Source organism: Paramormyrops kingsleyae, chromosome 21, assembly GCF_048594095.1.
Source record: "Paramormyrops kingsleyae isolate MSU_618 chromosome 21, PKINGS_0.4, whole genome shotgun sequence".
Lineage (NCBI taxonomy): Eukaryota > Metazoa > Chordata > Actinopteri > Osteoglossiformes > Mormyridae > Paramormyrops > Paramormyrops kingsleyae.
The window spans coordinates 19578169-19709110 of NC_132817.1; the positions used below are offsets into that span (position 1 = coordinate 19578169).

The window sequence follows — 130942 nt, forward strand, 5'->3', positions numbered from 1 at the left end:
TGCTTTGGGTTACTTTGGATTGTTGCTACATTCCACCTGTGACTGAATTGTTGCACCTGTGCCTTATTTCCCCACCAGCCTAGCACTAACTGAGAAAAGCTTTGTGAGAGAAAAGTTACAAATGAAGGCGAAGCAGTTTTTAGCGTGTTTTTTCTCTTTTCTGTAAATGTTCTGGTGCTCTGAATCCCTCTTTCTCTGAGGCTAACCTTCTGAAGAGAGAGAAACAAAATCAGTACAACTCTGGAAACAGTTAACCCAGCCAGGGGATTTGTTGTTCCGTAAGATTGTTAGTTAGGATTAATATAATCAGACTTGTCCAAACCTAATTCACTGAAATCATATTCAGGTGATCTGGAACCAAGAATTATTTTTACACTTTATTTAAAGTTTAAACCCAAACCTGCTTTCTAGACCACCCCCCTCCCCAAGGTGATGTTCATGATTTGGTGTTTCTGATAGGATTACAAGATATCATTGGAGAAACTATTTCCCTATCTTGGTCATTTTACGTGAAGCGAATCTGTGGAGTGCCTTCAGAAGTTAGCCTGTAAGATCAGTTAACCAGATCACTGTCAATGTACAGGTACTGGGAGTTGTAGTATGAATCTGCGATCACCAATGCCTCGGTAAGGAGGTAGTGATATTTGGGACCAGCAGATGGAGACTGTGGCTGTAAGAGGGGGTCTCTCAGGAGCATACCTCACACTAGGCTGTGTGACCGACGGAGAGGATCGTCTGCATGTTGGGATGTGGCATTCTGCCCATAGGATGGTTGTCGTGGTTTTGCCCTGCGGACTGTGTATGTAAATGCGATCTCTTCACCCTCTCTGTCAGGTCATCCATCACATTCAGATCTGATGGATTGTGGCGCTGAAACCAGAGAACGTGGTGTGGGAACAGTTGAGCGTGGCAGAGGAACTCGAGGACGTGGTACAGGAATGGAGGGCTGTCTGTCAGATGCTGAGCTAGCAGGCTGAGGTGGGTGACCTGCACAGGAGGGGAGAATGACCAGTGCTGGTGGGATGCTGGTTCCGACCTTGCATTACTCTGAACCCTCCCTGTCAAAGTCCTACCAGTTACACTGGGCTTCAAACATACAAAAATGAAAACTCTGCAGTATATTTACCTGATTTCTGAAATCCAAGCGTAATTTTATGTACTTGAGACTTATGTATTCTGGCTCACATTTGAAAGAGAAATATTTCACTTCAATCACATTATATCATAATCTATTTAGTGAATAACATTAGTATTGATCTACGACGAGCTGGCACCCCAACCTGGGGTGTTCCCTGCCTTGTGCCCATATCTTCCAGATCTGTGACCCTGCATAGAACAAATATGTATGGAAAGGCCAGATGGATGGATGGATGGATGGATGGATGGCATTAGTATTGATGTGAATATTTATAATGTTACATCTGCTAACAGTCTGGATACAAAACAATTAAAGATTCCTCTTTATCTGCTCTTTTTCATATATTGTGTATAAATATACAGTGTGTGTATGCATATATACATATTGTTTGTGTGTATTTACATGTGTGTATATATAATATAAAAATCTCATCTATTTATTTTTGGTGTGTTTTGCCTATAAAACTGAACTTCCTGTCCCAGAGGAAGAGTCTCTACTTTTCTGTTTGCCCCATAAGTGTAATGAATGTTCTCAGCCTCATCTCTCCTCCCCCCACTATAAATCAAAGCACTGGCCTTTAAATGTTGTCCCACACTGTTTAAATCAGCCCTGCAGTATCCCCTTTCCCCGACTCTTCCGCTGTGGTAAATAATTTAATGCTGAAGGGTAGTAAAGGTGGCAGTCATGTTGAGCTGTTCCTTAGATGGGGACATACCCTACCTGTGGCATGCATCAAATTAGACGGGAGGGGGGGTCTACTATTATAAGGGTCTGGAGTTTCTCTGCAACTGGTTGTAGAAACAACCTGCTTCAGCCTCAGTGGCTTTTGCTGACAGCTCTGGCATTGATCTCTCGGGACAAGTGCAAAGAAGCTTCTTCAGTTTCAAGCTACCTCTATGCAAAGACCGGGGAGCTATTATTGGATGACCAGCTCCTTCGCTTGAACTCACCGAGCATTAGACCTCCCTCTCCGTGTTCTGCCACCATTGTCCAAGGTCTCTGGTAACCGCTTTGCCCTTTTGCTCGTGTTTCTGATTTTTCTCACCTACTCACGATGGACGTCAGCCCGCTGCAGGTTCTGACTCTGCCAACCGTTCCATGCGCCGACCAAAAACCCGGGACCAGTGGGCTACGGAAGAAGACTCACGTCTTTGAGACTAAGCAGGACTACCTTCAGTATTTCATCCAGAGTATTTTCTCCTCCATTGACCTGAGAGACCGCCAGACGTCAACTTTGGTGATAGGACGAGATGGCCGCTATCTTAATAAATCAGCCATAGAGGTTATTGTGCAAATGGCAGCTGCGAATGGGGTCAGTATTGTCATTGTGACTCTTTAACCCTTATATGAATGCTCACTGGCTTTAACTAACTTTACCAAAGAACCACATGAATACATTACATCAACCACATTCCTGAATTGATTACAATGACATTTTCCCTTTCTCAAGTACAAATAGAACCAATGTATACAGAATTTAAGCTTAAATTTTGTTGCTTAACTGACACTTTCGTCAAAAACAACTTTTGATATATACTTAGATAAGGACCTTGCCCAAGACAAGTACAACAGGACTCCTCCTCAGACTTTAACAGGCAGCATCAGATTATGGTTTTTAACCACTAAGCTAAATGCATTTTCGCAGGCAAATTCTCCTAATGCTTTAATATCCTTTAACTGACAAGCTTTGTGTGGTTTACACTCCCCGCGCTATGATAGTTGCCTAAATTGGATGTTTTGTTGTATCCAGTAATGTTACTATTCAACAGCGAGGTGAGTATACACATTCTGCTCACTGTAAATAATCCTTAAAGACCTTTAAATGATGGCAACTATTACTATATATGAACATTTAGGTTTGTCGTCTCTTCCTTCATTCTGTTACCATGTCAACAGGGAAGCGCTGACAATCGGCGTTACAGATCGGCTGATGAAGAAATGCTGCACAGACACTGTTTGTCCATGCATGTATTGAATACCATGTCTGTTCAACTATTGTACCAATGACAACTAGAGCACGTGATCACAAGTGTCACCTGATTATGTTTTTACATTTTGACATGATTTAGCAGACATTTTGTTTATTTGAGAAAACAGGGCCAGACAATAACTGGAACAACCAGGAGTTGGTTGGGGGGGGGTGTGATTCATCACATCTCTGGTCATGGATCAACAGGGGAACCATTTTGATGACCCTGGGATTTGAACCCACAGGCCGATCACAAGTGTCACATCGTAATTCACTGAGCCACTCCGCCCCTAAAGCTGTTGTATACTGTGGGGCTCGAACCCTCAAATCATGAGATTAAGTGACATGATCTGTCAACTGAACTAGCTGGATAAAGACAAAAAGGCTATAGGACAAGAGACTGGAGGACGGGGAACATGGACATTTTTCTGAGCAGCACTTTAAATAAAATGCTTAAATCTGGAAAAAGAAACAGCTATAGCCACCTCCTTTTAGCAGAGGATGGTTTCGATCCATCGACCTCTGGGTTATGGGCCCAGCACGCTTCCGCTGCGCCACTCTGCTCCACAGGCAGCTAGTGAACTCTCAGACAGCTACAGACTCTCTTTAAAAGGGATATATATATAGAGAGAGAGAGAGAGAGAGAGAGAGAGAGTTAGTTCATTCTTCATTTTGTTTTCTGTTTACGGCGCATTCAGTTATTTAGTTTATTAATAAAAAGAACAGTGTTATGGCTTGTTTATAATAGCCTATTAATGATTTACAAAGTGTTACAACCTAATTCATAACCGGATAAGCCATTCATCCAGTCTTTATAAATTAGGATAGTCTTATTTAGGTAGATCACAGTCCTCCCCATTGAGACATCTTTGTGTTTTACGCCTGTGCTTACATGCAGATTGGCCGCCTGGTGATTGGACAGAATGGCATCATGTCCATGCCGGCCGTGTCCTGTGTCATCAGGAAGATCAAGGCCATTGGCGGCATCATCCTCACTGCCAGCCACAACCCTGCTGGACCCAGCGGAGACTTTGGAATCAAGTTCAACATTTCAAATGGAGGTCAGCAGAAGGGTCATGTGTAATTAGATCTGGGTATATCTTTGTTCATAGATATTTATATCTAGATATAGACATGGGTGTAAATTATTGGGGGGATGGGGGATTGTAACCCCCCAATAATCAAAACCAGCCAATTTAACCCCCTGGACCCCCTCAAATAAGTGCTCAACCCAAAGTTATGCTATATAGATATAGAAATAGATACAGAAATAGAAAAAATGAGGCTCACATAGCTTTTGGCCTTCTTGCATCTTTAAAAAGAATGTTTAAACCATTAAGCAAAGGTTAAGACATTCCTATTAAGAATTTTCTAGTCTGAAGGTACCAGTTAAGTGAAATACAGGTTTTAACATTCTGAATGTGAATGTGTTCTTATTGCATACTGTTGTTTCTTTTTTGTCTACACACTATTGCTTGTCTGCGAGTCTGTGAGCTTCGCCGTGTCCCTGCATCACAATATGTGAATTTTCCGACTTTGCCAAGTCACGCCACTCTAGAACTTAATGCAGGCCCAGCACCTGAAGCCGTGACGGATAACGTCTTCCAGATCAGTAAAACTCTTGAGGAGTATGCCATCTGTCCTGACCTCAGGGTCGACCTGTCCACTATCGGCAAACAGAGTTTTGATCTGGAAAACAAGTTCAAACCATTCACAGGTACTAAAAAGCTGGCTGCGTCCCTCTGCTCTCGGAGGCGCCCCCGCTCTTCCAGGTGCCCCCCTTTTTAAGCTTGTTATCAACTGTAATTTGTTTCCAGTGAATGCAAATATTAGCTTTTCTATTGGGTTGATATTAACATTGCCATTAAAATAACTAGATGTTGATATGTGATTGTCTCTTATATTACTAAATGTATAAACAACTGTCTAAATTAGTATTACAAAATTTGTATTAGGTAAATTATTATTATTACTCGTAATTAAAAATTGAAGAACAGCATAAAGCTATTAAAGCATGACAACATAACAAATTTCATTAAGTGATTCAAAGCCCAGTATTTTATTTGCTATTTAAAAACTGATTTTATATTATGCTACAAGATACGTGCATAGTACATACATGTAAATTAGGTCACAATATTGCCATAGAACCACTGAACCATTGTGGTGCCAGTGTTTAACCAGTCGTGTTGGGCTGTATGAATATAACTATCAAAAGTTGTATCTATATTTAAAATAAATATGGGGCTAAAAACAAAGAGAATTGATTGTGACGTTGCCACGTACCTGTGCGGCTGCAGTTGTGGGTCCCTATGTGACGATCTGGGCTCTCCTGCCAACTCGGCCATCAACTGTGTCCCCAAGGAGGACTTCGGGGGTCACCACCCCGACCCCAACCTGACGTACGCGGCCGACCTGGTGGAGACCATGAAGGGCGGGGAGTATGATTTTGGAGCGGCCTTTGACGGGGGCGGCGTATGTACTGTAATTAGTGCCTTTGCTATTCCTCGATGTGGCCTCAAGAGGTCACCAACTCACATTTTTGACTAAAAATTAAACTTGGTAATGTCCTCCTTTTGAATTAATGTCAACTAATGAAATTGATTGAAGATGATTTTTTTTACAGAAAGCAGTAGTCTCCAACCTATTTTACAGATACTTTTACAAAGATAAAAAAAATGGCAACGGTCTATTCTAGGTTATTCTCAATATATTTTACCATTCGAGGGGGACCCTCTGGCACATTGTCGTGATCGACTGGGACCAACCCAGTTGGGCTTTGATATCAGCAAGGCAGGTAAAGTGCTGGCTGTTAACCACCAGTCTGGTGTGTCTCCTCAGGATCGCAGTATGATTCTCGGGAAGCGCAGCTTCTTTGTCAGCCCCTCCGACTCCATCGCCGTCATTGCGGCCATGAATGTATCATGAATGTATCAACCATTGCAAGGAAGGTCCATATTTGGTCCCAGATTTCAGCAGCATCAGGGATGTTGAGTCACATGATGGTGACAAAAGAAATAACCAACGACTAAGATGGCAAACCAGCACATTTTGGTTGTGTTGTTTGTGCAGACAAATCAAATGCTGCCATTCTTTGTGTCACCTAGTATAGCTAAAACCACCAAGATCCTCTCTACATGAGACCCCAACGGGATGGAAGTTCTTCGGAAACTTGATGGATGCTGGCAAGCTTTCCCTCTGTGGAGAAGAAGCACTAGGCAAGTCAGATGCATAAATAAATAAGTGAAGATGCTAATGTGTTAATTACTGAATTAGGTTTAGTGTTAGGTGCATGATAGACACTGTATTGTTATGTCCCTGTACCTCTGATAGGTACGACTATGAGGAAGTAGATGCAGAGGCAGCCTATAAGATGATCGGCGACCCGGAAGCAGTAATGTCTGATAAGTCCTTCATTGGACAGAAGTTTTCAATGGGGGAAAAGATGTACCAGGTACACAAAGCAGACAATTCTGAGTACAGCGACCCAGCGGATGGAAGTGTGTCCAGAAACCAGGTGAGACCAATGTCAGCAGTGTTCTCTGGTGCAAACTCTGCAGAGGGTGATTATACTTCAGTGCTCGCGGGGTCTTGCATTAGCTTATGCTGCTAAAGTACATAGAAAAATATGCAGCAGAATTTGTTTTCTCTCTGCCAATGAGGAAATTTAGTCAGCACCCTGTTAATAATTGTCTCATCACTTGATTTGACTTGTAGATTTATGTGTAAGAACCATCTCTATCACACATGCTGCCATCCTTTCCAGGGCCTTCGAATCATCTTCACTGACGGCTCACGCATCATTTTTTGGCCTCAGTGGGACAGGCAGTGCCGGTGCAACCATCAGGCTTTACATAGACAGCTATGAAAAGGACCCCCAGAAGATGTACCAGGACCCACAGGTGAGGCCTGAGTTGGTATTCATTAAAAGTCCCAGTGATGCCATCCTGATGCACCCACTGGTCTTGTTATTGGATACTCTATTACACTCTATTACACTGTGCCAGTGTAATAGAGTGGTACTCTGCCGGTGTAATAGAGTGGTACTCTGCCGGTGTAATAGAGTGACTCTGTGACAGAATAATAGAGTGATACTGTGCCAGTGTAATAGAGTGGTACTGTGACAGTGTAATAGTGTAGTACTGTGACAGTGTAATAGAGTAGTACTCTGCCGGTGTAATAGAGTGATACTTTGCCAGTGTAATATAGTGATACTCTGCCAGTATAATAGAGTGACTCTGTGACAGTGTAATAGAGTGATATGCTGTCAGTGTAATACAGTGATACTGTGCCAGTATAATAGAGTGACTCTCTGACAGTGTAGTAGAGTGACACTGTGACAGTGTAATAGAGCGATACTCTGCCGGTGTAATAAAATGACTCTGTGACATTGTAATAGAATGGTACTGTGTCAGTGTATTAGAATATTTTGGTCTAGCTACATATTCAGTTCACTCAATGCCAAGCAGTGGCTTATCCTGTGAAGGCTGCCGTAATCTGGAAGCTATCCCAGAAAGCATGTAGGAGCACAGCATGATACAGCCTGGATGGAGGAGGCTCAAAAACTCACAAACTAGCAGTTGATCTAAACTGCATGTCTTTGGCTGTTAAGTGGGAAATCATTCAGAGAAAACTTATGTGATCAGTGAGACAAATTTGGGATGCAGGACCCAGTGAGGCAACACAAACAAACTCTACATATCGCATTTCTTTTTTTTTCTTTTTTTTTTCCGTGCTTTTATTTATTTTTATTAATGTTTCCTGTTCAAAGGGCTGATGATGACCTTTAGCTCAGCACAATATTAGATAAAAAATTAAACAAGAACAAAAACAGTAGTAGCTTTGAGTAAAAGTAATAAACGGTAGAACCCCGGAGCTCGTTGGCTTCTGAGCTTGTCATATTCGGCCTTCGTCGCGAAATGACGAGAAAATTTTGAGTCAGAGTATGTCGGAAAATTTGGAGTTCGTCCCGAAAAACCGTTTGATTTCCTTTGTAAACAGATGTTTACGCTCAGTTGGCATTAGTCTTACGTGTCGTTCACACGTTGCTCTGTGTTGTGATCGCATTTTATAGTTTTTTGTGGCTTTTATAAGCTTTTTTGCTAATAAACACGGGTCCAAAGAAAGCCAGTGCAGAGAAGGCGAAAAGGAAATCTGTAAGAACCACAACTGAACTTAGAAAGGAGATTATTGAAAAGTCTGAAAGCAGCTCTCTGACAGACTGTACAGTACTGTACAGTAATTGTTAAAAAACTAATTTTATTAACTTTTAATGTTGTGTTTCTTACTTAAATTATGTTATTTAACTCTGAACTTTTTATTTTTTATTTTTTTTTACATATCTCATTTCTAATCAATTTTCAGCTCAAGTAGACTAATGCTGCGTTCCATTTACCTCAGAGGTTGGATGCTGGAGCTGGGAACTCTCGAGATAACCACATTCCAGTACAATGATTCAGAAAGCCATTTAGCAATACCGGGTGGTATTTCACAAAGCAGGATTTCTTCATTAGCCAGATAAGTTAAGCCAAATGTAAGGATTGTCCAATAGGAATGCCACTTACCTCTCTTCTAATTGGACAGTTTTCACGATTGTCTTAAATTATTCAACGAACTGGGAAATTCTGCTTTGTGGAATACCCTCCACTGTGTGTACGACCGATTTTCGGAGCCACAAATAAGACCTAAGTGTTAATAAACAGTATTTAGCTACTGTTTTCACTTCTGTTGATGAAAGGCACAGCCATCTTGAATTCTGAGGTTGGGGTTGTAGAGGTTCCTCAGACTTTCCGAGTTGGAATTCTGACGTCTGGGGGTGTTCCAGTTGAAACTGATTACTAGAAACTTGGAAATTCTTGGAAATTGGACTTCCCAGTTCAAATGGAATGCAGCATAAAGACTTCAGTGTCATGCAAAGAAAATGCTGTGAAAATCCATTCATCTCTATCCATAATTTTATCGGTATATATGAAGGGTGATGCTAAGAAAAGTTATCTTAAGTTCATATAGATGATGCGGGAGAGCTGGCATATCTGAAGGACAGAATGATACAGGGAAATTGGGAAAACATCCAATTTTCCATTTTTTAGGGTGAAGGTGGAGCAGATCCAGGTGATCCCCCTGCACTCACACTCTCACTCACACACACACACACACAAACCATCTCATGCACTTCTTTGTTTTTCCAAAGCTTTCAGAAATCTCCCTGTGGAACAAAAAGAAAAAAAAATGCAAACATGTTAAAACAAAACACCAAATAAATGCTTTGCAATGCATTATTGTATCCTATCTGCGATCTGGATGCTGGAGTCATTTAACGACCTCCCAGGAAAATAAACCGAAAGCATGATGACTTCACGCTGTCAGATTCTGATGCATCTTTCCTGGAATAAAGGCACTATCACACACTGGGAATCTTATCAGTTACTGATTCAGAGAGGATGCATTCAGCCACTCCTCTCAGAAAACGGGAGAGTGTGCAATCAGAGTAGTAAGAGTATAAACACCCATTCAGAATAAAGCAAGCGAGAAACAGCTTACCAGATGGGACCTTTATGGTGCGTAGAAATCATCACACACTGTCTCGTCATGCTCTTTGATATCTGAGAGGGACAAACTCTGAAGTTCCTAATAAGGCCGATTGGACAGTGGTGCACAGCTCAGTGGGCTAAGCCTCTGACTAGAAGGTTGCTCTGGTCGGAAGGTGCCCGCGATCAGAAGGTTGCTCTGCTCGGAAGGTGCCCGCGATCAGAAGGTTGCTTGTCCAAGCCCGGCCTCAGCAGAAAAGTCACGTCTGTGGGTCTGTGGGCATGACCCTTGACCCCCAGCTCCATGGGTGCCCATAAATGACTGATCCCTCACTGTGATTCCCAGGCTTCCTCTCACCTGTGTGTGTGTCTCAAAGAAAGCCGGAAGGGGTAGGTGAAAAGATCATTTCCCCAAGGGGATTAATATCTCATCATTATATAGAATAGCACAATGACCAATAGTATGATCAATTTTATTTTAAAATCCCAGCATCTTTCCAGTGGGAGGCAGGGTACACCCTGAGCCCACAAAGATCTATGAATGCAATCAAAAGACTAAAAATGTTTCGCATTTTGTTTGGTTACTTATGGTTATGGTTAGGGCTGGGTAGGGGTTAATGTTGTCATAGTTAGCGTTAGCATTTTTCCCTTAGAAATTAATGAGCGGTCCCCATAAAGATATGTTTACCTGACGAGTGTGTGTGTTTGTGTGTGTGTGTGTGTGTGTGTGATGGATTATATCTGGATCCCAAGCTGAAATATTTCAGGAATTGATTCCTTTAGCCTGTGTGTTGCATTAAGTCATTCTGTCCATCCTTGTGCCATTTGAGAATAGGACAGCTTCACCTCTATGCAACACATTCTCCCCTGTGTCCTTTTGCAATAACTGAGGCTAGTGAGATATGGCTGAGAAGATTCCAGTGGAAATAACACAAGCTACAGTCATCTCTAGTCCCTGTTCTGTTTTTCCAGGAGCTAAACTAACTTGCAAGCTTTCTCTGGGACCTGCATTAACCCTTAATGTGGATAGTGGTGGGAAACAAGGACATAAAGTAACAAAAGTGAAACAGACTACTTCTCGTTCTCCAGTCAAAGAGATGATGCTTTTTTTGGTCTATCAGTACCTGCTATATTATATTCATGTCTAACTGGTACAGAAGAGGCCCTGGTTTATGCAGTAATTTCAGCTATATTTGGTTCTTCCTTCTGCCAAACATGTATTGCATATGATCTGGTAGGGAAAAGCCATGTTATGCACGAATCTTTTAGTGAAATGACTTCCATGATTTGCACATCAGTAGTTTTACAGCTGATGACGTATGCATTTGGTTACTCCTGCAGGAAGGCACTGATGCACAGTCTGAATCTCTCCTTGAAATAGATGCACAGTGCTTGCTAACGCAAGTTTTTAACTCAAGCTAAATCCACATAGTCAAAATATAATTCAGGTATTTTAATTAATTGTGTTACCAAGCCAATATTGACGGTCTGCAGACATTTTTTGTACAGAAGATAATCTCACGCAGCTTGTAGGAGGAATTATGTTGGCGGATTGCTGTGCCAGTAGAGATCGCTTATCGAGGCAGCGGTACGATAAGAGTCTGAAGAACATCCGCAGTCGGGTATTTCAATAAAAAGTTGTCTGGCAATCGTCGTTCTCCAGTTCTCTGCGCTAGACGAAAAGGACCAGTTACTCCCCCTGATGTGCGATTCAGTGTTTATCTACCCCTGGAATTACAGAATTTGCGATTAGCATTCCTGCGTGTTCCGCGGCAGCTGCAGGTCGACCTCCTCAAAAGGCAGTCAATGTATGTAGCTATAGGGAATGAAGAATTACAAATATATGCATCTTATGCATGGACATGGACACGCATCACACATAACGCATTAGGAGCTCTTTAAGTATCGCAAGGCGGCCAACTGTCAGAATCCGGCGTGACAGTCACGCTTTCAGACTCTGACGCTCACCCAAGAAATCTTACTGCAAATCTATATTATTCCATTATACACCGAAAATTAGCTACATCAAAAGCGTTGGGGTACAGACTATTTACCAGGTAATAAAACTGTCACATATATGTAAATGCGTGTGCATACCTGTGCAGACTAGTCTGATATTGAAAATCTCACTCCAGCCAGCTGACCACAGTTGGCCATCCTGGTATCGGTTAACTAGTTTTATCCACGAGAACAAGAAATGTCTGACTCAATGGACAAACTTCTACTAGCTGCTACTACTATTAACAGTAACAATAATACCACTGCTAACATATTTGTGAGTATTCTCTAAAATTCTCCAGGGCTCTCTGTCAACAATGGCCGTTGCTTCACCTTCTGGATTCTATAATCGAGGACATGCAAGCATGTATTAAGTGTTCGCGCTCACTTTAGGAAGCCCAGGCTTAGTAGATCGACATGAGTGATATTGGGGATGAAAAACCGAACTTTTTGGAGTCACTGCAACTTCAAAAGACATGAATACAAATATCTTTGCTGCAGGACAAAATCAGGCCACGGGGTCAACGCGACTGGTTCATGAAGAAATATGTCGTGATAAATATTTGGCTTATTCCTCAACCCAGAGATTTGCAAAGTTTGATAAAAACGTGAAAATCGTCGCTTTTTCCCTTTCTACTCTTACTTTTTATTATTATTATGAAAGTCTTATTATTCTGTTACCTCTTTTTATGACCACGTGTGCAACATTTGGTGGGGTTTGGGACATTAAACGATTCGATTAATTAGACTAAAAGCGCAGAACTGCATAGGTGAAGATTGGCGTTTGTGATCATTTCTGGTGCCGTGAATGTATTACTATTTTGTCATTTGGTCCTCTAAAATGAATATAGTTATACATAATAGCAATAAATATGTACGTCCATCCACCTTCAATAATCGCTAATGCTGTACAGGTCCGCGCCGAACATATTTTAATAAAACTGCTCTTGCGAGCATATTCCAGTTTAAAAGTTTGTAGGAAAAAAAAATATATGACTAGAATACATCTCTTGACTACGAATATCCTTTTGAATCGTTTCAGAAGTGAGTGGGTTCATTGCTAAATGACGAACACCAGGTGGCGACTCGCGGGTGCTTTAATCAAACACATATGCGCTCACACTTTGGTTTTCAAAGACCTGAGCGGCACCAAACTTTATGCAGTAAACGAGTCGAGTCTAGAGCCCGGACATCGCAGCCAGACAACTCAGCTGCGTGCAGACAGCGGGAGCGTATCTTCATTTTATAGCCTCTGCAAGCAGCCATCTGGTACTATTAGTATAAAGTCCCTGCTTACCACATAGACGGACGACTCATATTCAGAGGAATGCAACAAATGGGGGCAAAAATTAATTGGAGCTTGAACTTCTTTCGTGGCATCGTGATGTTACAGCTTGCTGGTAGGATGCACAGTACGACTGGTGAGATATATATATATATATATATGTATATTTATTAATTTGATACTCATTTCAACCCGTGAGCGCTTACTTTGTCCTGATAACCGCACTCATTTGATATTGTCAATTAGAAAAATTGTGTAAAAAATGTGACATCTATAGGTATTTATTGCAGGTACTATTAGGTATTAGATATTTTCATTTCGTTCGTCGCTCTCTTTAAGTTGGTTATTCGAGTATATCAGATTCACAATAATTGCTGTTATTATGGATCGTTATTTATATTGGAAAGTTATCTCATGAACAATAAACAAAATATAATGTTTTATTTATTTGTTAAAGAAAATAAATAGATAAATAAGATGGAATGTTGGTAAATGGCGTTTTTGTAACAATTAATAGTTAACAACGTTTAAAATCCAAAACACAGGTCACAAACCTGTCCCATTGGGTATTTAATAAATAATATCATATTCGGGGAGATGCAGAGTGAAAAAGTGAAGCAGGTGTGCCGGCTGAATGACGGTTACGGATGGGCTGATTAAACACTAAGCGGTATACGAGCCGGTTGTCATTCCCATAGGATACAAATTAACTGGTTGCCAGTTCAATGTTAACTTAATTTTTAACCCCCACATGGTCAGTCTCCACGAAATTAATTAACAATTAAGTTTTGCATGAAATGTGCTGTGCTGTTGTACTTCATATTGTTGGCAACATTTAAAAGTTCCATTGCTGGAGATATGAACAGTGACATTCTGAGATTTTGTCTTACCACGCGTCCCTGAAAGCATGTGAGCTAATTACAAGCCCTAATTCCTTTGGCAGTCATTGAAAGCAGAATGAATCGATTACAGGTGGGGGCTGTATGGTATTTTAAATGGTTAAGCACGTTTAAACTGTAGAGAAAAGTTTAATTTCCGCGTCATATAGGCTCAAAAGAAATTAGCATGACTAATCTCTACAATAAAATACTATGAAACTGTTATATTCCTACATCTGATGTCGCAGGCACGCGTATGAATTTATTTGTACAGTATTTATTTGCTGTTTTACCATTAGGCAAGCATCTGACGCAATGAATATCCCCCCTGCTTGAGTCGTCCTAGATTTCTGGCGTCTCATATCTTTCACTTGCCCTCTGAACTTTTAGGATGCTGTCTATGCTGTTGTATAGAATTTTGTTTCTCACTGATGTGAGCGTTGACGCTTTAACCACAGCCTGTGGTATTTCTAGAGAGTCGATGTCCAAAAGCCCGTTAGGTATCCAGAATCTAAATTTTGACATCCTGCTCATTCGATGAAAATGGCAAGAGTAACTGAGAATTGTCATATAATGAAGCAAAATATCATATATAATAGAATATTATCTATGATGTTGGATATTTGACACATGAAGGCATTAATTTATAGTTTGTATTGATTTAAATGATATTAAATGTCTTAAATGATACACATTTACTTATAAAACATTAACTTGCACTCTTAAAGTTTGCAGCAATTTATTTTGTATTCATTTTGTCTTTAATGTCTGTTAGCTGGAGCCAATGTAACATATGTAAATACTTGTCACTGAGTTTGGTAGAGTTTTGCAAAATGTTGCATAATATTAGCAATTCGTTTCACTGTTGTACAAATTATGTGCATAATGAATATCAGTGACAGGCAATTTTTTTTGGTTTTAATAGTTGGAAGTGCTTCAGACCCACCAAAAATGTCAGAGAACATATTTGGTCTTCACCGTCTCGTCGAATGAGAAAAGAAAATTTGCAGTATGAACTTGTGCACCTACATTTATCATTTGCAGAAGCTTTTGTCCTTTGAAAGTGGAGTAACCATGACTGTAGCCAGTATCTTCTTTGTATGTTTTGTGCTAAATGACTGAGAAATGTTTTCCCATGAGCTGAATCTCAGCATGGAGAGTCTTCCTGTAATTACAGCCAACTGGAAATCCCAGGAAACTCCGGAGGTCTGTTACAGGCAAAAGAGCGTGTGCCTTGCTTGTCCCATTTGTCGCAGGGACAGTCATTTTTAGCTTTTTAGTCCCATTTGTGTTTCCTTTTCTGCACACATTTTGTAAATTAAAGTAAATTTTTGAGACAAAATTGTTTAGAAGAGCATATAATCTAATATTATTTTGCGTTATGTAGCCTGATTGGCAGCTGAATGCAGTTCTTTCTTTAAACAAGGTACCATTTTCACTTCTTAAAACTATGAAATCATGCTACATTGAACTAAACAGTAGTTACAATGAAACATGACTTTTAAATGCCGCAATAAATGTGTCGTCGTAAATCCTGGAAACGTGTTTGCGTTGCATTAAGGACCGCGGAAGGCTGTCTGCTTGAGGGTCTTCCATGGGACTCAATTATGTCTTTGTAAAAAAAGCCACACTCCCCTGAAGGCAGTAAATACCTTAACCTCCACAGAGCTCTCTCCCACATATCAGAATTAGTATAGAATTAGCTTAAAGTGGGTCTCAGCCAGCAGGGCAATTTTTTTACAGTTCCTTTTGTTGAATCAGTATAAGAATTTGTTCTAAAAGCCTGGAATGGATGAATTCTGATGTCACGTTTGTCCAACAGTATATTTTTTCTGTATTTTCAAGCCTGTGAGAAACCCAGCAGACAGACCAAAAATTTATAGACACAAGATAACCAAGAAATCCGTTTAGGGAGATGATATCTTCCTTTGGTTTCTTCGGATGCATCGGCCTTTTGAGAAGCAGCCTAGCGTGTGTCGCTGTTTACCTTGTTCGTTCGGTTTTGTTTTGTGTACTTTAGACGGGCAGTTTGGTTTGTTTTGATTGGCAGGGTGGCACTTGTACTTTATATCAGATGTATTCTTTTTGCTGTTCTGAGTGGAAGATGTAGTTCCATAAGTGCTTATGGATGTCACTGGGTTATTTCACACTGTCGTGAATGCGCCCTGTCTTAATGACCCTTTATACTAATTTGGGAATTCACCGGACAAATTATGTTGCTGAGGGTTAAGTGAAAATAATGGATGTTATACCTTTACTTGGTGGTTTTCCACAACCCTTTCCATCAGCCTTACAGCACAGCATAAATGTATATGTGTTGCTGTGCCTTTTATATGCTCGATTATTAGGGAGTGCATTGCATTTTCTTTGTAACACATGCAATAGCATGCATCTTCCTTGGAGTGCTGTAACGGAAGTCAGCAAATCTCGTTTCATAGCCCTTATTTAAGTACCCTCTTAAAAGGCTGGGTAAACAAGCTGGAAACGACTGCAGCCTTTATCACATGTATGGTATGTAAACATCTCATATAGTTTTCACACTCTTACGCTATGCATTAACCAGCATACATGTTTACGAGTGCGGCCCACATCCCATAACAACCATCGCCAGTGAATCACATTCACCGGTGCGGTACTTCTGCTGTTTGGCAACAGCACGTACAAGCGCCAACGTGAAATTAATCAGAAACTATCTACAGGTGGCTGGGAACTAATTAACTAGTATTCACTGGCTTGGTGTGTTTTTGGCAACTGCTGGTTCTTAAGCGCTAGAGAGTCGGACATGAATTATGCTTAAATCATAACTTACACTGACCTGCTTGTCCTGGAAGCTGTGCTGGACTTTTTGTTGTTCCTTGTGGGGTTCCAGCTGTTCATGTATTCTGCCCAGTTTTCCGCGTGTTGTGATAAGGCAAAGAGAAGATACACATTTCCATTATTTCGGCGGCTGTATTTGATTGGTGGCTAATCTTCTTTACTTTGACTCTAAGCCAGTTAGTAAGTCTCCACCTCTTTTGCCTTGTTTATTTAACACACAAAAATCTCTTCTACTTTCATGTTCTTGATTGGTTGGTGATTGCTAACAGCATCCATAGAAACTTAAATCCTCTCATAGTTTGAAGGCCTGGAATTCTTTGAAGATTAATTCACCCTAAGAGGCTTATTCAGACCCAGGATTTTAACCAACATTTTGTTTCTATTGATAATATTATAGGTCAATTTCCTTTTGTAAAGAAAATTTACTGCACCCACTTAGTCCTTCACCTTATTTGTACAGTATATTTATACCCATAAATTACTCATTAGCTATGTAACCATGTATTAATCATTACTGGAATGCCGTAATGTGACACAAAATTAACCCGCAACTCCATCAATTGCCAAATTATTTTGTTGCAGATTTATTGTTTTTCAAATAGTGCATTTGGGATATGTGGACAGTGGGATTCTTCTGGGTACACTGGTTTTCTCATGCAGTCCAAAGAAATGCTTATAGATTAACAGCTGCATATGTGCCCTGTGATGAACTGGGTGTGTCCCGGCCCTGTGCAGCCTGGGATAGGCTCCAGCCCCCATCCCCCACCCCCACATTAGCCCGTTCAGGATAAGGATCTGGAAGACAGATGGATGGTTTAGGGAAATCTAACATTTAAATAGCTAAGCTTTAAACCGAGTTCATGCTTTCGTTCAGGTATTGAATTCTGCTTTGAGGATTAGCATCCCAACATATAAACCACGTAACAAAGCACCAATGAAGCTGTTTCTTTAAGCAGATCCTCTCCCTAGTAAATAATTTGCCCCCCAGGTTTGTTTCAGTGTTAAAAATGCACGGTGACCCTGTTATTACTGCATGCTGAGTTTACGTTTGTGTAATTTTACGAGGTAAGATACAAATTTTGCCTTTAACAAAGTCCAGTAATTTCATCCTTGACGAACAGGCTGAATGCTTGTTGGTTCAAATCCCATCAGTGGGCTTCTGTTGACCCCTTGAGCAAGAGGCTTCACCTGAGTAGCTCTATAGCATGTAGCTTCGTCAGATTTTGGAGATTTTTTTTTTTCTATGCTTAGCCAATGAGGTTTGATTTTGGGGGGCGTAAAGAATTTCCCCATGGGGATTAATAAAGTGTAAATTATTATTATTATTATTATTATTATTAATTAGCTCTTTAAACTTTTTGGCTTGACTGTGAGTACAACAGCTTCACCCTGTTGGTAGTGTTGCGGGTGTCCATTGGTATCATAAAGTTTGGATAGTTTTCTAAACCCTTCACAATTACATATTCTAACACAGTTGGGGCGATTCTAGGATTTTTTAGTATGGGGGGGCACATAAGAGGGGCTTTAACTCGTACACAGGGGCCAACCTTATCATTAGCCTATGAAATATTTTGAATTGGTGAGTGACAGGGGAGCGGGCAATCGTGGACCAATCAGTTTTCAGCTGGGGCCAGTGCCCCTGTAGCCCCACCCCTGTACATCCCGGGAGAATAAAGTGCAGAAGTTGTTTAGATTAAGCATGTTTTCCTTGATAACACCCACCTGGCCTGATCTGACTCCCAGCCACACTCCTGCATACTTTTTAAAAATGAAATCTACAATAACAGAACTATACAGTCACCGTTTGTTTACATCCTGGTAGTATGTAGTCTCCCTGCCTCATTCTTGCCTGTTGCCCCTTGGCCTGTTTGTTGTAATTATTTTAGCCAGATCTGCACTGTGTCATTCACCGAGAGAGATGGAACCCCCCAGCCCCCTCTGGGAGAGGGAGGGAGAGGAGAGGGAGGACATGTTCAGGCTGATATGGTTCAATGCCTGTTGATGTTTATTACTGTTAGGGGAGAGGTTATAATTATAGAAGCAAAATAAAGTTTCTGTCAAGTCCTCACCACTGTCTAAATAGGACGCGAGTTCGCGGTTAAGAGAAGACGATGTAGAAGTGGGTTAGCACTCAGCGCCCGGAAAGCAGCGTCTTCCACGTGAGCTCTGAGGCTCAAAGAACAATATTGTGGCTTTTCTGCCTCATCCCGACCGTCTGAGCGCAGCGTCCTCAGGGACCTCGGGACAGGGTCGGCTCTGCAGGAGGCCTGCCTTGATGTGTATTCCCTCGTGGCGTCCCTGGGTCTCACGGCTTCAAAATAATCACCTGCAAATTAGAGAGTACATCTCCAAAACTCACTCAGCCGATTTTTTTCGTTGTTTTTGAGATACAACCACCAAAGACTGAAAGTCAGGCTTCCCTCATCATATGTTACTGTACCGTGAACCAAAATCACTCAGTCCTCATGTAAACCAACAAATAACTTTCTTAAAATTTTCAAAACTCTAAATCTACAGAAATGTCATCAAACACATTTCCCATGGACTGAGTCTGTTTCAGAAACTTGCTCTTCAGTTCCTTCTTCCTGGAACAAGGGACATAGCAGACAAAGAAGTTCCTCAGTCCTCGTGTATAACAGTGTGAATAAGATGATGGTTTATAGATTTATAGGTTGTAGACAGCATACATGGGTGTAAAGAGTCTGAGTGGTGAACAAAGCCTAAACTACTGCACCAGTTAAGTCACAGAAAAAAACAGAATTTGAATAATAGTGGCGGATTGATTTTTTTTCCAAAAGCAGGGAGTAGAATATGTGAATCATACGTGTTTTCAATAAGCTGGACTTGGTTTGCGTCAGGATCTTAACATGTCAAATATGGCTGCAGGACCCTCGCAGCAGAGTTACGGAAAAGGGCACGTGTATTATTTCTGGAATACCACTGGATTCACTGGGTATGGAGATTAGAGGGTGGATCGGGGTGATTTTATGAGCGTCCTTCGGGGTGTCAGGCGGGCCAACGGAACAAAATCCAGCTGAGCCATAAGCTCTCTAACTTACACAAAGTATCCTGTAAAGTTTCGAGAGCTTGACCAGTATTTCCCATCTTTTAACACAAAATTTGTTAAATTGTCCCGCCTTAATAAGATCCACAACCTTCCCTATATCTCACAGTCCAGCTTCCTAATGAATTGCATTATGCCGTTCTCAGATGACCTCATTCTCGTAACAGCTCTCACAAATAATACGTCGTCGGACTTTCCGTGCGCATGTGGGGGCGGCTAATGAGGCCGATTAGTTGTGTTTAGTCGTTTGCCGTTGGGGCTGCTGAGAAAAGGCGGTTTGCGATGACTGGAGTTTGTTCAGACTCATGGGTAAATTAGCTGCCCTTCGTTCTGCAAAATTGTGCCGTTCCTCTCGTTCATCAGTAAATATCGGATGTTTTACTATCCCACTGGATAGAAGTGCTTCTTTTTATAGGGTGATTGTTTTGGGCCGACTATGCAAACAAGTAAGCGGTTTGGCGGAATTAGTGTGCAGAGATTACACACCAGTCATGGAGTCTTATAATTAGGAGAAGATTGCAGCTGTGACGTTCAGTGCTTATGAAGCCTTGGAGGTGGTCCTGGAACGGAACCAAGAGGAAAAGTTGCCTGGATGGTTTTCTAATGTGAAAGTAATTAGCGGAGGTTTCTGGGAGTACGGTTGAGGGGGGGGGGATGCCACCGCTGCTTCTCGTCGAAAGTCCGAGCCAGTTCGTGGGCGGGATCGCCATTCGTCTGGATTTCTGCAAAGCGTTTGCCCTCGAACGATTTATATTTGGTAAGCGGCCCATATGTGGTGAGTAGCGGTATTGGAACGACGTGAGGAGGAGGAGGTGACAGCAGGCCTGAGGAGGGGGACGGCACTGTTGTGTAGTTCTGCTCCTCGCCAGGTGGGGCCGCCCTCCTGTGTCCCCCGCCGGGGCGACCTGTGTTTGATCTGGCCTCTTTGGTCAGGGAACTCGACTTTTTACTGCAGTAAGCTGTGAGGTCGCCGCCCAGATTAAGGCTTTAAAAAAGGTATGGGGGGGGGTCTTAACATACCACAAAGCGGTCACTGTTCCGGGAGCAGGATAAAGGCGGGGCAAAGGCCAATGAAGCACGTTTGTAAGTGTGTGAATGTCGCACCCCCTCCAAAGGAAAGGATATATGTGAAATAAGAGCCAGATATTTAAGTTATAACCCTCGATTGAATGTTATCACTGTAATGGTACTGAACCTATTACTATATCTTATTACTGCCATTTAGAAATATACAAAAAAACAAACATTTCAGAAATTGAAAACGACAGTCTCCCAATTATTTTGTTACTATTAAAAAAGTGAATTGATTTGATCTGAAGCTCTTATTCCGATGTTCAGATTTTTTGCACCGAGACAAGATAGACTATATAAACTTCATCACTTGTTCATGGTTTCCTGCAAATTTCCTTAACGAAAGCGACGATCGACAGCACACCTTCGTAGTTCGCAAGCGAACAGGCAATAATTGGTGCCCTCGCAATATGTAATACTTTCGAATTATATACCCTTAGGTGCTGTTACCATGTTATAGAGTAGGAATAATGTTATTCTGTCCCTGCCCAGATATTTCACTGGGGAGCTTTTGGCCACTGCGAGTCCGTGTTTCTCCCACTGCAGCACAGTGTTGCCTTTGTGCCGCAGTGGCTGGCCTGGACACCAGCAGATACGGCAGGAATGCATCCTGAGTAACTGAGCCTGTGCTCCCGCCGTTCGCAATGACCTGGGTGGGGGGGGGGCAGCCCATCTGTGGCCACGAGTGGCCTCCAGCAGCAAGACCTTATTGCAGGGCAGTGCGGCCCGCTTTAGCCTCCTGCCGCCGTTTCTGGATCTTTATCTCTGTCCCCAGGGTGGGAGATCTGGCACGAAGTTAAGATAAACACACACGCACACATACGTCCTAATGGAACTCTCAAGGAAACTGTGTTCTTTTATGTTTCATATAACAATGATAAGGCACAGTAAAAACACAATAGCCAGAAGTCGTCTATTCCCCCAACGGACACCAAAACCAACAGCTGAACAAAAGCCATAGTTTCTCAATCAAGTGTCCGAATTTAGCTTTTTAGTTTTTTTTGTGATGAGAAAAATTATGATGTTGAAATATGCTTGAGTACCAAAATAGCGCATGTACTGCAGAAGCACTAACATCTTGTAGTTTTTTTAAAGTCTGTTCCAATTTTGCTTTGATTAATGGGTTTTAAAAGCAATTTGTGGCATGTGTTAACCAGTGAAGAAAATGGAAGACAGCTAATATTGCATCGTAACAATTAATTCTGGGCGTGCTGAACTCCCTCTCCCTTCGTCAAAAAAAAAACAAAGATGGATGAGATGCGGGGCAGGTAAGTGGTGTAGTTCACATAGCAACGGAAACGCCCTGTTGTCATTTGCGTGGGCAGCATCGAGCTGAAATAACATGCAAGACGAACGAGCAGGACACTCTGTTTTTGCCACGTCTCTGCCATTGAGTTATGGCATTGAGCGTTTGGTTTTTGTCTGGTCAAGTCTGGCCAGAATTACCATATATTTATTTTGCTTTGTCACTGTCAAAATATAGAAAATCTTAAAAACGCTGGTGTTTGTAGTTTTGCCTCAACTCTGGAATTCAGAAGAGTAAAGCTCTAAGTGTCAAGGGATCGGACAGGAGGATGTCCTTTGCAGCCTCTGATGGTGCCTACATCTCTGTCGTGGTGCTGGACAGTGAAAGAACGATGATGAAAGAGTCAATATGTCACAGAGTCCGTACGTCAGCTTTGTATGCTTTTCTGCAGTTTTTTGCTTGCTTTGCAGAAAAAAAAGAGTTGTGTTTTCAAGCGTGCATAGTCAAATCTGAAAATGATTATATTCCTCAAGAAGTTATTCACAGTCAGGAGCGCATACAGTCTCAGTTCTGCAAACCAGCTAGTGAATCATAGAAAAACACTGGCTAGTAAAATGATGACTAATAGCATGTAGCTTTACTGCACGGAGCAGTGGTGCTGTAAAAGGATTCTTAGCTTATTAGCCTTAGGGTATCCTAAGCGGGACTCGATGTGCTTGTTAACCAATGAGCTGCCATTTTCAAAGTAGCCTCAAGTGACAAAAATGTAAGAGCGGTTTGCATCAGTCACAGTAAAACGGTGGCATTTGTGACAACAGCATTTAATGGGCAAACACTATGTCTCTGCTTTCAGGCTCTCGGTTTTTTGTTTTTTTTGCTACAGCTAAATGGTATGCAAGTTTTGGTTAAAAAAAAATCAGCGCGTTCCCACCTTGTGTGGGACGTTTTGGGCGGCCGTGCCTGGCCAGCCGTCCTCTGGGGCCTCGTGGAATGTGTGGTTAGGGCAGGAGAGGTTCTTACGGGCCGTGACAGAAATAAATGGTCAACTCCGCTGATTTCCCTTATGGCCGACGTGTCAACAAGACAAGAGCGCCGGGACTGCAGAAATGTGTTTTTCCATCCATGTCTGATATCTCCATCACTGCGTTTCTCTCTATTCCTCCCTGAAAGGTTTTGCATTCCTGAGTTCCTGGCCTTGTCATTGTTACCCGTATATCTGCTTAACTGACCTCGATTGAAGCAGCCTTAGCTGGCTGTAGAGTGTGGATGTTTTGAGCCTTGTGGGCTGGACTGCGGGAGCGGGTGGGGGGGGCGGGGGGGGGCATGCTCGGAGTTGTTTGAATGTCGGACAAAAAGGTTCATTGAATTAACACCGGCGTCCAGCTAAGCTAATCCAGGACACAATAAGTGAGAAATGCGCTGAGGGCTGAGAGGTGCATTCTACCCTGGAGTCCAACTGAAAAAGCCCTTTAGAGGCCATTGAATGTGCTACACACCAATTTTTCTGGGCTGTTCGTCAATACAAATTTATCCGTGGGCAGTGCAAACATCTACATAACTGTCAGGGGGCGGAAGTCAGGGCTGCATGGGATGTGGTAGCAGGAGAAATGTGTGCGAGTCTTTATTGGGCTGGTGTTAGAAGGCCGAAAGCTCAGGAGGCCCGGAGGCCTTGGCCCAGATACTCCCCAGTCCCACGTAGGACTCATTTCTTCTGCATTAGTTCACACTCGGCTTGTGAGCTGCGTGTGAAACAGGCCGGCTTAATTATGCAGATCGCCATACACTATCGAACTCCCTCTCTGTCTCCCTGCCCTGCTAATCACTTCATGCGGGGGAAATGCCAGACAGGGCGAGATGTAAGAGTTCCAGTAAAATATCCACTATGGTCCAGCAGCGGATTCATTGGATTCAGATGGGACAGATGCAGGAAAACTGACAACAGGGGTCTGTACCACTTGGAAGGAGGTCACCCCTACATTTCTAAATTTAAATGAAGAGTAATTATCATTAGCGGCATTTGCCATAAGTTCCAAGGCTTGTATTATTGTAGATTTTGATAGAATCAGTCATCCCATAGCAGTGAATAAGGTCATTGAACCTTCAGAAGATCTCAGGGACCCTTTTTGCAGATGTGGTGTTTTCTGCACCCGTCCTTCTCCTGGATGTTCCTGACAGCAGCCTCTCGTCTCTGTCTTTGGTCTCTGTCTTTGGTCTCTGTCTTTGGTCTCTGTCTTTGGTATGTCTGGGTAATCTGTGTCTTGCCTCGGTTTCGTGCTGCCAGGCTGCCCCCTCATATATTTTCCCTCCGCCTTGGAATACTTGAGTGACAAAGCAGGCTGGGAGAGTCGACTGAGGACCTTGGGTGTGTGTGTCCCTCCCTGGGTTTATTTTGCTGAGACGGCGGGTCTTCTCCTCTCTCGGGGTCCCGCAGCAGATAAACAATACGGCTGTCATCATCGCTGTAGGATGGGAGCCCCGGCAGAGCCAGAAATTATCCTGACCCCTTTCAGACGTCGCTGGTAGTTTGCGGTTGTAACATCAGCAAATTTCAGGTTGCTATTATAGCCAGACTATTGGAAATTAATGACGGGAGCAAGATTTTGAGTAATGGTAATAGTTTTATATATATACCATTTGTATGTATGCCATATGTATTTATAATTATATATTATAAATGTTATTAAGGAAATTCTTCCTTGCTTTGTGTTTTTTGGTTCACAAAACCATTTTGAGCTCAGTCAGGAAGCTGTCTCAATCAGGGGTGGGCAATCTTACCCAGAAAGGGCCGCTGTGTATGCGGGTTTTTGCTGCAACTCACTAATTAGATTACCAGTTAGGGGACTGATTGGCTGATTCCTCACACCTGGCTTTGAACAGCTGACCTAAAGGTTACCCCGAAAGCCTGCACACACACCGGCCCTTTGCGGATAAGATTGCCCACCCCTGGTCTAGATGTTGGTCGCTAAATTAGTGTTCATTTCTGTTATCCTCTCAGTATCACCACCGCTGTTTGATTCGTTTTGCGTTGCATGTAAACAGAGTAAAATCCATCCCAGCGCAGGAGTGCAGCCTATCAGTCCTCCAGGCGAGTCATTGGTCACATGGTCATGCGACTGCGATGGCCGCGATAGCGACCGGTTACGGACATTTAGCATTGTGGCAGAAGCGCCAAAATGCCAAAGATAAGATGAGAGGGGGATTGCGTTCCAGCTCGGGGCGTTTCGGCTTTCTGCCAGAACTCCGTGTCTTCGATGGGAATTTCCATGTCAGTCAGTTCACAAATATGAGTTTTTAAAAATATTTTTGGGGAGCTGGATTTCTGAACCCACAGCTGGTTGCATTACAGGCTAATACTCCCTGGTCCGACACAACAGGACACAATAAAATGTAAAAATCAATGGGAGGTTTAGCTAAACCAGCTATTGATTGACATGCCAATATAGTCCCGCCCACAGTATGTTTTTGACGCCTTGTTTTCACCGTCGGTAGTGAACTTCAGACCCTCACTTCTTAACTTCAGGCCCTCACTTCGCTGGCTCACCCCAGTCGGGTGGGGCTTCTTGAGGAGCCAGCTCTCCCCCCCTCCCACTCACCCCGGCTCATTTTTCCTGACTGTGTAATTGGTGATTTGTCCAACCCCTTTATTTCTTTGGGAGTTTCACCCTCCCCGTGCGGTTTGGAACAGAGAGCCCAGACCTCCTCTGGCAAGCCTTCGTCGGGCGCTTGGACGGAGCGCGAGCTGGCGCGACCTCGTTAATTTACTCCCACGCTGGACGCCGTCCACGCCAGAGACCGTACCCCTACACTATTTGGCGTGCACTCAGCTGCAATGTGGTGAAATAGATTCAAAAATCTTTAAAAAAAAAATAATAAACTAAGCGCGGAAGCTTAAGGAAAGCCTGTTCACAAAGAAATAAATACACCCTGCTTTGGTAGTGTACACTTGACCACTTTATCAGTGAATCTGGCAGGAACGCCAAGGTAAAATTACACTGAGTTTACCGCATGTATGCTTGCCAGTCTCCGTGTACTAAACTTCAGCCCTGTGCTTATTAGAACCTGACAAACACCGCGATAGCGTGTAGTGTAGTGTAGTGTAGTGGAGTATAGTGTTACCATATCCAGGGGACTGAGCTGTAAGTGGTGAATCCCATGCTTTTATGCACTTACTCTCCTCTCTCGAAGCCCTGCGGCCTTTCTAATTGGAAGGCCGGAGCAGTGTGCTTGAGTACAAGCCAGTCGAAACTGAATCACAAGGTGGGGGTGGGGGGGTCTTGGTCTTTTAGCTCTTAAGACAGTGTATAGCCTGTCTCATATAGGGAGTCGCTCTCTTTGTGCACCCGCTCTTATGGCAAAAAACTCGTTAAATCTGCGCCTTTGGATGCACAGCAGAGGGAAGGCAGTTTTGAGACCCTGCCCTGTAGTCCCTTTTTTGGTAACATTTTGGCGCTGTTTTGCTAGACCACCGGCATCGCAGGACCACCTGTCTGCTAGGGCCGAGATCATCCCTGATAGCGCTCTAACTCCCGCTGCCAGCTCTCTCCTAATGACCAGGCCATACTGGGAGCATGCTTCTGTGTGTGCGCTAATCCCGGAGGCTAGTGTGAGCTAATGTTAGCAAAAGTGAGCACATTAGCCGCTAGCTCTCTAGCCACCCTGTTAGCTGATAGCCCTGTTAGCCAGTACACCATTAGCCCCATTAGTTGACAGTCATGTTAGCTGCTAGCCCCATTAATTGATAGTCCTGTTAGCCAGTACACCATTAGTCCCATTAGTTGATAATCCTGTTAGCCGCTAGCCCCGTTAGCTGATAGCCCTGTTAGCCAGTACACCATTAGCCCCATTAGTTGATAGCCCTGTTAGCTGCTAGCCCCATTAGCTGATAGCCCTGTTAGCTGGTAGACCCGTTAGTCACTAGCCCGTTAGCCGAAGCTGCTAGACTCTGGTATGCCTCATCCGAGTTCAGCTGAAAATAATTAAGTGCTGACAGAATTTTGAAATGCAAGCCGTAAAAACAGAAATAAAGTCAGCTGCTTGCAGAAAACGGCTAATTGCTTCCATCTTCCATGTTTGCGCTGAGTGGACGGAGACCGTTGAGAGACCAAATCGCTTGTCGGATTGTGTAGGATTGGGGCTGAGGTGTTTACAGCACATGTCACTCAAATCTGGGCCGTCCTGGGCGTCACTTCAAGGAACTGTCCCAATTACTGTTAAACTACCCATCAAACCCGCGCTCATTTCTAAATATCAGTGACCAATGCTTGCCAAAGAAATGTTAGTTTACCCAGTACTGATGAATAACTGTCATAAGTCTGTTTTTTATATCTGTTGAATGTAGCATAATTTGTTGCATTCGATTGCGGTCTGATTTTTTTTTTTCAGGAAAGAATTTCCTTTAAAGTATCTGAAGTGCCTTCCTTTGGAGCATACATTTCCATTCATGCCCTTGTGTAAGCTGGCGAAATAATTTCACAAACGGCTCAATATCCTGTCGAGGGATTAAGCTGGAAATGCCAAAACAGGTTAATCTAGTAACTTGCCATGTAAACAAACAAAACCAACCCACTGGGTTGGTGGCTGGTTCACAGTTCTGTCTTTGATGACAGTAAATAGCTGTAACAGCTTAAGTAAACAGCCGTGTGTGGAAGTGGGCGAGAAACAGTGAGCAGTGTAATTTGTCAGGGATTTTGGCAGATGCTGGAAGATTGTAGCAGCATTAATCTGTATGTGGTCACTGCCATGTGTGGGCGCGTGTTTGCGTGTGTTTATGCCTGCACGCTTGCTCTGTTTATTGCAGAGGTGGGTGCCGTATTAAGATGCTAGGCTGATTAACAGCTTGTATTTATAAAACAATATATACGAACGACCTAATTATCGTGTGCGTGCGCTGATTTCAAAAGATCTATTTCCATGCAGCGATGCCATGCTTGGGACTGCCTGGATGTCTTATCGTCATCCGTTGAAAAACGGAAAAGTTATGGCGGAATGTAGTTAAGATAGTTATATAAGAAGGATTCATTCATTTTTCCTGAGCGGATGGAGTTAAAATGCTCACACCCAAAGAATGATGTCTGTCACTGCTGTTGCAGAATGTAACTGGCATCTCCCTGCCATTGAGGGACAAGAGTCATTCGGCCAGGGCAAACGGCAGACGCCCCCTACAGGGCAGGGAAACACTTGCGGCTTTAAAGTGGTACAGTATGACTTTCCTGTACTGCAGCCTAAGGTTCTGCTGCATGCTGTGCCGCGGACAGCTAAGTCTAGTACATAATCTGAAACCTGGGCAATCGGGGCGAGAATCTCAAGAAAAAAAATAGTTTGATTATTTTATTTTATTGAAGTCAGTCTGGAGTATTTATACTTTCAGCTCATGCTGAGGTATTGATATGTAAGCGCGTGGTTGAGGGAATTATTAGCCAAACAAAAGCTGTTTCGAGAGAAAATACAGTGTCTTGCTGAACTTGTTGAAATGTGAATGCAGCGTTTTAGCATATTAGTTAGCCTGCTGATACCAGTCCAGGCGTACATCAAGGTTCTGAAAGGGCACACATACCTTAGGAAACCAAGTCCTGAGATGCACTTCGGGTCAGGGTGTCTCAATTCGACGGCTCTACCTAAATGGACTCGGAGGCAGAATGGATGACATAGAAACACTAGAAATTTTAGCGTTATTCTTGCCATTGAGGAAGTGATCTCCAAAATTCTGGCTTTGTTATGGTTCTTCTCAGTGATAATCCTAAAGGATCCTTTATCTTTGTCGTAAACTCTGCTGTTGTTGTAGCCAAGCACAGCACACCCCACCATGACGGACGTGGCAAAGGGGCACCGGCAGTGCACGGGGAGCATCGCGCACCAGACGGGAAACTATGTGCCAGTGTGGCAAATGGAGGCCTTTGTTTGGTGTAGATCAGCGATTCTCAACCCATGGGACCCAACCCACATTTGGGTTGCGGCAAGTTCTGAAAGGGTCGTGAGTCAGAGCTGGAAATGTAAGCATTTTAAAACCAGGAAGCCCTAGAATTAACCTATAGGCCTATAAACGGGTCTTGAGTCTGCAAATGCTTAGAGCAAAACTAGCGAACACTCAACCAATCCAGGAAGCCAAACCACAGGTGCCTAATTAAAATTCACTGGCACATCCAATCAGATTTTTGCGATAAGCATTAATTGGAGCAAACTGCAGAGTGCACTGCGTGCTTGATCATAGTGTTAATTTAAACCTATACTTGAGAAAGGGTTACGACTGAGCTGGTGTGATAAAGATTGGGTCACGGTGCAAAAAGGTCTGAGAAGCATCAGTGTAGGTCAGCGGTGGCCAATCTTATCCGCAAGGGGCCGGTGTGTGTGCAGGTTTTTGGGATAACCTGTAGGTCAGCTGTTCAGACCCAGGTGTGAGGACTCTTCAGCCAATCAGTCCTCTAATTAGTAATCTAATTAGGGAGTTGCAGTGAAAACCTGCATACACAGCGGCCCTTTGCGGATAAAACTGGCCACCCCTGGTGTAGATGGTACCAAGTGATGTCACGTGCAACCCTCCTGTTAAAGAATGCAAATACTGGTCCATTCAGTGGATGAAGGGAAATTGTTTGGTGCTTTTACAGATGGGGGTGGACATTGGTGCATTCTCCAAGGGCTTCACAGGTGTTTGAGCAGACGTTCCGGAGCTGGTGTAGTAAACTGCCAACCCTGTTTATGATGTTTGTTACGCAATTGGACCCAAGCGGTTTGAGCTTTTTCTTGCAGATTGTTCCATTCACGCCGCGCCAAGCTTAAACGACCATCATATTAACATAAAATACTTGGAATTTCTACGAAGTGCTTAAAAGTGTGAGAGGGAGCATATAAAATAACAGGAGTATACTGGAGGGTCCCAAGATAATTGTAATTTTGCGTGGACAAACATGTAGGTGAAAGAATACGGCGGGGGGGGGGGGGGGTCAGTTCCCGTAACTCGGGTCAGTTCCTCCACCCTTGAACCTCTTGGTGACCTTATTTTACAGGGTCGCCCCTGCCACCCTCCCCCAGGCTAAATGTCTCAGTAGTCTCTTTGCCTACTTCTAGACAGGATTTTAGGAATTATGACTGGATCTAGGAAATATTTCAGCCAGGTCTGAGGTCATACCTTTGGTGTGAGAAGAAGAAGAAAAAACTTAAAGCGGCATGGAGTTAATCGGAGTGCCGCAGTGTTGTTTTTGAACAGAACAGAATGTAAACACACAGTAGCTATGTGTTGTTTCAATTATCTATCCATCCATCTTCCATATGCTTATACTACATAGGGTTCCGGCGCTATGTGTTATTCTACAGAAATACTGCAAAGACGCCAAACTTCTGCAAGACCTGCGAGATTTATAGCCCAGCGTTTATCTGGCTGAGTAAACGGAACCACATCAACACGCCTGATCACTATCCACAGCCAAGTTTCACACTGAGGCGGCATCAGGGGCATCGCTCTTGTTGGCTGCTATTGTTGTACCCTTTCTCCCAGTTTCCCAAAGCGTCCATGAAGAATAAATCCGTCAAACATACCAGTGTCACCCAGTTCCTCATAGCCTTTTCTGTTCTGTCACTTGTACCACAAACAGGAAATTACACAGCCTCATCTTATTTTCAAGGGTGTGTTGTATAAAATGAATGATAGTGGGGCAGGGGGGGTGTGCAGGGTTGCTTGTATTAAGTCATTTAATTACAGCAAATGGACATTTATGTGCATTAGGGGGCATCCTGGTAAGAAAACTGCCTTTTTGTTGCTAGCAACAACAGTTTGAGCAACAGTCACACTTATAGCAGAACAAGAGCGTAACAGGAACATTCCGAAACATTCCCAGTGTCTGTGGCTTTGGCAGGAATCATTCAGCGAGAGAAGCAAATAAAAAATCAAACGTAACGGTCCTGTTTTTCATCAGTTCACGCATACAGGCTAAATAACATGGACTTGTGTTTCTGTCCCGTGTGTCTGACATTCGAGGGCTTTATTTGAAACATGTCAGCGCTAGTTGAGATATTCAGTGTGGCTGCAGAAAGTGCTCTTTAATTTTTTTTTCAAATATACACTGCTTTAAAAAGCAACTCTTTGTTTCTGGGGTGTGTGTGTATGTGTGTGCATGTATGAGATTTATATATACTATAGCACTGTGGCTTTTCAGGAACCAAACTCATGGTTAAACCCTACAGTTGAATCAATTACTGCAGCATGTTGATGATACATTAGGGAAGCGAGACGTTATTTGTCTTAAGATAGAATAGGAGGCTCAGAGTTTGGCATGTATGGTTTCATCGTACCAGCCCAGGTTGAGTGGCCTCGGGATTCAAGAAGTCAACAGTTTTTCCTGCTTCTGATTTAACATAGAAAAGAATTTTCAAATTCTGGGAAAGAAGATGCCTCGACACATGCAGAGTTAACACAGGCTTTTAGCGCATTTGCTAATGACAGAAGGCGCGAGACCATAACTTGTTTCCAGTCTTTTCCAATATCGTGTTACTGAGGTAGATTAAACCTTTGAAATCTGGTAGGATGAAATTCTCTAAGGCTTAGGAGAGATTTTGATATTGTGGGGGGAGATACCAAACTTGATAACTTAAAAGAAAATGGGGGGGATGAATAAATTGAATGCTGGGGGGTACATGCCCCCCCTCCTGTTTGAAGAGAGATCATGGATAAACTCACATCGATTTTTATTTTTAATTTCAATAGGATGTGGTGGTTCCCCGCTTTTCAGGATCACTACATGATTCCAAACAGTTACCTGCAAATGCAGTTTGCACTGGCAGGTCGTCGCCATCACACAGCCTGCGGCGTTTAGTCATGACTGAAGACACCAATGAAGTCCACACATCTGGAGAACATGAAAGGAGGGGTTTTATTGAAATCCACCTCTGCGAGGATTTCCAATTTTCTCTGCCCTTGTCTGTGTTCCATGTCCGTTATGCCGGGAACCCTGAACTCCTGACCTGCACAAAAATGATTAATGTAACTAGTGCGAGATTATACTGTCAAAAATCCCCCCTAAGGAGTTAAGAGATGTATAGCTAAACACCAACCCTCCATGGAATCGGGACTAAGTCTTCCAGCATGCACAAGAGCCTATCTGTGAAAGAACTCACTGTAGTGTTGACTCATCTGGAAAAAGTGAATTAAGTCTTACTTTCTTGGTTCTTTACGATATCGTCCTTTGCTCTGTGGGGGGAAAAAAAGCTTTTCTGGCTGCTTTCACTTCTGTGTGTAAATGTACTGATGTAGTCAGGACACCAGACACCTGTTGAAAAATCTTTGGTGAAAAATTTTAGATTTACGTTGAGAATTCCATGCTATTAAGGAATCCATTGTCATAACATTTGCTGGCACTCAAATTACAGAAAGATGAGCCGCAAAGGGAAGTTCAACTGGTAACCTGACATGTCGGATTCCTGTAGCGGTATATACTTAGTCCCATCTCATATTGTGCTCTCTACAGATCTTTCCAGAATGCGCGCTATTGTTCTCCCTGTTTTGCGTCAAGTGCTTTTGCGGGACACGCACAGCTGAGTAACGGCACAAGGAGGGAGCCTTTTCTGAGGCTTTCAAAGCTGACCTTTGACCTCTGACCTCCTCCTCAGCCCAGGCCGTCCGGCAGTGTCGGACTTCAGAGGGCTGGGTTTATGGCGGCAGCCCCCAGCTCTCATCTGATCAAATCTGCAGCCACAGGAGCTCTAGGCTGGGGGTGAGATGGCCAGCCAGCTCTTCTCGGGGGGGGGGGACCGGCAGCGGCAGGCCACTTCAAAGGCCACTGGAACATTCCTCTGTAGTCAAAGGAGAGCTGCTCACATGGACCTAGGCCTAACTCCTTGGGGATAAGAGCAGTTCTTGGGAGACCTTGGGGCCAAGTATCAAGCCGTCACCTCCGGTGATGCTCCCTCTCTTTGGCGTGAGGCTTTCTTGAGTTGTATGCATGGGACAGTCTTCTCCAAGTCAACAAGCGAAATCGATTTGCATGGAAGGGTAACTTCCATGCAAAAAACTGTATAGAGTTGCAGAGGATCAAAGGACAATTAGCCACACCTATAGGTATAATTAATATACGGTTCACTTCAAGCAGGAACCCCATGACACTGGCCTGGATAAGCCAGGTTAAGACATGGATGGATGGATGGATGGATAGACATAAACAGATATTGTACTGCTATGGCATGAGGTCTGAATACAAAGACTGGGTTCTGGCTCATTCTTTTTGGCCTCCACATCAGTCAGCGTATGACGCTTCATCATACTTGAGTGTAATTCAGAAAGATGGAGCTCCGCCATTGACAGGGGGGTGAGGTATGACTGACTCCAGACGGGGGGGGGGGGGGCACGGCTGTCGATCCGTCTGGCGGACCAGGGCCTGTGTCCCACTCCTCTTTCATCGTGCTGATTATTCCACCGGGATAAATAGCCCTCGGGCATCAGACACTCTGCCTGGAAGGCGTCTCTCTACGTCTGTGAAAAGCATTCATTCAAACCCCCCTCCACCCAGCACATGCAGAGTCCTGAAAGTCAGAATGCACTGGGCGGCATAATCCGAGGCCGTCCTAAACATCTTCAGTTATCTGCACCCCTTACCTGTGGCTGACAAAGTGTGCTGGGCTGTGGTGCAGACCTACACTGGCTGTGGTGCAGACCTACACTGGCTGTGGTGCAGACCTAGACTGGCTGTGGTGCAGACCTACACTGGATCAGTTTGCTTTGCAGCGATTCGTCAACTGAATTTCTCAAAAGGGACTTTTCGGGGGGGGGGGGGGGGATTTAATTGGCAGAAAACATGCTGGGAATCCCTGTGTCCCCAAAGAAAACGTTATAAATATTCATGCGAGTTGTGCTTTGTCCGTTTGCTACTGTTAGAGCAATAAGGCGTCCGTTAGATGATGGATTCCCCCTTTCCTAAATTTCTGATCGGGCATGGACGCACGACACATCGCCCGCCACAGTCACGGGTTGATCAGGGTTTGATTTGTGCTGCCGGTGATTCATAGAGCAAGATGTTTGAAGGGATCAAGCAGTTGAGGCCAGCAGTTTCCGCTGGAATCTCACACGTCACATTTGCAGGGGAGTGTAAGCACGGACTGAGTCTCCCGAACACAAGATGTGGCGGTTAATAATTAGTTGAAAATACAAATGGAATGAGATCAAAGCTGGGCACCAGGCCACTAGTTAGGAGAAAGTTTGTTTCAGCTGGTTTGGGACAGGGTTGACTGTGATTAGAATCCTATAAATAATATCAATATAAATGATACACAGTATCAATAGTTCCAGTATACAAAATTAACCAAGCTATTGACTCTAAAATAATGACTATTTTTTAAAATCTTGCCAATTTTTTCATGAAGTAATGGAAGTAAGGGACTCGGTGAAATACTTTGCACTTGAGGAGGCAGCAGAAGTAATGGAACATCTCTAATTAGACACATCTTCTTTTCATAAAGCTGCATCCTTTGCGTTGATCCCTGATGACCAAGCTGTCCACTTCTTCTTCCAGCCCCGATGACCTCATGGGTTCACCCTCCCAGCAAAGCACATTCTCTCCTCCTATTCTGTTAGAGCTGTCCTGAGATCAGTCAGAAAAGCAAGCGAGCGTCTTCCATTCGGCAGCCTCATTCCAGCTTTGCGTAATTGATTCTTGGCACAGGTCGTCCGCGGCGATCTGTAAGCAATTTAGATGAACACTTCAAACATTTTGCTTTTTTGCCAGATTTTTTCACGGTTAAATATATATAGTGATACTTGTGGGGTAAGCCCAAACCCCCCCCCAGTTTGCCAGTGAAGAATTAGATGTATATTTTATGACACTTCATCGGGTTAAAAAGGCATTTCAACGGAAGCTGTAATTCCTCATGTCGAGCGATTCCATGAGTAGCGTGAAGTTTGCTGAGAGGCGATGAAGGAAACTCTACTGCCTCTGGTGTCCGGGGCCCCGGACAGCCTGAGATCTCCCGTCCTCCTTAAAACATGCCTGTCTGAGCCTGAAAAATGTCCACCCCAGTCAGCATGAGCAAGGTCCAACGCAGCCGTTTCCATTTTCATACCCAGGCTTTAAGGCGCTTTTGGGCGGGAGACCTCAAAGGACCGTCATTTTAAACGTGATACATATGATAATCTATGACATCTCCAGACTTTATTATCAGGCACACTCCCGAACACCCCCGACCCCGTCAAAGGCCCCCGGCATGGCCAGAACTGTTGTTTTCAATCATAAAACATAGCTCAAAGAAAGTGTAGCATCCGTGATGCATGCGGCTATGAGTTTAAGTCACTTTTACAGAACAAACAAATTAGTTTTGACATCTCAGTGCGGTGATTCTGTTCTCAATATCTGCTTTGCTTCCAGCACCTAAACAGAAACCTCACTGATGTAGAAATGGAAGACCACCCCCCCAGCCCCCCATACACTTGGCCAGCTTGCATTTAATTCATCTATTCGTCCTGAGCAGTATCTTCCTGGCTTAGATCAAACTGTAATTGTTACCTTTTGTTGGAAACGGCTTTTCTTCTTCCTGTCACTGTTTCTGTCATCAGAATGGTGACGTTCAAAGAGTCGTCAGAGCTTAACACCCCATAAAAAATAAGACTCTTTTAAAGCAGAGATCAATGGTGTGGCAGCATATGATATATAAATTTCTCACAACTGCAACGTTACTATCTACTCATCATGTGCCCAATTGCACTTCTGCTGGACCTGGAAAATTGGTAAATAATTGGTTCTATCCAACGGGCACTTAAGTTCTTGGATGGTTCTCCGAGCTCAACCAGTGCTTTTGACAGAACGATAAAGCTGGATGGAACACACACTCGCATTGTTCAGAGTAAGACGACTTTGGTGGCGTGCACCACGGTCCACTAGATATCTTAAAACTTGATGATTCATTAAGTCCTAAAGAGGCTGATGTAATTAGGCTGTATGTACCAGCGAACAATTGTGATTTTTATCTCTGCGGCAGAGTATAAACAGATGTGTTTTGTTTGATGAACATTGTCTTTTCAATGGGAAAACAAAAACTTCTTATATATATCTTATATATTATGAAAAAGTATTTTCCATTTTTTTACCCATGACAGTTTCACTGTAGTTCTGAATATCTAACAAAGTTAAGGATTCTTTTTTTTTTTTACAAAATGGCTTATTGTGGATTTTAGGATTCTAGTTTGATTAGGATTTACAGTGCTCACGGAAAGTCTTGGGATGCTTATTTCATTTTGTAATAATGTGCAAATGTATTGGTTTCATTACAAACGTCCATTGACAAGCATCTGCATACAGACGTTTTCTTTTTTTCAGTGTCATTTTTTTTTTTTTTTGACTGACTCATTCAGTTCTGTTCTTGCCATTTTGCCATTAATTGTATTTACAGTTGTTGGCTCCCAAAGCAACGCTCAACTGAATGTTTGGTGTTTTATGCTATTTCAAAGGTGCTACTAATTACTAATCACCCAATGATGTTTGTCAATGAACTCAACATTGACAAACTCAATGAAAAGACGTCACAATGAAGTCATTTATTTAACTTTGTATTTATGTTTGTTCTGTGTTTATACTTATAGTCATTTGTATGGATTACTTTATATTGCTAATTTGAACAATTTAATTTTTATAGCTAGAAACATCATTGTTAATTATGAATATAAAGCAAAATTAGTTTGTATCTTTTTGACACTGGCATGTTTGCCTGGCTGACAACAATCTGCATAAGCCCATTTAAAACATTAAACCGTTCGCTGATGTCTGTGGAAAGATAGTTTTCTGTTTGTGGTTCTAAGGTTATCTCATTTTGTTGATTTTTTTTTTGTAAAGTAGTTTTTAAGAATGTGTTTTTTCAAGCTCCTGAAAAATAGATTTTTCTAGATTCATGTTTTTCATTACACAGTGCTAATATTTTTACATATAGGTTATACAGATATAAATGTTAACAAGACTGATATGAAGACTTTCCATATGCTGTTTAACAATAAGGGATTAGCTAACGTTTCTTCCGTGAAGTTGGAATGGACTGAAAGAGTGACTGGTACAGATATCACATGGCGATGAGGACACTGGACTTGTGGTCATTGGGAGACTCCATAAGAGTCACTTTGGTTATGCCGTGCAGTGACTGATACAGATATCACATGGCAATGAGGACACTGGACTTGTGGTCATTGGGAGACTCCATAAGAGTCACTTTGGTTATGCCGTGCAGTGACTGATACAGATATCACATGGCAATGAGGACACTGGACTTGTGGTCATTGGGAGACTCCATAAGAGTCACTTTGGTTATGCCGTGCAGTGACTGGTACAGATATCACATGGCAATGAGGACACTGGACTTGTGGTCATTGGGAGACTCCATAAGAGTCACTTTGGTTATGCCGTGCAGTGACTGGTACAGATATCACATGGCGATGAGGACACTGGACTTGTGGTCATTGTGAGATTCCATAAGAGTCACTTTGGTTATGCCGTGCAGTGACTGGTACAGATATCACATGGCGATGAGGACACTGGACTTGTGGTCATTGTGAGATTCCATAAGAGTCACTTTGGTTATGCCGTGCAGTAGGACTCTTAACCTCAGATGCTTTTGTAATTATGGGTTACGTGGAAAATCGTGCTGTGGGTGTAACAGCCTGAGGGGAAAAAGCGAGAACATTGAGAGTCCGTCCGCACTGGCCTTCACTGCGACATCCGGCCCAGAAAATCTGTGCTCTTTGGCCACAAACTGGGAACCGGAATCCTGCAACGTTTATTTATTTTTTGTTTGTTTCAGGAATTGAAATATATCAGATATGAAAGACTAGTTGACTCCTTCAGACTCCAGGACACAGGATGCTGTCTGCCTGTGGAGAGGATGGTTTTTAAAGATGGTCAGGAAAATCTGCTTAAAGAAATTAGATCCTGACATTTTTTTCGAAGTTTTTTAGCTGTTTTATATAGCTAGGTATTGTATGGGAATAAATCAACATAAATATCATTCAAGTCTAGTACAGGCTACTGAAAGAGTCACCTCCAGGTTCCGATAAAATGGTGAAATGCTAGCTGAAAATTTTATTCAAAGCAAATCCCAATTTTTTTTAGCATTTTATGCAGTGAAAATGCAGCTCATGGGAGTTTTACTTACACAAAAATGTTCTGAGGCCAGAAGGAAAAATGATTGGTTGAGAGAGATAACCAATCAGATTGTAAAGGAAGTAGGTTCAGGCAACTAGAGCATGCGGTTCCAATCTATCAGATGTCTTGGTCCCGGCTCCTCTAGTGGGATATAGCAGTAGGTCCTTATGATTAACCTCAGCAAGACCTACCCGCCCAAATTTTTGTTTTTGTCTTATGGGTGACTTCTTGATAAGGCAAAGGGGCCTTCACCAAATAACAGCAGTACTCTGCAGTGCGGTTCTGTGGTCTCCCTATCATTAATTCCAACATACGCGGTTGGTGGTTTTGGCCGAGTCCAAGTGTGCCTCACTCTCCAGCGCCTGCCCCATCCCGTCCCGGTGGACTGGTTCTGCTCCAGCAGGCCTCACGCCTTGCACAGAGACACAGAGACCCCGAATGTCTTGGGTTTCTCCCCAGCAGCAGGTATTGACAGCAATATGCTTGGGCCTGAGCCTATCAGCTCTTATCACCTCTTGAACCGGCTCCAAGAGCATATTCTGGAACAGATGGCCCCGCCGGGGTAGCCGCCCCCCCCCCCCCCCCACCATCCTCGCGTCGGCACCGCTTACAGCCGACAGCTAGGCCGGGGGGGCTCCGCAGCTGGCGGAAAGCAAGCCGTGGAACCTGGGCTCCAGGTGTCCGACCATGAGGGTGATGGGGGCGTATTGGCAGAACAGTGAAGGAGACAGTGGTGGCAGCGGGCACATGGTCAGGGTGACCGGGGGGTGCTAGTGCACACAAACATGGCCGCTTCTGGCCACATTGGATCAGAGTGTGAAATTTGCCCTTGTGCTCATCAGATCTTAAATGACATTTTAGGAACAGAACTCATAACTGCCTGAATGAAGCGGCTTAAAATAGAGATTAAACCTAACAGTTGCCAAATATGTGACTTGTAAAAATCTATAATGATTTTTAATTTAATCAGGATATCTTACTGTTATAATGCAGATAATAAACCTCAATCATGGGCACAACCAGGCTACTCCTAATGGGCGGGGAGTCAGGAACTGCTCTGTCCCAGACACATGTCCTTAAACACCGTACTACCCGGTGCTGAATGTCTTTTCGTTGAAGTTTGTGCACGTAATTGAAATTGAACCCCTTGAATAAACATTCAGCTCTGAATTGCAACTTCATATCTTGCAGCCAGATCTTTGACAGGTGACAGAAATGGAAACTCTCTGACCACCTATGTATTCCGGAATATGTCATAAAAAATGTCAAAGCCCTTGTCTGGGATTTTCTGTATGTCGTGAACAGCTCACTGCTGTCAGGCCGCTCACACTGCGAGCCAGCTGGTGGGCTCGCTGTGATTTCTGCGCTCGACCCCGATTACGTGGAGGTCACGTTTTCGCTGACAGGACTCAGAGGGGTTTCTGTTCATCGCTATATTAAATCTGTAGGTTTGTGTTTTCTCCCCCCTCAGCCTGATGTGTAACTTTATAAGTCTGCATACCCTACCATACTCATTTTACTACTTGTTCTTTTGCACTAATATTCCCATTAGCAGTGTTCCTAAGTAGGTAATTGCTAGCATTCAGTAACACAATCCCCTTTGTAGTGAAACTTCACCGATATTATATTTCACATTATGCGGTGGAGTAGAGCCTCTCCCTGCTTATAATGGTGCTGTTTGTGCGTAATTCTGCATTGCAGCTCTATATCTTGCAGATAGATCTTTTTGGGAAAACACAGAATATGCGCAGGGCAGTGGGTGTGACATGTCCGGTCGGTCAGAGTATGTCTGGAAATGTTTCGGGCCTGAAGAATGGGGCACTCCCTGATTTTCCCTGTTTGGCCTCACCATTTGCCCAATTCTGTTGGGCGTGCTATATTCTGTCCTGTCCACTTGGGGGCGGTGTGACCGTCATTGTTTTGAGAGCTGTGATGAGGCCTGGATCTCGCAGCACTCGATGCCTCGCTGTACGTGTCAGGGAGCCGTTCTTGGCGGGTTGGCAGGGGCAGTTATGGAAGAGTAGCTGGCACACAGGTGAGATCACACCAGCCGCTCGCATGTTCTTCAGTTTTCCATCCCGACCGCCTCTCGTTCACGTTGCCTCTGTCAGACTCAGGAGAAGAAAGAGAGTCATGGAGTAATCGTCAACAGATCCAGGCTGCAAACTATTATGATCCGTGCCTGTTATATTACAGCACGGCGATTCGATGCCAAACTGCATACCTGCGTGCGCTATAGACAACCACAAGCAACGGGGCCTGGAGATTAATGGCGTTAAGGGGGATTTTGAGAGGACATGGATTCTGGTAGCTTCAGATGCTAAATGGTCCCAAACGTTCCTTCTGGAGAAGCATGGGGGACAGAAAGGTCCCGGTTGCTTTGGTACCAGTAGCTCCATCAGCCAATCAGATACAAAGACATCAGTGTTGTCATCAGTAAATGGCATAGAGCCAGTTTTGTAAATGACAGTTTTAAAATCAAATCGTAACCTATGTAGGATGACGTGCTTCAGTGACAATCCCTGGATCAATCTTCAGCACAACGTGACGGAAAACAATGTATCACCCCTTTAGCTTGTAGCTAATAGCAACAATTCATACGGTCTTTGTCAGTTTCTGTTACAAGGAAACATTTCATGAGATTAATGGTCCAGTGTTCATTGCTGCAATGATCTCTGCTGTCCAGAAAAGCATGTTGGTGGAGACTAAGGGACTGTGAGAGAAGAGTTTGCTGAGACAGCAACCCCCTACACACACACACACACACACACACACGCACACACACTTTCCCCTTGCAGTCTGTTACTCCCACTATCGGAGTGTTTGATCTCAGCAGATTCCAGAAATCCAGCCTGGAAGTTTCAGCGTAGATTATTTTACACAAACCAGGTTGTGGCCATTTACCTGCTCACCGTTAACACTGAGACTCTCTGGTGTCGACGTCTGGGCTGTGTCACCACTCTGCCCTTAGAGAAAAGAGCTTTTCCAATAATTGTTTTCCTAGAAAAGGAACAGGAAATGCCAGAAATACAATATAGTAATTTTTTAAATATGTTATTGTGGTCAGTGAAAAATACAATATGTGAATCGTGTGGTAGGATCCGGGTCATTATATATATTTGTGGTGAAAACAATCTTAATCTGTATAAAACATTCACATATTGCATATTACACAATACATGATTCAATTTAGAAATGAATGCAGGCATATACTTACTTTGCCTCCAGAAAATGGGATTATGGGAGTATGACCTGTGAACTCTGCTAAGATACAAATATGAAACGCTGTGTCTTGAGTGGGACTTGGGTTGGTTCAGCTTGAAGTGGTTAAAGAAGATTGCAGCAGGGAGAAACTGTCCAAATCCAGTCCTTTACCCCTTCAGTGTTGACTTTGCTGCCGTCGTACGTCTCAGTCTGGTCTCCCGCCCCCTGCCTTTTAACAGGGTCGTCTGCGAATACCCCCCCCCCCACACACACATTTCTGCTGACATCGATTAGGCCCCTTTGAAGACCTCTGCGGCTCATGTGGTGAACCACGTCTGCCTGCCTGTTTTGTCTCCCGGATTCCCCCCACGAGAGTTTGGGCATCATAGCAGGACCCCTCTTTGTTGTCATGCCGATATCCCCACCCACCCCAGGACCCCGCGTTTGCTTCGCCCGCTTGCGGCTGGAGTGGTGTTGATCCGGCACTTAAGGCGCTCTAAAGGGAGTCCTTCGCTATTGAAACATGACTCTTGCGCCTTTATTCCCCCACTAAGTGTGGCTTTATGCCACTCCTTGTGTAACTCTTGACACGGCCATGAAGGGTCACGTTTTCACATTTTAAGCCCTTCTCATCTTTTAAAATCTTTGTTGTTTAATCTGCTATTAAAAAGTTCACTAAAGAAAACTATCACCAACTTGAAATCAACCTCTTGTGGGACAATGAAAAAAAGAACCACACTGACCCAAATTTGATTTTAATTGGATTTTGAGGGATTTACAGCCAGTTCAGTGTCAACATTGAGTTTCCTTTGCCTCCTCTCTTGTCTCTGTCTTTTCGACACTCGTCATCTGGAGTGACCTGGCATTTTCACAAAAAATAAATCATTTAGTAGGAGCTGCTGAGCGCTGTATTTTCTCACATGGACCAGGACCTTCTCAGCGATAATATTTGCCATATGAACCAAGGCAGAGGCTGCTGGACGGTGGAACAGCACACTCCACATTCTGTTTTTACAGAAGCTATCTCAATTAGCGGGCCGTTTCTCCAATGCAGCAAACAGGAAGGCCTCGGGAATGCTTTTCATGTCCTACTGATTTCAGACGGCAAGCGAAGGAACTGGCCGTCGCAGGTGAAAACGCCGACAGCGTCACTGGAAGCAGTATGAAGCACGCATACGAACAATGGCAGGTTTATAAGGTTATAATGACTGCCACGATGAAGGTCCTCCACTGTTAAAAGAAGTAGGCAAAAAGTGCTAAAAAAGTACTGTAGTGGTTGCGGTCTGTCATTACCGACATGGTATCAAATACAGTCCCAGCGAGGCTCTGGAAGTTTAACTCTTGAAGGCTTTCACTCTGCCGGGTAAGTAAAAATATCCAGCTGCATGAAAGGATTCTGTGTAAAGCCAGCGCTCGTTTGGGTAGAGGTGACTCTGGATGAAAGGCAAACAGGTGGAGTAGTGCTTAAGGAAATGGACTTATGACCCCAAGGTTCACGTCCCAGGAGTCTCCCTGTCAAGCTACATTTCTTCAGTAAAATATCCAGCTGAATAAATGGATTATAAGTGTAGATCGTTTTGGATACGGGTCCCCGATAAAAGGCCCGGTTATGTAGCGGTATGACGGACAGCGCTGACCCCAGCTTACGTTCCGCTAAAGAGCCCTACTGGAGAGCTAACGGAGCTGCTGAATCCATTAGCGATGCCTTTCGCCTCTGCGAGCGGCCTGCAGAAGCCATCGCAGGCCCCGGCTCAGGCCCCGGCTCAGCCTCGCCAGCTCAGTTATTTCATTTACATTCGGAGAAATGCAGCATAAATAATTTTGATTGCGCTAAGCGATGCAAAGGGCACTACAGACACTGAAATCACAATATGTTGTCAAGTGTTTTTAGTGTTTGCTACAGGTTTGTCCAAACCCAATAAGAGGGTCATATCTCATTATATGATTGAAATCCATCAACTTTATTGGACAGGAGTTGACATGTAAAGCTATTATCTCTCTTTTTAATGTCAGCATTAGAATTAATTACATTGAAAATCATTACATTTGCCATTATATAACTTAAGTGAGTTTTTTTCAGAGGTACTTAGATCTGATTGATATTCGTTTTTGGTTTAATTATGCAAAAATGGCTTAGCAGATTTTTATGGTCATTTCACCACGTTTTTTTAACATATGGTTTATATTTCTGAACGCTTAGGTGATTACAAGTCCCATCAACGATCATCCGTGCGAGATGCGTAGGACACAATGCCCCTCTGATCTTGGCTTTCTTCTTATTTTGTTTTCACCATTAGCCGCCAAGTGCGAGATGAAAGTGAATTAAATGTATAAGCTCCCCTCAGTATGGAGTGAAACAGCTGCGCAAAATCTCCATGTGGAGAAGGTGGAGTTACAGTCCTTGTTCCACGAGGCTAATTTATGAGGTGCCGTGTTCAGACTAAATTTGGCAAGGGTTAACTGTGACTAACATTTTAAAAATATTTTGCCGTAAAACCTCTTAAACTCTATAAAACGTTAAGCAACATTGCGTCAGGCTTGGGCAACTCAGCTCTAGAGAATCCCTGGTCCTTCCTCCGCGCTCAGCCCTGCAGACTCACGTGCACGTGAACGACACAGATCTCTTTATCCCTGCCCACACTTAACGAAACGACCCGGGCAGGACAGATGGGAAGAGCGGCGGGAAACCGATGTGACCAGACACCCAACCTCCCTCTGCACCTTCTTGCCGTCATCTTCACAAATGGGTTCAGCTGCACAGCAGATCATGTTCAACCCAGATGAGGTGAATCATTTTAAATTGTGAATTTATAGACTGCGCCCTGTGATGGATTGGCGCCCAGTCTTGGGTTGTTCCCGACCTTGTTTTTGTTGCTTCCGGGATGGACTCCGGACCCCCGTATCTCCGCATGGGACAAGTGGATATGGAAAGTGAATTAATGACCTTATGGACAGAGGATACACACATTCAAGGTAGCATGTAATGCTACAGCGTAAAGGGAGCATTTGTACTGTTTCTAAGTACTATTTTCTGTTGTTTATACCACAAACACCATCATATATGTGCATGTGTATTAATTAATAGAAGCATTTCTAAATGATGATGTAATATCTTTGCCATCATTTTATAGAGGCTGAGAAACAGAAAGCGCAGCAATAATGGAATCATTACATCATGTTCACCGACTGTGCTGAATTTATTGCACCTACCAAGTAGGGTAAGCATAACATGGGGGAATCTGCAGAGAGCGATTACCAACTTCTAATGCAGGTCGGAGAATGGGATAGTTGTTGTTTTCAGAGCCAAGAATATAGTATGTGAAACATTATTCATGGTAACAGACTTTACATCCCAGCTACACTAGGCATAAATTAACAGATTTAACAGTTGTTATGTTGTTCCTTGGCGCCGCTTAACAAGAAGAACTGTATTCTGAAGTAGTACCGACAATGACAGATGGAAACTATGTTCGTATAGTAATTAGAATAGTAAGTAACGGTAAATCTGAAATGAGACATGAAAAGCGACACCCTGGCTTTCTGGTTTAATAATTGTTCTTGGGACTCCTAAACTTTTGGATCAAATGTGACAATCTTGAGTACTGTCCCAGCCATCTGTCCAAGGGTTACAGGGTCTTCCAGTTTCCTCAGTTAAGCATACTTTGGGCCTGGTCACCACTGGGAATGAAGCCAGCTAATCAGGCCCAGATCTGCAACTCCCCCCCAGTCCTCTCACTTGGAGCCCAGTATTTCTTACCTGTTATTGACAGTTAAAAAGCTGCCACATCCAATTACCTGGGCCGTGACGTGTTGATGAAGAGCAATAGCCAGTGGGAGCGATATGACTGGGGGTGTTGCATGCAGAATGCTGTCTGTGGTGAGCACGTCAGGGTGTTTCACTGGACAGCCAGATGGGATACTGGGTAACACAATGGAAACCTTTGTGAGCGTGTTTCCTCTTGGTCTACAGATATTTCTCACTCAATGTTCTCTGCCTTTCTCATTTCAGTCCTGCAGGAGATGGATGTCGAAAACCTGAAAGATATAACAACAACAGAAATGACTTTCTAAAGTGTTAACCTCTTAATGGCACACAAGCAGTGTGTGTTTTGGAAGTCAATAAATCCATATTGTGACTTGCTTAACCCACTTGGAAATACTTCTTAATACATGTACATAATATAATAATAATCATCATGTTGTGCTTGGGGATATCGGTAAGTGTTTTGGATTAACAGTCAACTTGTCCTGGTCATGGTCTGCATAATGGGCTCTGCAATCTGAGTGGCTCTTTTTATCCTCAAATGAATTCATTAATTAATTGAATGAATTAATGAATGAATGTTACATTTATGCAGCATTTTCCAAGAGACCCAAAGTGCTTGACAGAACCAATGGGGAGTCACTTCAATCACCCACTTGGATGATGCGACGGCAGCCTTTCTGCACCAATACGCTCCCCAGACAGCAGATAAGGTGGTGAAGGGGCAGGAGAGAATTCACTAATTGAACTTGATCATCAAAGAAGAAATTACTCTGAAGGAGGACTGAGGGCCTCATTATTTGTTCCAAATCTGCATTGTCCAAAGTACACAGTTTTAATATGTCAATGATCCTGTAAGAGTCTATGAACACATCTGTAATTCATCACTGTAAATTAATCTTCTGGGTACCATACGTGTTCACTGAGAGTTCAGACTCAAGGTCATACAGGATGTCTCCAAACTCCAAACAATGCTTGATAAAAGAGTCTTAGGCCACAAATATGTTCACTTAATTAAAATTATTTACAGAGCTGGCAAGTGTTAAGACCCTTAATAAGAACTAATTTAAGATCCCAAAACAAAGCATTATTCATGAATAAAATAGAAAATAATGCCATCTTTGATATTCATCACCACTATTCAAAAATATTTTGGGTGCAACATAAAAGGACTTATCATTTTTTATGATTTTTTTTACGGAATTGCAACAGCCAGACAGGAATGCTATACAACATTTGGTGTGCACGTGTGCAGTATGTGTATATATAGGTATATCTAATATATGTGGTTTTTCTGTGCTAAAGAAATACTTTTGATTATATGTATCATTTACATAGCAATTTCCGGCTGCATTTGCATTTATTCATGCTTAGCATTAATTTGTTGAAAGCACACAGTGATTTAATACAACCCAGCTCCACACAGAAAAACAAAAAGAGTAACTGTTACCTAATTACATCCTATGGTAGTAATATTGTATGAGGTAATAGGTATAGTAATCTATAGTAACAAATACATCAAGACAGTGTATGAGAGCTAAAATAAGTATATATACAAACATGGTAGATTAATTAGTCTCACATGGAGTAAGTCTCTGTCTGAAGAGGTAGGATTTCTTCTCCTGAAGAATGGAAGAAATTCAGAAGTTCTGATTCATCAGTGTGATATGAAACCCTTCGGAAATGACAGTGATCCAAGCTTAAGACAACGATGTGCGCTATAACTAATAGCCAGCAAGAGACCAAGCTCAGTCGTACAAATGCGACATCTCAAGCTTGGATGTTGGGATCGGGAGCAACTGCGGCACGTCTAAATTCCCCTGTGTTTGCTGCCGCGTCTGCAAACCTCGCCGCACAATGTTCAAGGGGTGAAGGCAGAACAGTGCAGGACCTAAAGCTGCAAAAGTTACCTTCACATCCTTATGTCCTTTCTGTCAATCAGTAACAGAACGCGTCTGTCCCAAGTCGGTTAGTCCGAGCCACCGAGTCCCGTTGGGCCTGTCTCACTGGTACATCACTGATCATTTGTGTAAATCACCAGCTTCTTATATCCCTGGTGTCTCAGTGTGTATCCAAGAGACAGCAGCCTACTCTCAGAATGACCGGAGTCGGAGTCAGTGTCGACCGTTGGCCACCACAGGCCTCCGAAATCGCCATTCTCTTAAACAATCTCCCGCCAGAACAGCCTTGGGCCTAATCTTAGAAGGCTGACAAAATGCCACCTTTTACTCCACAAGGGGAGTTTTGTTTACCACGAAAACATGAAGTTTCTCAGGCCGGTTTTTTATTACTTGCTTTTGCACGGTCGATTGAAGCTGCATATTTTCACATACTCACCTAGTTAGATGAGCGGCGAGTCAGAAAACAGCCGCTAACCCATCCAGCCTTCTCTCCTTTGAAAAGCAATCGGTCGGCTAATGGACTCCCTCCCCACCCGCCCATGCGTATCTAGTGGTCTTGTGCGGTCAACGGCTTCCCAGGTGTTAATTAGCACCAGCGGTGGGGTGGGTAACGAGGAGGGGGGCACCACGACCTTCTCCCTGGACACGCCCGCGGTTCGGTCCCTCCGCTGCGGGAAACCAGGCTGATGTATTACCAGGCTTGTTTTACATTTGGATGGGTTTTCTGGCTTTTGGTGTGAGGCAATGAAAAAAGAAGGTTATAAAAACTCGGGGATTGAGCCAGCCAAAGTTTAAACATTATTCTGCGCTGACTGTTGCAATGTGGCAAACCCTTCCTCGGGTCGACCCACTTGTTGGTAAAGTGGAAAGAACATGAAAGGGATTGGCTACGATTTGCTGTAGCATTGCACCCAGTCGTTTGCTGCATTCCAAAGCCAAAGTTCAAATCCCACTTCTGCTATATGGCTGTGTGATTTGTATGTTTCTGTTACCTTTACTTATTTAGCAGGGTCATTCGTTATAGCAATGGGGGGGGCAGGGTTAAGGGCCTTGCTCAAGAGCCCAATGGCTACATCACTCCCACACCACAGGATCTGAACTGGCAACCTTCCGATCACAGTGCGGCCCTAACCCGCAGAGACACAGGCCATACCATGTGGGTTTCCGCTCAGAGTTGTTCAAACAAGAGTGTTTGGGGCACATTTTGTTACCAGGTGTATGCATGTGGGTGGTAATTGGATGAGTACCTCTCTGACTGGATCTGACCCCAAAATGTCTATTAAAAATGATCCGTAAACGGGATCTTTGTCCTTTCTTTTAGGATCAGACCCGGAGCCTAATGTCTTGGCCACGTTCTCCCAGAATGTCTCCAGCAGCGCGGAGAAAGGTGGGAATGTTTATATAAATGTTTGTTTGTTTCGTTCCAATCAACTCCTTTTGTTCCTAGCGCGGAAACATCAGGCCATGTAATCAGCGGCACGCATTTTCGCCTTCGCAGACCCTGTAGCATCTCGTGCTGACGGCGTTACGTTTCCACCTTCTCGGACATAAGCCTGGGATAAGATCGTCTGCTAAGAGAATGAAACGTAAACGTAAATCCCGTTCAGCCGTGGCTCCGAATTCACGCTGGAATCATCCTTTCAAAAAGCCGGACAACTTTATGGACCATGACCGGCTTTGCGTCTAATCCAAAGTCTCGCAGCCGGGAGACACATTTTATATCTTTCCTGTGAAAATTGCTGTAAAAACCACTGAACAAATATTCTCACTTTCTTACGGTCGCTGTCAGACAGATGTTTCTGTTTGCCTTGTTTTATCGTTAGGCTGTAATATTGGTGTGAGTTCAGCAGCAATATGCTCCGAGCAGCTAGAACATGTCATACCTGTTACTAACCCTGTAAAATGCACAAAAAACTCTGTCACCGGTCCTATAACCATGTTTCTTCGGTTCTTGATTTTCCATACTTGAGCCTATTAGGGTTAACGGGCTTGCAGAATGAACAGAATGATTGGGCCGAGGGACTGGAAGGGCAGAGCATAGCTTTAGTGTACTAATTCGCCGCTCATTTTACTTTTTTATTGTGCAATTTGTTTTACAGAAACAATACAGGATGTGATCTCCCTGGTCCCGGGGGTTTCAGGTGCAGCTGTGATGTTATGGATATATTCAGGCTTTATACTGTATACCCCACCCCTTACAAAAAACATTTGGTGTCACAGCAAAATCATTAGTTTAAATTTCAGACTGCCGTTGTCGGCTTTCTCTACAGTATTAACCAGTTTCCTGAAACAAAGAATGGGTGTCTTGTGGAAATGTTGGCTGGTCCTCAGATGTAGCTCTTCTGTTGCCCGCTAGTTAATGTAGTGCAGAAATATGCAACTTGCGTACGAATTGCATTGCACTCTTATTTTAAAAAATTGTGGATGGGGCAGCGCATGCAGTGATTGTTTTTCTAAATCGTGCCTCTAACAAAAGTGCTAAGGATGGCTGCGAATGAAAGGTATTCTATCAACCAAATTCTTTTTGGCTTTTTAATTGACTCTATTTAGATGCATACATGCATCCATCCCTCTATCCATTTTTAGTTTTCACCCATCTGTTGATAGAATTAGTTTTCACCCATCTGTTGCAGTGGGATATGAAGTCTGTTGCAAGATTCATAGGGCCAGGGGCAAATAGAGGGGCAGGGCTTCAAGGCCACTGGCCCCAGCTGCAAGTTGATTGGCTCCTGGAATGCCCGTCCCCTGTCACTCACCGATTCAAAACACACCATTGGCTAATGGTGAAGTTGGCCCCTCTGCATGAATTATGCTTCTTTTTATGGCCCCCACCTTTAAAACATCTTAGAATTGCCCCTGCATAGATCAAAAACCCCATCTGAAACACACTCAATCAGTAATTTGGAGCAACCGGTCCACACACATAGTATAACTTTCTATAGACTTTTTTTTTGACAGATTTTGGGGGACCACTCTATTGAGCCACCCCCCGTTAAAAATGAACTAACTGCCTACTACCCAAGCCACCCCCAAGACAAGTCACATCCCAGCTCCCGACAGACCTGAACCAAATAATCCAGTGATTGAGAAAACCGAATATCTGGTATAGGTGTGTTTGGGAGCTGGGACAGAGCAAAAACGTGGACCATCTGTGAATCCCCAAGGACTGGACTGGGAAACACTGGCATAGATAGATTGACTAATTTAAAGATGATCCCTAAACCTGCATAACTGAACATTCAGCCACAACTAGTTCAAGGTTATTCACTTCTGTAAATGAATTACCTTAGTGTATTCATATTTTTCTTAGCTTGTCATATACAAGCTACAATATGCATACAATATATGCCAGGAATTATTCTGTTCAAACAATGTGCGTGTGCATACATCTCAATTATCTTCACCACATATGCCACAGGAGGCAAGATATAAAAGGCCATCTAGCCTTTAAATCAGCCTTAGGTAAGATGAAGCCAAAATTTGCTCCACTTCTGCTAATGTCTCCAAACAGCCATTAATGCATGATTCATAATTCAGACATGAGTAATCGTGTGAACTGGTTAGAAGTAATAGTTTCCTAGCACAGACATTTTAATCAATTTAATGCTTCTGCATAGCCAGGATTTGTGATTCAAGATTAGGGGTAGTGAATGAGAATTTCTGTTTCTTTATTTAATCATTTTAGCGATTTGTCAGTGGTTGGATTGCTGATTAGAGAATAAGACCCAAACAGTCAATGATGACGTTCGTCAAACATGAAATAATGCAGGAGAGACAAATTCCTTATGGATGAGAGTAACGTACAGGCGGGCCCCAGATTATGGACAAGATCCGCTCCCTACATCTGTCTTTAAGTTGAATTTGTGTGTGACTACGGGCTCCTGGGCAGCACAGTGGCTCAGTGGGTAACGTTCTTGGGGTGAGGCTTTGAAATCCGCCTCTGCTCTCCTTCAGGAGTTCGCCTGTTCTCCCCACATCATGTAAGTTTCCTTTTGCATTGCAGAGCTAGGCAGTTAAGTGAGTTTGGGTTTTTAAATTGCTCATAATGCACGCGATGGGCCGGCGTCACATCCCGGACACATATGTTAAGAGAATGAAACGTAAACGTAAATCACGCTCAGCTGTGGCTTCAAATTCATGCTGGAATCATCCTTTCAAAAAGCCGGACACCTTTATGGACACAAGGTGTTCCCCTGTATTACGCACTGCGCTGCCACATACAGTTCCCCTGTATTACGCACTGCGCTGCCACATACAGTTCCCCTGTATTACGCACTGCGCTGCCACATACAGTTCCCCTGTATTACGCACTGCGCTGCCACATACAGTTCCCCTGTATTACGCATTGCGCTGCCACATACAGTTCCCCTGTATTACGCACTGCGCTGCCACATACAGGTTCTAGGCCAGGAGTAGGGCCACCTGGTCCTGGGCTGCTGCTGTCCAGCAGGTTTTGAATCCTACCTGATGAGTTCCTATCTGCCTGAGATCAGATGTGGTCATCAGAGAGCAGGTAGGATGGAAAACCTGGATAAAAGCTGTCCAGGATCAGGCCTGCCTACTGCGTACAGGCCAGCTTCTGGCACATGCAAACCTTACTGGTGAGAGTTTGGAAGATGGCTGGAACCATTTTGGTCCTCTAGTCACTGGTTAAACTTTATAATCTAGCTCAGGGTTATTCAAATCACGGTCCTCGAGGTCCGAGCACTGCTGGTTTTCCAGCCTTCCTTTACCTGTCAGTCAGGCGTGAAGCTTCTGACCAATCAGAATCAGTAATTATTAAACTAACTACCTGGGAGAACTGAAAACACTTTGGAATATATTTGGAATCGAGGTCCAGATTTGAAGAACCCTGATCTAGCTATTACAGCATGTTGGGATATAATATCAGAAATTAATGGAAATCTTTTTGATAGACCCAGACATATTTGAAGCGATTTTGCTCAAACTGTGATCACAGTTATTACAACTCTTTCCACTTCGTGGGTCCATGGCAGGAAATGTAGGAAAGATCAGATTCATTGGCTCAACGAAGGAAGGACTCGCCACAGGAAGCCTATTTTTGGCAGGTCCTTGGTCACGGTGGATGTGGGATACCGACACCATGCAGAGCAATGGGAACCATGACTGAGGAGAATGAGAGAAACATCCCGTGTCACATGACTGCAGGGGGCGGGGCTGGGAGGGCGGGGCTGTTAAAATATGGATGAGTATAGATGCCGTTCCCACAGTCCTGCAGTGGTGGCTCCCAGGTCCTGCACCGTCTGCATTCTCTGAGGTCACCGCAAGACGTGTCGGCCTCTCCCGCGGTTATGAAAATGTGCAGTTACCGTGTTTGTTTTGGCGTACGCACAAAACCAGGAAAACGTCTGGCGGCACATGACAAGCTTTCGGGGGCGAACTTTCCGAAGTGTTATTCTTTTTTTTATGTGACATAAGAGTTTTTAGATGCCGCCTGGAAAGATGGCATAAGGGCTGCTTGTCATCGTGAAGACGCTCGTAAAATGCCTCGTAAACAAGTCTTAAAGGGCCGTGGGGGGGAGACACATTGGTATGGAAACACGGGCGTGAATACATTTGTTTGTTAGAGCAACTTATAGAGAAGTCATTTATCTGTAACTGAAACGGAAAACCATTAAGCTGAAATTCTTTGTAGAATGAAATTAGGGGGGATCATATGTTTTTGGAAGGAAAATTGAGCTGAATTGTGTGAGGGGTGAAATATGATTTACAACTGTACCGTTACAAAAAGACCCAAATTCTTAATTAGTGGGATAATAATAATAATAATAATAGTAATAATAATAATAATAATAATAACAATAATCTTGTGAGGGAATCCTGAGATGTTTTTATTGCAAATGTCGGGCAGTGTGGCTCTGCATGTTAAGATGCCATACCATGATCAGAAAGTCAGCAGTTCAAATCCCATGGTTGGAACAGCAGTTTCACCATTACGTTGTTGAACAATACCCATAAACTCAAATGCTCCAGGCATTGTCTGACCCTGCTTTGTTAAATGTATATCACTTTGGATTAAAGTATCTGTTAAATAAATCTGAAGTACTCAGTTAAAACGTTACACCACTAAAAACATAGTGGGAGCGAGTTCACATTGGATCTACACGGATCCAGCAAAGGCTTTATGGCCTCAGGTCAGGAACAGGAGGTCTTTAATTTTTATTCTTCCACTAGACAGTAACTGACGTCTGAATTTTGAAAGGCACGGCTGCGGGGTGATGTTTAAATAGTTATGCGTATTGAATTTCTTTAAGATACAAATCACATTGTGCATACACTTCCTTTGCATGTATAAGTATGCGGTTTGTCCTTGGGAAAGTTTTCCGTGGGGGGAAAAAAATTGAACGCTTCAGTTGCAGACCTGTAATTTTCCCCTTTGACTTACAGCAAGCCCTATCAGCACCCGATCAGCCACTGAAGGGCAGAAAAAAATCTCAGACGGGTCACTGCGTAAATCAAGGGAGATTTTTGTAGGGCTGAAATGAGTCAGTTGCCTACTGGTCTTGACTGCATGATCTTTTGATTCGTTTCCCCCTCCGTTCTGTCTGGCTTCGCCTTGTTCACTGGCTGCACGGTTCACTGCAGAAATAGGCCATAGAAGGGAGCCGTGATGAACGCCGAGCTGGTTAAACCTTGGAACTTCGCTACATGCTTCTACACTCTGGTATTTACGCAGTAGTGGCGAGAAAGACCCATGAATGCATGCCGGTCGCTCTTTGCGGGTGTAGCGGGTGGCTAAAGTCGTACAGACTTGGCGAAATGTTCCCACGCATATCATTGCATATCCAGAGTAGGATGGTTGAATAAAATGTTGTGTCCTATTTTGAACTAATATGGGATGCGATTTGTCCCTCCCCCACCCCAATCCACTTTGTCAGGATGCCATCCCCATGTTGAGATTTTACTTTCGAGGAACCCCCTCCCCCACAATCAGCAAATTTTATCGTAGAAGACCCCCTCCCACACGGAGGACCACACCCCCCGCTCTGCAATAGTCTTTTTCCGTGAGCGACTTGGCCTCCTATTCTTTCTTCAGCTTGAGAGTGACGCCCCCCTACTTCTTTGCCGCTTGGCCTCCCGTTTAACGTTCGCCCTTCCTGTCCCCCGCAGACCACTTCCTCACGCTGGATGCCCCGATGAACAACATAACGGCATCCCTGGGTCAGATGGCCGAGCTGCACTGCTACGTGTCGGGAAACCCCACGCCCACCATTCGCTGGCTGAAGAATGACGCCCCCGTGGTGCAGGAACCACGCCGCATCTCCTACCGCACCACCGTCTACGGCTCGCGCCTCCGCATCCGCAACCTGGACACTACGGACACTGGCTACTTCCAGTGTGTGGCTACAAACACGTATGACACGGTGTCCACCACTGGGGTGCTCTATGTCAGATTCGGTAGGTGTCTATTTCTCATGACTTACGGTCGAGCACCAGTCAGCATAGTCAGTGTGTTAAACTTTTCTACTGTCGCTGCCACCAGTGGTTAGCAGATGTGAACAGCTGAAAACCCCAAAATCCACTGTGGGCCGGATTATCATGCGCTAGCTGTCATCGAGTGCCTAACCTGCTTCCTAGTGGCTACTTCGTCACCATCCGTTGGCCTCAGCCAGGCAGTGATTGGCAGGGCACAATAATCCCACCCTAATTTCGAAGAATAATTTTTCCCTTGACTAGCTGATGATTTCATTCAAAAGCTTGTGATTTTCATCCAATTTTAACTGCTGCTACATTCTGTTAGCCAGAAAACTGGAGGTCTCTATAGGGGCTGAAACAAAAGTAGTTTCTATAAAATATCAAGCATATTTCTTTTATTAGCCTTTTTACTAAATAAAGCTATTTAGGTATCAGTTATGTCATTTTTATTCAGTGCTCCTTTCTAGGACATTTTCGTTTTTCTAAGCTTTGGTTCCTGGTCTCGCACAGCTCTGGGCTGGATGATTGAATCCTGCTCCTTATCCACATAAGTGGAGTGTGGATGTTCCTCCCACATACTCCGGCTTCCCTGCCATCTCTAAATTGCTCATAGTGTGTGAGTTTGCGTGCCCTGTGATGACCCGGCATCCCGCCCGGGGTGTGTCTCTGTTCCGCACCCAGTGTGTTCCAGGATCGGCTCCAAGGTCCGTGCAACAGAATGAGTAGCTGTAAGACAGATGGATGGAAAAGTTTACATTTAAGCATTTGAAGGCATATTTAAAAATTTTCCTCAAGAAGAGGTGCGAGACTGACACGTTTTGCTGTAACACTCCGTGTCTGCGTCATGGCTAATCGGCAGCACTCTGCTTGCATTCACAAAAAAACACGCAGGACAGTGTGGAATAGCATAGCCGTAAAGCCGTAATTCAGTCAGTTAACATTGACCGCTGAACTAAGGCCACTATACCCTTTATCTCCACCATAGAGACTTGTAACGTCTCTCGTGCGAGACATTAATGACACACGCCAGGCTCGTGTGCGGTCCTGAAATTGACTGTCACGGCGACTGAACAGAATGGATTTTCCACACTGCACAGCCTATAGCTTTAATGTATGCGACGTCTGTTCTGTACGGCACAGGCGGGGAAAGGTCCCCCTCCAGATGAATATAGCCTTCTGGAGCTTCAGGCCATGCACAGGGGAACCTACCCCCAGAAGCTGAAGCGTTAGGCTCTTTCAACCAGAAACCAAACACCCACTTAGCACAGTTTCAGTTACAGGACTGTCAATCTAAGTGGCTGTTTACTCAAGGGCACAAATTCTGAATTCAGGTCTTTGAAGTACAACATGCATCCATAGTGACGCCACCCCCACCCTCCCAGCCTCCCATGAGTGGTGCACGAAAAAGTCTAATTGCAGGTATTACACTATTGCAGGTATTACATTATTGCAGGTATTACTTCTAATTGCCTAAATAGTCAAGACAATGCACTGGAATCCTGAAGACATGTGGCTGTGTACTGTATAGGGCTTTTACCTTGCAAATCTAATTCTTTTCCCCACTGGGCCCTAAACTTCTTCAGCTCCTGAGGACTAAGAGATTAATTAATTTTGATTTTGTATCATAATCTGTATTTTAATAAAAAAAATTGTGCAAATTACAAAGGAGTTATCTGTAAGTGGACAAATTCAATTGCAAATAGGGTTTATTTCCATTAATGGGTCTCATGCGAATAATACTTCGCATTTATCATCCCGCCAGATTAAGATCTAGGTCTCGTACTTCAACATGGAGCTGCTCTTCAATGAGCTAGCAGCTGTAGAAGAACTAATTATCTTTTTTTACTTATGTCCTGCATAACTGCGAATTAGCAAATTCTTTTTTCCGTTGCAGTTTTGAAAATCACTTCTTTTTTTGAAAAAGGAAAGTTTCCTCAAAACTTGAGTGTTTCCATTAACGAGTTTCCAGTTTGCAGTTTTTCAGGGAAGCACCACCAGAACTGCATTTCCTAATTGACTGTCACCTGCTGTAGTTGTGATTACGCAGGGTGGGCCACAACAGTACGATCCAGAGCGCTGTGGAGCTGCCTTAGTAGTAATTGGGGGGGGGGGCGGGGGTATGCATGTGGCCCCCCAACAATAAATCTCTGCCTTCTCTTCCAGACCCGAATATCAACCCGGTCCCAGGAAGACCACCTTCGTAAGTCTGCTTGCCTTTATCCATTTCACTAGGACCCCTTCATAAGAACAGCATAGCCAACACAAATGAGCGAATGGGCTTAGAATTTACCGCCACTCTCTGGTCACGGGACACTTAGCAGTCAGTGTAAGAGGAAGTTAGATGAAAGCACTTAATGCTTTTAAGTTTATATTATAGCGAATGGCTGCTTCATGCTGTTATTCCACTGACTACAGTGACTGCAGCTGTTCGCTGCTTTTTAAAATCATGCTAAATGGCTTTTCGTCCTGGGGCTGCCTCTTGCTTTACAGTAGAAGCTGCCCTTGGTGATTTGATATCGTCGCCCCACTACACTCTACTTTAGTACATCGTTTGGAATTTGAGTCTTCCTTTTCTGGCCAGTGCCCTGGCAAATGAATAATTAATAATTTGATATCGACGTATGACAGTGGCAGATTGTGCTGTATTCCTGGGTAAATTATGTTGCTTTATTCAGCCAGCATTTATGAGTTTGATCAAGTATTTTCTGAAGCTAGATGAACAGTAGATTTATCGGTACTGATGTCTTCCAAGCGTTTGTATGGTTTAATCCCTGCATTCCACTGTATCTCTTGGTTCTGATTCAGTTTTAATGGATGGTGGTACAGTAAAATCCCGTTACAGTGTATTCGCTTATAACGGAATATCATCTATAACGAACGAGGTCCGCTGGTCCCCGCCGTGCGCCTTTAAGAACATGCAGGAAATGCATCGGATATAGCGGACTCGCATATAACAGAATTTCGCTTATAACGGACAAACAATTTGGTCCCCAGGGCCGCTTTTAGCTGTGGTTTTGTTCGTCTATAACGGACATGCAGCTCCACCTACAAGGCGCGTGGCTTGCCGGTGATATCCAGCGCAGATACGTATGTAGTCGGAATTATTAATAGTCGCGCATCTGGTCAGGTAAAGTTGGATTACTACAGTACATGTACAATATAATAATCTATACCACAAGTGTGTCTGCTGGGGTGTGGTAAATGGTGTCCTGTAGTTGTGTTCTGGGCATACAGCAACTCTGGATATAACGGGCTCTGGATATAACGGTCTGTTTTGCCAGGTCCCTTGAAGTCCGTTATATCTTCAGATTTACTGTATATCACAGAGGCCTTGCCATCTGTTGGTCAGTCTCAATAGTCACTTATTTGGGTTTTGGTGATCTGGAGCCAACCACTGGAAGCATATGGCTGCTACCACGCTATGCTTAGCCAAATACTGGGACTGTGAGGGACTGTGCCGACAAAATAAAGCATGGCAGCCTTGTTATATATAACAGTGTGTGACTCCTACAAGAGGAAGGCTCAAGCCGCATCGAGCTTCACGCGAGTTTTTAAAGATGCGTTTGGCCTCCCAGCCGCGGTGTAATTGATAGGTGCGGTAATACCTCCACCGGGCACTTGGTTGTGCGTTTTCCTGAAATGACGCACGTCAAAGGTTCGTACCGCTTCTACTGGCCAGCAGTGGAAATCCCGGGATCAAGACACAGGCTACGGAAGTCGCCAGAATTTCCCACGCCTGTTTCCTTGAGATTCGGTGCGTGTCTACCTATTATGCTCTGGGATTAGCCTGTTTATGAGGCTGTATCTCAAACAATTCTGAGCTCAGGTTACTGTACTGGTAATCTGCCACGTGAAATCCCACATTTGCCTATTTAATTCTTAAATATCTGTCAAGTGATACGTCAGCTTTTTTAGTTGAACTTAGAGAATTTTGATTGAATAAAAAAGAAACAGGAAGTAGGGAAGAGGAAGTCAAGGTGTTGTGCAGGAAGGGCAGGCAGCAGGTTCAGTTGCTGAAGGAGAAATCTCCCTCCATCCAATGCCTAATTAATTCAAGGGATCTCCACCTGTAGATGAACCCACTACTTACTGGCATAATGCTTTTTTCTGTTATCTCAATTAAACAGTTGCACAAGGCATTTTTTGTGTTTTCATATAGCAAACATAAGCTTATGTATGCTGAGTAAAAGTCTTAAGGTGTCACTGTCATGGGGACTTCTCTGTGTTCTTGAATTAGAAGTTTCCTAACATTATGCTCTCCACACCCACTTTTGAAATCCACTATTGAGGCACCACTGGGGGTTAAGGACCCTGGGATTTGACCCAATGACCTTCTGATCACAGCCACAGCAACTTAAAGCACTGAACACACTAGCGGAAGGAAGGAACCGGAAGGAAGCCATCACCCGCTGCCCTTCTTAGTGATAGCCTTAAGATCTGAGCCTATGACCTACTGGATTCAGGCAGAAGACCCAAACCTACTGAGCTGCATTTAAAGGCTTCAAAAAATGACAGTTTTATTTACTAGGACCCAAGCTACCACTTCAGCAGGTTGAAAAGTTGCAGCGCTGCGAGCAGGATTCGAACCTGCGCAGGGAAACCCCATTGGATTTCAAGTCCAACGCCTTAACCACTCGGCCATCGCAGCCCTGATGGCCCATAGGACTGTCTCTGAGGACCATAGCTATGTTCGATAATTCAGCCCACAGCTGGTAGGTCCATCTGAACTTTGATTCTGAGTATGAGTTCACCGACGTGATCCAAGACCTACAGGTGAGCGGGTTCCCCAGAGTAGAAAACACTGTGGGGTAGCTTAGTATGAGCAGTACTCATGGACAATGCTCCTTAATGGTTATGGGGACCTTCATGCACTTCAGTTATGTTCCAGCCCAACCATAATGAGACGTGATTGCATTGTTTCAAAATCGGTATAATTATTGCATGTATTAACAGATTCCGTAAGATATGTACATGTCTAACAAAAAGACATATTATGTATGATTCATTCATTTTTGTTCTAGTTTCTCACTTAATTATTAAGTTTCTGAAATATTACAAACTATGATGTGATCACATAAATTTAGCGTAATTACATTCAATTCTTTATTAGCAACGAGCAAAATAAAGCTGTAAGTCTCAAAAATTGTACTGAGAGATGTTAAATTAAGTTAATGTCAACTCGTGGTCATATTGCATATTGTACAGCTGTTTTTATATGCACATGTTTACATGGACTAAAAGTTAGTGGACATAGACTTCGGACCAGGACTGAGAAGGTACCACTTTAGGACACATGGCTAGGTACCCAGTCCCCCCCCCCCCCCCCCAGCTTAGTCGCAATCACAGGGAAATATGCAGATCCTCCTACTGTCATCGTATTTAAAAAAGTTTGCCCATAATAATAAAAATAATAATCCAGGCACTAATTGTTTTATTGTAATTATAAACACATTAATAAGGCCCCATGAATTTGAATAAATGACCCATAAATACCGTGTTTTTTATTATTATATTTCAGCGTTGAACTGTATTATTTTTCATAATGGCTAAAAAGATTTTTCCAGATCGAGCGTTCGCTGTAATTTGCGGAGCAATCACACTGTGAAATTGTCCATACACCTCGGGCTATTACGACTATAAAATATGAGTGATTTAGCTCAGGAGGGCGGCAGGAAGGTCTCGCTCCGGTCACCGCCCCGTTCGTTCTATTTAGTGTCGCGGTGAGCTGTGGTGTCGGCCCTCGTTACAGCGACGTGTCTGTTTATTCCCAGCGGGGCTCAAACTGGCGCGCAGTCCCTGGGCGGGGCTCAAACTCGCGCGCCTTTCTCCCAGTCGGACGTTCGCTGTTCGTTTTCCAGGAAAAAAAAAAGTTCATTTTCTGGCCAGTACAAACACACGCGGAGAAAAAATGTCTCCCTTTCCAGAAAAAAACCCGCTCTTTCTGCACCGGTTTCCTCCCAGAGGATGTGAGACAAACATTTTTAAAATATCGAGGCAAGAAGAATTATTAACGACGCTTCTTTTACATCCTGACTGGTAAAGGTACTTGCGTTCGCCGTACATTTATGCGCCATTTTTTGCCCTATGGTTTAGCTCCGGAGGAAGAGCTGTCGTTCGTGGCACTGAGTAAGGCAGATATGTTTTTTGCAATGACAAGAGCAGATGCCATTTTAAACGGACCTGCTTTTCGCGCTCCTGGCGAGGAATCACACACGGGAATTTAACAACACAAAAACGACACTGGATCTGTCATTTCGCTGTCATTATTAAAATTTTCTTTAAGTATGATTTATATGAAACGTCCATGATCCCAGCTATATAATATATAATACAGAGATATAATACTATTACAAGCAGTAATGTCTTCAGAGGGTACTTGTAGAGCAGATTATAGAAACATGACTGTCATCGAGACCACCCAGCTCTCCATACTCCAGTGCTGGAAGGCGTCTCAGTTGTAGTGTGCCTGCACTGCCCTTACTAAACACCAGAGGTGGAGATTTCAGGTCCAGAGAGTAATCCAGAAATCCAGACCAAGATTTTGATTTGACCAACCAGTCAAGTATAAAGAGTCACATTCACAGAGTACTCAGCTGGTTGGTTGAAACAAAATCTTGGTCTGGATTTGTACTCTCTGGTCCTGAAATCTCCACCTCTGCTAAACACTTGTGACCATAGTTGCAAAAATAAGGTATGGAGTAATGCCTGAGCTGGACTTCCTGGTTCCGGACTGATACACTGATATTTCCTTACAGATCGGACCCTGCGGTGGTAATTCTAACATAGCCAGTTTACAGGATGGAGATCCAGGGGGATATCTCTACTTTCTCCCCTAATGGATCTGACTGTATGAATTTAATGGATCTGAATTTAAACACCGGTGATTTACTAATTGTTTTTTGATTGACCCACTTAATCTTAATCCTGAACTTTGCACTTTAAGATTACCCTATAAATATAAATAATTATTTATTGGAATAATTTTCCTTTTTGTGAACTAAGAGCCCTCTTTGTTTAGGCATTTTGTGTAGACAGTACTCTGGGGCAGGAAGTGGGAGAATCACACAAACCCATCTGGTTTATGATAGATCTCAGTAAACTACTCAGACCATCTTTAGCACTGACCTCTTAGGTATCATTTTTGTACTTTTACCGATCTATCCGTCCTCATGAACAGCAATGTAAATATGAATATAAATGAGGTTTGCTTATGCTGAGTGAATGGGGCTCTTTTTAGCCAAATCAGAGCATTAAAAATTAAATCTGCCTGAGTTAATTCGCGTTCATTGTTTACAAACACTGGGTCACATGCTGTATATTCATGCAAGTGTGTTGACATGAAGGACAATATATTAAGGAAATTGTCCTTTATGGTAGTTTATTCCCAGAAGAATTGTTGACTAAGGAGAACAATGACCTCCCCTTCCCCCCAGTTCTGCAATTCCAAAGATGGCCATCTTGGGTTTGGTCCTCGGAAGCTCTGGGAAACATCACGCATGCACTTCCCTGCCGTTGCTTGCCACAGGACCTGATAAGCTCAGCGAGGCCTGCTTGCACAGCTCCCTACAGCAGTGCGTGTTAGTGTTGCTTCTTGTGTAACAATATAAAAACATTTCATCTGTTAGATTTATCTGCTTGTATAACCTGCAGGTCATGTATGGACAGGGCACTCAAGAAGCCACACACAAAGGAGGAACGGCCATAGGTACAACAGAGAGGTTATAAATAATCTTAATTAGTGCTGCATTCCTCACCGTTTTCTGCTTATCTGTACTACGTATAAATAATGGCATCTGTGCAGACGCCTGTCAGTTTCTCTAAACTACTGCAGTTGGGGGTCCTTGGAAGCATCTCAGACGTGTCACAATAGCAATGTTGAAAACTCGGCTCCAATTACACTGGTGCGTACCCAATAAACACAGCCAGCACCAGCGCATAACGCCTGTTAGTTATGGATGTTTTATTTCGTCGGTGCAAAGGAGGCTTCTTGAAAGGGTGTCGGGAAGGAGACCTGCCCAGGCTCTTTGTAAATAAGGCCCCGCAGGAAGTGACACATTTGTGGGTCGCATACCTCAGGCGTTTGATTCGGTATACTGGAGTGTTCGGAAAAAGCAGAGACCTGAGCTTGGACTTAGGTGGTTTATCTGTGGGTGGGCCTAGAGGCAGAATATATCAACGCTCAAACCGCAATCCCTTTTGTCAGCTTTATTGAGGGGCTAAATCATTTGTTAAACCCCACCCTCACCTTCCTCAAGGCGTATCTAAATCGGGGGAGACGGGGACGGGGGGGAATATGGTGGAGAGGATTCTAAAAAAGCAACTTGAGTCAGAAAGGCCATGTGGAAGGAGACGTGAGGGGAAGATTCCGGAGCCTGGCTGTCGGGATTCCACAGTGGGACCTGTGCCCTACTGCTTATATAACCCGCCCCGACGGCGCTGGTTACACGCCGTGAGGACAGACCCCGGACCATACCGCCTGTCACGCTGGCCCAGTCTCCCTGCTTCAGGCCCCTTTGCTCCGAATGTCTGCCAGATTCAAGTGTTTTCCGTGGAAAAAGTACACAGAATGGAATGTTTTTGGGAAATAAATATGAATGGCTGACTTGAAAAAACCTTTTCTTCCTTCTAAAAAGATGCCCAGAGTATTAAAGCACATGGTAAACACCCTTTTCAGGTTTTATTCCATAAGCAACACATCATTCCTGCACAGGGACTGGATCAGGATTCGCTGTGCATAAACAAAGGGACCATTCCTCAATCGAACATGCTTACAATGCTACAATTTAAGAAAAATAATACTGTGCAATGTACAATTATATATTAATGAAAGTGCTGTTCTGCATGTTTGCAATGCTTCAATAGTGCAATGCTTTATTTTCTTGCTTGTTTATGGACAAGAAGAAGTTTCTTTGGTTCGCCACAGAATGCTCATTTATGGGAGATTAACACTGCTGTTGGGCCCTTGAGCAAGGCCCTTAACCGGCAGCTCCAGGGGCCCTGCACACTGGCTGACCCTGTGCTGTGTCCCCCAAGCTTGCGTCACCTGTTTATATGTGTGCAGGTCTCGTGGAGAGTAAGATGGGATAGGCGAAAGGACAGCTTACCCATGGGAATCAACAAAGTATCACTACTCTATTCTCTTATGCTGCTTTGATGGGACGTGTTTGGAACCCTAAGAATCTTATGAAGAATGCAGATGTAACAGGCTGACAGCTCCTGCATTTCAGTCGCTTCTCTGGATTGAGATCCCACACTGTCTACGTACTGAAGCGAATTTGAAAAGCCATCAAAATCTTTCCTAAAGCTTCCTGAAGGCAGTTGTGTTCTTCGAACTGTTCCTTTGAAGCGATCTGAGATGTTCGCAACTCAGTTATGACAGTTTAATCTCCGGGAGCATGGAGCGAGGCCAAGATTGAGGGAGGACGGCTTTTTTCTTCTCATTTTGCATATTCCGAACTCGCCGCTGCGGCATCGAGCCACAGATGACCCTGAAGGTGCTCTGCGCATGATGAAAAATGCATGCAGCATGATATCGGCTGTGGATATGCATGCTGAGGTAGAGGTATGCTGTGTGCCGATTCTGGCGGCAGAATCAGCTGGAACGGTTCGGGGGGGTGGAGGTTATGAAACGGGGTGGGATTGGTAACATTCCAGGAGGCCGGAATGGGAAGCCTTCCCGTGATGCTGATCGGGGGTGGGGGGCATTTTTTACTGACCTCCAGGGACTGTCTTTCTGCTCTTAACAGATGCAATTCATACAGTTAATATTCAGTATTGATATCTCTGTGGCTGCTGACTCTGCCGTGTGCAGGGAGGGCACGTAAGGACACAGTGTTAGCACCACGGTCCGGTTGTGTGTCATATGCAAAATAATAATTAAATTCTTTATTTACATAGCACTTTTTGTAAATGAAATCTACCTCAAAGTGCTTCATATATGGGATTAAAATAAGAAACAAAGACAGAGAAGGTTTGTAAAATACACAACTAAGGTACAGGCCTAAGAAAGTATAGAATGAAGGTATATGCAAAGCTCCCCAAACTGGACCGTCCTACACCATCCATCCTACCAGGTCTTCTGTCCAATACTCCATGGCCTCGTCGAACAGGACAGGGCAGTAAACAGGTAAACTCCAGGACTTGGGGCCACTGAGTGGACAGAAGGTCCTAGAAAGAGTTTGGAAAGAAGAGGACTCAAATATAGATGGCATTTGAAAACTGGGGTGGCAAACACTGGGACACAACACTAAGGGACACAAATTAAAAGGACAGATTAGATAAGCGAGGCTACAAACACTGACCCGAGACAAACGGGAGCATGAGGTCTGGCTCTATAGCAACTGAGAGCAAAGTCTTCAGCTGAGTGTCCAAAGAGCACTTCTGCTTTCAGTTAAGCCCCAGGTGGCAAGAGTGTTAGGTTCTGCCTGTGAAATTCACAGATTACCATTTTATTATTACATCCCTGCTTCCATATTACTTTGCTGCCCCACCCAAGAGTACCGTACGTTGTTTAACAGGACGTGACCCGTCAAAGCTGTTCGGTGTCGTGTGATACCTTCCTTTTTATGTAAGGAGTTACACAACATGTTCTAAAAGCATCTGGAAATAGCAGTGTCAGGCCACGAGTCAAAGCGAACTCTTCCCGAACTTCACCAACCCCCCCCCCCCCCCCCCATTTCAGCCGCTAGGTAGCAGCACCTGACACTGCCATGGTGATAGAATTACAGATGGGCATTGGTGAGAATATAGAGCACATCTGAAGTTGCATACTTACACAGTACTACTGAGATTTGTTAGAAACCTACTACTTAGTCAGTACTGTAGTATGTACTTTATGCATTAGAACACGGAACATGGACTAGGACACACTGTGTTCACCATCTTGCATATTACCTGAACTGGATGATTACTAATGACAGCTTCACCCTGGCATAAGTTAAAAACTGTTAAAAACTATCAACAAAAAATACATATTTGACTCAAATTATGTAACTAGGTATTGTTTCCTACTTAAATACGTAGAGAGGGCACTTGAGCAAGAGACATTCTTTGTCTCCAGTAGTCTTGTGGGACAGGATAGTGTCAATTGGTTGCAGAATGTAGTATGTCATCCATTTGCCGACTGTCTAATCCATACTGAGGATTCGGACATGCAAATCATATCACATACTATATTTCGCATACTACATAGAAAACAAGTATATGATTTTGGACACACCTATAATCTTCCACAATAATCAGGGCTTATAATCAGGGCTTTCTTACTTTTGCTCCATACTAATACACATTAGTGTCCAATTCTATAAACCTTTATGTCAAGATATAATACTCATGTGTAAGATAGGTTCTCTATATGGATGAGAAAAGGAATATAGAACATAAGCATATATCTAGAATGACTTAGAAGCATACAGTGTCTTTCACTATTGAAAATTTCTTCCAGTACAGATCATTTGATATACAGACGCTGCTTTACTTACGAATGAGATACGTTTCGAACGGCCGTTCGTAACTTGAAATGTTCATAAGTCTTTATTCAACATCATTTTGAGGGTATACGCAAGTACAAAGAACTAGGATACTGGGAGTCCGCACGCTACGCTGCTGCGCGGCGGGAGTAGCAGCCTGATGTCATACTAGGCGGAATTGGTGAAAAAAAAATTTATGTTGCGGACAGGAAACGGGAGCCCAATGAACACAATTTGGACTTACAGTCCTCTTCGTTCGTATGTCTGAAAGTTCGTAAGTTGAAAGTTTGTAAGTAGAGGAACGTCTGTATGTATATAGGAAAATACAGATAAGCTCAATCAAATTAGTTATAGCTATATCTGGGCTGCATAGTGATTAGAAGTGTTGCATCCGGAGTGGGCAGGTTCCAGTGAAGTCTCTGGTGTGTGTGTGTGTGTGTGTGTTTTTGGCTTGCATATTCCCCCCATTCGATGTGGGTTTCCTCTGGGTTCCTCCTGCAGTCCCAAGACATGCATTTAGGTTAATTTGTGTCTCTAAATCGCCCATAGCGTATAATTATGTGCGTGTGCCCCGCGAGGGACTGACATCCTGTCCAGGGTGCACTGCTCTCTGAGATAAGCTCCACCCTCCAGGGTGGATGTTGGCTGGGAATGTATGTATATATCTGATCAAGAGTGCTGGCAAATCTTTGTCCTCTTTGTAGTCTCATATATTGAAAATTGATTATCTTGCTTTGTTATCTTGCTAATTATAGCAGCTTCTGGAGCTGAACAAGTGGAGCCTTGTGCCAACAATGCTGGGGTACCACGCAGCCTCATTTTGCATTTTCTTATTTGGATGAAAGCATCCGATAAAAATGTATTCGGTATTTATGGTTTATTAGGTCCTTGAAGGGGGGGAAAGTGTTGGGGGAAACGAAGTAGTTTCTCTTTCTTCATATATGTACAAGTAGATGCTAGAATAAGAAGTGCTGGTGAGCCAGGAAGCTCGGCGTTCTTGCAGAAGAGGGAGCGACCGCGAGTGTTATTTCTGCTAGTGTCCCATGGCTTCATCCCTCAAAGTACAGACAGTCGATTGCGCTGGCCTTTGGATGAGAGAGGGTAGTGATTAGCCTCAGCCGCTCTTCCCTACAGAGCCCGTGCGCGCTCGCTCCCTTGTCATTTATCCAGTCCTCCTCGGTCTCATGGTCGACTAGGACGGCAGCACTCCAGAAATACATTCCTCACTGACGTAGGTGTAGTGTAGCTCTGGACGAGCCCGCCCGAAGGAAACAGCCTCCAGAATTATTTAGTCTTAATTCCCTTTGGTTAGAGTTGTTTTTTTTTTGGTTGTTTCAGACGCTTCAGATTTGTCTTGCTGATTGGCCACATCCCTGCCATTTGTAATACAGTGCCCCCTGTAACGGCCAAAGGCATTTGTTTCCTAGAATGGGTTTATTGTGGCATGAGGAAGTGTGACATGTTTGTTTTGAGTATAGATCTGTGTCTGTACTCGTTTCATTGTTCCTTGTGTATGTTGATTACACATAGATATTCTTTGACTTACTGTCTAAAGCCTTATCATCGTTTTATCCCTCTTCCAACCACTTGTCCTGGTCAGGTTTTGTGGGACCTGAATACTATCTTATGTAATATAAGGCACATACACCCACGACGCTCTGGGTCAGTGATTCCTAATCCGGTCCTCTGGGACCCACAGACAGTCCATGTTTTTGCTCCTGATAGGAAGCTGAGAGGGAGCAGAAATGTGGTCTGTCTGGCAAGGAGCTTGGAGGGAGCAAAAACAGGCACCGACTGTGGGTCCTCGAAGACGGATTGGCAAACACTGCTATAGGCAATTAAGAAGTTAACTGCATATCTTTGGACAGAGACGGGAAGCCAGAGTACCCAGAGGAACCTCCCCCCCCCCCAGCCCTGGAGGTGTGAGGATACAATGCCACCCACAGGGCCACCATGCTGACCCTTATTATTATCGTTGTAGTACTGGCTACATGTATATACAGGCTTTCACAGGAATGCATGCTTCTCCATCCAACCACCAGGGGGCATACAGGAACATCTGCATCCCAGACAAGTAATGGTTTTAGAGAGCAAAGACTCCCACTGACCCTTCCGTGACCCCCTCAGTTGAGTTCCTGTGCCCCACAGTCCTAAGATCACAAGGTGTGATAAAACTGATGGCACCGTGTGTCACTGTTGAAAACATCTGTTTGTAACTTTTTATCTGTACATGAATTGATGAGATGATTTCAACACACTTTCTCTCCTGCGTGTCCCGGTCCTGTGTCCGTTGCTGGCCAGAATAGCGCACACTGGCTCTGGACTGGCTCACTGCTGAAGTGTGCATTACAATCTGTGCATTTCTGTATTTCCAGAGTAGCTTAACAACTGTATAATTAATGATCACTAAATCCCTTACAACAAAACTGAAAACATGATCAAAACTGATAAGAAGCAACAGCCGGATCGTGTCACTTCCTGTGTGGTGGTCTTTGTCTTGGGCAAAGAGGGAGAAGCACAGCTCTCCACAGCGAACGTGTGCACCAAGAGATGTACACGTACACTATTCCTGTGCATGGTGCAGCAGTCAGCATTTGTCATAAGTCAGTGGGTTTTTTTTGTTTTTTCCATTATGACAAAAACTGGATAAGGTCCAGTTTGTGTATTTTCACACACAAAGGCTAATTCTCTTCTATTGTAGGGATTTGGCCATTCGTGATTACAGGGAATTGCAAGGACTAATGACTCCCCATCTCTGACCTTTTTTTAGACAGAGCAGAATGGAAAGACCAGACAGTGGTATTCCTCTTTTCCTGTTGAATGAGCGGACCCAAAGCAGCGGTGTAGCCTGCCCCCTAGTGGCGGCCACTAGGACTGTAAAAACAGCTGCGCGTTGGTATCAGCAAAGCAGACGGACCCGGGGTTTCACCCTCTGCTGCTGGACATAATCATTTCCCCGCTGCTAACGCTTCTTTAACCATGACGCCCGCTGCTGTTTTCTTGGTGCCTGTTGCAGAGATGAGGAGGGTTTCTGCCAGCCATACAGGGGCATCGCCTGTGCCCGTTTCATTGGCAACCGAAGCATCTTTGTGGACTCCTTGCAGATGCAGGGCGAGATCGAGACCCAGATCACAGGTACCACACGCCCAGTCCCCCCTCAGTTCATAAACGGCAGAAGGATACGGTCCTTAATCAATAGTGTGCAGTAGTTTACAAGTCTATATATTTGCCCACTTGCATGAATATTTCAAGACTGGTGAAGCATCTTTTGTTAAATGGATTAAACGGACGAGTCTAAGAGTCTCTAATGGTCATCTATATGGCATTTTTAACTTAATATCAGTTTTGTTCCTTTATTCAGCTGGACATTTGCTGGAGGAGATAATTTTCACTCCTGTTTAGAAGGTTTAAGCTTGATTTTGTATCTAGACACACCCACATTCTTCTCCCCCAACCACCAGCGGCCTTCACCATGATTGGCACCTCCAACCACCTATCAGATCGCTGCTCGCAGTTCGCTATCCCCTCGCTGTGCCACTTTGCCTTCCCGGCATGCGACCGGAGCTCGGGGGTGGACAGGCCGCGCGACCTCTGCCAGGACGAGTGCGAGATCCTGGAGAACGACCTGTGCAAGACGGAGTACATCATCGCCCGCTCGAACCCAGTTATCCTCAAGCAGCTCAAGCTGCCCAACTGCGAGGACCTGCCCGCCTTTGACAGCCCGCTGGCGGCTCACTGCATGAGGATCGGCATCCCCATGCCCGACCCCATCAACAAGAGTAAGGGTCTCCTCAGACCGCCGCTTTGTGTGCGAACACCGCAGAGCGAGACAGAGGCCCCACTGCCTCCGCAGGGTCCCCCCCCGCCTAGAAAATCTCAGTAAAAATTACACCAAATAATGCTGATTGCTGCTACCAGTCTGTCCACACAGTCAATTTGTACACACCTGTTTTTCAACATTTGTACAGATACATTTCAGAATCAGAATCTGAAGACTTCATTAATCCCGGAGGAAATCGCTCACATTGCGACTGCACAATCACACAATAATATAATTTTAGATCTTCATTACAACAATCCAGATGTGCAGTGCACAATGATATTCTTATTTCCGGTGCTGCGGAGAAGAAAGAAAAATGAAAATGCGAAAGGAATTGCACATTAGATGGCGCGCGCATAAAAATGTCTACCATAGATTAAAAGAAAACATTTAAAGTGAAGAAAAAAAATAGAAAAGTAGTTACTAATGTAAAGTATACAAAATAGAGAAAAAAAATTATTTATAAAAATATAAAATATATATTAATGGCAAAATATGATAAAATATGAAAAGTTACACATCAGACATAGTTAATAACCATTTATGCAAGTGAAATGAACAAAATTTCAAATTTCTTGTGAGGAAAAAGAGAGTATTCATGGGTGTAAATTATCAGGGGATGGGGGGTTACAACCCCCCCCCAATAATCAAAACCAGCAAATACAACCCCCTGGATCCCCTTTAATGGGTGGAGACCTCAACCCCCCAGTGCTCAACCCAAAGTGATGCCCTCACATGTATTGCTACATTAAACCTAGAAATTAAAATCCTAAGTATGTGTAGATACTCCTCTACCAGACAGTTATATATGAGTATGTAGTACTACACTATTACTAGTTCACTTTTTCCTGCCTACCTTACTATCTTCTTCACAGATCACAGGTGTTACAACAGCACAGGTGCAGATTACCGGGGCACAGTCAGCGTGACCAAGTCGGGTCTCCAGTGCCAGCCATGGAACTCACAGTACCCCCACAGTCACAGCTACGTGGCTGTGCGCTACCCCGAGCTAAACGGGGGCCACTCCTACTGCCGTAACCCCGGCAACAAGCAGGCTGCGCCGTGGTGCCTCACCCTGGACGAGAATGTACGCATGGAACTCTGCGATATCCCAGTCTGCGGTGAGGACGCGTCTCAGCCACACCCTGCGGCCATCTTTACTGTTCCCAGGTCGAAAGGTCAAAGTCTCACACACAAACACACCTGTATCTCCCGGCTTCCACAGACACCGTAGTCATACCCTTGTGTCTCCCTTGAGTCACAATAACTCCCACCATGACTCTCAGCATAGCTCCCACCGTGACTCTCGGCATAACTCCCACTTTGACTCTCGGCATAGCTCCCACCATGACTCTGGGCATAGCTCCCACCGTGACTCTCGGCATAGCTCCCACCATGACTCTCGGCATAGCTCCCACCATGACTCTTGGCATAGCTCCCACCGTGACTCTCGGCATAACTCCCACCATGACTCACAGCATAGCTCCCACCATGACTCTCGGCATAGCTCCCACCGTGACTCTCGGCATAACTCCCACTTTGACTCTCGGCATAGCTCCCACCGTGACTCTCGGCATAGCTCCCACTTTGACTCTCGGAATAGCTCCCACCGTGACTCTCAGCATAACTCCCACCATAACTCTCAGCATAGCTCCCACTGTGACTCTCGGCATAGCTCCCACCGTGACTCTCAGCATAGCTCCCACCGTGACTCTCGGCATAGCTCCCACCGTGACTCTCGGAATAGCTCCCACCGTGACTCTCAGCATATCTCCCACCGTGACTCTTGCCATACCTCCCACCTTGACTCTCGGCATAGCTCCCACCGTGAATTTCGGCATAGCTCTCATCATGACTCGTACCATGTTGCCCTCAGACTCCCAGGAGAGCCGGGCTGGTGGCAGCGCAGAAATCACGTACATCCTGATCCCGAGTGTGGTCATCCCACTTGCCGTAAGCCTGCTGCTCTTCTTCATCTGCGTCTGCCGCAACAGACAGAAGATGTCAAGCCCATCCGCCTCGCACCAGCCCAAACCGGTGCGGGAGATGTCTATGTTCGGCACCTACAAGCCCAAGGTGAGAGTCAGAGGATAGAGCTGAATCGATATTATAGACAGTCAGCCTCAATGACACGCTTAGCCTGTTAGCAACCAGCTGGGAACAACCATAAGTCAGAAGCAGACAATTTTTTATACAAAGAGTGGTGGATCTTTAGGTCTGCTATGCTAACTTTGTATTTACATTGCATAATCAATTTATGCTTTTACCCAAAGTGACGTACAATTGAGAAAACAATTACATGCATGCAGTGTTGCCATAGGGGCACGGATACCCTGGCAGAGTCCGGGGGCCCAGCCCGACAGAGGGGCACAGATACCCTGGCAGAGTCCGGGGGCCCAGCCCGACACAGGGGCACAGATACCCTGGCAGAGTCCGGGGGCCCAGCCCGACACAGGGGCACAGATACCCTGGCAGAGTCCGGGGGCCCAGCCCGACACAGGGGCACAGATACCCTGGCAGAGTCCGGGGGCCCAGCCCGACACAGGGGCACAGATACCCTGGCAGAGTCTGGGGGCCCAGCCCGACACAGGGGCACTTAAATATACAAAATTATCAAATTTATGGGGCGAGGAGTAAGGTCAGGGGGCCTCTGCATATGTGAGTTACAGGGGTAACTGGCGGTCAAGGGCCTTGCGCAAGAGCCCAATGGTGACATCACTCTGCCAAAACAGGATTTGAACTGATAACCTTCTGGTCACGACCACAGAGTCCTAACCCCCAGAGCCACAGGCCACAAAATCAGTCACTAATAAATCATTTTGGTATTATTAAATGTCTAAACAAGGAAGAGGGGCCTCCCACTGTCCAGGAGAATTTCCTTCTGGCCAAAGAAGATGGCCTGTCAGATGAGGATGTCTGTAATAGTGTTTCAGGGGTTCATATTGTTATGAGTGACTGTCTAGGTTGTGTAGGAATCTATTTAAGTGGATTGTTCCTCATCGTGTTCTTCAAAGTGTGCTGAAAGGAACTTGGATGCATTCTTGGTTTACAGTTTGATGCACGTTGCTTTTTCATTCATTCACTCCTGGAATGTCTTGCTCAAAAAACCATTTTCTGGTTCACATTTTGATTTCTTTTTCATTCACTCATGAAATTAAATGATTACATGAAGTGATGCTGAAATTGAATTTCATTCTCTGGTTTACATTTTGCTACACGTTGTTTTTCCATTCATTTATGTCATCCTAAATGGTATGTCAGTGATCAGCTTCACAAAGTTGCACATATTTAGTTAACCGCTTTACTGAGCGATCTTAAGGCAGAAACAAAGTTAGAAAATGGCAGTCGTCTTCAATTCTGCAATTTATTGAACCCAGACCTTACACCCTGAGTGGATGAGCATACTCCATTGTTCTGACATTTATCACAGTCATACCATCTTAGGGGAATTTACGACACATACTGTTGCAGTTTTTCAGCTGCAGATTGGCTGATATATGGTCCTTGTGGCCATGAGCATCTATCTAATTCTTTAATCTCTGTCCCTGGGAATCACTGTGATTAAGCAGAGTGTGGTTCAGGTCGTTCAGGGGTCGCTGGTTAGAACAACTGTTTGGTGAAGAACAAGGGCCTATTTACCCTTTTAACGTAAAACATCTGTTTCTTCCCTGCGAGGCCAGTTTAACACACCCACGCTTGTCGCCTGCGGTTTCAGGAATTCCATCTATCCATCTTCCAGCCATGTATCCTGGACAGACTCACAGGAGATTTAAGGAATTTCATTTTTTAGTTACTGGGATTTTTCATTTTTAGTAGCCATTCATAACTTCTTCTGAACCTGAATTTGTCATTGCCTGCACCCAGTATTTCCAAAGGATTTCTAATGCACAAAGACCATTACATCAGTAGCTGTGAACTGTCAAAGAGTTATTATTGGTTCAAAAGTCGAAGAAAAGAAAACTGAAAGAAATAATAATAATCTGTTAATCTTCCAGCCACTTATCCTGAGCAGGGTTGTGAAAATAATAATTATAATGTATATTTAAATATTTAAACATGTATTGAGGCAGCTGGTTCATAACAAGTAGAACCTCTTCTGTTTTTGAGTAACGAAACAAGTAATTTTGAAATAACTCATTACTATACCTTTCTTGTCAATTAACAACACATTTTCAGCCTTCTTTGGAAAAATTCTATCATAAAATCTATTATCTTCCTACCTGCTCAGTGTTTTTAGCCACCAGCCAACATTGACGATGTCAATAAAAAAATAATCAATTACCACCAGCAAACAACACAACAACCCACATTCTTCAATATTATTTTATGGGACCGGCTCGGATTAGAGAACTCAATGTATTCCATCACTGCAGCAATCTTAAGTTCTGGATTTGATTTACAGTGAAGTGATTAGGATTTGACAGTTTTTAAAGTGGTTCTGAATAAACATTTGCTGGAACCCTTTATTCTAAACTTCTGAAAATTGTATCCTTATTCATCATTGTTATTATTGTTTGAACGTGACGCCTTTTCATGGACTGAGCCCCTGTTATTCTCCTGTCTCTCAGGGCAAAGCGAAAGAGCTCCCCCTGTCTGCCGTCCGCTTCATGGAGGAGATGGGGGACTGTGCCTTTGGGAACATATACAAGGGCCACCTGTACCTGCCGGGAATGGAGCACGTCCAGCTGGTGGCCATCAAAACGCTGAAGGACGTGTCCAGCCCGGCGCTGTGGGCCGAGTTCCAGCAGGAGGCGGCGACGGCAGCCGAGCTGCATCACCCCAACGTGGTGTGTCTGCTGGGCGTGGTCACACAGGAGCCGCCCGTCTGCCTGCTCTTCGAGCTGCCCTGCCGCGGCGACCTGCACGAGCTGCTCACCCTGCGCTCGCCGCACTCCGACGTGGGCGGCGGCAGCGACGAGGACGGCACCGCGCGTCCCGCCCTGGACCACGCCGACTTCCTGCGCCTGGCCGTCCAGGTGGCCGCCGGCATGGAGTACCTGGCCGGCCGCCTCTACGTCCACAAGGACCTGGCTGCCCGCAACGTTCTGGTGGGGGAGCAGCTGCACGTCAAGATCTCGGACTTGGGCCTGTCCCGAGAGACTTACTCCTGCGACTACTACCGGGTCCAGCCCAAGACGCTGCTGCCCGTCCGCTGGATGTCCCCAGAAGCCGTCGCCTTTGGAAAATTCTCCACCGACTCGGACATCTGGGCCTTTGGCGTGCTGCTTTGGGAGATCTTCAGCTTTGGCCTGCAGCCCTACTATGGCTTCAGCAACCAGGAGGTGATGGACATGATCCGGAAGCACCAGCTCCTGACCCGCCCGGCTGACTGTCCAGCCCACTTCTATGCCATGATGATGGAGTGCTGGCAGGAGATTCCTACCCGCCGGTCCCGCTTCAAGGACCTCCACGCACGTCTCCGGGCCTGGGAGGGCCCGCTGGCGTCTCATGCCGGCTCAGCGTCGCCCTCCGATGGCCACGGCACTACACAGACCACGTCGCTGAGCACCAGCTCAGTTAGCAGCGTGAGTGGGCCCCAGTACACCGGGTACGTGTACCCGGCTGCGGGCATCCCGCCAGGGCCCAGGTTCATTCCCGTCAGCGGCTACGCCATCCCGCCGGGCTACGCCGCTTTCCCCCCTGCCCACCTGCAGACGCGGGGGGGTCCCTCCCGTGGCCTGCAGCATTGCCCGCCCCCAAAAAGCCGCTCGCCCAGCAGCGCCAGTGGTTCCACCAGCACGGGTCACGTGACCAGTGTCCCCTCCACGGGCTCCACCCACGACGCCAAAACTCCCCTGCTGTCCCACTGCGTGCCGCTCTCCGGCCTCGGCGGGGCACACGCTCGGACACACGAGCCAGACGGCTCTGCAGACGGACCTGCGCAGACCTGCCTGACTGCGGAAGGCAACATGCACACGTATACCGAAACACACATCATCACCGCCAACCTATAAATACTTCTGTAGCTATTCTAAAAATAGAGTGTTTGCCGTTTTTGTAATATAAATAAAGCCTGCATGAAATTCAGAGACTTGTATTTGTTTTGTGTGGGCAAGACGAGGAAGAGATTAAAAAAGAAGTCTATGTTATTGCACAAAAACCGGCTGTGGTTCAGTCCTGCTCCAGGCTAAGCTCTTGTGCCAAGCTAGCAATTTAGATTTTCTATGTCCAGGATAAGATTTTTTTCTCATTTGAAAATCTTTCAGGATCCTCAGCCAAGAACAAAAGACATGCTGTTGCTCTCTTAAAGGAAGTTTCTAGACCATTGGCATGCATTTACTGGACGCACAACTAGCATTTAACAAACATACAACGAGCATTTAACGAACATACAACGAGCATTTAACAAACATACAACGAGCATTTAGCGAACATACAACGAGCATTAAACAAACATACAACGAGCATTTAGCGAACATACAACGAACATTTAACAAACATACAACGAACATTTAACGAACATACAACGAGCATTTAACGAACATACAACGAGCATTTAACAAACATACAACTAGCATTTAACAAACATACAGCGAGCATTTAACAAACATACAATGAACATTTAACAAACATACAACGAGCATTTAACAAACATACAACTAGCATTTAACAAACATACAACGAGCATTTTACAAACATACAACTAGCATTTAACAAACATACAACGAGCATTTAACGACATAAACCTTCTTCGTTGCATCAGCTGCTCACCCCCACTCAAACTCAACTTGTTTACATCATCAAAAAATTCAATATATTATTACAAGCTGACTTATGAATACAATATGCAGAAAATGTGTGAAATAATTTCCTAATGTTTCTGGTAATTTTACTTCTCTGGTCTGAGCAGAGTTGCATCTTAATTGTTACTGTTATTATATATTATTACTGTATTTCTTGATTTTTACTTGATCAGATTTTGCCAATGGGGATGAAAATTTAAATAATTATTATCTTTGTTTTCCATTCCAGGGGTGTTACAATTTCTTCCATCCATCCATCCATCTGTCACCTGTTTTTTACTTTCTTAGCTTGACAGGTAACCTTCACTCAGACAGCAGGCGTGTGCAATTTGAAATGTTTTATTTAAGTCAAATGGAGAAATTAAAGATTTTCTGTTTCTTTCGTCCAGGATATTATTCTATTATTAATATGATCAATTAAAAAAAGAAACAATTCCAAAAGGTTTTATCTCAGTTAACCTTTTTCTTAGTTTGTCCTTATATAACGTATCTACATTTCATGGGGTATTACAGATATTATTTGTTAAGTCGTTATATCAAAAGCAGTTGAAAAAAAATCTATTACAATAGACTGTGAATCTCATTGCCCATGTTTGTCTTCAACATAACTATTTTACCTTTGTGTGTGTGTGTGTGTGTGTGTGTGTGTGTGTGTGTGTGTGTTTTATTCAGATTCTAAGGCCACTTGCAATGAAGAAAAATATTGTTCATGTTTAAGCAAATATTTGTGAGTTCCCATTTCCATCACAGTATCGTAGTGTAGATTGCGCTGCTTCATTTTATTACTCATCTAAACTATTGCGTCAACTCTGATGTCATACTCAGCTTCAGTACTCAAACGCACTGTCACCAAATGACCTTAGTACTTTTTCAGGTAAAAGCCTTTATAATGTTTACAATGTGTAGATGTACTGCAAGAAAGGACATTTTGCTAATTTACCTGTGACTGCATGCAGTTTTATTCCATCATCCTTTCACCAACATTTAATACCAAACATTTAATAAAAAGATCAGGCAACAGTGTTGTTTGAATCATAAATAGTGCATCCAATTTTTTTTTTGCATTTAAAAATTATTTTTAAAAACTTAGATTCCAATGCTTTGAAATACCTTTACGTAGTCTTGTAGGCTACAGTTTGTTAAATCAAAATAATAATCAAAATTCGTATTGCCTCTGGATTCTGTAAACAGAGAATCAGGTATGGAGGCATCCTAGTTGAATTGAAACATTGTCTCCACCAGAATTATTCATTGCAGCTGCAAATATGTTTGCACGCAGGTACGTGCAATCTCCCGCTAACATGCTAGCCGTTAGCGCATACAGCTGCATGCTGGGTTTGCGTTCTTCATTGCAAGTGACCACGTATTGTAACCTGTGTGTACCAATCATGCAAGCTGTATCATTTTTATACTTTATTGACCACGTGGCCTTGTTTTGTACTTCTCTGCCTTTGCACATGTGTTTGCATGATGAAAACATTAAATGACATAGTTCTGTGATATATTGTTGTCCTACTTCTTGCTGTTTGCTGTCATCCCTGGTCTTGTAATGTAATTGCTAACATATATATATATATATCTGAAATTCGTTTTATATTGGGCATGTCACACTAGAGGAGTGATGGTCTATCTAGTGAGAAATAGTCTTATTTTTTTTAATTCTGCATAAAACTTTATAACAGAAATAAATAATTAAGCAGGACATTTTTAAGTGTGCGTTCGTTAATCCCTTGATCAGAAGTTCAAACAACCAGTATTTACTCTATCAATCAATCGATTTTATTTCTATAGTGCATTTTCACAACATTACATTGTCTCAAAGCACTGTACACTGTCCCTGTCCAAAGACCCCAGTGAGCAAGCCAGAGGTGACAGTGGCAAAGAAAAATTCCCTAGACCCAAAGGGGGAGCCCGTCCTCCAGGGGGCAGCAGAGGAAGCCCTAACCCTAACCAGACCCAAAGGGGGAGCCCGTCCTCCAGGGGGCAGCAGAGGAAGCCCTAACCCTAACCAGACCCAAAGGGGGAGCCCGTCCTCCAGGGGGCAGCAGAGGAAGCCCTAACCCTAACCAGACCCAAAGGGGGAGCCCGTCCTCCAGGGGGCAGCAGAGGAAGCCCTAACCCTAACCAGACCCAAAGGGGGAGCCCGTCCTCCAGGGGGCGGCAGAGGAAGCCCTAACCCTAACCAGACCCAAAGGGGGAGCCCGTCCTCCAGGGGGCAGCAGAGGAAGCCCTAACCCTAACCAGACCCAAAGGGGGAGCCCGTCCTCCAGGGGGCAGCAGAGGAAGCCCTAACCCTAACCAGACCCAAAGGGGGAGCCCGTCCTCCAGGGGGCAGCAGAGGAAGCCCTAACCCTAACCAGACCCAAAGGGGGAGCCCGTCCTCCAGGGGGCGGCAGAGGAAGCCCTAACCCTAACCAGACCCAAAGGGGGAGCCCGTCCTCCAGGGGGCGGCAGAGGAAGCCCTAACCCTAACCAGACCCAAAGGGGGAGCCCATCCTCCAGGGGGCAGCAGAGGAACTCAAATGAACAAGATGGCAGAGTCCTAATTTACACTGCCCATATTTTAAGATTTGAGTCTCAAAGTGAGGGGCAGTGAGGTGCTGGTGCTGCTTGTGATGGCAGGATGAACAGCAGCAGGGAAGGAAGGAGAGACGTCGCAGGGACCAGGGCGGCAGGCCGGAAGGACAGCACAGGTAGCAGAGGCGTCGCAGGCAGCACGGTAAGCAGAATATCTTTTTTTTTTTGGTCTCCAGGCAGCACAGCCCAGGAGGGGAAGGGGAAATAAAAAGTGCATAGTAGGGGAGATTAGAGGTAGTGCAAACAGTTAAGTGAGTGCAATATGTAATATCTACTGATGCAGATAAAGATAAATCAATTTGATAAAATACTGTATTCTACTGTGCTTTGTGTTTGGAGTTTGCATGTTCTATGTTCTCCCTGTGTTGTGTAGGTTCCCTCTGGGTACTTCGGTTCCTTCCCACAGCCCAAAGACATGCAGTTAGCCTATTAGCATCTCTACATTGTACACTGTGTGATTTTGTGTGTGAGTGCAGACTCTGCCATAGATTCATTCTTATATTGGTGTACCCCAGCCTTTAACCATATGCTGCCTGGAATAGGCAGCATGTGGTTAAATTATTCTTGAATAATTAAAATAATAATAATAATTAAAAAAAGGAAAAAAACTGCTTCAGTTCATAAACACTAGCTGCAATACTATATTTAGGTCACCAGATGGCAGTATACCAGTAAAAGTATTTATCCTTGGTTGACTAACGTTGTTTTGAATTTTGAACAACGTGTCATAGCATAACCATGCATGGAATTCTGCCGGTTTGCTGTACGTCATTGTAATCCCATGGCATTCATCATTCCTGCAGATAATAAGGCGCTCCCTCGATCTCCGCTTACATGCTCCAAAGTGGGCCTTTCTGCGTACCGGAAAGCAGTTTTAAGTCCAGTGAAGTACTGGGTCGCTATGACGTGCCGATTTTCAACACAACGTCCCTGGGTCTCACTCGGGGTTTATTTAACTCTCTGAAATCCTTTTTGATACAGGCTTTCGCTTCAGCAGACCTTTTTGCTAAGAAACAAAAATGCTAGTGTTAACACCAAGGGTTTGTATAATCCCGTAAAATGTGTATAAACCCTCTCATGGTTACCCTAAACCTGAAAATCTCGCTGTGTTACCACATAAGTGCCGTGTGTCTGATTTAGTCACCTCTAAATCACTGCCTAAAATACTTCCGACTTCAAACAGACCCCTTTGATCACCGCTGTTGTCCATGCAGTGCTAGGGATGCCTCCATGATAGCCTAACCCTAAGCGCATAACCTTTATGCCGCAAAATTTAATGATAAAAGTAACTTGTAAATCGCATTAATTCTCATATTTCTGTAATTTGAGTACTAAGTAGTATACGTTTTTCCATAAAGAAGTGTAGAAATCCATGCAGACAAAGTTAATGGAAAGACCAAATGTTTGCATATGCTCGTTTTCTTTCGCCACAAGAGGGCAGTACTACACAAGTCTAACGATCCCTGTCTACAAACGCTCCAGAGAAATGTTTGTGAACTGAGAATGATGTACTAAACACCCGGGGCGTTTTTCGGCCTATTCTAGGGGAGCTTCGACCGCCCAAAAATGTGTTTTACCCCCCGAAATTAATAAATTAATGTGTATTTTAAGTGTATATGGTTGTCATGAGTGGTGTTGAGTCTTTTTTGGGATTTTTTTATCAGTTCCATCTTGCAGCATTAATTCCTACTGTATATATCCTATTTAGAATAGTTTTTATTTGGTTATACTTGTGATAGTGTACTGGAGTCATTCTTAACTCATTATTTTCTGAATATAAACACAACTTTCACCACCGGCTAAAACATGACGGGTATGTAACCTCATTTAGCCTGATTAGTCTGCTGCTTTGATTCTTTGTGGTAGCTATACGGACAGATGTTTTCCCTGTAGCCTCCCAGATGATTTTCTGAAATCCTGGACTGGAGGCATAGGGAATTGGGGGGGGGGGGCAGTGCAGGTAATGCAGACAAGGCTACCTGCCTCCCAGCAGGGGGCGCCAAACATGTGTGCACAGCTGCCTGCAGGTGAAGGGTGAGTCTCTTTCACTGTTAAACAGCAGCGGGGTTTTGAAGTTGCCATGGAGATCACGCCACACTGCAGTTTACTAAGTGTTATGCAACATAGTTGTTTTTTGTCTACAGATGCTAAGATGACAGAAAACCCACATGGAAGTGAGTAGTGGGTTCTGCTAACGGTGTACAAATACGGGTGCTGTCAGATATATATGATTATGGTCACGGAAAAGATAGGACATCTGGAATAAGATAAAGAGGCAGCTTGCAACTCAATATTTAATCTACATTTGGAACAGTGACAACATACAGAAGGCAGCCGTGTCTGTCTTGTCTGGGTGATAATAGATGAATGAGGGTTGGCGATGAAATCTAGCCAGCAGTGATGGGAGACGCACCAGCACCTTGAGACCTGCAGTGGGTGGGATCGAGGTGTGCTGACTGAATCATCCCGACAGGAAGCGCCTGAGAGTAAACGGTAATCGCGCTTCCTGTCGCCACCCTGAGGCCGCCGTGGGTGGCACCGAGGCGGGATCTCGGACACTCATCTTAGCTTATCGCGTCACCCGTACATATAGCTACTGGACCAGCCAGGTAGCAGGAGTCACAACAATGACAAAGAGGCATGATGTAACCACCACCAATCAAGCGCGACCTGCGATTAAGCTGAGTAGTAACTGAGTTAGGCTCCAGACCCCCCGTGACCCTGAATAGGACAAGCAGTTTCAGAAAAAGGACGGGCAGGCGGATGGATAGATAGTCACTGAATTACTTAGTAATTTGGCCCACCTCCGGTAATGTTTTACCTACTTATACTGCATTTTAGTTAGGCTACTTGGAGAATACAGGATCCAGACTCTGGTCGGGGTACAAATAAATTAAATCGAGAAATCTGTAATCTGTAGACAAAATCCTAAGAAAGAAAATGGTTTGACTTTGGAAAGAACTCTTCACCTCCATTTTAATGTTGCAGAAAGTAGACAATCGATATCTGTTGACTTTCGGAGCGGATTCGTACTTTAGGGCAGCACATCGAAAGGTTCTTTTTCCACCCAAAAATACACGGAATTCCTAACTGAGGGAATACGGCTTTAATCTGGTCGTGTTTTATGTGAAGGTAGCACGCCTTTGAAGTCTTCTCTTCTATATGTGTTTGTAATGATGATTGAGAGCTGTGTGACTCGAAGATATCGGACTTCACACGAGCGCCCGATAGCACATCCACCAATAACGACTCAGACGGGCTGATATTCTCCGCAGATACTTTTGTAGAGTCTTAGCTTGTGGTTTACATTGAGAATATAAACCCTGGTTAAGCTGTAATCAATCTGCGCTCTGAAGACTTCAAAGGGCAACAGCACAAGGAATGAATCTTGAGCAAAATTTGTTATAAATGTCTTATGTCTGTTTCTTATATTATACCCAGTTGTTTTGGGCTTTGGAGGCAGGCATCAGAAAGATGGAGAAATTGTGGAAGTAACTTTGGGTTGGACTTACTGTACATACTAGGTTTTTAAGTTTGAGCAAGCTTTAGTCGTCTTAATACATCATAGGCCTATTATCAGCGTCTGAATTATTTAAGAAATTGTTAGTGTTGGCTGCTATCTTACACGGTGTATATTGTTAATGCATTTCTGCAGATAAATTCATTTTCTATCTTCTTCATTCAGGCTTGGATAAACGATATATTATGGAAACCTTATTGTTCGGTTCAGGCCAGTAATCATCTGGTGTAAGATTTTAATAGTTAAACTGGATGTTTACTCTTGCTGGACGTCTGGTTTTAGATGTAGAAACATTAGTTTCCACTCTGTCCTGGCATGTTACTAAGGGACTAAACACGGTCTTTAAACTGTATATTCCTCTTGCAGAGTTTTTCCAGAGACAGAAGTGCTGTCCAGAGATGTTTGCAATGCATCTTGGGTAAAGAAGAAGACCTCACCTGGAAGTATCATAAGAAATCTATTCTTATATTAAAAATGTGATATCAGTCGATCTTAAACTACAAGCTCCATATTCATCACATTTTTAGCAAGTTTTAATATTGTTAATCATACTTTTGTTTGTTTGATGCTTAAGTACTGCTATTGACTGATTTCATGAGTATCAAATAACTAACATGAACAAAATCCCATTCTGCATCCAAATTATGCATGTTGTTAACTATTAAATGTCACTGTGTTTGGACCTGCTTACCGGCTTAGGAAGGTTTCAATTCTCGAAGATGGTAGGGGCAATGCTGCCCCTTATCCGACAGGGGGAGCCCAAGGTCCCAACGGCAACTAGTGATTATCCAGAAAAGACCTGGAGGAGCTGCTCTTGTACATGCACGTGCTGTTCTTCGAGGAGCAGTAGGAGTTAAGATCTGGATAACTGTACATTTGCACAAATAAATGGTAGAAAGGTAGGTTCTGCACTCTGTCTCTTTTAATGATTATTCCATATACATGTACTGCAAGATACACGGTGGGTCTGTGAAAGCGAGACTCCGGATCTGAGAAGGAGGATTCGAACCTAATCAGGGCTCAGGAAACATGCTGATCATCTCTGTGAGCTTCTTCTGGTCTGGGTTACCGCACACTGAAATGTCTGAGGAGGCAGCGCACGCCCTATTGCGGTGGTGCCGGGGGGGGGGGGGGCGGTGAGGCGCCGTGTCTCAAAAAGTCTGTTTCCACTCAGTCTGCAAGTACCCACGTCCCCCCAGGCCGGGCCCCAGTTCTCGCGCTGCTGGGCAGGCGCACTTCACAAGATGGATTGCGGGGCTGTACTTCCCCTGCGCTCCCCGAGCAGAAGCACCATAACTAGGGGGGGGGGGGGCGGACGGACGGCAGGTTTTCGGCCGCATCCCCCATCCATGAGGGGTGCTGCCTCTGCCCGCTTCACCCCGTAATCCAATCATCTCTCTTGTCAGTTATAAAATAAAAGCAGCACCGGAATTCTGGGCCATTCACTTTGCTCTGAAAGGGACCGTCAGCTGCCAGGTATTTTTAAGCGAGGTGTAAAAACGGACAAGAAATTTATTATACCTTTTGTCTTCCTTTTTCCCTGGAAACTGCATGGATCCTAAGAACTTGAGATACGTTGTGTTTATGCGAGTATATATAAAATATACGTGTCTTGAATTGCCCAGAATAACACATCTAATACGCGTACTCTGCTCCAACAGCTGAGCTCTCAATTGAGCATTTTGATATATGGTTATGGTATCACCACTATTATTATTATAGTGATAATATGGAAGATGAGAATCGTTCTTTTCCAGTGCAGAGTGGGATACCGTTCCATGCAGGCAGTGTTTTAATGAGGCGCTGCCAGTGGCCGGCAGCGCGCGCTCTTATCACTGCCGGCTCCTAACTGCGCGTCTCCGTGCCTCGTAGCGACTGTCGGGGCCGCGCCTGCGGGTAGCGCGGTGTGAGGGGTAACGGAAAGTGACGCGCATTATTTACAGGAATGCTGGACACCGGCAGCGGCTCAGGTCTGCTCAAAGCCGAAGGGTGACAGCCGGACGTCTGCTTGTTTCCAGTGACAGCACGGTGCACATGCATATATAAAACACTGCTTCGCGTGTGTGTCTGGAGGGGAAAAAAGGTTCAGTAAACATTTTCTCGCATTTGTGCTTTAGATTCATTAAAAGGTATATTTAGCAATATTTTTTTTATCGTGCCAGTTGAACCGGAGCTTTTAACGATTGGACGGAATAATGATACTCTCTTCTCATTCTTGTATATCCTGAAGCTCACGACAGAGAATCACACAAAAGCGATTCTACTGGATCCTGTCAATGCTTTTCCCGGCCCTCTCTCCTTAAAATATCTCAAAATAGAAATGGCTCCATGTGGGAATTAGTTCAGCCTGTTAACGCTTTTAAATTGAGGAAAACACATTCAGAAACATGCAGGAACGCCGGCGTTATGTAAATTATTCATGTGTTATATACCTGTGTGTTGGGTGAGTGTATAAACAGGGTTGAGGCATTTGGCTGCATCTCAGGTACGCATTTTAACAAATCCCTTAATTCCGCCTTTATTTATTATGTGTATTTTATGGATGCTTTATGTTTGTGGTTTTAGGGAAAAGAAAAATCGCCCGCTAAACCCACTCCTGCAGGCTTACCACCCAGAGCAGTTTTTCTTTTCTTGGCTGTATATTTTCATACTTTTGCCTAAATCAAGTGAAATTTAAGACTGAACCAGCAGCCAGAAATTGCACCCCTGGTATGTAATGTCGGATTACCGCTGCAGGAGGCGGGAACTCCGTGGCACTCTGGGTCTGTGGTGCCGGGGTCGACTTGAGGTGGTGGGTTAGCGGTCGGCAACTAGGTGGTGGGGGAGTCACGCAGGGGAGGCTCAGTCCGGGATATAACAGGCGGGTGCGGGGGGACGTGCCTCGGCGTTTGGGGGCAGTGCGCCGGACAGAGAGCCTCGAGACGGGAGTGTGACCCACCGGGGACTTTGCAGAAGCCTGCAAATTTGGCCCACAAGTTCACGCGCCCACACGTTCACGCGTCGCCGTGCTGCCATAGAAGAAGCTGCTTCTGAGACGCCAGCAAGAAAAATAAACAGTCGTTAAGTGGAGAGAAAACAGATTTTTTTTCCCCCTCTCGTTGGGGAGAAGAAAACAATTGAAAAAAAAACCACTAGTGTGGGAACTGGGTCCCATAATGTACAAAAATTATATTACAAAAACGTCTAATTTCGTAATATTTAAATAGGGGTGTAATTTGTGGGTTTAGCTATGGCTTTAGTTCCGTCTGTCATCACTGTCCTAGTGTGTTGTTTTATTTATATATATATATATATATATATATATATATATATATATATATATATATATATATTTTCCCATTCACAATATTCAAAATTCTTTTTTTTTACAGTATATAAATTAAATCAGAATCCATATCTGAATTTATGCACTTCTGGATGAGGTATGGATGTTAAATTATCAGTATGTAAGTGTGAGTGCCTTGCAATGGACCAGCTGGGATTTACCAGTACTTCATGTTTTACGTCCCAAGAATGTGGTCTGGGATGCGTGACCATTATTCAAAAATGGCTGGAGCTTTTTAAAATATATTTTTATAAATTTTTCCCCGTCGCCTGAATCTGGAATGGGTCTCAAAACACGATGCTCATGCCATTTTGAGGGCCGCAAAGACTTGCACAACCCATAAGGTGCCCAGAGGAGAGTGCCATCCGCGTGATCTTTCTCATGGCTGGCAACAGGGGGCACTGTGGAGCAAAAAGAATTGGCAGAACCCTGCAAACCTGATGCTGAACACCCTGACTTGAACCCAGAAACCCACTGTAGGATAGATCTTTCATAGCCTGTAATGACATGGGTGGGTTGGGGGGAGGGATTGTACAGCATGAGAGGAACAGAGGGTGGCATGAGCTTGTGTGGGGGAGTAGGCAAATACTCACCTGCCTATTAATGTATGGTAGGTGCTGAGGAAATGAGTACATCTCAGATAAATATTAAAGAAAGAGCTGTAGTTTCAAGACTATAATCTGAGCTCAAATTGGCTTTTGTTGCTATGCTTTTATGATTTATGTTCTATTCGTCCATTTTCTGAAACTGCTTGTCCTATTCAGGGTTGGGGGGGGGGGGTCCAGAGCCTATATTGGAGACTATGGGTGCAGGGCAAGGAGCAACACAAGATGGGGCACCAACTCACACATCTGTGGGCAATTTGGTAACTCCAATGAGTCTCAGCATGTTCTTGGACTGGGGGGAGGGGGGGGGGGCTGGAGCATCCAGAGGAAACCCCAAGATGACACAGGGAGAACATGCAAACTCCACACACATGGAGCCATGACAGGGACTCAAGCCCTGGTCCCAGAGGTGTGAGGTGACAGTGATAATCACTGCACCTCCATGCCACCCCAATACAGCCTATATAATTGTGAATCTACCTCCTGCTAGCACAGGCACAAGGAGAGGTTTCTGGGGGTGGAGGGGCTGTCTGATCTGCGACAGGGCCCCAGAGTCCACACCCATGGAGCAGAGGCTGGGGGATGACTGGGGGGTGGTACGCTTTGATCTTCGGGGCAGTGGCTGCTACTGCAAAGCAAATGTGGTATTCAGCATGTTAATGTGTGTGTGTGTGTGTGTGTGAGAGAGAGAGAGAGAGAGAGAGAGAGTCTCCATACAGGGCATCTTACAAACAGGACTCACAGATGCATCCGTCGCTGCCCCCTTCTGTATAATTTTTAGTCATTACGCAATTAGCCAGGTAGCCAGGACTGATTACTTGTAATCGTTCTTTTTGGGAATGCTCAATATAAAGGGCTCTGTCTGTATATTTGCATGTAAATTTCTTAGAATTATGTGGTATTTGTACTAACTACTACCAAGGGCTTTGCATTTTGCTGTATGGAGCTGACGCAGTGCCTGTGAGGTAGGCTGGATGGAGCCGACGCAGTGCCTGTGAGGTAGGCTGGATGGAGCCGACGCAGTGCCTGGATGGAGCCGACGCAGTGCCTGTGAGGTAGGCTGGATGGAGCCGACGCAGTGCCTGTGAGGTAGGCTGGATGGAGCCGACGCAGTGCCTGTGAGGTAGGCTGGATGGAGCCGACGCATTGCCTGTGAGGTAGGCTGGATGGAGCCGACGCAGTGCCTGTGAGGTAGGCTGGATGGAGCCGACGCAGTGCCTGTGAGGTAGGCTGGATGGAGCACAGGGCCACATGGCAAAATGGCGCGGGGGTTTCTTAAGAGCCATGTCCCTCCCTTGGCCATGAGGGGGGCAGAGCTCGCCCCAGATTCTGGCTGTCAGCTGTGCCCAACACTTGGTTTGTAGCATATGTCTGGCATAGAGAGCGAGGCCAGCTTCTGCTGCTTGCCGTGATGCCAGCAAATCCACCCTGAAACGTTAAACTATCAATCGGCACCTTTCTTAACAAAGAGTCAAATCTGCTGCAGTTCAATAGACACCAATGCGACCTCTCTGTGAATTTAGGGACAGCTACCTTTTTGTCAAAATTATTGTTTTAATTATCTCATTATCAGCTGATCTAGTTGGATTTAATCCACCCAAGGTTCTACCCAGATCTGTCTGACTTTGTATTCCAGCTCCAGAGCATAAAAAACTCACTTTATATGCAATTGCATCCATCCATCTATTTCTGAAGTCACTTGTCCTGTTCAGGGTGACAGGAGCTCCGAAGCCTGTCCTGGAGGCTACGGGTGCAAGACAGTATATGCAATTAATTTTTAACTTAGCAAGTTGGTGAAATATGTACTTTTCAGAAAGTTGATTTCAGTAATCATTAGACTAATACTGCCATCAAGCGACGTATTTCATTGCTTAATACGTTTACTATTCACTAAACCGCTTCTTGCCAAGAACCTTAATATTACTGCAAAAACATAGCGAGCTGAAAGTTAAATCTGTTATAACTTTATCATTTTTGAGTGGATGGGCTTATGACTTGCTAGGAAACGGAAGAGAATTATTGAATGTAAAAATACCTAGAGCAACGCTGCAAAACGGTACTATTTCAAAACTACCAACACACATCAGTCTTATCTAGTGGACCGTGAAAGACGAGACATTGTGTAGATTGTCGATGCCAAATGTTGAGGAACATGCAAAGACCTGTCAGGCCCCTAGACGTGTAATTCTGCCTAAACTTTTTCAAAATATTCTAATTAGCTTTTTAAAAATTAGAAGCGGAGATAATGCTTTTAAAGCTTGTTGTTGGGTGATTTTTTTAAATGACCGTTTCCCCGCAAAATCCCAGTTTCTTAAGAATAACGCACACGATCAAATGTTAATATAAATTAATTTGGTTTGTTTTGAAGTGAGTGTTATTAGCGCGATGAAAGCGGGCCCAAAAACAATTTCATTGACGTGGCCCTAATTGGTCAGTTTTTTTTATGCACCTTTTACGACTTTGGCGTGAAAGTAATTGTACTTCGAAGTGACTCCGAATCCGTGGGTGGCGGCGACTCCATGCCGGTGTTTAGCGCTGCCGTCATCTCTTGCCGTTTCCATTGTGGCGCTGCGGACTCTCACTTCGGACTCACTTTTAACGTGCGCGGCCGCGACCAGGAGCGCGCAGCGTTTGCTTTATATCAAAATGAAACGCTGTAATTCTGATCGGCGTTTAATACGCGATACTATCAGGGCGATGCGTTGGTGATACGGTCAGAAGTCGAGGGAAGCGTTTGCAGAAATTTCAGGAAACCAAAGTTTTGGGAGTAGTGATCGAGAGCCAGGTCTACTTCAAGTTTTCCTTTTGGTTTGCAGCGGCTTAGATTCGTAAACCTTTAAAGCCAGGCAGGCAATCATGGCGAAATGGGTGCTCGAACGACCTGTGTATTTATCTCGATTTCCCCCGCATCGGACGAAGTTTCCAAAGCCGGGTTCACATTGGGCTTGCGGTAAGTTTGCAGCCTGGAGCTTGGTGGCCGCCTGTGCGCTCCTGTGCTGCGGACAGTGCTGCGCCGAGGACTCCTCGATCCTGGAAGAGGCGCAGGTCTTGGCTGATCAGATGAAGAAGCTGTCCTCGCAGGAGCTCGGAGTGTTCGCCATGCAGGTGAGCGCAGGGTGGCCATCGCAGGGTGACCATCGCTGTCTTACGGTGAAAGTTTGCAAATGCTCCGCGGCGCAGTCCGACTCCATACGGGATGCTGAGGGTTTACAAAGTGGCCGAAGCTAAAAAAGAAACGTGTGTTTGTTTTAAACTCGTTGCCAGGAAGAGCTGTTCAAGTTTTCCTTTTAATTTGCAACCTGTACGTGCGGTGGGGAAAGAATTTTTTTGTGAAATATACCAATAAGCGTTAGGTTAACATGCAAAAAAACACTTTATTTTCGCATTAGCGGCAAACGAGCGGGAATCAGCATGTGTGCCGGTCTGGGATGTTGACAAACACCTTTTTAATGAGGGAGATGGGATGCAAACTGGCGAGCAGCGTGTCTGCGGTCCGAATCTGTTTTAATTAAATATCTTGATTTCTGGTTATTCACTGTGCGGTGCATGGAAAGTGTTTCGATGAGGACACTGAGAATTGTAATCGTATTTTTACATTGTAAATTGTGTAAAAGTAAATCATTTTGTCCTGGAATCCGATTTATTTCCCATCATACAAATCTTCTGCACACCTCCACATTAGTTCACACAAAGGAATCGATCTTTGTTTTGTTAACAACACGTTTGCTGTCCTGATTATGGTTAGGAAAATGTCTGCACGTGATTTAAATAAATGTAAAAAAAATGCAGTTTTTTTGTGCTTATTACAAAGAATTTAATTACTGCGTTCTGGTGTTAATTGAATAGTGATCAGATATACGGACATTAATTTCTACGTGTGCAGTACAGCCGTGCATCTCTGTGCGTATTGAAATGTCTGTGCATTGGTCTCTGTGCTGTTTACATACAATGTAACGTATAGCAGTATTGTCTGCACGAAGTGCTTTGCTGGGAGGGGGGGCTGGATACTGCGGTGATTTAGCGCCTCGGCTTGCAGTTCGTCTGCCGCGGGGATCCTTACACCTCGCAGGCAATATGGTCATCGGCCAAACGGCCTTTCATCTTTTTGTAATTAATTTGCATTCCGGTCCCGTTGCTACGACGTATGATGTATTAATTTTTAATAATCTGGAGATGTAACTTTAATTTTAAAACTGAATTGGGGGACCCTGAATGCTATTACCGTCACTGCACTACTGCACTAGTTTTATTACCCCCCCCCCCCCCCATTCGTAAGTTATATGAATTTGCATGTAGAGAGCAATATAGAGAATGCGCCGTTGTTTTATCTGTACCAGCATTAAATGAGCTGAAACGCCTCTCAAAATTGCCTGGGAATGTGTTTTTACCGGTGAAGTCTGAAGCCTTTGACAAGTTAAATAACTGGTGTGAAGTTTTGACGTGAAGTAAATGGCTTTATGTTTTTTCGAATTGGAGCATAAACATGCCAGTGAGCGTTTTCATATTCTGCCACAGGGGTTTTTGTAATTTCTCCTTTTCTGTCTCATGTTGACTCTTTGAAGTTGGAGAGTCAGAGAGAGTCAACACTTAGAACTGGGTAAATAATTGACTTGCCCGAATGGTACTTGGCCTAATCTAATGCGCTTGTGTCAAAATCTTTAGGCACTGCTCTGTGATTCTCCCGCGGCTTTGATATGCCAGTTTCTGAGGTCTTTATTACCTTCTCCTGTTTTTGATCATTTCTGGGATGGAATATTGCTTTGTTTCCGTACTCTTGAATCTGTCTGCACCAACAACACATTCTCTGGTTTTTTGTTTGACCCGATGCAGCGACAGAGCACAGATTCCCTGCTTCGCTTTGGCACAGTGTCGCTCTGTCTGTAACGCCTCTGAAACGCCACACTGCCCTTGTATCACGCCTCCTAGTGTTACCTGCTCAGGTGTAGTGAAGCAGCAAACCAGCCATTTTGTGATGTAGGTTAAGATCTGACCTGTTTCACCCTGTCGAGGTGTGTTTCTCCTTTCCTATATCTCGTATGTACTGTATAAATTATATGCTAGATATTCTGTTGTCTTGTTGCTAAATGTCTTGAAGCATTGTTTTGTTTCTGGTTTATTCTAAACATCTGCTTCTTTCTTGAATTTTGAATTTTTCTTATTTAAGATTTTGTTTGTATAAACATACTTGATTAAAAAAATCAGGACATTATGGAATTCAGGTAGAATTAGTCTTGAACTTGCATGCAATTAGTGGCTGGCTTGTAGTCTAAGATTTTTTTTCTTTTTCATTTCTACGCATAGTTTTCCAGTTGAGGTGAGTCTTGGGTGTTTTGCTTATTAAGTCTGGAACACACCAAGCCGACGGCAAAAATGAGCTCCAACCGAGGCTGGTGACCAATCAGCCCCTGTCACCTGTGAAACAGCAGCTAAACAGGGGGCTCGGGGTGTCCAGCAGTGCCACACACCAGCGCAACAGGCAGTCGGTGACACTCGGTGACATTCCGACGGCCGAAAGTCGGCCTGGTGTCTTCCTGGAGGTAGCTGAGTGACCTAAAGTGTGCAGATGAGTTAGATGCTCATGGTTGTTGTTTCTTTTTCTTTTTTTAATTCTTTTTTTTTTTTGCATATTTTCATTTAAGTTTATTTTGGGTGAATTTCTTCAAATGTTCAGCTTGTTTTAATGTTAATGTTTGTGGATCTTTTCAGTTTTTACACACTGATATTTGCATTTCGCATGAAATTACTAGAGCTGGTGCCCTTTCTAATATGTGCTGCAAATCCTTTGTTTCTCCGAAGCTGTTTGTGTTCTCACACAAAGACGGGTCTGTCACGGTCGGTTTGACCAATATTTTTTTTTCTTGACTAAGTCCTGAAGATTTGTTGAAGACCGCCAAATTGGCCCAGTTAGCATATTGATGTTCGGTGTATTAAACCTCCTGAAAATCTGTACAAAACGGTTAAACTGTGGTCTGGTCAGGCTTTTCCAAATGGGATTCTAGTAGTAATCACTAAGTAAGATTTCACACAACTGTTCCTGTAAAAGTAAAGTGGTGCTAAATTACTACTGCAGTCCCTTGCGTGGTTTTATTTGAAGTGGGAATTTTACTGAATCCAAACACCATCGGGGGGGGGGGGAGCAGTAATATCTGTATATAATCTTTGCATGATCTTTTGGGTCCTTGTGGAGCAGAAGAAGATCTCAGTGGGCTTCAGACTTCATCAAACACAAGTAAGGGGTGATAGGAACTGAAGAAAGGGGGGAGGGGACAGGAAAAAGAATGGGGGTGGGTTTACTAGTGGTGCTCCCCGTTTTGTCTGCATTTGTGAATAGGCCGGTGAATTCACTGGAGCCCCTCCCCCGTCCCCCGTTTGGGGGCTTTGCATTTCTAATAAGCAGTGAGCCAGAGGCCCCTTCTCTCTCCTGATCTGCTTTTCCCATTTCTGTCCGCTTCCCTCTTTCTTTACGTCGCTCAGCTTCACCTTCACCGGCACTGCCTGTAAAGCTGGTACCGCCGGCCAGGAACCTGCCTCCTGCTCTCATTTTATTGGTCCGGTTCTCTTTTGCGTGTTTATTTCCTTTCTCAGTCCCACATGAAGGACATGGGGTACGTCTCGTCTCCTGGCCGATTCGGACGTCGGCAGACTAAGTCAGGCCTCCTCAATGGGGGAGGGGGGGGTGTAAAGCTTTGGGATGGGGGGGGGCGGCATACAATGGCACAGCGGAGGCGAGGTCACTGTCCACCCAGTGCTGCTTTTTCATCACAATGAATAAATAAATAACTCCACTCCATTAATTCTGAACACTTTCGGGGGGGTCTGCAGGGGGGTTGGGGGGTAATATACTTCTAGTGCTGTTGTAGCCACAAATGTAAGTTATAGCCCCCCCCCTCCATGGTGTTCGCAAAGCCCTTTTACTCTATCAATTACCCCAGGACCGTTCCACAGGCTCCCCTTCCGCGAGGAGACACTTTCCCAGCAACAGGCAAACAAGTGCCATTAATAATTATCCATTAATTGCCCGTGTCTGTTGATGGTTTACTTATTTGAGAGTTAATGAAGGGCAGAAGTGTTGTCTTGTGTGTGACACAAACACTACAGGGCTCTCTAAACACAAAAATAGTTGGAATCCGGAGCTTGCTGGCACGATCGCTTTCATCTCTGTTTTGCAAACGGTAACACTCTGCAGTGTTTGTTCGCTTTAACTAGGTTGTGCCGGTCGCGACTGATTGAAAGTTCTGACAGCAAACCGCTGTTTGGGGGGGGGTTTCAGGGGTTGCGGCGAGAGAGAATTTAACAACTGTGTAAATAAACATTTTTGTGGGGAGTATGGATGGGCATGCTACATGGTTGGTGTGCAGATTTGTTCCCTCTTACTCAAAAAGTTGGCATGGTGAGCTTCCTAGCTCAAAATGGTGGCCTTGCATCACTGAAACTGCAGTTGGAAGTTTTCCTCATATTCACAGCCCTTGGGGGATATATAGATGCAGTATTTTCTGATTGTTATAGTTAAACATAATCTGTGTTGACCAGGCAGGTCCTGCTAGTTTTCGTTGGAAACGCTGCCTGCAGACCGATTTGACCTTGCTGCCCTCTGCTCGGCGCACAATGCGGGGAGTAACCTGAAATGAGGTTTGAATTGTGTGCCCTCATGGCTGGCCGGGGTTGTTTGGGAGATTAAAGGAGAGATATGACTTGTTTGAAGGGGTGGCTAATTGAAAGGCAGCGAGGCTTCAGAGGCAGAAAGGAAGAAGGCGAAATGCTAACAGAATCACCCAGCATCTGTCGTCTTGGCTGTTTATTCCCCAACCTTGGTCTAAGCCCTCCATGGGTCTTCACTCTCTAATCAGTTTAACTTTAGCTAGCAGTCCAAAGGCTGCATTTTTCAGCTGCATTAAATAAATTCTTCTTCTAGCATTATACAATTCTACTTTCATGAGGAGATGGTGAGGGGATATGTGTGGAATGATGCAATAGAGAATATTCTGGAACACAAGAAGGTATCGCTGCGAACTGAACACTTCAATGTATCTGCCCCAGAAAAGCAGGTTTGTAGCAGAGGTTTGGCTGTTGAAAGAGGAGAGAATTTAAAAAAAAAAAAAAAAAAACTATTCTCAGTGAGCAGATAATGGTAAGCCATGCAGGGTGAATATTTCCATGCGGTGTGAATATTTTTGTGGCAAGTATTTTCTTCCACGGAACCTCACATTGTTTACACTATTTTTGAAAATATTTGCAGAGCTCATGTTGAGGGACCCGTCAAAGGCTACAACAGCAGGTCCTTGGGGAGTCTGTAATATGGAAGTGGGGTGGTTCAACAGTCAAACGACGGGAAGACTCCTTTCCTGGAACCAAAGTGTAGAAACTGGTCGGATAAACCCCTGTAATTGCCCAAAATCGTTTTTAGTCCCATGAATTTAAGGATGCTGAATGTGATTCTTGGAGCACACCCTAAAAGAACATTCTATGAAGAATTTAGTGTATATTGTGGTTGGGTGTGGAAGGCTAGACAATGGCCGCTTGATATTTCGGCTCGCTGCCTGCCGTTTGCCGTCGTTAGCATGTCTGTTGACGTTATGAGGGCCGTGCTTCCTGTCAGTGCCACTCTGAAACTCAACACCCCGTCCACACATTCTTGTGTGAAATGATTTGACTTTGGAATGTAAATAGCATTCTCCTGTTGGGTCGTCTCAGCTCTGTTGTAACCTGCTTCGTTGACTCTGATCAATTGGGGGATTCAAATGATTTTTGATACTGTATTATATCCTTGGGTCCGTCATCAGTTGGGGCTTAACTTTTTGAAGCCTTACCACTCATGACAAACATCTCAGCACGCACAACTAGTGCTACAGTTTTAGGCTGCACGCATTTTTGTACTTGATAGCTTGTGCAAGGCCATTTTAACCATGATGGCAATATTTGCAATTGAATCTTTTTTTTTTGTTTGTGGAAAAAATTAATTAGGGATGAATAATTGGGAGAGTGAACAAGTAAAAGACCACTGGAGATCGCAGCAACCCTGGCTATGGGTTTTACTCTCGGCCGAGTTCAGGGACTCCTACCTCTGCCTGAAGGCCACAACATCCAGGCTGAGGAAGAGCTTCTTCCTTCTGGCAGTTTGGATCCTTAATGAGGACACTGTCTAGGACCTGCACAGCCAGCGATCCAACAGCCTACTCAAATGTGCAGCTAACGTTAATTTTAATACAGACGTTCCTCTACTTACGAACTTTCAACTTACGAACTTTCAGACATATGAACGAAGAGGACTGTAAGTCCAAATTGTGTTCATTAGGCTCCCGTTTCCTCTCTGCAACATTTTTTTTTTTTTCTTTCTGCACGCCAGTTCCGCCTAGTACGGCTTCTGGCCGCTACTCCCTCCACGCAGCAGCGTAGCGTGCGTATTCCCAGCATCCTAGCTATTTGTACTTGCGTAAACCCTTAAAATGATGTTGAATAATGATTCACAAACATGTCAAGTTACGAACGGCCATTCGGAACATATCTTGTTCGTAAGTAGACTCATTTACTACTCATTTGTACTCGTTTATACTTTCACATAGAATCTGAGCCGTTGGTATAGAATAGCTGCATATCCTACGCCAGGACTATGCACCTCGTGGTCCTCAAGGGCCGAGTCCTGCTGATTTTTCCTGCCTTCCTTCACCTGTCAGTCAGGTGTGAAGCCTCTGACCAATCAGAATCAGTAATTATTAAACTAACTACTGGGAGAACTGAAAACAAGGCCTGGATTTGGAATCGAGGGCCCGAGTTGAGTAGCCCTGTCCTGCGGTGTCACCTGACGCATGTAGTTGCATTTCTGGAGTGATGCGCGTGAGGCTATGCAGACGGCGTGGTCGGGACAGCTGAGATTCTACGCAAATGTATAAATCAGCCTTTAGACTCTCACTACTCACCACCTTACTGCCAGTTGCAGACTGTGGATATTTATGATTATTGTTTAATGTCATGTCTCTTTATACATCTTCTCTTCACAGTCTGGAGTTGGGCAGCCATATATTTCACAGCACAGTGTACTAATTATAACACTGAATGTCACAAATAAGTCTTAAAAAATGAAATTAGAGGGTGATGAAAGGGAATTATATTGCGAAAGGGGAGGTGAGCTTGTCATCACGGTTTTCTCCCTGGGAATACTGGCGTATTTTTGTCCCGTTAATAACAACGTTGAAATATACACATGGTTTTACCACCCCCCTTTAAGAAATGGGGGGGGATGAATAGCAATGAGCGTGTTTATGGATGGTGGTAACATTGTCTGATCTCGGTGCCGCTGGCCGCGCGTCTGTGTTCACACGCAGAGCCTCTCCGTGGCCGGCCGCTCGCGGTTATGGGACGACACCTCACCAGTCAGCTCTACCGCCGCGATGAGTCACTTCCAGTGTGCCACTCCGTTTCTCCATCACAATGTGGGTAGATGCCCACTATATAAGACATGCCTCTCATATCATTTTGTAAGCCTGTTAAACTGAAAGTTGGGGGGGGGGGGGACATCAAACAGGTCCAGCCCCATATGAAACTAGCCATTTTTGTATTACTTTTGCATGTAAATATTATGATAGACATTTTCTGTGTGTCTGGATACATATATCACAACACAATACAGATGAGCATTCCTGCCTCAGTTCCAAGCATCTCCTACAATGTCTCCTCTGTCTGTTGGGTACCCAGGTCTTTTTATAAGACGTCTGAATCAGACACTGAGACGCTGATTGAACTCATCGATATTGTGCTGTGATTTCTGACGTGGTCAATGGAAGATAAAAAAAAAAAATTTAACGATGACAATGCTTATGGTCTCTCTCAAACCCTCTAATCTTATTTCGAATAAAAATACAGTTTTCCTATGGTTCTAGATGCTTTGTTTGGGGTGAAAGCTGGTTCTCGGCCACTTTGTAGCATTTATACCATTTATAGATACAAAATCAGATCGGTTGTGTATCAGTCCTGAAGGATACTTCTGGAAGTGCTTATAGTGTTGTGAAGTACTGTTAAGGCTGGTCCACACTTCTTCGTACAAGCCCAACACTGGCGTATCTGCTCTGCGTGTGGGTACACAGAGATGTTCATAGTTCTCTGATCTAGCCGTGTACTTTTGCACATGCACACAGTGTGTTGTATTTTAATTTTTCTTAATGATAATAATAATAAATAATTATTTTGATATTCCCTGCACACGTACCACAGCAATGAGCCAGCTCACTGGGTCAACAACAGGGGCAGCTGGCTGGCGTGAGATTTTCAATGAGAGACGAGTCTGCATGCACACACACGCGTGTACATGTATGTAAGAGTTTTATTACCGTGTCAATAGTCTGTACCCCAGCGCCCGTCAGAAGCATCCGTGTTGGTATTTAGAGTGGACGCTAGTAAATCGATGATACTCGGCGTGTCCAGGCGTTCCTCTGCAGAGGTGCAAACGTGTCATGAGTTTAAGTGGACAGGTCCACCGGGACACGTGCGGGGAAGTATAAACCAGCCTTTAGGGGCTGTTGGCTCCTGGTGCCAACCTTTGTGTTTGTCTCTGTTTATGTCATCTTGGCCAGTCGCCGTCCTTGTGGTTTGAATGCCCTTCTACGTCTGGTTCACAGTTAGTGTTTTGTTTTTGTTTGTTGGTCGTGGTGTCTAGAAAGCACAAGGGTTCTTGCATCCTTCCAGTATAGATGCCTTTAGTGGTGAAGGGTATGGGTTCAAGGTGAAGCGGACTGGTTTGATATGTGAAGGAGCCACCCTGTAGTAACTCTCGATTAAGAGGAATGATCTTAATGCAGTATAACACCCAGCTGTATGAATGGGTAGCAGTTGTCATTAGTTTTTGGATTAGAGTGTCAGCTCAGTGACTAAGTCACTAGTGAACTATAATGTTTGTGCAGCCTTACGATTCACAGCCTTATAAATCAGACCAGCTTTGGTGTGGCAGGCCAAGGTGTTCAGAGTTTATAGCTGCAGCAAAATTATTACATCTCTTTACAATCAGTTATTTTTTGTCATGTGGTGGTAGATGTAGAATACTTCTGAGATTTTTTTTTGGATCTGTGACGGATATTTTTATGCACACTGTAAAAATCTGCTCGTATGTTAATGCTGGTGTATGTATGTCTTGTGAAAATGTGGCGTTATTAAAACCGTTTGGTAACGCTTGTGTTCGCCTGCGTGTTTGTGTGCGGGGAAGGCCAGATTCCGACATTCCTCTCTCTGTTTGACTTGGGATTTGCTCAGCCTTTTGTCCAGCTTTCACCTTTTGTTTGCGGGTAGGAGAAGGTTTCAGGAATTAGCTCGATGCAACGCCAGAGTCCTGGCAGTCCTCGACTTCGCAGCGGGCTTCAGGACCCACCAGTCTTGGCAGCAGGACAGGGGAAAACTTAGTTTTAATGAGGAGTTCAGTAAAAACACACAAATCTGTGGGCATTCGCTTTTCTTCCTCCCCCCCCCCCGCCCCCATACCCTGTGAGTTGATGGTGTTTTGGCTCTACCCTAGTGCACCCCTCTCTCACTGCTTTATGGGCGAGCAGCTGTAGTCTGCGATTTTCATTTTCCGAATTGCAGTCATGAGATGTTGAAGTTCACAGCCGGGCGAAGTTTAAAGGGGAGTCGTGGTTCAAAACGTTTTTTTAATACATATTACAGGTGGGTATCTTTTGTGCTGCTGTGAAACAATAGATTCACAGGGTTGGCCGCTGATTTTCAAGACGTGCCAGCCGACCATAACATGAGTATTCCAGGCTCAAACGCGCTTCACGCCTTAGGTTAGGAGCACATGGTGAATTTATGTGCTCCATACTTCCTGGGTCACTTCTTCAAAGCAGAACCAACACCGAAGAAGTTGGTGAATATCTTCTCTCGTGAAAGGCCCAGAAATCAAAATATGAGTTTGCTTGGAACACGGTGAAGCTCCATCAGGTGACTCTCGCCACGACGTAATGCCAGTTCGCAGCTGCTATTTCACACTTAGCTTTCTGAAATTCTTGCCTTAGTTTTATGTTCTCCAATAATATTAACCAAAGTTTTATACTGATTTAGCAAAGGCTATGATGTCCCATAAAAGGTTAGCTTAGGAGAGAATGTGCACTGTGTGGAACAAAGCATAATATACACATTGGAAAGGGAGTTGGAGCGAAAATGTTTTTTCTTCAGTCAGCCGTAATGGGATGTTTTAAACCGTCCTTCTGACTCTCTTGCAAAGGTCTGAGGTAGTAAATTACTTTCCCTTTCGCTCGATTGCTGAAAGGTTTTTTTTTTCTTTTTTTTTTCTAATGCTGGGTTATTCTGTCCAGATTGTGGATCCTTTTACAACCCAGCTGCGTTTCTAATTGTTACGTGAGGCCGTCGAAAAGCTAAAAGAGGCCGACACCTCAGCGGAGCCTCTGGTTTCTCTCTCTCCGGAATGCTCTGGGTGTATCTCCTGTGGCGGCCTCCGTCTCTTCCCAGCAGACCAACGTGAAGAGGCTCGGCTCCAAGCATCGTCCTGCTCTTCGTAGCATTTATTCGATTTTTATTTATTTACATATTTTCCCGCGCGAGCTGAAGTCTGCATTTTCTGTCCGCAGTGCATGTAATACAGTTTCCTTTGGGTACTGAGGACAGCATCTATGGGATGAACAAAACCAACTTAATATTGATTCCCGCCCCCCGCCCCCAAACTGTCTGGCGCGGACTTTAAAGAAGGACAGCGCCTAGCTTAGCTGAGACATCCTGTGTGGGGAGGGGGGGGGGGACCCTGCCAGGGGCTAACAAGGAAAGCCTGGCCCTAACCCCCCCCCCAGCATGGATGCCGTGTGCAGCAGCGTAGGGCCCAGGCAGTCACGGTCCATTTGCGAGTCTGCTAACGGCTCACCACGGAGCCATTTGGGTGACTTTGATTGCACTAGCTTAATGCAAACAGCAGGTGCCTCGATTAGCACAAAGGTGCAGCGGCCCTGCTAGGCTAATGCGTACGATGCGGTAGGATGGGAAGGGAGAGCTCGTGGGAGTTTTACATACACAAAAATGTTCTGAGGGCAGAAAGATAAATGATTAGTTCAGAGAAAGAACCAATCAGATTGTGGAGAAGGTGGGTCCAATCAACTTCAGGAGGTGGTACCAGAACATCTTATTGGTTGGTCCTGCCTCCTCTAGTTGCTTGGACCCACCTTCTCTGCAATCTGATTGGTTATCTCCCTCAATCAATCATTTATCCTTCTGCCCTCAGAAAAATTTTTTTTGTGAAACTCCCATGAGCGAACGGAGAGTGTCCCCAGCTGGACAGGGGTATGTTTTAGGGCTTGGGTCTGCCCCATCTCCCCCATCTAAACGAAGAGGCATGAACTCCATGACAGTCCCGTGATGGGAATCCCGTGCTGCCTCCGGGACCATCTCAGAATGTCAGCTGCTCTTGGCGCTATACCATTATGCTTTGAGGGGTCAGCTCAGGTCAAGTTGGGGGCCGGGGTACGGCGGGATAAATCAGACAAATCCTGCTCCCTCCATCATCCTCACATTTCTCTCAACCCAAAGGGCCGGAAAAGAAAGGTCAGCCCCTCAACCCCCCCCACCTCGGTCCCTCTGAGTTACATGTAATGGAACACCCCACCCTGCCTGCTCCCTTAAACTGGTGACATTGGAAGGAGATTCTGCGTTTTATATGTGTGTTTTGGCAGTTTTGTTTCCTGCTGCAGATGGGGCTGTACTTAATGACATTTTAAGGCTAAACTCAACTCTGTTTTCCTCAGGAAATGCAGTAAGAATTGCATGGGAACTATTATACATAGGAAGTATTATGTGTGATGTATGGAAGTAATGCGTCATATTGTGTGTGCAGGTGATATATCAGACGTTTTATAGCCTTTTCTTGCCTTTTGACAGAGTTAATCTCTACCCCATTTCCAGTTTTCTGCTGCTTAAAGTTGCCAACTAAAATACAAAGTTACCCGTCACGTGCTTTTCGAGCATGTGGAGAAGCGAACTCGAGCTGGACTACCTGGTGTGGCTCAGACGGCCACGGGGGGGAGGTGTCTCTATCCGAGCCATAGGACGCCCCGGCAACCGAGGAGTGACTTTTTGGTCACCTCGCCCCCGTCTCTCTCCCCGCCATCTCAGTCCACGACTGACAGAATTTTCTCCAGGCTGCCTTGCAGCTGAAGCTGAGCAGACCGTATTTCCTGATTTTTTTTTTTTTATTATTATTTTTTTTCCTTCCCTTTTTCCCTCCCTTCTTTACTGCAGGCCATAGCTATGGAGTGTGAAAGAGTCCCGACTAGCTGGCTCAAGAACTGCACTGATCACACGTTTCGCTGTCTAGTGTGAAATCTGGCATTTCTGAGGAAGCTCTTCCTCCAGCGGAAATTCAACAGTAAAACGGAGAAAATGACTTAATGAGGGGTCTTGTGATTTAACTCGCTCACAACTGGTGACAAGAAAAACAAGGCTCCTTCAAACTGTTATTCTGTTTAACGCTCCCGATTCTCCCGAAAAACAAGTGCAGAAACTTTGTCATTTAACCTAGACGATCAGATAGTTGACAGTAGTGTAAGTAGGTAGTGGAATGCAGTGAGAATTGATAGGGCACTATTATTGAGGGCATATTGGTCAACTCCACCCTCAGTTCCCTCCTGCAGAAAACCCCACTAAAGTAGCTATCAAAATAAAGCGGAAAATGTTTTTCAAGAGATTCGTTGCGAAATTCCACTGTGGAAATTAAAGTGAGGTCCCCACTCATCAGGTTGGGAGTATCCCAATAGCCTTGTTAATTATCTCATAAACTGTCCAACTTATGAAATCTTAACTGGGCCGATTTTCAGTTTTCAGCTCCGCATACCTACCTATCAGGTCTGGCTTGGGTTCTGAGCCCAGTTGGGTGGATGTTGTTGGCCTGGTTCAAAAGTGGGAGCAATTTTCCCCCATTTTTTAATTGGACACTGTAATCACGTGTGTCACACTGTCCATGCCGGGGTGACCGTGTTTGGCTCCCGTTAGGCGAGGTGGCTCGGTCGGGCGATATACTTGCAGCTCCCGCCAGGGCTGCGGCCGGCCTGCGACGGCCAGCCATGTCCCCTGAACGTGGAGCTCAGCTTTTAGCTGGTGGCTAAATGTGGGTGTTGGGGGTTGGATCTGGCTCAGTGCCACACCGCATTCTGGTGGGTAGAGCCCGGTTCTGTCAAGGGCTGGGAGAATCATCAGACCAAATGCGAAGTGGAGCTTAATTTGAAACATGCGTCAGCTAGAGAAGAAATGATGTCCTTTGACAGAGACTTCTTGTGTGCCTGTTTGTTTCTTATGTTGATCTTCATACGAGCGGATTTTCTGCATCCAATGAATGCATTGCCATGTGGAGTTAAGGAAGCTCAACGTAAAGGAGGAATGTCTTTGCTGTTAACCACTGCTAACAGCACTTTGGGTACATATACAGGAACTGATAGGTTTGGATAATTATCTCTACATCTCAGAATCTGCAGTTTTACTCTCACTTAAACTGCAATGCAATCTTAAAGATCAAGTGACTGAAGTTATGAAATTAGAGAGTTTATCCATAGACCAATGGACTCAAAGTTTTGGTTATGAGCGTCAAAATAATGAAAACCCTGAACTGGGGCTGAATTTGAAAATGGAAGGAGTGGGAAAGTCTTACTGGCCACCTCTGTGGAAACAGAATCCTGACCCACACCTCTGGTTTGTGACTGAGTAAGGCTCCTGAAGTCCTGGTGATCGCAAGCTCACTGCCGACCTGCTGTGGCTACATGAAAGCGGGTGAGCTTGTCTGGTGCAGAGCACGAGACTGAAGTTTGGCTTCCTCGGGGAAGCGAGGATCCCGTGCGAACCGTGACTGCATCGGCCATCTTGTCAGCAGGCCCAGTGGTGACATATTGTGTGAGGGGAGGCTGGGCTGTTGGGCTGTGTGTGTTGAATTGGCACTGGGGAGGAGGAGGGGCCTTTGAGTTACTGAAACAAAGGAATATTAGGGGAGAAGGAAAGATCTGGGATCTGTAGCCTATTGTAACCTGATCTCGAATAGCTGCTGTGATCTGCTTTAATGGTGGAGCTTTGGTGCAGTGTCATGTCATACGTAATTGGTCCTGAAAAGATTGTAAAAGGCTGGTATCAAGATTTTTTTAAGGAAAACCTGGGCGTACCTTTACTAAATTAAACCAAAGTTGTAAATTTAAAAATGGGGAAAAATACAGTGAAACATTTTACTGCTTTGCAGTGACATTATAACAGGACGAGTTGCCGTAACCAAAGTTCATCACATTATTTGTATGAGTGAGGTTCCACTTGTGTTTCGGGGTTTTAAAATCCTTGCTAAACATTTATGTGGAAAAACTTACTCACGGAGTGAAAGGGAATCGAGCAAGGCATGGAATTCACAGAGAGTGAAGAGTAGACTCTTGGCATAATGCACTCCCTCTCCCCCTCCTCAGTGTTGGGGTTCATAAACCTCTGCCTCTAAGTACATACCACGTTCAGGCAGCCCTCAAGCATAGGAAATAGCTATCCGGTTTGGTAACTTCCTTATTACTGCCTTTGCGGAGATTTCATGTTGGGGAAACATGTGAAGCACATTTTTCACGAAAGCTCTGCTGTTCGCATGTGGCGTTGAAGACGGTCATGGAGCGTGCCCTTTGGAATTTGTCTTAGTCTTCCCTCGAAGATGAAGGAAATGCTGGGTTACAGTTATTTGTGACTGCAGTTGTAATTGAATCAGCGTGATCAAGCGCTGGGGTTGTTAGGATTCAGAACGAGCAAGAACAGCTAGTTATTGTTTGTTCAGTGTTCAAGACGACACAACTGAGTCACTGTTTGTGAGACTTTTTTCTCAGTTCTATACTGTATAGTGTTTTTCTGGCCAACCTTTTTTTTGTAGAAGTAAACATTTTTTTTTGTTTACTTTCTCTTTCTGCCAAACCGCTGTTCTGAGTAAAGGATAATTTGATGGTTTTCCTCCTCAGAGATACAATGCTGCAGATCCCAGTCACTCACAACCTTCTGGGACCTTTGACAGATGTAATTATTGTCAGATGTGCTATGCCAACACATGAACGTATGAATGAATGAATTGCCCCAGAACGGCGAATGAAGCAGGAATGTTGGGGGGGGAACAGATCACCTGGGTAACAGATCACCTGGGTAACAAATCCATTGTTTATATGCCTGGCTGTATAAGTGTTTGTGGTTCATAATTACTTTTTAAACAAAGACCAAAAAAGAGTGAATATTTAGTTATTTACTATCTTCCAAGACCTGTGTTCCTGTAAAACTAGGGTGTGACCCAGTCGCCTTTCTGACAGCCAGTGAAGGTCGATCCACATCAACTCTGACCTGTTGTCTCTCCCTCAACAGCATTTTTAAAGTGTGCTGGACCTGGGAAGTTGGTGGCATTTAGGGCAAGCTGACGAGATGGGTTTAAGTCCCTTCTACTCGAGTGCCTTCTCACTGCAGCGTATTGTGTCGTCCCGGTGCGTCTTGTGGTTGAGTGAGGGAGTAATCGGAGCAGAGGTTTCACCGTTCCCGGCGCAGTCAGCGGAACTGCCAAGACAGAACAAAAAGTCAGCCTTCAGCAGTCATTGTCTGCCACAGAAATCCACCTTGTTTATTTGTGGCGCTCCCAAACTGGTCCCAGTACCCCAACTCAGCAAACATTTGCTGTGTTCCTCTCAAACTAGTTTTGCTGATGCTACATGTTTTATACATAAGGAGAAAGGTTTTACCACATAGAGTATTTTGAGGTCATACTAGCAGCAGTGACCTGTTATTGTAACCAGACAGGCCACCCGGTTACTGGGTACTGATTCGGGAGGAAATGTGGGTCAGGATCTAATTTAAATGATTCCTAGAATGTTTCACCGGAGACGTTGAAAGCGTGTCCCTGATATCATGACAATGCTGATAACTTAAGCCCATGTACTAGTCCAGGCCCTCAAATATAATCCACAAGCTCAGTATGTTGGTCCCTACTTAGTGAGATGGCCGTATGTTATCAGCAGAATGGCTTCTGGTTCCGCTTTTGAGCGGTTTGCCTGTTTAACGCGCCTTCGCATTTGGCAGGGAATGCACGGCTGTAGCTTTCCTGTAGGTGGCGCTAACGGGAGGGCCGACGTGAAAAGCCTGTCCCTCGTGCGCGTGCCTGTGCGTGCGCGTCATGTGACCCACTCTATGAATAAAAACTAACAGTTGTCCGCATATGCGTCCCTTTCACGTCTCAAACGGGTTTGTCTCTGGGTCTGAAGTCTGTTTAGTTTGTATCTTCCTTAATCCCAATGAAAGCTTAAATTATTGAAATTATTGATATGAGCAACTTGTACTTTTTCATCAGAACCCGAAAGCCCACTAGTACAAAGGCAGCGAAAGCTTTTTTATTTTTTACAACAGGGGGTTTTACATTGCTGTTTGCACCCCCCGGCTGGTATGCCCTGGCTCGCCATAGGGACAGTGTGAATTTCACATGAACTCGGAATGTGGGACCTGGGGAGAGTCGCTTGTGCCAGCCGAGGCTCATAGCGGGGGAAAAGGCGAAGGAGATGCGTCGGCTTCAATAAAACACTCCCCACAAATCATATCGTCTTATAGGATGTGCGAAGAAACCTCCAAAAAAACGCCCCAGCTTCTTCAAAGTAAAGCAACTCAATGCCCCCTCCGTCCGTATCGATGCTCTGCGTGATCGTTATTTATTCGCTTTTATTTTTTCGGTGAGTTTGCAGTTACAGCTGTGAAGGTGAACCTGGCAGCTTTTGTGCACAAAAAACCCACAAACTTGTGGTCCGGAAATTTTCCAGTTGGCAGCCAAGATCCTGCAGCTTCCCGAATTCCCGTTGCAGGTGCTAGAGAGAGGCCGAGCTGTGCATACATGCCGTAATTTCATAAACAATGATTTTTAATTGGCATTTTCGCTTTATGTACTTTTTATTTTCTGATGTCTGAACCAAGAGCGCAAGAGTTTACGGGAAAAAAAACTTAATACCTTTTCAGCCCAGTTAAGTTCACTCGCTTTGCTTATTTATGTATGTTCCTTTGTAGTACGCTGATTTATACTGGAAAAAGTTCAGTCTGCGCGAGCTCCGATTCCCCTTGAGACACGTGCAGTAAACAGAAGACAATGCGCGTTTGGAGATGAAACATTTCCCGATTGCAGTCAGTGCCGGACAGCCTCGCGCTGCTTCCGCGCCCCCGGAGAACGCGGCTCCGCGCCTTCGCCCGTGCATGTGCTGTACGTCCGGGGAAATGTTTGACAGTGCTTGAAACATTTAAAGTCCATGTTTTGATTCAGTAATCAAAAGCCGACTGCAAATGGAGGTCGTCCCGCAGTCAGCCCGCGAAGGTCGGCATGGGTTGCCATTTTTTTCTTCTCCCCTCACTCCTTTCGGGTGCTTTGGAAGTTTGCCTGGATTGGAGTGTCTCTGAAGTTTGTCAGAGGTGTTATGTGGACGTGTCAGAACTGGTCCCAATTTTACTAGCCTGTGCTGCACTTGGAAATGACCTTTTCTGGCGTCTGTTTAACTTTAGTTTTTTTTGTGTGTTACTATGCACATTTCCTACCACCATCCTAGACTGTCTCCATTGTCCTGATATAATATATAATACTGTCATAAGTACAGTTTAGGTATAGAACGGTGATAAAAATGTCCCCCTTCCCTTGTTATTTTGGAGAGTCAGTTACATTCCCATTTGTGCTTTTTTCAGTTATGCTGTAATAATTAATTTATACTTTTGTGTTTTTTTTTTTTTTGCAGAGAATATTCGACTCCTTCGTTTACACCGAAAAAACGTCAAACGGCGAGACAGAAGTACAGCAGGTGAGCGGAAGTTCCACCCTTGAACACAAGGGGCTTGTTTTAGACGTCTGTCAGATACTGGGACTCCGCCCACTCTGCTTTCTGGTAGCGGTGCTGCAATCTTTGTATTAAAAGCCGCACTTAAGTTTGGGTGCAGTTACTGTGTTGTGGTTAATAGGTTTCCTATGTGCTGTCAGTCTTCCCAAAGCATGTCTGCTTGGTCCTGCTTTGCTGGGGCTTTGAACTGAGCCGCCAAGCCGTCACAGGACGTCCACGTGAGCTCGCCTTTCAGCCCCCGGGGCCAAACCCGCTCCACTGCTTCCAATTTGCCATGCAAGGCACTAATTCTGTAATTACTCTCATCTGCCAAACTCGGACCGCTGACATCTCAAGGGTGACCAGTGTCTGACAGCAGGAGAAAATTAAAGAATTCCCCACAAGATCAGAAAACGCAGCAGGAAGAGGGGATGGTTTAAATATATACTGATTTAATTTGCTTTTCTTTTCTGTGCTTTTTTGTATGTTAAAAAACAACATAGATGAATTATTTTGGCTGAAGTCTGAAGCCCTCGTGTGGCCATCGCAAGTTTTTAAAATGACCCGTTAAAAATGCCCGTGTGACCATGAGCAGCGTAAACAATTAAAAAGTTGATCTTAAATATGGGCTGAAGCTGATCAGTACGTTTTTGATGCTGCGGAGTAATGAAGGTGTATTTGGAGGGTGCTTTCCGAGTGGGGGGAGTCTGCAGACCCCCTCACTGGTCTGGTACCTCCATCACAATACGGACATTGTTCTTCCCAGTAGAGAGACGTATGTGCATCTAGTTAACTGCAGACATTTCCATCTGTCTGAATTTGTTCATAGGTTTTTGCCAAAAGTTTTAAATCTGTGACCTTCCAGCGAAGAGTCTGGGAATAATTTGTGGATTTTTTTTTTTTCCTTTGTGAATTTGCATTGGATAATGTTTTTCTGTTTTTAATCCCTTTTGGGAAATCAGTATGACGGTACTGACTATTTCTTTTTAATGCCCCACATGAAAACATCGGTATATTTTGTACAAAGTGAACAAAAATCTGCTTTTTTGGCCCATCCACTGTACTCTGCGGCACCACATTCTGGACGGTTTCAGGCTCTTTGTTGCCCTACTAAAATGCGGAGGAATTTAAGGGAGATGAATGACTGAGTGGCCTGAGTCGACAGGCTGTTTGCTGGCCGCCTCGGTCCCTGTAGCGCATGTAATAATGGGCGGTATGAGAGAGAATGCACGCGGAATGTTGAAGTTTGTATGTAATTTATGCCTGTAGTGGGACAGTGTGAAAAGGATGTGGTTATGAATGCTATAGGTTTTCTGGGAAGTGCCGCTGCAAAGCTTTGCTGTGGGGGTGTGAGTAGGGAGAGCAGAAGCACTGCTGTAGGAGCCCCCCGGGACCCCACCAGAAAAACGAGAGCCCCCACCCGCCGTCTGCACGGCTGACGGAGCCCCGCTTACTGTCTGCAGACCCCGTTTGCCACGCTGCAGTAACTGGAAATCATGAAGCAGCAGGGGCCTGCACCCGCCCAGCCCTTTTTATTGCCGTCCCTTGAAAGTTTAACATTGATTGATTTGATTTCTCTCTCTCTCTCGGCACCTTGTTCTTGTTGGTTATTGAGCCATAGCGGATTGTATGTTTTATTTCTCCTTTAATCTAATAAAGGATCTTGCCTTTGTTCAGTATCGCTGATTGATGGTTTACACCTTAGTACCACCAACTATAAATCCAGTGTTAGAATGACTGCTGTGGCAATGACCGTAACCAGTGATAACCTGTTTGTAAACTAGCAGTCCTCTATAAAGTAGCTCTGGGGAGAAAATTAAAAGGCCACTCCATATGTGTGTGTGTGTGTGTGTGTGTGTGTGTGTGTGTGTGTGTGTGTGTGTGTGTGTGTGTGTATATATATGTATATATATATATATATGTGTATATGTATGTATGTATGTATGTATGTGTGTATATGTGATATCTGCTTTTTTAAATGCTGGTTTAATGCTGGTCCTGCTGGCAGAGGCTACGCTGAGCAGTAGGTGGCTTCTAGGCCCCAAATTTCTAAGACAGCAGAACCGAGAATAAGGTGAAGCAGGAGACACTGGGAACGACCAGAAACCAGCCAGGTAAAGAACTTTTTAGTGGCAGAGATGACTGTCATCTAATCTGACAGTTTCTCATAAATCGTAGGATATCAGGTGACCTTGAAAAGGAATGGGAAACATTAAGTGAAGTGCACTGCTAGGACAGTTCATATCAGGCTGCTAGAAGCAGGAATGAAGTCCCATAGGAACGAAGGAGCCCTTCATTAACGAGAAATGGAGAAAAACCATGATTCAATTTGCAAAAAAAAAAAATATATATATGTGTGTGTGTGTTGTTCACAAGACGTACACCCAAAAAATCGAGAAATGAGTGAAACAAAAAACTGGGCTGTGGTCTCATTTTTTTCCCAGAGCTGTGTGTGTGTGTGTTTTATAATTTCTCTATCCATTAACAATGTCAGGTTTGTGTTGCTGGTTTTAATGCCCTTTGCTGGTATTTCTGAGTGACGCTCTGTTCAATTCTTGCTTCAGCTGGCTAAGAAGATCCGTGAGAAGTTCAACCGCTACCTGGATGTGGTGAACAGAAACAAGCAGGTGGTGGAGGCCTCCTACACGGCCCACCTGACCTCGCCGCTGACGGCCACCCAGGACTGCTGCAAGATCCCACCCTCCATGATGGAGTAAGCCCCGTGGCTATGCTAGCGTTTCCACTGTCCCACTCTGAAACCAGTATATGCCCCAGTTTCCATATGATCATGGGAGTTTTATTTACACAAAAATATTCAGAGGGCAGAAGGAAAAAATGATTGGTTCTGAGAGTTAACCAGTCAGATTATAAAGGAAGTGGGCCTAACCAATCAGATTATAAAGGAGGTGGGCCCAATCAAATAAAGGAGGCGGGGCTAACCAATCAGATTATAAAGGAGGTGGGCCCAATCAAATAAAGGAGGCGGGGCTAACCAATCAGATGTCTTGGTCACACTTCCTCTAGTTGCTCGGTTCAGAGTTACACGCAATCATTTTTCATTCTGCCCTCAGAATATTTTCGCATAATTAAAACTCCAAGCTTTCTGTACCTCACCCATCACTGAGTGCATCTTGCATAACCCCACCTCACTGTTTTAAACCCTGAACCCCCCCGCCCCCCGGCTGCTCTTACATATTTGTGTCATGGAGAGCAAGATGGGGCAGGTGAAAGGAAGCATTTCAATGTATCTGTACCCGTACTTGTGCAAATGGCAAAGTAAAGGATCATTTAGTTTGTTTATAAATCTCAAGAAGTATATTTATATATTCATACGCAGACCTTAAAAAGTTCGTGCCCCACCGGCATGCAGCTATGCTGATTTACCGAGAAGCGTATGAAGTTTAAATGGCAAGGACATCTGAGGCATCTCTCTGCCGACGTGTTAGGGGCCGGACTCGAGTGCCTTAGGCTGTTTTAGATGTAGTTCTTCAATCTCAACATCCAGCATGAAATCAGCTGCACAGGAATCTTCTGATATCAGTTTCAGTGAGGGCTTTTTTTTTTTGAGAATTTTTTCTCCAGACTGAGTTCTCTTGAACTGTAAGTTGCTCGCACTCTCAGATCAAGCCATAAGGCCACAGATGGTGATTGCATCCCAGAATTTTTGTTACTACTCTGTGCTGCCAGTCCCAGCAGGGTGAGATGGGTGGGTATGTTGCAAAGACCTGGAAATATTAAGACTTAGACCTAAAAGAGAGGGTGAGCCAAGTTATTGTTTCAAAGTGTAGAGTCTTTAATCTCCACAAAAATCAGTCCAGCTTATGTTTTTCTGTGATTCAGTCCATTGCAATCAGGTCACAGCAGGATTACAACTGTGTTTTAATCAAAATCATGTGTAGCCTTAGACAGGGTTTCCCAACCCGGTCCTCAGGGGCCCCCAGACAGGCCATGTTTTTGCTCCCTCGCATCTCCCAGCGCATACAACCCAATCAATCAGTGAAGAACTCTGAATACCTGGTACAGGTGTTTTGTGAGCTGGGAGGGAGCAAAAACATGAACTGTCTGTGGGTCCCCAAGGACTTGGCTGGGAAACACTGGCCTCCGTGATTGTGTACTCGTTCTAAAAGCCGCCATGCTGATTGCTTGGGAAGCTTGGCTGCTGTTATAGGGTTAGATGTGAGGTGGGAGGTGGTGATGTCAACATCAATGCTGGTCAACCCATCAGGCAACATTGACCAAGGGTGCCGTCTTCTGAAGGGCTGTGACGCAGCGAGCCTGTTGTACGTTGTCTTGGTTTGGGGCGTTGGCGAAGTTTGTGGAGGGTGTCACGAGGACTTTGAATAGTGCTGGTCAGAATTAAACAACAAGGTTGATTTCCCAGTTTCTCTTTTGCTTCTGAAGTTGCCCAAGGTCTTGGTGTTCACCAGAAATCCTCTTTTGATGTTACATTCAGGCACATGTTGTGCTTCTGCACTCAGTCGCTGAGCCCCGACATGAGCTGTGTGGATGGGGGATGGTTTTCCAAGGGTCTGGATGGAGAAGCAGTGGCCGGAGTTCAAAGCGGCTTGTTGATCAGCGCGTCCGTCAAGCATGCATGCCTCCTGCAGACAGACGGACGGGGAGTCGCTGGGAGCCGACACGATTCCAGGACTGTTTCTAGTGGGGGTAGGGGGATCAAAGAGCGAGAGATGCTAACCCCTCCAGGATGCACTTGTGATTGGCTGCTTGTTAAAGCCGGCTGTCACCGTCCTGGGAGCAGGGTGCTGATGCGGCTTGTCAACTGGTTCTGGCTGCACCCCTTATGCCCAGTGCTCCACGCGTGCAGAGAAACCCGAAACTCGTTGGTGCATGGCTAGGGCTTGGACTTGAGTGGTGAGGGGTGGGGTGGGGGTGGGGTTGGGGGGGGCCGCCTAAAGGAAGCCGAGAGATGAAAGTCTTTTGAGAATGGGAGATACTTAAAACAGCTTTTAGGAAAATTGAGGTAAATCAGGCAAAAAGTATAATTTTGTGATTCTGCATGTTCAGTCAGTTTCCCCCCTCTCTCCCCCCCCAATCTGAAAAATATGCCTGCTCTTTTATTTACACACTCTGAGCATGACCGGGTTGAGCCTTGCGTCCGTATGAAGCTGTCCGAAACGGCAACACCGTACAAAGCTGGGCTTGTAGCCGTGAGCGCGGCAAGTTGCGTAAGACCAGAATTGTTCTGGTTGATTGTAGATAAAGGCAATACTTATGTGGAACTTGCTTTTAATGACTTTTTATTGAGGCTGCATACTGATGGCATCACGACGAGTGAAGAATGGGTAGCTTTATTGACACAGAATGGAATGACGAGTAGGAGAGAGTGAGGGCTGCTGCACTGAATATCCTCTGGCTAAACTACTGCTTTGATGTTCTCAGGTTTGATGGGAATTTTAACACGAATGTGTCCAAAACCATCTGCTGCGATCGACTGTCCCCCACTGTCAACAGCAGAGCCTTCAACCCTGGCAGGGACCTCAATTCAGGTGAGCATCCACTTACCGAAAACGTTCTGAGGACACAATGAAAAATGATTGGTTCAGAGAGAGAACCAGTCAGATTGTGGAGGAGGTGGGCCCAAGCAACTAGGAGGCCGGACCAAGACATCCAATTGGTTGGTCCCACCTCTTTTTTCCTTTGACCCACCTCCTCTACAATCTGGTTCAGAGAGTTAACCAATCATTTTTTCGTTCTGCCCTCGGAATAGTTTTGTGTAAGTTAAACTCCCACAAGCCCGCTCCCAGTCCTTATCTGCTTTCTATCCATGCCGTCTCTCTGAATACGGAGAGGCAGTTACCTTAAAGTGCTGCCATGGCAACAGAGTTCCAGAACCCGAGTTTCCTTTTGTGCTCATTAGATTTTCAGTCAATATTTGTATTCGTGATAGAGTTGGGCCCGAGTGTACTGTGAAACTTTTGCTTTAACATTTGTTTTTGCAAAAAAAAAATGCATGAAATTTTATTTTATTTATTTTATGTCAAAGTTTGGCCATATAACACAAATTTCCCCTGCATATGAATCATGTTGCTGTGCACGAAAGGCAGACTAATAGATCTTCAGATGTCTACATATTCATTCCTCCTGTAGAGTAATGGACCACAGGCCCAACCGGCGTTCGCTAGGCATGCAGTCGAGACGGTGTGCAAGCGCCAGCTTTTCCTGTAATCAGGGGCCCTGTTCCTCGCCGGGGAGCTGTGGACTCCTGCCTATCGCAGCCATCCCTCCTTAATATGTTTATTTCTCCGGGAACCACTCTGTTCCAGGCACTTGGCTGTTTTTGAGATCGTTTATCACATGGGCTCAAGAAGCGGGGGTGGGGTGGGGTGGGGGGGCGGGGGCTGTTTCAGGCAGTTCTCTAACTTGTTGGCTTACCCAGAGTCTTTTCTCACCATGCCTGTTCAGGTGCTCATAATCCCTCTTTTAAGCATTGAACTAGGCAAATATATGCTTTCCCATAAACGCACTGCATGGTTTCCTGAATGTGGAGGATTAGTGCTCTGCACTTTGTGCTTGTGCCTCATGTCCGTTTCTAGGTTTCCCACGGAATGGGTGTGTGAGGTGTGTCTTTGGCCTAGCAGTGGCTCCCGGTGTGTTTTTACTGAACGCCAAAACCTTCCAAAAAATCATAACTGCCGAGCCGTTGTGGCTTTTATCCATACGGTGTTTGGTATTGCGGTTTCGGACAAAAGAGGCGCATAGGCCAAATTTTGATTGCGCAGATTGTTCTAGTGAATTGTGATGCTCTTTAGATACCTTCTCTGAATGGCCTGTTTTTTCATTTTTTTTTTGGAGGCTGAAAGAACTCCCTTGATCCCATCTGCATGAACTTAAGACTTGGGGGGTTGGGGGGGGGGGGCGTCCCACTATTCTGAATTGTTGATGGTTTTTTCCCAAATCCCGTATGGGGCATGATAAGGGAAGTGCAGCCTGGGTCTTGACTTGCAGTGAAGGTCTTTGTTTAGGCTTGGTTTAGTCCTGACTGCCTGATTGCGCCTGGAGTTGATGCTGATTGAAGGGGAACTTTCTCTGCTTCCTACGGCTGCAGTGACCCTCCACGCCTAACGCAGTCCAGCTGCTCTGACTCTTTCCTGGGATTACGCTGCAGTGGCCCTCCACGCCTAAAGCAGTCCAGCTGCTCTGACTCTTTCCTGGGATTACGCTGCAGTGACCCTCCACGCCTAACGCAGTCCAGCTGCTCTGACTCTTTCCTGGGATTACACAGCTGCTCTGACTCTCCACGCCTAACGCAGTCCAGCTGCTCTGACTCTTTCCTGGGATTACATTGCCACTTGAGCCCCAAGCTGCTCGTGATTGTCCTCCATTCCCCGGCATTTTGAGGAGATCATCGTGTCGGTTTCCATTAGTAATCAGAAACTGTGAAGGGATTGAAACTGAACACGTGCCGGTTTTAGAGTACGTGCGGTCTGGCACTGACTGCTTTATTTTGTATTCTTAATGTCAACAGATTTCTGCCTTTATGTTTTGGAAATAGCAGAAGTCAGAAGACCTTGTTTGTCAATTTGAAGGAGAATTATCTTCAGCTGATTTTTTTTTTCTAGGGTGTACAGAGTCAGTTTTATGATTGTCTCATCTAACCTGAGTGTTCTGTCCACCATCCAGTGCTTGCGGACAACCTCAAATCCAACCCTGGGATCAAGTGGCAGTACTTCAGCTCTGAGGAGGGCATATTTACAGTGTTTCCAGCCCACAAATTCCACTGCAAGGGGAGCTATGAGCACAGAAGCAGGTCAACAGAGTTTTTGCTTCACTCTTTTATAGCTCATGTTTTACGTTACGTTGGCAAAAGGTCTATATCTCACACATGCAGCTCAACACCGGCACGTTCAGTAGTGATCTTCTCGTATACAGCCCGCCGATGTCCTTTACACTTCCGAGCTTATATGTTGCCAAGTGTGTCCACGCAAACCCAGCTGACTTGAGTGTTGGTCTTCATTGTCTCTTGTTGCTGGAGTGGACTTAATTTTCAGAGACACAAAAGGTTTGACTAAAAGAAACGGAATCAGATGCTTGAGTCACAAACCGTGGCCGGGAAAGCACACTGCACGCTTGGTGCTTGTATTGTGGCTTCTGTGGTCTGCTTGTATAAGATTGCCCGCTGGTTGCAGACTGTGATATATAACCAGCTCTAAGCACCTCACCCTTACCTATTACAATGAAGGCTCTTCTCAGAAGAACCTGAGAATGCATTCTGTTAACAATGAAGTGACTGCGAGCTTGAATTTGAGAAGTTTTAAGGTAAAACATTACTTGAATAAACAGAGCAACACTCATCCTTAATCTAAACCCGGTCTGTTTAAATCAGGGGTGGGGAACCTGTTCCATGGAGAGCCAGTGCAGGTTTTATTGATGACCTCTGTCAGCCAATAATAAAACAGTGGTTCTCGACTCCAGTCCTGGGAACCCACTGTTATTGGCTGATTGAGAGGTCATCCCAAAAACCCGCACCCACACCGGCCCTCCGTGGATCAGGTTCCCCACCCCTGACTTAAATGGTGTTCGTGTTGGTTCTAAGCATGATATTCATAGGGAAATTGGCACCACATTTTGCAGGATTATTATATGATTGTTATTCCCCCCCCCCCCCCCAAATAATTGAACAACACTTGATCAGTTATATGGAGTGATATAAACTCAGTGGACTCTCTTATGTCACCATCTCACTTGGAGCACAGCTGAAAGGCATGATGGTCTAAACTGATGAAATCGATCCCTTAGACAAGTGCCTGAGGGTTAAGGACACTGGCTACAGGTTTTCCCTTCAGTACAAGCATGTTCTTAAGCTTCTTAAGTGTATTACTCTTATCTCAACTGGAACTGGATACTGCAAAAACTGGGCGGGTAAATGATCCTGTGTTTGCTCCTGTAGGCCGGTGTACGTATCTGCTGTGAGGCCACAGTCTAAGCACATCGTGGTGATTATTGACCACGGCACCTCCATCACGGACATCCAGCTTCAGATTGTACGGGACGCTGCTCTGGTCATCCTCAACTCCATCGATGAGCATGACAAGGTCGGCCCTTGCCGTCTTTGACGTTATGGTGCTGTGTGACTCCTGCCGATTTTTTTCCTTTGCAATGGTGAAGACTGATTTGTGGTGGTGCTTTGTTTGGACTGTGTGTGTGTGTGTGTGTCTTCCTCAGATCTCGGTGTTGACGGTAGCAGATACCGTTCGTTCCTGCTCCTTGGACCAGTGTTACAAAAGCTTCCTGTCTCCCGCCACCAGTGAGACCAAGAGGAAGATGGCGTCCTTTATCAGCAACATCAAGGCCTCTGATAGCCCCACCCAGCATGCTCTAGGTTTTCAGAAAGCCTTTCAGCTCCTCAGGAACACCAGCAACGTCACCCGACAGCAGATGAGTAAGAGTCCCGACATCTAATACATTCCCGTTTGCTGAGACTCCTAATATTTCATGTGTTTTGTGAGGTCTGACTGAAGTGAACTGAACACTCGGGTGTGTGTCTGTCTTCTAGCCACAGATCTGGTGATCATCTACCTGTCCTCTGGCATGACCTCCAGACACTCATCCGAGTATGAAAAGAAGACCACTCTCAGTGTGGTGAAAGAAGAAAACCGCCACCTCAACAACTCCGTGATGATCCTCACCTATGCCCTCATGAATGGTGAGGTTTTAGCAACCCCTCCAGTGTCCTGCTCCATCTGCACTCCATCCGCCGCTCCCTCGTGGCGCTCTCTTAATCGTTCTAGAATGTTCCGCGGAAATCCTTTTCTTCTCCCTTTAAACAACATTGGACAGTGATGCTTCTTCAATGTTTGATCTTACCTCTGCGTGTCTGCTAAATAATGAATCGACGTTGACTGGGGGCAGCAAGGCCGTTTGTGTAGAAGCCCATGCTAAGAACTGTGGAGAGAAGCTAAATCAAATAACGGGACACCTTGCTTGCCCATAAGGGTTAAGGAGGGAGGGGTGTGATCCTTCACCTGCTTTCTCAAACTAGAGATCTGAAAGAAATCCCTGTCTGTGTTTAATTACAAGTAGTGCCAATGACCCATTTATTTTGAAATGTATTTTTTCTACTTGAAATAGAATTAAAGCAAGGACAGTAGAGGCTTATTAAAGATTAATAGCGTGCACTTTTCTGTAATTACAATCCAGTGATAATTAACGCAGCATTTAAGTGCCGTGTTCCGCTCTTCCCTGGAATTGCGTGCGCTCTTTAAAACTGCCTTTGATTTACGAATTCTTCCGCCTGCTCGCCTGAAAGAGAAATGACCAAAAGATAGACGTTCGGCAAGTATGGCTTCTGGAATGGACAGATTCCGGCCAGGTTCGCAGATGAATGAGAAGGCAGGGCACCATGCTGATGTCATGCAACCTAAGCGATTCGTCCCCTTGTCCTAAGCAGAGGGGGTGACTGGGCTTAAAGAGCTGGCGTTCCTGAGGGACCTGGCGGAGCAGAACTCGGCGAAGTACGGCGTGCCGGACCGCTCAGCCCTCCCTGTGGTCAAGGGCAGCATGATGGTCCTGAACCAGCTGAGCAACCTGGAGACCAGTGTGGGCCGCTTCTACATCAACCTGCCCAACCGCATGATCGACGTGGCCGTGTTCAGCCTGCCCTACACTGACCCGATGGGTGACGGTCAGTGGGCAGAATCTTTTGTCAATATTACGACTGTGGGATGTTATATTAAAATGTGTGTGCTGGCTCAGTGTAGCATGTAGATTTTTCATACCTTGCCGCCTCGTGTCATTTTAACCCTGCGATAGGTTTCATCATGACCGTAAGTCGACCATGCTACTTCGGAAACCTCTTGCTCGGCGTTGTGGGAGTTGACGTCAACCTGGCCTACATCTTAGAAGACATCACATACTACCAGGACTCTTTGGCCTCGTATACCTTCCTCATAGACAACAAAGGTGGGTGTTTTGCGTGGTGTGACTCGTGTGTTGGTAATACAGGTGGCTCGACCCATGTCAGGATGGAGTGGAAGGTTCCGTCGCTTAAACTATATCCTTCACTAGTCTTTTACAACTTGCTTATTTCTAAAAAATACTTCAGCGGGGACATGAGTCGTCTGGTTGCTTGGATACGCGTTGGCCACATGCTTGTTGTGCTACCCTGGTGAACACTAACACGCGACACATCTTCCAGGATATACCCTTATGCACCCCTCCCTCACCCGGCCCTACCTGATGACAGAGCCCCCCCTTCACACTGACATCATCCACTACGAAAACATCCCCGGGTTCCAGACAGTGCGTCAGAACATTCTCAGGTTGGTGGAGTCGCGCGTTCGCCGCGAAAACGGTTTGCATGCATTCATCGCAAGGCGCTTAGGCTTTAGTTTATACACCTGTAAGTGCATTTGCATTTAGTTTCATTTCGATTTATATACGATTTCTCCAAAAACATTTTAACTGATTTTATACAGGTCTGCTATTCAAATTACCTCCCCCAGTGTCTTGCTTAGTGGCTTTAGCGTTTCGCTCCTTCTCTAACTTGAACGTTCACTCACTGCTGCACCATAGTTTTAAGAAGCGTTAAGGTGACGTCTCCACACTGAACGCCGAAGATCGTTAAGTCTTTGTTACACTGAACGACAGTCAGAGCAGGTCAGACAGAGGCCCAGCACCTCTCGTTGTCGGAGCTTTTAAATCAAACGCAGGAAGTTCGGCTTCAGCTTGTAATAACATGTCTGTGACTGGTGATTATTGTGTTGTCGGGCTCAAACTGGATGTTAACACTCTGCCGTCAGACATGACTTTATATAAAAGAAATGTCCTGTGTTTTCTGTCTGGATCGCGCTGGGTTGTTCTGGCATGATGGACCCCATCTTGTCACCCCCATCGTTAAGGCACTGGCTAAGTGATAACGATGTAAATGTGCTCTATCTGCCAGCCTCCCATTGGGCAGCCAGGTCATTGTGGTGCCTGTGAACTCCTCCCTGTCCTGGCACATGACCCGTCTGCGAGACACCAGCCGGGACTCCTACAACGTCAGCTACGCCTGGAAACTGGTACTGCACCATCACCAGGCTTCCTGCCTGTCGTCCAGCATCCGCCTTTCGCGTTTTTTAATGCAATATTCAGATGTTTAAGGACACTGTACCTCAGTGTTTCTCAGTCCGGTCCTTGGGGGCACCCAGACAGTCCGTGTTTTTGCTCCATCTCAACACCTGAACCAAACAATAAGTCCGGAACACTGAATACATAAGAACATAAGAAATTTACAAACGAGAGCAGGCCATTCGTCCCGTTTGGGGAGAACTTAACCAATAGCACCGAATACCTGGTAGCATACATGTTGAGCGCTGGGAGGGAGCAAAAACGTGGACTGTCCCCAAGGACCGGATTGAGAAACACTGCTCAACTTGATCCTCCATCCTTCGGTGCTTTTACATGTCCGCTAAACACAATGTCTCCATTTCACCTGGAGTGGCTAGGAAAACCTTCTGGGCTCTTCCTGCCAATTTTTTATTTGTTCTGAAAACTGGGGGGGGGGGGGCAGACCTCCTTCAGCTCATTCCCTTCTGAAGCATAATGCATTAATCTAATAGAGCACCCTTTAGTATTTTAAAAACACTTCAGTGTCAATGTTTCTCTGTGGATCTGGATAGTAAATGCAGTGTTTACATTTGTGGGTCTGTTGAAGCCAGAAGTATTGTTTGTTTCTGTATGGGATAAATGTAGCTTATGTCTGTGGGTCTAATTAGCAATGGTAGTCATGCTTTCTGTGGCTTTAAATGCAAATAGACTTGCTGTTTGTCCCTGTGGGTGTCATTAAACTGGGTGTACAGGGTTTGTCTCTGATGCTAGATGAGAAATGTTGTAGTGAATCTGTTTTACTGGAGGGAGAGTGTATATACGCCAGTAGCTACTCTGATGTGGTTTAATGGGCAGAATTTGAGGAACCGTTGTCTCCTCCTCAGGTCCAGGACACCACCTTCATCCTGTGCATTGTCTACGTCCAGCCCGAAGTTCCCGTGAAGCACTTGAAGAACCTCAACACGGTGCCCAGCAGCAAGCTCCTCTACCACCGGCTGGATCTGCTAAATCAGCCCAACTCCTGCCTGCACTTCAAGCAGCTCGCATCTGTCGGTAAGGCCAAGGGTCAGAGGTCACGAGCGTGCAGATGCCTTTGCCCCTTCTCTGTGTTTGAGGGTGCTGCACCATTTGTTACAGCGAAAGGTAGTTCAGTAGTTTATAGCTACCTTCCAGTCATTCGTAATTGAGATGTATCCTCACAGTACCCATCAGCCGTTCTGTCGCGTGCAGCCACATTATCTCGTGTCTAAGTCGTCTCTGTGGTGCTTCTTTCCCTTCCACGTGCGTCAGAGAGCCCGACCGTCATGCTGTCTGCCGGGAGCTTCTCCTCCCCATACGAGCACCTCAGCCAGCCAGAGACGAAGCGCATGGTTGAGCATTACACGGCCTACCTCAGCGACAGCACGCGCCTCATCGCCAACCCGGGGCTCAAGGTACCAGACCCTCATCCTCATCGAGATGGTTCTCCTAAGCGGCTCGACTTTCTCCCCAAGTGAAGTCGTTGAGTGTTTTGAGTTAGGCGCGTTACTGGTTGGTCGATCGCCCCAAAGACGCTTTAGCGGCGTGCATGTATGTGGAGCAGTCATGTGACCCTGCTGTGTGTGTGCTCTCGTCCTGTTCCAGTCGTCGGTCAGAAACGAGGTCATGGCCACCAGTCACATAACCGACGAATGGATGACCCAGATGGAAATGAGCAGCCTCAACTGCTACATCGTGCGTCGCTACGTGGCCACACCCAGTGGGGTGATACGCATTTACCCTGGATCTCTCATGGACAAGTCCTTCGACCCTACTAGAAGGCAGTGGTGAGCTTCTGGGGACGCTCTTAGAAATATTCCCAGAATCACACGGGGTGACAGTGATGAGATTATGAGGATGTCCATCTGGGAATGTATAAAGAAGTAATTTAAGTAATTAAAGGCTTCTGGACAGAAAACGAGAATTTCAGTAGAACTAAATGTATAATGGAAAAGAAGCTACCTGGAAAGGATGGACATGTCTCGTTATTGACTAGGGTGACAGAATATTGCATGGGTTATGGAACCACAGAGTGGAACAGTAATTCCGGTCTTTGGGATTTTCAGGTACCAGCATGCCGTGGCCAATCCGGGCCTCATCACCTTCACCGGGCCTTACCTGGATGTGGGTGGGGCTGGCTACGTGGTCAGCATCAGCCACACTATCCACGTCTCCAGGTAGGAACCAAAGAACCCATCAGAGGTCTTGCTAGCCTTTTTATAGCCCTGCCTGTTTGACGTTAGGGAGCGGCAATGGAATTTATGATGACCTAACATATTTGGCCGGCACAAATCGTGCTATGAGGGATCATGTGACATGGAATGCTGTCTCCTTGTCCTTCCTTCACTGAAATGGTCACAGAAATCTCTATCACCAGTAGCTACATTTGCTTTCAGACAAAATATAGATCTTAACCATGTTTTAATTAGAGGAATAACTTCAAAGTGCATGGTAGCCACCTAACCATCTATTATCCTGATAAAACGGCCTTCCCTCTGGTTCAGTCTTTTTCGGCGTGTGGGGTGGATTGGTGGAGTACTGGCTGTGTAGTTTACTTGTTCAAAGTTCGTGGGGGTGTTCATAACAAAGGATGAAACTGCATAAATCTGTAGCTGGTAGCAGTTTTGTTTGTGTATGAAGTGGTACTGAAATATAATGACCTGTAAAAATACACATTACTCTGAAACAAAAAGAATATGCGTTCTGTTTGTTTGAGGAGGAGGGAAATGGCTCTCTTCTGTCTCATCCCTTGGAGGCGGAATGTGGCTCAGTGGGTTGGGGCTCTGTGCCGGTGATCGGGAGGTCATTGGTGATCCATCCACTGAGCGCTTAAGGCCATTAACCCCCAGTTTACTTGAGGAGCTCTGCATGCTGGCTGACCCTTCGCAAGCTTGCCTGTGTCTGTCTCTCTCGTGGAGAGTGGGATGGAGTAGGTGAAAAGAGAATTCCCTGTGGGATCAATAAAGTATCACTGTTCTGTATCCTGTTCCCCCTCCAGCTCTCAGGCCACCCCTGGCTCCGCAGTGGCAGTGATGGGCATCGACTTCACCCTGCGCTACTTCTACAAGGTGCTGCTCGACCTGCTGCCCATCTGCAACCAGGACAAAGGCAACAAAATCCGGTACACACAGCCGACGGTGCAAACCGAGTCCGGCGGGCCTGGGCTGCCTGGCTGCAGCTGGGTGGTTCTGTTTAGAAAGTCTCCCCTTCCTGGGGCTCGTTTGGGCTCCTTAAGTACATTTTATTGGCTGGGGAACATGAGTCAATTTTTAGGGAGGATCAAATGCATAATTTTACTATCTGGCTGTGTGCATTGTTGGGTGGGGGGGGGATACTAAATGGCTTCATGCCTGTGCTGCTCATGTGATCTTGCCTTATTGGTTTAATTGTTGATGTCAGTACATTGTGATGTTGCTGATGAATCTTTAAGTGTCTCGGTGGCTTTTGGTTTCACTTCTCATCTGCTTGCTGAAGGTGTTTCATTATGGAAGACAGAGGGTACCTGGTCGCACATCCCACCCTGATCGACCCTAAAGGCCACGCCCCCGCCGAACAGCAGCACATCACGCACAAGGTCAGAGGTCGTGCCCACATCTCTGTCTCCTCTTCTCCGGCTTTCACCTCTCTCCCTGTCTTTCTGTGGTAAGTGTTGACACGTCTCTTCGGGCGGCGTAACCCTGACACGTCTCTTCCTCCTGCGGCAGGAGCCTTTGGTTGCCAACGACATCCTCAACCATCCCAACTTCGTCAAGAAGAACCTGTGCAACAGCTTCAGCGACCGGACGGTTCAACGCTTCTACAAGTTCAACACCAGCATTGTGGTGAGTGGGGCGGTGCGGCCCCCCCGACCTGCCGCAGCATCTGTGCCACCCCTGGAGTGTCATGTTACAGCTTTGGGTTTTCATCTGTTACAGCCTCATCTAGTGGCTGTTTGTGATATTGCATCATTCATTTTGTTATGTTTGGAATTATAACCCATAAGAATTTTTACATGAATTTTATAAATATTTTTGATTAAGTTAGAGATGGATGGGAGGCTGAGTTTTTACTAAGGGGGGTCGATGGCAAACATATATAATATAAAAATCAGTGCATGACGTAAGTCAATAAATGCACATTTATCACACATTGAATTGTTGCTAGGGTGTGTGTAGTTTGGCTCATTTCCATAATCCTCTTGCTCACCAGGGTGACCTGACCAACCTGGTCCACGGCAGCCACTGTTCCCGGTACCGGCTGACCCGCATCCCGGGCACCAACGCCTTCGCCGGCATCGTGAACGAGACGTGTGACTCCCTGGCGTTCTGTGCCTGCAGCACGGTCGACCGCTTGTGTCTTAACTGTCACAGGTCAGTAGGGGGCGCCAGTCTGCAGCACGTCTCTCAGACTTTCCACTGATGATGCGTCTTCTCTAGCATAAACTACATGTTGCAGAAGTAGGAGCTTCCACCTTTCATCAATCCAATCGTTCATTTACTCGTGCATTTATTTAGAGCTGCAACATAATAATGCAGCCTTTTTTTTTCCTTCCCCAGGATGGAGCAGAACGAGTGTGAGTGCCCGTGTGAGTGCCCCCTGGAGGTCAATGAGTGTACCGGCAACCTCACCAGTGCAGAAAATAGGTGAGCTACATAAAACAGACTTTTCTTCTAAAGGAAGTTATACTGGGGTCAGGGAGAGAACTTCTGTGCACGACTACCAAATGGGGGGGGGGGGAAATCATATTTGCTCATGAGTCAGATGTCTAACCAGGTTTGAGTAATGTCATATTGACTGGTGTGTGATTGTGAGCCTGGGATGTGTGTACAGGTGTAATGTCTCGTGTATGTTGTCATAGGAACCCCAGCTGTGAGGTGTACCAGGAACCCCCCTCCCTGTCGCTCGTCGACTCCTGCCAGCAGGACCTGCCCCAGTGCATCAACACTCACTGCAGCCAAAGGTTTACTAGCAGGTGAGCCCCCCCCCTCCCCCCCCAGTCTCACGCCATGTCCTGCTACAGGAGGGTTGCTCGGATTTCACCGGCGGAAACAGTGACGTGTGCAGCTTATTTATAGGAAGGTCTCACAGTGACTTGTGGGAGTGGTGGCTCAGAGGCTAGGGATCCGTGTCGGCAGTCGGAAGGTTGCCGGTTCAAATCCCGTGAATGCCATGAGTGATTCTACTTAACCTGCAAAATGCTTCACCCTGGGTGTGACGTTAACCTACATCCTGTCCCGCAAGCAGGTCCTCCAACTTTCAGGGGAAATTTGGGGGTTTTGGTGGCAGGATCGGCACTCCAGCCACTGGAAAAACGGCTGCAGTTGGGTTCTCATCCCTGAGGCTTGTTGTGTGGTGGATGTAGCAATGCGTTGCATCAGTGTGCGCTCCTTACCCTCACAGTAACTGTGTGTGTGTGGGGGGGGGGGTCAGCTGAGTGACCGCGATGCGCTTCTGTGTCTGCAGTGATTGCTTCGGCGTGCTGGACTGCGAGTGGTGCATGGTGGACAGCGACGGGAAGACCCACCTGGACAAGCCCTACTGTGCCCTGCAGAAGGAGTGCTTTGGGGGGATCGTGGGAGCCCGCAGCCCCTACATGGAGGGACTCGGGGACCATGGTGAGTCTCCATCCACAGGTTTTGATAAGCCCACGAAAGCCCAGGAGCCTTCGCCCCCCCCAATCCTCACTACCATCTGTTTTTCTCAGCCTGATCTTCACTGATCTCCAGCTAGCATCTCTGCAGCCTTGGGTTCTTGTATCTCTGCAGCCTTGGGTTCTTTAAAGTAATCCTCTCTGTGGCCCTCAAGCTTTTATACTGACGGGTCATCGGGATTTAGGGGCACTAACTAGCAGTTTACTTTGCCGTGCAGCTTGCAGGATTTAGTGATGCAATTTGCTCACTGCATTCTGAGATCTCACTGATTTACAGCTCAGCAACTGGAGTACAGTTCATACCTGCATTTGTGTCATGTCCTCACCGCAGATGACGAGGCCGCCTCTCTCAGCACCATCAAGAGCGCGCCAGTCGGACCAGTGGCCGGCGGCATCATGGGCTGCATCATGGTTCTGGTCCTGGCCGTGTACGCGTACCGGCACCAGATCCACCGCCGCAGTCATCAGCACATGTCCCCATTGGCCGCGCAAGGTGAGGGGGAGGCGCCAGCAGCCAGCTCACCTTCGCCGCTCAGCGGACCGACACACGGCACCACCTAGTGGCGGGATCCTGCTCCGCATGCATTTCCGTATTCATTTAAAAAATTCATCCATCTTTCTAACCACTTATTCTGGTCGGGGTGGATTGATTTTTTTTTTTAACATTTTTGTTTGATGATTTTTCTTAAATAAAATAAACTGGACGTGCTACTTCACACACCCACAAATTTTGTACAGTGGTACAGCACAGCCATTTCATGGACCGATTACCCCCCTAGTTACATGACTTGAATGTATTATTGTTAGTGGGTGGGGTGGTCTGTTGCTTAGGACACTGCACCTATGATCAGAAGGTTGTCTGTTCAAATCCCGTGGTCGACAGGGACTTACTCCCAAACTGGTCCAGAGACCGTCTGTCTCTGTTTTCTCAAACTAAATAAATGTGCGTCGTTTTCAATAGAAGCATCTGCTTAATAGCTGAAAATTTAAATGAAAATCTGCTACATTTGGGTCAATATAGCAGAAGTGACTGTAAAAGGGGGACAAAGGCTGGCAGGACCTGTCGCGGTGTCTTTCGACAGCGATGCTCACGGAGGCGTCCGGGGCCTGACATGTAGGGCAGCCGTGCATTCTGGGTCGTCAGCCTCCGTGCAAGGGGCCGCCAGTGGAGATGAGTAAATTAACTGAAGCTTCTGTGAAGAGGCTGCCCTCCCCCAGACGAGGTCCGGGGAGTCTCTACTAATGAGACGAGGAGCACAGATTATTAGGTCAGACTCGAGAAATTACAGAGATTGTTACAGATAGTCTCCCTGTCACGCCTTTCTAGTTAATACTGTATCGATGCTGTTGCGCTGTCCATGTAGGGGCGGCCAGGAATCCGTTTCAAAAACATGCCTCTCATCCCTGCACATGAGAAGAATTCATCCGTCATGCACCCCCCCCTCCTCCACCCCCCACCTGGGGGGAAGGAAAAAACAGCTCCTTTAGCATTATAACTTGACATGCTTTCATTTGGCCCCATTTGGTTTGGCACGGCGCACACATATTTGTCTCTTGTCCTACAGAGATGTCCGTGAGGATGTCCAACCTTGACAACGAGCGAGAAGAGGACAGCCACGAAGACCGCGGAATAAGTGAGGACAACTTTTATTTTTGCGTGTAAACCTCCCCTTTCTGTGCATCTTAGGATACAGTGAAGAGAATGAGGCGTGTGGCAGAGGCAGAAAGCCTGCCAGACAAGATTAGATTTTGTTTCTCAATCAAATTGAGGGCAGTTTTTATTTCCAGTGCCTTTTAGCTCTTAGGCCGGACGGTATCTGATTATTCTGTCTTGTCTGAAGTGCTTGACGCACTTTGAGTATTTTGAAGCACCTTGAAAAAGCGTTGAGCTCACAGAGGGTCAAAGATGGGTCTCCCCGCATTCATAGCATGCTGAGTGTGATCGGAGACCTTTGGTCCCGCTGCCCGCGGTTTGTCGTGACGCAGATGTTGTCTGCCCCCTCCAGTCAGCAACACGCGCTTCATCGCGGCGGTCATGGAGAGACGGGCACACAGCCCCGAGCGGAGGCGGCGGTACTGGGGCCGCTCCGGGACAGAGAGTGACCACGGTAAGGAAAACGCGTGCAGTCCTCTTAAGATGCCGCCTTCTGCATTTTAGGAAAACGTAGTTTACACGTGTGAGGTTTGCCAGGTGAAAAACCCTGTGGTTAAGCTCAGGAATGCAGCACAGTTGTCCCCCTTCCCGAGAGCACGCTGTGTATGAATGACCACATTGGGGGGCCACTTCAGCCACCCCCACTATGTAGCCCCCACCTGGATGATGTGACAGCAGCCATTTTGCACCAGTACACTCACCACACAGTAGGTAAGGTGGTGAAGGGGCAGGAGAGAATTCACCAGTTAGATATAGGGGATGATTGAGAGGTCAGATCTAATGGGGCCACAATGGACACTTTCCTGTACTCCTAGTTTTTAGCTATTAGGGTTAAGGCTGTGTTGGAGTGAGATGTGTGCAATATTAGGATTTAAGAGTGCTCCTTCATCTTTGCTGGCAATTAATTCTGCAGGGACCCTGTTTTTCCTCTTATTTTTGATGTTTTCAAGCTATGTCTCAATACATCTCATCTCTCAGTCCCTTTGGAGGCTTTCAGTGGTTTCATCAGAACTTTTTGTTTGGCTGTGAAGTATCCAGCCTGTTTGTCTCCCTGACAGATACGGTGTGTGTCCTTGTAGATGTCAGTTTTCTGTGGATAAAACTTGACAGGTTCGGGAAGTCACGAAAGAAACTTATTGTGAATGTAACCTTTTAACCTCACAAACATAGTCACTGGTCACATGATGCCGGAGGAAATTTTTAACCAAATATGGTCGTGTTCATACACATTTAGGCTACAGTACTATGAGTCCTCAGGAAGACAGCGAGAATCCCCCCGGCAACAACGACCCTCTGTCGGCAGGCGTGGACGTGGGTAACCATGACGAGGACCTGGAGCCCGACACGCCCCCCCAGACGGCAGCACTGCTGAGCTACAAATTCCATCCGTACCGGCAGCCGGCGCATCTTCCACTGCACCACCTGCACCGCCTGCAGGCCGCAGTCACCGTGCACAGCGTGGATGCTGGGTGCTGATCTGCGAAAGGGCGCCCCCTTCCTTCCATTAAGCTACTCTGTCATTCAGACCCTTCGGGGCCCATGGAACCAAATGGCGGCCATTTTGCTGTTGATAAAGATGACTGAACAAAGCGCAGATGGATATTTTACAGCACGGTACGAGTAAAATAAATGTTAGACGAGGCCAGTCGCTTCGTGGACATCACGGCCACAAGAGATCCGTGTGAACCGTACTCCTCAGATTTTAGGTGAGGATAAAAATGGTTATTTTTTTACTATTTATTTAACAGAACTGAAAAAATACCGTCTGCATTTTCATTTAGCACAGTGCTGCCTAATGGCAATTTGGAAAGACATTGAAAACGGCAGAGACAGTTACTGTGGTTATTTCCCCCCCCCCCATCTCTTTATTGTACTTGGAGATTTTCCATTTTAACTGTACATTTTTTATGTATGGAACATGAAGGTGAAAAATTTGTGTAGAAGCAGCTGATGGTCCTGGAACTGGAGATGTTCTTGCGGAATGCTCCAGTGCCGTCCAGCTGGACTGTTTTATGGGTTTCCCTCCGTGTCCTTGGGCTCATGTTGAACTTGGAGTTGTCTGTTGCGTGCTCCAGTTTCGGCGTTCCATAAAGTGCCGGGGCAGCCGGGTCGAGGTCGATGCAGCCTTCCTCTATTCCCCTCAGTGAACCGCAACAGTCCCGTTTTAAAGAGGTTGACGTCTCCATCCAGCTTGGATTCATCCAAAGGTATCGGGTACAAAAAAAAACGTGGCTATTTTTAGCCTGACGTTTGCAGAAAGGTTCCTGAAAGGCACGTAACAGAAGCAGCTCCGGCTGCCACACGAAGAGGATTTTCATCCAGTAATGCATCACTTAATCCCACCGATGGAACGTTCTACCACCACTAAGTACAGGATAATGATTTTGTCAGTGCTCCAGTTTGCCGGAATCCTCTTTGTCCTTTCTGGCGTTGAGGCAACCTATGTTTTTATTTTTTAAGCACTGCCAATCTATGGTTTTAATGGAGAATATTAACAGTATTATTCACTGTTGCGAGCAAAGAACACCTAGTGTATGTTAAACACTAAATTACATTGTACTGGGAAAAAAATGTGTAAAGTTCTTTCTTCCAGTGGAAATAAAAGAAATTAAATTTGTAATCTGCAATATTCCCCTTGGCTTGGAATGCATTGTCTTGTCTGTCTGTATTCCACTGATTTCCCTTTTTTAATTGGTCCCTTGTGCATACTTGAATTTTGAAATGACTGTACCCAGGTTGCATTGCAGCTGTTTGTATCATTTTAACTCGCTGTTTCTGGCGTGTGCATACCCACATGCAGTCGCCAGATGCATCCCAGGCCAGCTAAGAGGTAGCTGTTGTTTTTTTTAAATGGACAGTTGTCAAGGCATAGTGACAGAGTGGCTCCATTGCACAGCAGTGACCTCAACCCTCTAGGGTCATGGATTCGATTTCAGTTGTGTGCGGAGCTGGTGTTTTGTGCCTTAATCGTGTGGCTTTGTTGTAGGTTCTGTGGTTTCCTACCATCATTCTGCCATTTGGATTCTCTTGCCTGTGTGTTTGTCTGTCTGCTGAAGCTTCATTCTCTCTTGAGCCGCGTTTCCCAACCCGGTTCCTGGGGACCCACGAGTGGTCCATGTTTTTGCTCCCTCATGTTAAGAACGACCACTTACAAAGACCTCTTTTCACTCCTCATAGTGGTTTCACATACAATCCCTATTATAACATGCTCCGTAGGGAGCAAAATCAAGGATTTTCTCCGGGATATTGAGGTCCGGACTGGGAAACACTGCTCTAGAGTCTATGTAAGCAACATAGCTTGTTGTTTTGGGAGTAGGAATCTGGTTACCAGGAACCAAAAGCATCACACAAACACACAGTGTTTCTGGGAAATTAATGAATTATGACGGTAAACAAAATTAGAGATTCTTGTGTTGGCTGCTAAGTGTTATAATTGGACAACAACTTACATGGGGGGATAAATAAAAATGTAGGTACCATCCTTTGCTAAACAGCAGCACAGAATCAATTCACACATACTGATCAGCACTTATTGTGTTGCTCAGTTATTTTCTACACTTCCTGCATGCACACATTTGCCAGTTTACTGCTCATTCAGCATGATAGTCACACATCCCTGTCCAGGGAGCCAGTAGTTCCACTTGGAATATTAATGCTTATATTTGGGGAAAAACAATGTTTAAACAAGAAACAACTTCTGGAAATACAGTAGTGGCTGAAGCTGAATTAACAGTTGTGCGAATTTAGAGTTCCTAGGCTCCCACACTGCTCTCTTATGGAGGAGTGCAGGCAGAGGTTAAAGGTCCTTACAATATGTTTACATAAACGCACACCCCGAGAACTCGGTGGGCTGCTTTCCCTGAGCTTTCAGCAGCAAGTGTCAACAACTGAATGCAAACCATTCTCTTTCTGGAACTACCATTTCTATGGGGGCCCTTCAGTGGGGGGTCTGCTAAGATGGTACTGAAGAACGGGCTTCACTCCTAGTTGTATAGTTGTCAGAGTGCTGGACTACAATAAAGAAGTCGATCAAGTTAAAAAGTGGCCGCACTTTGCTGCACAGATTTATTCTACGTTTGCACACAACAGAGATGTGTGTCGGCGAGTTGCCTTCCTCAGTGTGCACATTATAACATTAACCTGTGTAAAGGACTCGAAATTTTATCCTAATGTGAAGTAAAGGTTTGTGAGCAATGATATACATTTAGCACTACGGAAATATAGATTATATAACCTAGGAACTGCCATTCTGAAGGAGATGCCGTACGGAGCATGTTATAATAGGGATTGTATGTGAAACCACTATGAGGAGTGAAAAGAGGTCTTTGTAAGTGGTCGTTCTTAA

At 45.0% G+C, this 130942-nt stretch overlaps 3 protein-coding genes and 1 non-coding gene across 7 annotated transcripts; 3 read left to right on the top strand and 1 right to left on the bottom strand.

Annotated features, from left to right (window-relative positions):
* Window positions 1-1556: 1556 nt before the first annotated feature.
* Window positions 1557-6183, top strand: LOC111841059 (phosphoglucomutase-1-like). The gene is made up of 5 exons (XM_072704206.1): window positions 1557-2450; window positions 4006-4168; window positions 4678-4879; window positions 5408-5582; window positions 5949-6183. The coding sequence occupies exons 1-5, from the start codon at window positions 2193-2195 to the stop codon at window positions 6033-6035; spliced, it is 885 nt and encodes a 294-aa protein (XP_072560307.1). The 5' UTR covers window positions 1557-2192; the 3' UTR covers window positions 6036-6183.
* A 29-nt stretch (window positions 6184-6212) lies between these two features.
* LOC111841057 (inactive tyrosine-protein kinase transmembrane receptor ROR1-like) lies at window positions 6213-77928 on the top strand. 4 transcript variants are annotated; one of them, XM_023806543.2, is made up of 11 exons: window positions 6213-6325; window positions 6441-6624; window positions 6874-7009; window positions 48280-48345; window positions 54090-54377; window positions 56559-56595; window positions 68880-68998; window positions 69325-69642; window positions 70559-70804; window positions 71560-71759; window positions 74252-77928. In XM_023806543.2, the coding sequence occupies exons 5-11, from the start codon at window positions 54116-54118 to the stop codon at window positions 75635-75637; spliced, it is 2568 nt and encodes an 855-aa protein (XP_023662311.1). In that variant the 5' UTR covers window positions 6213-6325; window positions 6441-6624; window positions 6874-7009; window positions 48280-48345; window positions 54090-54115; the 3' UTR covers window positions 75638-77928. The 4 variants fall into 4 exon arrangements, with proteins under 4 accessions (XP_023662311.1, XP_072560305.1, XP_023662312.1 ...); XM_072704204.1 differs by lacking the exon at window positions 48280-48345; XM_023806544.2 differs by lacking the exons at window positions 6213-6325; window positions 6441-6624; window positions 6874-7009 and adding an exon at window positions 11753-11909.
* On the bottom strand, window positions 58962-59043 carry trnas-uga (transfer RNA serine (anticodon UGA)). Its single transcript has one exon. It is a non-coding gene; the product is annotated as a tRNA-Ser (tRNA).
* Window positions 77929-88685: 10757 nt separating the features above from the next.
* LOC111841065 (VWFA and cache domain-containing protein 1-like) lies at window positions 88686-129217 on the top strand. Its single transcript, XM_023806556.2, has 27 exons — window positions 88686-89558; window positions 107171-107233; window positions 109813-109961; window positions 112649-112755; window positions 114890-115016; window positions 116157-116301; window positions 116432-116648; window positions 116763-116912; window positions 117657-117890; window positions 118019-118168; window positions 118404-118527; window positions 119151-119268; window positions 120181-120349; window positions 120587-120729; window positions 120920-121101; window positions 121381-121491; window positions 122313-122435; window positions 122789-122888; window positions 123019-123135; window positions 123503-123663; window positions 123850-123936; window positions 124152-124265; window positions 124757-124908; window positions 125275-125436; window positions 126509-126577; window positions 126950-127051; window positions 127832-129217. The coding sequence occupies exons 1-27, from the start codon at window positions 89310-89312 to the stop codon at window positions 128071-128073; spliced, it is 3867 nt and encodes a 1288-aa protein (XP_023662324.1). The 5' UTR covers window positions 88686-89309; the 3' UTR covers window positions 128074-129217.
* Window positions 129218-130942: the final 1725 nt, after the last annotated feature.

Bases quoted from the DNA above. Each gene is read 5' to 3' on its own strand.
- LOC111841059 (XM_072704206.1), top strand. From the start codon at position 2,193: ATGGACGTCAGCCCGCTGCAGGTTCTGACTCTGCCAACCGTTCCATGC. The intron at 4,169-4,677 runs GTCAGCAGAAGG...AACTTAATGCAG, and splicing joins GTTCAACATTTCAAATGGAG to GCCCAGCACCTGAAGCCGTG. The intron at 5,583-5,948 runs GTATGTACTGTA...GTGTCTCCTCAG, and splicing joins CGGCCTTTGACGGGGGCGGC to GATCGCAGTATGATTCTCGG.
- LOC111841057 (XM_023806541.2), top strand. From the start codon at position 12,960: ATGCAACAAATGGGGGCAAAAATTAATTGGAGCTTGAACTTCTTTCGT. The intron at 68,999-69,324 runs GTACCACACGCC...CCCAACCACCAG, and splicing joins GATCGAGACCCAGATCACAG to CGGCCTTCACCATGATTGGC. The intron at 71,760-74,251 runs GTGAGAGTCAGA...CCTGTCTCTCAG, and splicing joins TCGGCACCTACAAGCCCAAG to GGCAAAGCGAAAGAGCTCCC.
- LOC111841065 (XM_023806556.2), top strand. From the start codon at position 89,310: ATGGCGAAATGGGTGCTCGAACGACCTGTGTATTTATCTCGATTTCCC. The intron at 116,913-117,656 runs GTGAGGTTTTAG...TGTCCTAAGCAG, and splicing joins CACCTATGCCCTCATGAATG to AGGGGGTGACTGGGCTTAAA. The intron at 118,528-119,150 runs GTTGGTGGAGTC...TCTATCTGCCAG, and splicing joins GTGCGTCAGAACATTCTCAG to CCTCCCATTGGGCAGCCAGG.